This window comes from Budorcas taxicolor, chromosome X (genome assembly GCF_023091745.1).
Source record: "Budorcas taxicolor isolate Tak-1 chromosome X, Takin1.1, whole genome shotgun sequence".
Classification (NCBI taxonomy): domain Eukaryota; kingdom Metazoa; phylum Chordata; class Mammalia; order Artiodactyla; family Bovidae; genus Budorcas; species Budorcas taxicolor.
In genome coordinates this window covers 86,910,956-87,049,142 of record NC_068935.1, presented here as the reverse complement: position 1 = coordinate 87,049,142, position 138,187 = coordinate 86,910,956, and the positions used below count along the sequence as shown (strand labels likewise).

The 138,187-nt window shown below is 48.2% G+C and overlaps 8 protein-coding genes across 20 annotated transcripts; 7 read left to right on the top strand and 1 right to left on the bottom strand.

The window, feature by feature from the left end:
* The first annotated feature begins 6,151 nt into the window (after positions 1-6,151).
* TFE3 (transcription factor binding to IGHM enhancer 3) lies at positions 6,152-17,013 on the top strand. 3 transcript variants are annotated; one of them, XM_052662869.1, is made up of 10 exons: positions 6,152-6,403; positions 8,670-8,783; positions 9,726-10,023; positions 10,681-10,926; positions 11,002-11,106; positions 12,585-12,702; positions 13,073-13,129; positions 13,300-13,375; positions 14,354-14,501; positions 15,201-17,013. In XM_052662869.1, the coding sequence occupies exons 1-10, from the start codon at positions 6,288-6,290 to the stop codon at positions 15,642-15,644; spliced, it is 1,722 nt and encodes a 573-aa protein (XP_052518829.1). In that variant the 5' UTR covers positions 6,152-6,287; the 3' UTR covers positions 15,645-17,013. The 3 variants fall into 3 exon arrangements, with proteins under 3 accessions (XP_052518829.1, XP_052518830.1, XP_052518828.1); XM_052662870.1 differs by having other exon boundaries at positions 14,320-14,501; positions 15,201-15,411; XM_052662868.1 differs by having other exon boundaries at positions 10,681-11,106.
* Positions 17,014-27,768: 10,755 nt separating this feature from the next.
* GRIPAP1 (GRIP1 associated protein 1) lies at positions 27,769-48,623 on the top strand. Its single transcript, XM_052662872.1, has 26 exons — positions 27,769-27,815; positions 29,847-29,913; positions 30,056-30,117; positions 31,084-31,110; positions 31,905-32,012; positions 34,750-34,900; positions 35,710-35,894; positions 36,072-36,119; positions 36,801-36,832; positions 36,938-36,985; positions 37,123-37,222; positions 38,520-38,597; positions 38,803-38,895; positions 39,621-39,755; positions 40,141-40,236; positions 40,457-40,669; positions 40,801-40,914; positions 41,896-41,973; positions 42,058-42,153; positions 42,277-42,333; positions 42,447-42,546; positions 44,335-44,465; positions 45,929-46,051; positions 46,209-46,302; positions 47,101-47,255; positions 48,084-48,623. Exons 1-26 carry the CDS (start codon positions 27,774-27,776, stop codon positions 48,174-48,176), a joined length of 2,526 nt encoding a protein of 841 aa, XP_052518832.1. The 5' UTR covers positions 27,769-27,773; the 3' UTR covers positions 48,177-48,623.
* Positions 48,624-52,273: 3,650 nt separating this feature from the next.
* On the top strand, positions 52,274-58,021 carry KCND1 (potassium voltage-gated channel subfamily D member 1). Its single transcript, XM_052663566.1, has 6 exons — positions 52,274-53,394; positions 55,325-55,487; positions 55,586-55,669; positions 55,758-55,856; positions 56,124-56,374; positions 57,793-58,021. The coding sequence occupies exons 1-6, from the start codon at positions 52,274-52,276 to the stop codon at positions 58,019-58,021; spliced, it is 1,947 nt and encodes a 648-aa protein (XP_052519526.1).
* Positions 58,022-61,920: 3,899 nt separating this feature from the next.
* OTUD5 (OTU deubiquitinase 5) lies at positions 61,921-91,288 on the top strand. Of its 2 annotated transcripts, none has more exons than XM_052663059.1 (9): positions 61,921-63,270; positions 72,645-72,738; positions 81,768-81,832; positions 81,919-82,075; positions 82,171-82,319; positions 86,534-86,737; positions 88,244-88,445; positions 88,534-88,647; positions 88,957-91,288. In XM_052663059.1, the coding sequence occupies exons 1-9, from the start codon at positions 62,677-62,679 to the stop codon at positions 89,076-89,078; spliced, it is 1,701 nt and encodes a 566-aa protein (XP_052519019.1). In that variant the 5' UTR covers positions 61,921-62,676; the 3' UTR covers positions 89,079-91,288. The 2 variants fall into 2 exon arrangements, with proteins under 2 accessions (XP_052519019.1, XP_052519018.1); XM_052663058.1 differs by having other exon boundaries at positions 88,954-91,288.
* Positions 91,289-93,092: 1,804 nt separating this feature from the next.
* PIM2 (Pim-2 proto-oncogene, serine/threonine kinase) lies at positions 93,093-97,614 on the top strand. Its single transcript, XM_052663563.1, has 6 exons — positions 93,093-93,168; positions 93,310-93,419; positions 94,124-94,174; positions 96,065-96,437; positions 96,879-97,055; positions 97,153-97,614. Exons 1-6 carry the CDS (start codon positions 93,108-93,110, stop codon positions 97,314-97,316), a joined length of 936 nt encoding a protein of 311 aa, XP_052519523.1. The 5' UTR covers positions 93,093-93,107; the 3' UTR covers positions 97,317-97,614.
* A 2,573-nt stretch (positions 97,615-100,187) lies between these two features.
* On the top strand, positions 100,188-107,438 carry SLC35A2 (solute carrier family 35 member A2). 4 transcript variants are annotated; one of them, XM_052663175.1, is made up of 5 exons: positions 100,188-100,291; positions 101,693-101,875; positions 104,129-104,280; positions 105,298-106,034; positions 107,306-107,438. In XM_052663175.1, exons 1-5 carry the CDS (start codon positions 100,201-100,203, stop codon positions 107,331-107,333), a joined length of 1,191 nt encoding a protein of 396 aa, XP_052519135.1. In that variant the 5' UTR covers positions 100,188-100,200; the 3' UTR covers positions 107,334-107,438. The 4 variants fall into 4 exon arrangements, with proteins under 4 accessions (XP_052519135.1, XP_052519136.1, XP_052519137.1 ...); XM_052663176.1 differs by lacking the exon at positions 107,306-107,438 and adding an exon at positions 107,143-107,259; XM_052663177.1 differs by lacking the exon at positions 101,693-101,875 and having other exon boundaries at positions 100,194-100,291.
* A 267-nt stretch (positions 107,439-107,705) lies between these two features.
* PQBP1 (polyglutamine binding protein 1) lies at positions 107,706-113,098 on the bottom strand. Of its 6 annotated transcripts, none has more exons than XM_052663264.1 (7): positions 112,962-113,098; positions 112,472-112,556; positions 110,621-110,732; positions 108,739-108,851; positions 108,317-108,595; positions 108,060-108,123; positions 107,706-107,886 (listed from the first exon to the last, which is right to left on the bottom strand). In XM_052663264.1, exons 2-7 carry the CDS (start codon positions 112,536-112,538, stop codon positions 107,730-107,732), a joined length of 792 nt encoding a protein of 263 aa, XP_052519224.1. In that variant the 5' UTR covers positions 112,539-112,556; positions 112,962-113,098; the 3' UTR covers positions 107,706-107,729. The 6 variants fall into 6 exon arrangements, with proteins under 6 accessions (XP_052519224.1, XP_052519228.1, XP_052519230.1 ...); XM_052663268.1 differs by having other exon boundaries at positions 113,005-113,086; XM_052663270.1 differs by having other exon boundaries at positions 112,952-113,058.
* Positions 113,099-113,199: 101 nt separating this feature from the next.
* Positions 113,200-117,218, top strand: TIMM17B (translocase of inner mitochondrial membrane 17B). 2 transcript variants are annotated; one of them, XM_052663348.1, is made up of 6 exons: positions 113,200-113,318; positions 114,192-114,291; positions 115,302-115,365; positions 116,293-116,421; positions 116,512-116,622; positions 116,713-117,218. In XM_052663348.1, the coding sequence occupies exons 1-6, from the start codon at positions 113,293-113,295 to the stop codon at positions 116,799-116,801; spliced, it is 519 nt and encodes a 172-aa protein (XP_052519308.1). In that variant the 5' UTR covers positions 113,200-113,292; the 3' UTR covers positions 116,802-117,218. The 2 variants fall into 2 exon arrangements, with proteins under 2 accessions (XP_052519308.1, XP_052519309.1); XM_052663349.1 differs by lacking the exon at positions 113,200-113,318 and adding an exon at positions 113,389-113,524.
* The last annotated feature ends 20,969 nt before the right edge of the window (positions 117,219-138,187 follow it).

Below are 138,187 nucleotides of genomic sequence, written 5' to 3'. Positions count from 1 at the left end.
CACATCCACTCTGTGTGAAATAAACATACCTTATCCTAGTACTCCCAGAATTTCAACCCATCACAGCATCAAATCAAGTTCAGAATCTGAGTTTAATATCATCAGCTCAGAAATTTCACATCTCATCATCTAAATAATCTAAATCCGGTATGAGTGAGACTCTGGGTATGATCCACTCTGAGGCAAAATTCCTCTCCACCTTCGGAGTTGTGGAAGTAGAGAACAAGTTATCTGTTCCCAAAGCACATTGGTGGGACAGGCATAGGATAAAGTGACTGAAGTCGCTCAGTCGTGTCTGACCCTTTGCCACCCCATGGACTGTAGCCTACCAGGCTCCTCTGTCCATGGGATTTTCCAGGCAATAGTCTTGGAGTGGATTGCCATTTCCTTCTCCAGGGGATCTTCCCAACCCAGGGATCGAACCCGGGTCTCCCGCATTGTAGATGGACGCTTTACCATCTGAGCCACCAGGGAAGATAGGATAAGGATAAGAGTTATAGATATTCTTATTCCAAAAGGGAGAAAACAGAAGGGGAAAAAAAGGTGTGACTGGTCCCAAGTACTTGTGAAATCCAGCAGGGCAAGTTTCATTTAGTTGCAAGGCCTGAGAAGCAGTCTCTGTGGCTTGAGGCTTCACATGTGGGCTCAAGGCTGTGCTGTCAGTCATTCTTCCTTTCCCTTGAAGGGTAGCACACGTTTGCAGCTAAGTAGTTTTAGCCTGTATCCTTCCAGTAAAATTTTGAGAGTCCAACATCATTCCTTCATTTCATCCTGCATCTGTTATTTTTTCAAGCCCATTAGGCAGTGTTTCTGTCTGCAAAACATTCTGAAAAATCTTTTGGGTCTCCCATGGGGGGCTCAGAGATTCACATCATTAGACAAGAAAAGTGGAGAAAGTGTCAGTTGCTCAGTCGTATTTGACTCTTTGAAACTCCATGGACTGTAGCCCACCCTTTTTTCCCCTTCTGTTTTCTCCCTTTTGGAATAAGAATATCTATAACTCTTATCATATGCCTGTCCCACCAATGTGCTTTGGGAACAGATAACTTGTTCTCTACTTCCACAACTCCAAAGATGGAGTAGAATTTTGCCTCAGAGTGGATCATACCCAGAGTCTCACTGTAGCCCCTCTGTCCACGGGATTTCCCAGGCAAGAATATTGGAACGGGTTGTCATTCCCTTCTCCAGGGGATAGAACCCACATCTCCTGCATTGGCAGGCAGATTCTTTACCATCTGAGCCACCACAGGAGCTCATTAGACAAGAAGGTCCTCCTCAAATTTTTCATGGATAATCCCATCTCTATTCCTGACTTCTTCTGAGATGGTTGAGGGGATCCATGAGTCACACAACATCTCCTTGGTACTAGCAAAATGCTGTCCTGCCACACCCTTAGCTTTCTCTCTAGAGCATACTTTTCAGACAATTCATCTCCTAAATTTTGTCTCTTGCAATCTGGACAGCCTGAGAATTTTCCAAATCATCAAATCCTGGGTCCATTTTGCTTAATAGTTCTTCCCTCAATTTATCTCTTTCCTTTTACATTTCACCACAAGCAGCAAGAAGAAACCAGGTAGTACCTTCAACACTTTCCTTGGACATCTCCTCAGCTAAATATACATCACGTACAAGCTCTGCTTTCCATACAACTGTAGGACACAATTCAGCTAAGTTTTCTGCCTTTATATAATAAGGACTTTCTTTCCTCTAGTTTCCAATAACATGTTCCTTGTGTCCTTCTGAGCCCTTACCAGCAGCACCTTTAATATTAATATTTCTATGAGCACTCTGTTTATGATGATATATGTATGTTTTCTCTAAGACAGTGCATGCTTTCCCTACTGTGCTCCTCACTTCCTTCTGAGCCTTCATCAGCAGTGCTTTTAACATTCATATTTCTGCCAACAGTTTATTCAAGACAATCTAGGCTTTTTCTATCACATACTTCAAAATTCTTCCAGCCTCTGCTCACTAATTCCAAAGACAGTTCAATAATTTCAGGTACTTGTTACAGCATATTATGGACTTATGTCTACCCTACCCCGCTCCCAATTAATTTGTTGAATCCCTAACCCCCAATATGATTGTATTTGGAAATAGGGCCTTCAAGGAGATGACTAAGGTTAAATGGGGTCATAAGGATAGGGTCCTTATCCAATAGAACTGGTGTCCTTATGAGAAGAGGGAGAGACACCAAGAGTGCACATGCACAAAGGAAAGAGCACGTGAGGACACAGCAAAAAGCAGTCATCTGCAAGTTAGGAAGACCAATCTTATCAGAAATCAGCCCAGATGGCCCAGTGATCTTGGACTTCTGGCCTCCAGGACTATGAGAAAATAAACTTCTATTGTTTAATACACCCAGTCTGTGTATTCTATTACAACAGCCCAAGCAGATTAAGACACAGCAGCATCTCATATCCAGGTACCAAAATCTACTTTATGTGACTGCTGTAAATAATCAACACAAATTTGGTGGCTTAACAATATAAGAACTCTACTCTTTCACAGTTCTGAGTCATAAGTTCAAAATCCATTTCACTGGGCAAAATCAAGGCGTCAGCAGGGCCATACACTCCCTGGAGGCTCTAGGGAAGAACATGTTGCCTCTTTCAGCTCCTGGTGGCTGCTGGCATTCCTTGGCTTGTGGCCATATCACTACAATCTCTGCCTCTGTGGTCACATTGTCTTCTCCTTTGCTGCTGCTGCTAAGTCACTTCAGTCGTGTCTGAGTCTGTGCGACCCCATAGACGGCCTCCCACCAGGCTCCGCCATCCCTGGGATTCTCCAGGCAAGAACACTGGAGTGAGTTGCCATTTCTTCTCTGTTACGGTTTGTCAAATCTTTCTCTGGTTTCCTAGTATAAAGACATGGGGTTACAATTAAGTTCCATTCAAATAGTCCAGGGCAATCTCCCGATCTCAAAATCCTTAATTTAACCACATTTGCAATTCCCTGCTCTTTGCCATATAAGGTAACATTTACAAATTCCAGGGATTAGGACATGGACATCTTTTGGGGGGCCATTAGCCCACTACACTATCTTATGACAATTAACAGTTCTATGAAAAATTCCTTAAACTTCAAAAGACCAAACACTAACTTTCGATACTCCCTCCAACTGCATCTCAAACCATCTTCCAACCACCCTCCCCAAAAGTATTCCCAATTTACCCTCCAGTAGCTTCTATCTACACTCCTATACTGTCCTCTAGTAGCCCCATTTCTCCTGAAGATGTGGTTCTTTAGTTGTGTAGCAACTGTCCTGTAATAGGCCCCCAACATCACCCCACGCCATCCTCAATCACCACCAATATCTCTTTATAAATATCCCCAATTTCACCACCCAACTTCCCTCTCATCTCTCTCCATATCTCCCATTTGCCCTACTCTTCAGTTGCATTGCAATGAAACCCCAGCTTCCCGAGAGAGACAGAGATAGAGACTGAGAGAGCACTGTTGAAAAAGTTGTGACTTGTGAGCAAGAGATTAAAAGAGACAGACAGATGGAGGATGGATGCAGGGTATGTGATGGGGATGCACTTGTCATGGAGATATTTGGGATGTGTGTATGAGGCTGGTGTTTGTAGAATTGGGGTATGTGACAGGATAGCTAATCTTTGGGTTTAATGCTGTAATTTTTTTCTCTGTCTGCTGCAAGTCTTTTAACTCGTTTATAGCATCTTTCGTCAGATTATGGTTTTATATTTCGATGGGTAAAACTGGAGAAATGGTGGAGCATGGTGATAAAGAGTGCCTGGGTTCCACAGCAGGTTTTATAAACTGAGGTGACCTAGGGCAAGTGATTTAACTTTGCTGTACCTTGATTTCCTAATCTGTAGGATGAGCAATAAATGGAAGCCTCCTCAGAAGTCTGTTTTGAGAATTAAAATGAATTAATACAGTAAAGTGCCAAGAATGATTGATAGATGTTTTATTTTATTGTTATTTCCTTTATAGCTTTGCTTTTTGTATCCTGTTTAAGAAGGCCTTCTTTTTTTTGCCAAAGACTTAAACATATTCTCCAAACATATTTTTTTCTGATATTTCTTACAGGTGCTTTGTGTTTGGCCATGGCATGCAGCATGTGAGCTCTTAGTTCCCCACCCAGGGATGAACCTGGGCCCTCTACAGTGGAAGCATAAAGTCTTAGCCACTGGACAACCAGAAAAGTGTGATAGGTGTTATTCTTTTTTAATGGTTAGGTCTTTAGCCAATTTAGAATTAATTTTTCTGAATTGAGTAAATTAGGAATCGAATCCCTCTTCCCCAGAAGAGAGTCATTCTCCCCAGACCATTTTAGTAACTAGTCCATCTCCCAGTGACTTGAAGTATCAGTTTCGTCATTTACTAATTCCCATAATACATTGATCTAGTTTTTCTATTCCTACTCCCATATTACAATGTTTTAATTACTAGAACTTTGTCAGACATTTTGAATTTGGTTAAGACGGCGCCCTCCTCTTTCTTATTCTTTTATAAATTAGATATTCTTGCATATTTAAGGCACCATAGGAACATCAGGTCTGCAAGTTCCATTTTGCAGTAATGTATTGATTTAAAAAAAATTAATTTGGGAAAGAATTGTCATCTTTATTATGTGGATAATGTTTGTGAGCATAGAGGGATGTGGATGTTTCCCAAGCCAACTTGGGAAATAAGGGTGCCCGTACAGGAAGGTGCAAAGCAAATGGGACCCCAGTGAAGTTCCCAGTGGTCCAACTGATGGGCATAGTCTTGGGACGTTGGGAGGGATAAAAGGAGGGCTGCAGGTCGGGATGTTTTGTGAGCTGACTGTACATCTGAAGATCTGGGTGGGACTCTCTGCTGTGTGCAAGCCAGCTTGCATATATCCAGCACACACAGGAGCTCAAAAATTTTTGTTAAATCAGTGCACAGAGGAGTGACTCAATTAAATTTTGGAGAGATTATTGTATGTCAAACAACCTGCCAGCACTATTCATAATAGTGCTAATCTTCATAATAACCCTTCCAGACAGGTATTATGACCCCCCATTTGACAGGCCAGGAAAACTGAGGCTCAGAGAGGGGAAGTCCCTTGCCTATCTTCAAACCCAGGTCTTTATGATTCCAGAAGTCATCCACAGAAGGGACCAGTTTTCATTTCCATCATTCCACTCATTCATCCATCTGTCAAGGATTTACTAAGCACCTACTGGGAAGCACAACAACCAAATACAACAACCGCTCTAAATGACATAGAGTAGGTGGAGGGCTTCTAGGAAGACCACCTGGGCGGCTGGACTTTAGGTACCGAGAGGGTGAGGTTTCTGGTGTGCACCTCCAGGCAATGTATTACAGCTGCCTAGGCCTCAAGGCTAGGGCTTCCCTGGTGGCTCAGTGGTAAAGAATCCGCCTGCCAATGTAGGAGGCTTCGGTTCGATCCCTGGGTCAGGAAGATGGCTGGAGAAGGGAATAGAAACCCACTCCAGTATTATTGCCTGGAAAATCTCATGGACAGAGGAGCCTGGCGGCTACAGTCCATAGCGTCGCAAAAGGATCGAACATAACTTAGTGACAAAACAACAAGGCCTCAAGGCTGTGGCTTTGGCTGAGGAGGCAACGCTAGATCAAGGTGGCAGCACGGTTTAGGCAACAAATATTACGAAGATTGGCCTAGAGGGGGCGCGTTTCCGCAGGTAGAAGTATAGCCTGGAGACCCTCCTTGCACAGACAGGCCATCAGTACGCAGGCGCAGAGGACCCAAGGCGCGGCTTAATATCTTGCGGAGGGATAATTTGCGAGGAGAAGGCGTGCCTCAATCAAATTACCTCTCATTGATTTGCCTCTGTCTCTGAGGGCGTGGCCCCTTCTCGGAATAAGGGCCTGCGGAACCTAGTTCTCTCGCAGTTTGGAGGCGTAGCTTAGGGCGGGTCCTTGAATCACCCCTCAATGATTGGTCGCCTCACCCGGAGGGCGTGGCCCGGCTATCTGTCTATCCGTGGTTCGGTCACTTCCTGTGGAGTTTCCCCAACCCGAGGAGGAGGGGGAGGAGAGGGAGGAGGGGGAGGAGAGGGAGGAGGGGGAGGAGGGCGAGGGGGAGGAGGGCGGTCGTCCGGGGTTAGGTTGAGGGGGTTGTTGGTCCGTTCTGGGCGGGGGATGACTCACGGCCCATCCCATCTCCCCGACGCCGTCCGCCCGCGCAGAGCTCGTTCCATGGCTTAGCGGAGGAGGCGGTGGCGAGCGGGGGAGGGGACTCTTAATTTGTTAGGGGGACCGGGCCGAGGCCCGACCGGCCTTGCAGGGCTCACCCGGGGCCGGGCGTCATGTCTCATGCGGCCGAGCCAGCTCGGGACGGCGTAGAGGCCAGCGCGGAGGGCCCTCGAGCCGTGTTCCTGTTGTTGGAGGACCGCAGGCCGGCCGACTCAGCCCAGCTGCTCAGGTGCGGGGCCGCCTGGGACCGGTAGTGCCAACTGGGGTTCCTGGGGGCCTGATCTTGGGGCAGCGGGGGCCAAGGGCTGTGATTGGAGGCCCTTGGGCTAGACTTGGAGGACGTCTGGGCGCCCGACTTGGGGGGGCACCTAAGGAATCTGGCGGTGGCTTGCTTGGACTGAAGCTTAAAGGAGTCATGGAAGTGCATTAAGGGAGGCCTGGTTCAGATTTGGGGGGCCTCTTGACTAGGTCTAACAGGGCCTGATTCTGTTGTGTCCAGAAACTAGTCTAGGGTTGCTGAGCTCTGAGTACTGAGACTCTGACTAGAGGCTGAATTTGGGGTCTTTGAGTCGGGTATGAGGGGACATTGAAGGGACTTATTCCCTCTGGGAAGGGCTCCTGGAAGAGAGAGGTACTGTCTTGGGAGCTTAATTACTCCCAGTGGCTGGTTGCTGGAGGCTGTGTTTGAGGATAACATGACTCTGGAGGGATTTGGGGGTATCTCGAATATACTGCGTGGAACCATCCTTGTGAGTGTGTGAGTGAACAAGAAAAGCAACATTAGTCAAGACTTGATCAGAGTAATCCCCTCACCTGCCCACCCATTCAGCTGGGTAGTGGAAAAGCTGTCTTCCCAACACCCCTGTAGGGGCTCAAATGGGAGACAGACAGGCAATGGAGATGGTGCCACCTCTTATCTCAGAGAAGGCCTCAGACCTTATTTTGGAATCCAGAGGAGGGTCTTGTTCCTGCTGCTGCCTGCCTTAGTCTCTCAGCCAGCCCTTTTCAACCCCTACACACAAACAGACAGTTTTTTTTTTTTTTAATCTCACCTTTCCAGACTGTCTCTCCGGCCCTGGAGACAATCTTGAATCTGACCCTAGAGCTGGAATGAGCACCAATTGCACCATCCTTGCCTAGGTGGATCTTCTCTGACATCTTAGCCTCACTTCCATCAGAGGGCCTGGAATCCCCAGCCCTCTCTGTGTATACCCTGTCTATCCCAGCCCCAGTGCCCACCTCTTCCAACTTCTGTGCAATGGATGTGTGAGCATGGGAGGGGGCTTTGCCTACTTTCTGCCTTGGGATTGTGCTGAGCTCAGCGGCTCCCTGAGCTTCCTCTTCCCGGCTTCCTGGGTGGTTTTAGGGCCCCAACTGTGGGTGAGGAAAGGGAGGAAGACAGATTCTTGGGGAGGGGCAAGAATTTTTGTCAAGGGAAGTCAATGACAATTTCAGGATTCTAAATCTTTGATTAAATTCAAGGATGCATATCCATCTGTCTATACGTTAATATCCCTCACACACTAGGGTCTTGCACCCAGCATGGAGGGTTGAGTAGGAGCCTTTCCATATATCAATTAACCATCTTCTGATGTCTTTATAACAACTTAGAGCATCACAGTAGTGGCAGTAGTTGAAGGGGAGGTGTGTTCGTGGCTTCTCATTTTGTGTGTCAGCGGGTTTTGGTATTGGAGGTGCGTTTGTGTTTTGATTTATCCAAAAAACTGGAGAGGGCTGGGCAGGCTCCTCTGACCAAGAAAAAAATGTTTATATAAAGCGGATCATCCGCCCAAATTCTCCCTCTTGTAAATCCAGATTGTTGGACTGAGGGGAGCCTCTGTTATTCCCATCTTGTTTTTGGATGCCTATTCGCATCCCACAAACTCTAGCTGGGGCAGGGTTGGTGGGGAGGGAGCGGGGCTCATTTGCAAAGCGGTGGATCCTTCAGTAACGTGAATCAGCTACCCCAGTTCTCTTTGTGATGCATTCAGTTTGTGTTACAATAGACTGTTCTGCAGAGGGATGACCCTACTTGGACCAACGTGGGCTCACCTTCAGCAGCTAGGAAAACAGCGGGGGACTGTGGGGGCTGGGTGAACTCTGAATGCGGAATCAGGAATCCCTCAAAGTGAATTGTCACTCCTAAATTCTTCATTTCTATTTTCCTGAAACCCAGGTTGTACACGTGATTGTTAGATCGAGGAGCTGGGATCCAGGCTTATTATTTTGAATCTTAAGGAGCTGTGGATAACACGGAGCAAAAGAGAGTGGGGAGGGAAGAAGACCTGGGAATTCATGGTGGTGGTTTTAGCAAAGTGGCAGAACGCGAAGGCTACACTCGGTTCTACTCCCTCCTGGTGTGTGCTTCTGTTCTCTCTCTCTCTCTGTGCGTGTGTGTGTGTGTGTGTGTGTGTCTGTCTGTCTCTGTCTGTCTGAGGGGAATGATATCTGCATACAATCACTGACTATTACCCATGCCTTTTCCCCACCCTCAGCCTGAACTCTTTGCTTCCGGAGTCCGGGATTGTTGCTGACATCGAGTTAGAAAACGTCCTTGATCCAGACAGCTTCTACGAGCTCAAAAGCCAGCCCCTATCGCTACGCTCAAGGTATGTCTCCTCTGACTTCCCCTCCCGATTCCTCAGGCACCTCCATCCCCGCTTGATGGGCAGAGGTCTCAGTGCCAGCCCAGCCCATTCTCTCACCAGCCTAAACTTTTCAGAGAGTAAAAGAACCAGAAAGAGCATGTAAAAAGCAGGAGGCCAAACTAGGATTCCAGTATCTCAGAGGAAATCTCCTCTGCTTCCTCCCGCCCCACCTGCTCATCCATTCATGATAAAAATTGCAGCGTGCCTGGAGTTCCCAGACCCGGGGCGTGGCGTGCTTAAGTCCAGCCCCCAAGTGGGTGGAGCCGTTCCCCAAATCCCTGGTCGTCCTCCCTCCTAACTCCACGAATTCACTCCCCTCGCCCTTTAAGAACCCCTGCTGGTGTCTTCTTTCCCCCCAAGCTTGCGAAGTCGAAATGTGCTGAGTCATGGGCCTGGGCTCTAAGAGAGGGGAGGGGACCTGGAAGAGGGGCAGGAAGAGAGGATTGTGAAATCTCCTTTTCAAGACTGACTAGCTCCTGGGACCAGAGGCCTAAGCAGGGAAGAAGGGCTTTCGGTTGCCCGGAAGCCTGATGCCCGCCCCCAGGAGATCAGGGAGTATGTCCAGCCTGAAATAGAGCTTAGGAGCCTTCTGTGCCACAGTCTTAATTCTGTTTCTTTCAGCTCTCCTTTAAATTGCTCCCAGAGCTGAACAGTGATAGCTCAATATAAGAACAGGCCCCAGTCCTGGCTTCACCCTAAGGACTGAGGGCTAAAGTTGCCCCAGCAGACTGTGAGCCCTGAGTGTGGCTACTGGGTCTGGTTCCTGTATCTCCCCACTATATTGTGGCCTCTGGAGGTGGAGAACAGGCCAGGTTCTTCTGTCTGCTCCATCCCCCTGTGACTCCTTAGGCTGGGGGCTGAGACTTTTAGCTTACCTGTGGCCCCGTATTTCCCATTCCACAGCCTCCCAATATCACTGCAGGCCACCCCAGCCACCCCAGCTACACTCTCTGCATCATCTTCTGCAGAGGGCTCCAGGACCCCTGCCATGTCGTCCTCTTCTTCATCGCGGGTCTTGCTGCGGCAGCAGCTAATGCGGGCCCAGGCCCAGGAACAGGAGAGGCGTGAGCGTCGGGAACAGGCCTCTTCCTTCCCTAGTCCTGCACCTGCCTCTCCCGCCATCTCTGTGGTTGGCGTCTCTGCTGGGGGCCACACACTGGGTCGTCCTCCCCCAGCTCAGGTGCCCAGGGAGGTGCTCAAGGTAAGGCCATATCCAGAGGCCCTGGGAGGGGCTCCTGGTGACTGAGGATTGGCCCTGGTGGCTTTGGGGTGAGGTCCTAGGGGCTCTAAAGGAGGGTCTTGGGTACTGGTAAAAGGGGGTTGTGCTAGTATCCCACTGTGCTTTGGGTTTCCAAGGTGTTCCCATGGAGTTGTGAGGGGTTCTTGGGGGCCATAGGATGTCTTGGTGGCCCATGGAGGTGCACGAGTGCCCTGGAGTCTGTGAAGTGACTCAGTAGGAAGCACTTTGTGTCTGGTGATGCATTAGGAGTTCTTTGGCATTGGAGTGTCTTGGGAAGCCGTGTGTGTGGTTCCCAGGTTTGTTAAGCGGGGTCAAAGACTTTGCAGACGTGGGGAGTCTTGGGGACTGTGACAAGCTGCTCCAGAAGCTGAAGGAGTCTGCCAGCCTTGGGTAGATCTTGGGGGGCTGTGCAGGATCTCTGAGAGAGGGAGTTTGGGTCCTAGGGGAGAGTTACCAGTGTTTGGGGGTTGGGGGAGGGTTCTCAGATTCTGGGCCTGGCTTGCCATCCTGAGCCTAGAAACAGATGACTTCTGGGAGGCAAACTGGGGCTCAGAGTTGCTCTTTCTGAGCCCTGTTCTGCCTTGTTCCCTCCTACCCCATCTCCCTTTCATTCCATAGGTGCAGACCCATCTGGAGAACCCAACACGCTATCATCTACAGCAGGCGCGCCGACAGCAGGTGAAACAGTACCTGTCCACCACACTTGGGCCCAAGCTGGCTTCCCAGGCCCTCACCCCACCACCAGGGGGTGCTAGTGCCCAGCCGCTCCCCACCCCCGAGGCTGCCCACGCTCCTGGCCCCACCAGCAGTGCTCCCAACAGCCCCATGGCGCTGCTCACCATCGGGTCTAGCTCAGAGAAGGAGGTGAGTGGCTGCAGACGACCCTCACATGCTCCCCCTACCCCAGCTTCTTCTAATGCTCTTCTTTATTTCTCCCAGATTGATGATGTAATCGATGAGATCATTAGCCTGGAGTCCAGTTACAATGATGAGATGCTCAGCTATCTGCCTGGGGGCAACACAGGGCTGCAGCTCCCCAGCACGGTAAGGCCCTAAGAGGGGAGGTTGGTCTAAAAATTTGTCTCTGTCCCTGAGGGATAGCTTATGTACACCTAAGCTGGCTATATATAAGAGATTCTCATGTTGAATTGTACTGAGATAGAGTGTGGGGGCTGAATGATAAGAACGGGGCACATCAGTGTCCTGGGGCCACGTTGGACTGCATGAACAGGTTGACTTTGTAGATTTTGATACATACACAGTGGGAACTTTATGGACATATTAGGGCATACCAAAGCACTCAAGCTTCACTGTGAGAAAAAAGAAGAGGAGGACTCTTGTAGCATTTTGAATGTATTAAGACATTCAGATCATGAGGACATACACAGACCATGAAGTGATTGGAACATGATATGCCAAAGGTAGCCAGATTTGATGTACTTGGACCTTGAAGTAATTAGAACATACCACATCTCTTACAGTGAACTGTGCCAAGAGGCTGGGTCCTTGTAAAGATTGGATAAAGCTTTCTAGAGTAAGAGATGTACCAGTGAACTATAACATTCTGGTTTTGAACATTCCAAGAGTCCCATAACTCTCTTGGGACATAGCAAGTGGCTATAGCTTTACTTCTTTCCAGCTCATCAAGAAGATAGAAGCGCGTGTAAAAATGGTATCAATTTATCAGAATTTTTCATTGATTTAGACAACAGCTAAAGATTGGGATTTATATTAGACAGATCCAGTGGACTAGTGGGGGGGTTTCAAGAAATGAAAACTCATCAAGAGCTGGGACTGATCGCTTATGGATTAGTTTCTTGCCCTAGGGTGTATTCAGGAGAGTTTGAAGGAGAAAACAAACTAGGTGATGTAAAAACAGTGCTTGTTGAGTGGTTGGAAAAGAAATCCTGAGATCAGAATGTGCAAGATGTTAGAGTCAGGACCTTGGTGAATAGCAGCTGGAGATTGTATGTAATGTGATGCAATGCAGTCACAGCAAAAGACTGGAGATTGGGCTGGGGAACTTTCCAGGAGGCCAGATTTGGGGTGAAATATTGCCATGACAATTTCCCAAGGTCTGAGAAGACTGGGTTGGAGTGTTCCAAGAATGCTGAATTGGAATGTCATGCTAGGAGGGGCTGAAATGTTGCATTGGAGCTGATAAAGGCCTGAGAAGGGTGGTTTTCTGGTACTTCTCTTCAGAGCCAGCCCTGGGGTTTGGGAGAGAGGCTTCAGAAGTCTCCAGGGGATTGGAGGGGCTATGGGGTCACAATGAACAGGCCAGGCAGGGACTGGTCCCCCAGCAAAGCAGGGTAGGTCCCCTTGACCCTGTCCTCCCTGTGAGTCACCGTATGAAATTCCCTTGACAGAGAAGGAAGGGTTCCCACATGGAGCCAGGCAATCCTTGCATGGGGGGGGGGGCCCATCTTTGGGGTGTGTGGAGGGTCAGGAACTAGGTTTGGAGAAGAGGCTGAGCCTGGGGTCTGTTCCAACCGTGGTTTTTCTGCTCACTCTGCCCACAGCTGCCTGTATCGGGGAATCTGCTTGATGTGTATAGTAATCAGGGCGTAGCCACACCAGCCATCACTGTCAGCAACTCCTGTCCAGCTGAGCTGCCCAATATCAAACGGGAGATCTCTGGTAAGGAACAGGGTCTTGGCCCTGTGCCATCATCCTTTACCCCAGGGCAAGCCCCATTTCTACCAGGTCTGGAGGTCGGGCCTGGTTCTAGGGGAAGAGGGTTTAAACAGACAGTAATGGGGGCTGTTTGCCACCTTTGGCCGTATGGCCTGTGGTCCTGCTTTCAGTCCACTTCCTCTTCTCTTGGGTTTAACAAATAGTCTGTCACCATGGCTTCTTTAAAAATCGTAAAAAGGGTAGCACTTTGTAAGTAGTCACTTCCCCTGCCTGCGCCCACCAAAGCCTACCCCAGTGGCTACATGTGCTGCCCTCCGTCGTCTATCACCTTTCCCAGGCCTAGAAGCCCTGACCACTACCCCATCTCTTCCAGAGACAGAGGCCAAGGCCCTTTTGAAGGAACGGCAGAAGAAAGACAATCACAACCTGAGTGAGTGGGAGCATGTACCCCTGGCTGCGTGCCATGCAGCCCTGCTTCACTCTGCCCAGCCTTCCTTGAGTGGGTGGGGCTCTCCCTGCAGCAGCCTCTCAACTCCCCAGTTTTTCTCCTTCCCTCCTCGGCCTATTGATGACTCCTCTTTCTTTCCCTCACCTTCCAAGTTGAACGTCGCAGGCGATTCAACATTAACGACAGGATCAAGGAGTTGGGCACCCTCATCCCCAAGTCCAGTGACCCGTGAGTCTGGGCCGGGAGCCCCAGGGCCAGTGGAAGGTGGGACAGGGGCCCCACTCCCTGAAAGTCATTCCTGGGTGGGCCCACCCTAAATGGGAACCACCCAGGCAGTCCTGCTCATGTGCCTCTTTCTCACCCAGCTTCCCTCACTCTGAGCAGGGTGGCAACCCCTCACCATGTCCCAATCTAAATTTAGGTGCATGACATTATGGTCCCTGTACCTCATCCAACCCCCGCATGAGTTTTCTGCTTATTTAGTACTTCTTTTATTTACTCAAGAAATGTATTCAGTTGCTTCTGCTTTGTGTCAGGTACCATGCTAGGCCCTGAGGATACCAGAGGGCACAAAACACACAAAAGTCTCCAACCTCATGGAACTGATGTTTTAGTGGGGGCAGACAGACAGCAAACAAGATAAATAAGTAAAATCTGGTGGTTATGATGAGTGTGGTGGAGAGGAATGAAGAATGGAAGGAAGAAGGGGGGATGTTGGGGAGGTCACAGTTTAGGGTGAGGAGAGGATAGGGACAGGGTAGGCCTCAGCTGATGAGGAAACATTTGAATAAAGAGCCTGAGTAGCTGAGGCTGGAGCCATCTGGGTGTCTAGGGAAAAAGAGAGCTCAAGGTGGAGGGCAGAACTGAGCTGGAGGCCCTGATGTGGAATGATTTTCCATGTTGTAGGAGCATTGAGAAGCCAATGTGGCTGCAGTGAGATAAATCAGAGGGGGGTCGATAAGAGGAGTGGTAAGGGATCAGGTCAGGGAGTCTCCTGGGTTTGCAGTGTGATGGGGCATCATTGGAGGGTTCCAGGCAGGTGGTTTTCATCTGAGCACTCCATACCCATGATGGGCCTACACTTCAAGTTCCAGGCATGTGGCTGGGTGCTCCATCTACCTGGTGCAGTGCCCCCTTCAGCTCCCAAGAGACTCCTTTCCCTTCTTTCCCAGCATTCCCTTCTTTCCTCCCCCTTGGGCTCCACAGGGAGATGCGCTGGAACAAGGGCACCATCCTAAAAGCCTCCGTGGATTATATCCGCAAGTTGCAGAAGGAGCAACAGCGCTCCAAAGACCTGGAGAGCCGGCAGCGATCCCTGGAGCAAGCCAACCGCAGCCTGCAGCTCCGAATCCAGGTCTGGAAGGAAGAGGCAGTAGCAGAGGTGGGGGTGAGGGGCTTCCTGAGGCAGAAGCAGAGGGAGAACAAGCCAGGATTTCCCCTCTGGGCATATTTGGGGGATCCCTGGGCTTCCTGACTCACATGTTGATGATGATGATGATGATCATAAGCAGTGATCATAACATTGTGCTAGTGCTGAGTTGCTTCAGTCATGTCCGACTCTGTGACTCCATGGACTGTAGCTCTCCAGGCAAGAATACTGGAGTGGGTTGCCATGCTCTCCTCCAGGGGATCTTCCCCACCCAAGGATCGAACCTGTCTCTTATGTCTCCTGCATTAGCAGGTGGGTTCTTTACCACTAGCGCCACCTGGGAAGATCAGTCATAATATTAACAAGAATAATAATGAATATTGGCTAACAGACATGGTGTTTATCTTGTGCCATGAACTGTGACAAGAGCCTTCTCTCCATTTACTAAGTTAATACAACAATCCTGTGAGACAGGGACCATTATTATACCCATTTTATGGATTGGGACTCTGAGGCTCAGAGACAGATGGTAAGCAACTTGCCTGACGTTATGCAACTAGTGAGTGGCAGAGGCTGAATTTGAACCTAGGCAGCCTACTCTTTTAACTCTTAAATCCTCTGCCTCTGAAGGACCTCTGAACCCCATCTTGTCCTACCACCCCCCCCCCCACCTATGTTTTGCAGGAGCTGGAGCTGCAGGCCCAGATTCATGGTCTGCCGGTGCCTCCCACCCCAGGGCTGCTTTCGCTGGCTGCAACTTCAGCCTCTGACAGTCTAAAGCCAGAGCAGCTGGATGTTGAAGAGGAAGGCAGGCCAGGCACAGCAATTTTTCATGCAGCAGGGGGCCTTGCCCAAAGTGCTCCCCATCAGCAGCCCCCACCACCACCCTCGGATGCACTTCTGGACCTGCACTTTCCCAGCGACCACCTGGGAGATCTGGGCGACCCCTTCCACCTGGGGCTGGAGGACATTCTGATGGAGGAGGAGGAGGGGGTGGTGGGGGGACTGTCAGGGGGCACCCTGTCCCCACTGCGGGCTGCCTCTGATCCCCTGCTTTCTTCAGTATCCCCTGCAGTCTCCAAGGCCAGCAGTCGCCGCAGCAGCTTCAGCATGGAAGAGGAGTCCTGATCACGCCTCACCCCTCCCCTGGGACTTCCCCACCCAGGAAGGGAGGACCTGTCAGGATGAGGCCCCACCTTTTCCCCCACCTTTCCATGAGACTGCCCTGTCCAGGTGTACCCCGGGGAAAAGGAGACTTGATGAGGCCCCACCTCTTCCCCACAGGACAGGCCAGTGCAGCTGTTCAGGCATGGAGAAGGTAGGGACATCAGGGCCTGTCTCCTGCAGATCACAGCCTGACCTTATCCCGTGGGACCCGCCCTTGCCCAGGTGAGGGAAAGAGATGGGATGAGGTTGGCCCCTGGCCCCTAGGGACTGTCCTAGCTGGTTTCCTGGGATAAAGAGGTGTCCGGATACTGCTCCATCCCCTCTCTTGGAACCACCAGTCTAGTCCATCTTGGTAAGGAAGAGGAGTCAAAATGATGGCGGTCCCAGCTTAAGTGTTTAAGCCCTGTCCCTTCCCCTATGAATCCTGCCCTGCCCAGGCAAGGAACAGAAGTGAGGATGAGAGCCAGCCCCTTCACCTGGGAACTCAGTCCTGGCCTTGTAACAGTGGAGGACTCAGGCCCTGCCCCTTCCCTATAGGAACAACTCAGCGCAGGTATTTCAGGTGTGGAGGAGTCAGTAAGATCAGGCAGCTTTGTGGACATCACAGTCATTGTCTCTTAGCAATATCCCATCCAGCATTCCATACTGCAGGGAGGAGTGGTACTTAAGCTCCCCCCCGACCCCCGACCCCCCCACCCCCGCCCCGTCTTAACCTGGGACCAACTTGACCTAACGTAAGAGGGCTTTAAGCTGGCCTTGCCCTTGAAGAAGGGGGCAGATCTTGAAATCTTGTGGGTTGACATTCCAGACCTAGATCAGCAGTGAGTGAGAGTTAGACCCCGCACCCTTAGGCAGAGTGTTGTTTCGTTCCTTTCAGGGGTAGACTGGAGAGGTGATTGAGATTAGGGAGTACGTGGTCCAGTTTTACACAACCAGCACCACAGTATTCTTTTTCAACATGTAGAGGAACAGGGTAAAGGAAGGGACCTTTCCAGGGAGTTCCCCAGCCCGGGAACAAGTGGAAGCCTATCCCACCAAGACAGAGGCATAGGGGAGGATTGTGAAAGCATACATATCCACTCTTCTGTTATTCTGATTTTTTGACTCCCACCCCCTACTCGGAAGCTAAGTCACCCCCCAACCTCTGGCCTCCACCCAGTTCTCCATTTGGAGAAATCCTTCCCATTTCAGAGTTATCAAGAGACACTCCCTGCTCATCCCCATCCTTCCTACACATATACCCAAGGTTGTCAGCTTTGAATTGTTGGGGCCATGCCCCGAGGAGGGTGTTCTGAGGGGTCTGTAAGTTTGTGATTAATAAATGCTAGGCGTGTTTGATGCGCTTTTAACTTTGGCAAAGAGTCTCCTGTTCTTGTTTTTGTCTGTGGAGTAAGCATGGCTCATGAAGGCCAGGAGGGAGAAAGGTTCTTGGAAGAAACAGATTTGAGAGGATGAATAAAACAATTTAGGTAGAGGGGCTGGAGGAAAACAATGTACAAACAAAATCAGTCCTCAACTATCTGCCTGGCAGCCGGTTGCAAGTGTTGTACCCAATTTATTCTAAGGAATTTTTATCAAGATAGTACTGGTTCCTATTCCTATTTCAAGTTTTCAGAAACAGATTAAGAGTTTAAGAACTATCTGAAGATACACAACTGGTAAATGGATGAAGAGCTTAATGGTAAAGTTAGGTTAAGTGAGGGCTCTGGTCTGAAAAATGTCACTGAGGACAGATGAGCCAAAAGAGATTTTCTTGCAAGTTCACTTTTGAAACAACAACAGAAAAAGAGTATATGATGATATCTACTGGAAAACAATAGAGGTATTCCAGATGGTGAAAAAGGCGAAGACAAAAACTGTAAAGGTAGAGGAATAAGCAGACAACTTGGTTTTGGAACAGATGTTGACATGGGGGCGGGGGAGGATTTAAATGGAAGTGAAAAGACACAAGTATCTTAGGTTGGGGAAAAATACTCTTGGAATGTCTCAACCTAACTGACTCCCAGGACAGGTATCAGGCTGCCTCCTGTGTCACCCCCATCAAACATTGACTCCTGAGCACTGGGACCCAGCCTGGTCCTGTGTTTCCCCAGTCAGACTGACTACCACACTGCCTTGCACCTTTCTAGCTTAATGTACTGTGAGTCCTAGAGCCTGGTTGCTGAGCCTCTACCACCAGAATGGTTGTTCTCTGATAGCTTTTTTTTTTCTCCTCAAATTTGCTATATTCTATTTATTTTACAAAGATAACATATAACACCCAGAAATGGTTTAAGTTTGTATTCTGGAATAATTCAGATTTACAGAAGTGTGGCAAAGATAATAGAGAGTTCTCATAGCTACAATCCAGCTCCCCCTAATGTTAACAGCTTTAATAACCATGGCACATTTATTAAGGCTAGGAAAATCACACTGGCACAGTACCAGGAAGTCCAGACTATTTGGATTTCACTGGTTTTTTCACAAATGTCTTTTTCCTGTTCTAGGATTCAAGTAAGGATACTCTATTTGCTATCTCTCTCTGTGTAACAAATGACCACAATATTAGTGGCTAAAAGATGATGCACTCATTATCTCCCAGTTTTTGCAGGTCAGGAATCCAGGCTGGCTCAGCTGGGCCCTCTGCTCCAGTGGCTGTCACAAGAGTGCAGTCAGGGGAGGTGTGGGTGGGACTGAGGGCTCATCTGAAAGGGGGACTGGAAAAGAATCTGCTCCGTGCTAATATGGTTTGGGGCAGACCTCAGTTTTCTGCAGCCTGTTAAACTGAGGGCCTCAGTTCCTTGTTGGCTGTCAGCTGGAGGTGCCCTCAGTCCTTACTATGTGTGCCTTTCCTCCCGTGAGGCAGCTCACAACATATGTAGTTTACTTCATCAAAGTCAACGTTAGAAGAGTCCGCTAGCAAAACGGAAGTTACAATCGCTTGTAATCCAATATAGAAGTGACATCCCCTCACCGTTAGGGCATTCTGTTGGTTAGAAGCAAATTACTCAGGGAGAGGATTACACAAGATCATGAATTATCAGTAGGACCACTGAGGGGCTGTTTTAGAAGCTCCCTACCACACTGGGTTGAGCTGTCATTTTCTCATGGTCTCCTCGGACAGTTTCTCAGTCTGCCCATTGAGAAGGCATTGTACTATGCCAGAAGTAACAAGCACATTTAGTACCCAGATCTTGGTTTCTAAGTGCCACGCTCCAATAAAAGGAACATGGGCTCCCTGGAGAAATGACTGATTTTAAGGCTGATGAAGAGAAATTTAACAAGACTGGATCATTGTGCAGTGCCAGAAAGTAAGGAAGAACCTAAAAAAAAATGAGACTGTGTCATAAAGATGCGGGAGCCAATCTGAAAGAACTCCCAACAGCCAAAGGCAGAACAATCTGAGCAGCAAAAAAATAACAATAGTGCTGTATTATAGTCCAAAAACTAAATAGCCATGATTCCATACTTATATAAATCAGTGATATGATTGTATAAGTAAATAAATGCTGGAGATGGGACAACTCTTCCTTGCATAAGATTTCCAAATAATAAATATAGAAGGAATGAGAGAAATGGAAAATTACCACTAGAATACCACAATAATAATTACTCTGGACTGGATCCACTGCATGCTAAAATTAGTGGGCAAAACTTGAAGATGGGCACACAGTGAGCCTAGACTGTACATTCTTTCTGCCTGGGTCAGGTTCAGGACCCCGCTTGGAGGGAAGTGGAGCCTAGGAAAAGAATAGCAATATAGCTGAGCTGGGTGAGAGAGATCAGATTTCAGACCTTAGGACTAGCAGGCATGGTACTGGAGAAAAAAGAGCTTTGTAGAGTCAGGCTTTCAGAAATCATCATAGGCGTTGCTTTAGGTCTTTGACCAAATGCTAGGCTGTGCAGGTTTAGAGTGAGGCACTGCGAGACCAAGCAGAGATTAGTCCTGGGCTTACGTGAACTGAATGGATGCTTGCACATTCCTGGGAGACAGAGATTTTGACCAGCCTGAGTGGAGAATCTTTACCCAATACCCCAGTGAGAAACAGACACCCCAGAAAGACCATGCCTTAAGACCATGCCGCTTCAGCTCTTGAGTAAGGGTTACTATAGATCTTCTCCAAAATATGCTAAAACCATGCTTCAAAAGGATCAAGTTGAATTGTGACATTTAGAATGTATGTAGATGCAGCATATATAACAATAACACAAAAGACAGGATTTGGGAAATGAAACCATAGCTTTGTAAGATTTTTCCATCTCATATGAGATGGTGCAATATTAACTTTGAGTTGACTGTAATAAATTAAGGATGCATTTTGTAATCACCAGGGCAACATCTAAAAAAGATAATGAAAACAGGTACAACTCAAAAGCCAATAGAGGGCTTCCCTGGTGATCCAGTGGTTATGAATCCACCTGCCAATGCAGGGGACACAGGTTCAATCCCTGGTCCAGGAAGATCCCACATGCCGCAGGGCAACTAAGCCTACCTGCTGCAACTACTGAAGCCCGTGTGCCTGGAGCCCATGCTCCACAACAGGAGAAGCCACCACAATGAGAAGCCCGTGCACCACAACTGGAGAAAGCCTGTGCACAACAATAAAGACTCGGTGCAGACAAAAATAAATAAATATTTTTAAATAAAAAAGCCAATAGAAGAATAACAAATATGGAAATATATTTGGTTAACTCGAAAGAAGGTGGGAAAGGAGGAGAGAGAAGAGGATCAAAAACCAGAAGGAACAAACAGAAAACATATTACAACCTGATAGAGCTTATTCTGACCATATCAATAATTCCATAATATGTAAATGGACTAAAAGCTCCCATTAAAGAGAAGGATTTTAAGACCAGAAAAATAAAAAGCAGGACCTAACCATAGTTAGGATTAGGATCAGGCAAGTGATACACTTGCCTTGGGCACAAAATCTAAGTTCAATTCAGTTCAGTCGCTCAGTCATGTCTGACTCTGCGACCCCATGGACTGCAGCACCCCAGGCCTCCCTGTTCATCACCAACTTCTGGAGTTTACCCAAACTCATGTCCTTTGAGTCTGGGATGCATCCAACCATCTCATCCTCTGTCATCCCCTTCTCCTCCTTCCTTCAATCTTTCCCATCATCAGGGTCTTTTCCATTGAGTCAGCTCTTCACCTCAAGTGGCCAAAGAATTGGAGTTTCAGCTTCAGTATCAATCCTTCCAATGAACACTGAGGATTGATCTCCTTTAGGACTGACTGGTTGGATCTCCTTGTAGTCCAAGGGACTCTCAAGCATCTTCTCCAACACCACAGTTTAAAAGCATCAATTCTTTAGTGCTCAGCTTTCTTTATAGTCCAACTCTCACATCCATACATGACTACTGGAAAAACCATAGCCTTGACTAGATGGACCTTTGCTGACAAAGTAATATCTCTGCTTTTTAATATGTTGTCTAGGTTGGTCATAACTTTCCTTCCAAGGAGTAAGCGTCTTTTAATTTCATGGCTGCAGTAATCATCTGCAGTGATTTTGGAGCCCCCCAAATAAAGCCTGCCACTGTTTCTGCTGTTTCCCCATCTATTTGCCATGAAGTGATGGGACCGGATGCCATGATCTTAGTTTTCTGAATGTTGAGGTTTAAGCCAACTTTTTCACTCTCCTCTTTCACTTTAATCAAGAGGCTCTTTAGTTCTTCTTCACTTTCTGCCATAAGGGTGGTGTCATCTGCATATCTGAAGTTATTGCTATTCCAAGGCGGACCATAAAAAGCCAAAAAGTGGACAGTGGCCCAATTCCTGGACATCATCACCCCTTCTCCAAAATAGCTGGTGTAATCCTCCCATTTAATAGCATATGAAATATTCAGCCCACAAAAACTATCCCAGGTTTCAGGTCCACTCTCACTTTGTAAGATGACCCTAGGCCCTGGGACCACTCCTGCCTTCTGAGAAGGGCCAGATTCTCTCTGTGGGGTGTGTATCTCTTTAAATAAACCTGCTTTCACTTTACTATGGCTTGCTCTTTAATTCTTTCCTGTGCAAATCCAAGGACCCTCACTTGGAGACCTGTCCCAGGGACTCACCTGAGACATGGGACATGACCATCCTCTCTCACTCCATTCTCCTGACACATCAGCTAGATGAAAGAAACCAATTAGAGACACATAAATGGACAGAAGAAATAAAGATATCTCTGTTTTCAGATTATATGATTTTGTACCTGGCAAAGTTTAGAAAGTGAGAGAGTAAAAGTTGCTCAGTCGTCTCCGACTCTTTGCGACCCCATGCACTATACAGTCCATGGAATTCTCCAGGCCAGAATACTGGAGTTGGTAGCCTTTCCCTTCTCCAGGAGATCTTCCCACCCAGCGATCAAACACAGGTCTCCCGTATTGCAGGCAGATTTTTTACCAGCTGAGCCACAAGGGAAGCCCAAGAACACTGGAGTGGGTAGCCTATCCCTCCTCCAGTGGATCTTCCTGATCCAGGAATTGAACCGGAGTCTCCTGCATTGCAGGCGGATTCTTTACCAACTGAGCTATCAGCGAAGCAAACCTTAGAGAATCAATGATAAAACTAATGATAAAATTATTCAGCAAAGTGGGATGATACAAAATTAACAGACAAATCAATGGCCTTCATATATACAAATAATAACCAGTTAGAGAAAACCCCATTTATAACAGCGCTAAAGAAGGTAATATACCTTACGAAAGAACCTAACAAGAAATGTGAAAAAAAAATCTATGTGAAGAAAACTTTAAAATTTGTCAAAACCCAAAGATCTTTATAGCACACACCAAAAAAAAAAAAATCATCTTAATGTATGAAAAAAAATTTTAAATCAACCTGGAGGTCAGGGAATCCCAGTATGGAATAGAGGCTGTGACAACCTAATCCAACTGTATTGAAAATGTATGACATAATGTCCCTGAAGAGTATGGGGAGAAGATATGCTGACCTAAGTAACCCTGGAAAATGGTATTTTGACTGGAAACTCCAGAGCTAAAAGACAAAGGGAACCATCGAAAAGCACTTAACTTTGGTAAAGTTGTCTCTCATAGGAATACAGGTTAACAATTCTGATATTGCAATCCATATACACTAGGATCAAACAATTAAGTAAATCAGTGGTGGATGGCTGGAGTTGGGTTTCTCACTGTTGGAATGGCAGGCTACAGATGAGCAAGAAGGGAAGGTTAAGATGAACCATATGGTACTGGAACATCAGTATGAATTCATGCTTATCTTAAAATATATAGATATGAATAGATGCAGAAATACTTGTAGATATGTGTGAATACATGGGTTAGCATGCATACATTGATTTTCTAGCTCACAGAATCATAAATGGGCTTCCCTAGTGGCTCAGCTGGTAAAGAATCTGCCTGCAATGACGGAGACCTGGTTTTGACCCCTGGGTTGGGAAGATCCCTTAGAGAAGGGAATGGCTACCTACACAAATATTCTAGCCTGGAGAATTCCATGGACTGTATAGAATCATAAACATGGTTAAAGGACAACTGACAGACTGGGACAATATATATGCAACATATATTGCAGCATAGTGTTGCTGCTGCTGCTGCCAAGTCGCTTCAGTCGTGTCTGACTCTGTGCGACCCCATAGACGGCAGCCCACCAGGCTCCCCGTCGCTGGGATTCTCCAGGCAAGAACACTGGAGTGGGTTGCCATTTCCTTCTCCAATGCATGAAAGTGAAAAGTGAAAGTGAAGACGCTCAGTCAACTCCCAATATACCAAGAATTCTTGAACATTAAGGGGAAAAAAGTCCAAAAAGCCACTAGAAAAGTGGGGAAAAGATGTGGACAGTTCACAGATTACAATGGTTTTATTTATATGAAAAGCATAATTTCATTCATAATTAGAGTGACACAAATTAAAACTATACTAAGAGGATGAATAAACAAATTGTGGTATATCCATAGTATGGGATTCTACTTATCAATAAAATGGAAAAAATATTGATACATACAACAACTTGGATGAATCTCAAAAGCATTACACTGAGTGAAAGATGCCAGATGCAAATGAGTATATATCGTCTGATTCTATTTGCATGAAACCCTACAAAAGACAAATATAATCTCCGATGACAGAAAGCCAATCAGTGGTTGCCGGAGATGGAGTGGAAGGTTGGGATGGGTAACTAAGGAACTTTTTGAGGGTAATGGAAATTTTCTATATATTGATTGTGGTGGTGGTTACAAGGTATGTGTTTGTCAGAACTCATTGAATTATACAAATAGGTAGATAGGTAAATAGAGAATATATCTCAGTAAAGTTCATACATTAAAAAAAGTAAAAAAAGAGACCTGGCTAATATAATTTTCCCACAGCAAGCAGATCATTTAGTCTGATGAAAATGACAGAAAAAAATGCAGGGGCGTGGGTTTGATCCCACATGTGCTCCAAGAAATAAAGGATACAGTGAGATGTCATTTCTTTGTTCTGAGATTGGAGAAAATTATAAAATAGAACAACACAGAATATTGGCTAGGCTGTGAGGAAACAGGTACTCAAATACGTTGATAGTGATTATGAACTTGGAACAGCCCATTTGGGAGGGAATTTGGGAGTATTGACTAAAACCAGATATTTATGAAAAAAAATTTTTTTTTAATTTATGTGACTGCACCAGGTCTTAGTTGCAGCACATGGGATCTAGTTCCCTGACCAGGGATTGAAGCCCCTCCCCCTGCATTGGGAGCATGGAGTCTTAGCCACTGCACCACCAGGGAAATCCCCAGATATTCATTTTTTGATGCAGCAATCCCAGTTCTATGAATTTACCCTAAAGATATACTTCAGATAATAATTTTAAAAATATATGTACAAGGTTATTCTTTTTGGCATTGTTTATAATTGCAAAATATTAGAAACCGCCTATATGGGCAAACATAGGAGGGTAGTTCAATTATGATACATTGAAAAAATGGGGTACTATGTACCTGAGACAGAGAGAAAGAAGATATTATCAAATGAAAAATGCAAAGTGCAAAAGAGTAGTTACAGGATGTTACCCTTCATGTAGGATAAATGAGATAATATACATGCATGTGTTACAGCAGAAAAGTTTTCCTTCTATTCTGTAGGTTCTTTGCTGGTTTAATAATTAAACTGACATAAGACAGATAAATAGGAGAAAAACTAATTTTGTATGTGCAGGATACCCATAAAAATATGAGACCCAAAGGTAGCTAGGCAATTGAGGCTTACATGCCAAACTGAGCTAAGGAATGGGATAAGGGCTTCAGAGAGGTTTCAAAGGGGAGGAGGGCAATTCACAGGATGATAAGAGCAGATGTTTCTTAGTCAAATGTTTGCTTGGCTATGCCAGGTCTTTTAGATGAAACGTTATCGCTGGTATAGTTCTCTTTCTGGGCCAGACCACCTATCTTAATTCTTCTAAGCGGTTAAAGGAGAGGTAGAAATTTTTCTTCAGTGTGCTGGTCTTGATTCTTTACAGCTTAAAATAAGTCACACACCAAAGTACCACATTTTGTAGACATTTCTCTAAAGAAGACACAGATGGCCAACAGGTACGTGAAAAGATGCTCAGTATCGCTAATTATTAGAGCAATGCAAATCGAAGTGGCATATTTGGAGGTGGCATTTCTGCTCCTCTTCACACGTGCTCATTTGTGTGAAAAGAAAGAGAAAGGATAAACTAGAAATTAAATAGGTTGGTTACCTCAATAAGGAGGTGGAGGGAAGGGCAAAATGGAATTCAAACACAAACAAAGGAATCTAACCATATTTCAAATGAATCATGCAGCCTCATGGGGGAGGGGCATCGGGGAGAGTGAGCACTAACCCAAGCAAATTTTTAAAAAATCTTTTTGGCCACTGGCATGTGGGATCTTAGTTCCCCGACCAGGGATCAAACCTCACCACCTGCATTGGCATCTCAGAGTTTAAACCACTAGACCACCAGGGAAGTCCAAGCCAAGCAAATTTTGGACACAGTATTTTGACTACCATCAGATTAAAAACAAAAGGAACTGCATTGTACTGAAGCTATGGTAGTCTTGTTAAACACAATATTTTGACTAGAAACCAACAGGAATCTAAAGACAAAAGAAGCTGTAAAAAAGTATTAACCTCTAGTTGATAGATTTGTTTTTCATAGTTTATGGGTAAGCAATCCTGGAGTTAATGTGCATTATGATTACACAAATAAGTACATTTATTGCGGACAGTGGGAGATAGGTTTCTTTCTGTTGGAGAAGGATATGAAAAGTGAGGAAACTAAAATGAATCTTGTGTGTTGTGTTGAAATGGAAGTTATTAGTAGTGTACTTATGTTTTTAAAGTACATATACCTAAAAAATAAAAGGTACTTACCCCCATGGTCCAGTGGTTAAGACTCCTTGCTTCCACTGCAGAGGGTGCAGGTTCTATTCCTGGTCAGGGAACTAAGATCCAACATGCCACACAGCATGACCAAAAAAATAAAAATAAAAAATACATATACCTATAGCAAAATACGTAACTAGATACAATAGATACGTGTGTATACATGAATTAGTCCATATACATGTATTTTTTGGCTCTGTACACTGAGACAGCATAGAAAAAATTACACTCTAGTAGCAATGAATACTTTCTCAACTGGGGCTAAAAAGGAATAATGTTGAGTCTGGTGCATCTTGTAATGCCAGAAAGCAAGGAAATGCTTTAAAAAAAATGATGGGGCCATGTCAAAGGGACACAAAAGTCAACCTGAAGGAGCTTCCATTGGCCAAATCTGGGACAATTTGAGCGTCAAAGGAAATAATGATACTGATTGATTATAATCTATGGAATAAAATAAGAATGAGTCTGTACAAATCTAAACACATAAATGGGGAAGAAGAGAAAGCTCTTTCTTACAGTAGACTAATAACTAACAAATATCAAAGGAATGTTGGTGTTAGGAAATCATTGATGGATGCTGAAGTCAATAGTTCAAAAATTTTATATCTAAAAACAGGATGATAAAGGAAAGGTGGCAAAATGTGAACAACTGATGGGCTTCCCTGGTAGCTCAGACAGTAAAGGACCCGCCTGCAATGCGGGAGACCTGTGTTCAGTCCCTGGGTTGGGAAGATCCCCTGGAGGAGGGCATGGCAATCCACTCCAGCATTCTTGCCTGGAGAATCCCCATGGACAGAGGAGCCTGGCGGGCTACAGTCCATGGGGTCAAAAAAGGTCGGACACGACTGAGTGACTAAGCACATTTCCTTATACCATTCTTGCTTTTCTGTAAGTTTAAAATGGCATAAAATCGTTTTTCTCCTCTTCCCACTAAAAAGACAAAAAAGATAGAGAAAATAGGGCATATCCTAGTACCAGATATGTTGCTGCTAAACATGCTAATTTTTTTCTTTCCCAAATAAAAACTACTGCTTGGGTGGCAGGGTTTGCAGCGGTGCCCGGTAAGCACAAGAGACGTTTATAATGCATTTTAACACTTATTTAAATGTTCCTGATGTTTTGCTATCCTAGTTTTGTTTTTTTAAGTGAAGCTTTCTCGTTTGATTCACTGCCATTCTTTCCTCACAGGTATTTTAAATTTATTGGTGGCTGGGCCCTTTATCTAACAGTATCATGTTATAAAAAAAATTCAGCGTCAAATCTTTAAAACAAAACAAAACAAAACACGCCAAGGGCTTCACAAGAGACGGGATTCCCTTTTTGGGGTCACCCGGAGGAGGGCCGGAACAAGACACGCGCAAAGCTTCCGCTTTCATTTCCACTGTAAAGCCGACCATCTTCCTTAAAGGAGTACCGCGGAAGTGCGATTTTCGGTCGGCAAACACTTCCCTAGCGACGAGTCCCATGACACAGGAATGTCACAGTGTCGCATCACAATGAGTAGTCTAATGATAGCTCAAAAACCAGATCTAATGACCTGGATTCTGGTAAAATACTAAACTGCAATTCAGTTAACCGGCCAGTTTTGTTTTTTTTTTCTTCTCTTGTCTCGGTTTCCAAAACGCTGAACTTCCGGAGTGGACTCCTCCCCCTCTATTCCTGCCCGGTGGTTTGGTCCGACCCAATTCTACTGACAGGAGAGACAAACCGCGTCGGCGCAGAAAGCTGTTGGGGGGGTGGGGGGGGAGGAACATGGCGCAAGCTCTGTCAGAAGAGGAGTTTCAGCGGATGCAGGTACCGCTTGGCGGGGAAAAGCAGGCTAGGCGACGGGGGTGCGGGGAAGAGAGAGATTGTGCCACCAGCTTTGAGCCGGGGTTGGTTGGGATGGACCTTGAGTCTAAGGGGTCTGGAGAAGGGAAACTGAGGCTCCGAGTGGTGAGACTACTGGATTCCGAGAAACTGTTGGGCTCTCAGCAGTTGGATTCTGTTAGCCTTGTGGGTGGAAGAGAGATCTAGCGTGGGTGATACCTTACTGAGACTTGGAGGGGACGAGACCTTTGGGCTCGTGTGGGAGACACCCTAGGTGGGCGATTATATAGCTGAGCTTTGAGGGAAGGAGATCCTGAGAAGGCGAAACCATTTTGCCTGGAGAGGAAGGAAGCGGGCGTTTGGTTGTTTGCGTCATGGTCGGGGGAGCCCTGGAGAGGGCAGTACCATTACTGGTGGGAGGTAGACATTTTTGTGGGAGATACCACTATGCCAGGGCACTGGGGAAAGACCCCACATGTTGTCATTGTTCCTGGGAGGTGGAGCTTCTGTGCAAGGGGTGGTACCATTGGATGATTAGGGGTGATCCCATTAGGGCTGGGGTGATGAAGGCCCTGAATGGGTAATACCATTAATCCTTGTTGGAGAGAGAACCAGAGGAGGTGAAAGAGTGATACCCTTGGACCACGTGGAGAGGAGATCACCGGGCTCTGGGAAGGTACCCTGAGTATTCTGACCACTTGATTCTTTTGGTGGGGCTCAGAGATGGGATGAAAGGCCAAAGGGGGCCCTTGTTGACATAGTTCCTTACTGGGGAAGACCATTGGATTTTGTGTGTGGGTAGACTCAAGGGGGGAAACCCTGTGTAGGGTCTGTGGGAGGACAGGAGGAACTCCAAGTGAAGACAGATAATCCATTCGTTCTTGAATGAAGGAAACCAGTTGTCTACTGTGTGAAGGACCCTGAGGGTGGAAGGGCGAGATAATTGGACCATAAAAGGGGAAGGCCCTTGTAACTTGTGCATAAGGGTTATCCCATGTGAGTAAGGGTAATCCACCTAACCCATCCAAGGCCTTGTGGGGGGAAAAACCCTGAAGGGTATAGGTTCATCTCATTGGATCATGACTGGGACGATCTTGTGGGGTGTAGGAGACCCTTGAGTGAGGAAGATTGATTCCATTAGTCATGAGTGAAGGGAAAACCATTGGACTCTGATGGATAGAGACTCTTAATTGGGTGCCAGGGGTGTTCTCATTGGATCAGGAGGAGAGGGTCCAGGAGTGGACAGGGGCAGGAAAGGTTGTATCGGGGCCAAGCCCTCTCCCCTTTAGCAGACCATGCAGGGATGGAGTCTAGTGCCATGGGAGAGAGGGAAAGGTCCTGGTGCTGTAAGGGATGGTCGTTCTGGGAAGAACTGGCCTCAGTGCCCTGCAGGGCTGGTAGGTAGGGATATGCTGTTTGGAATGGCCCATACTTCACTTGTCCTCGATTCTTGAAAGGGATCTGGACATTTTGAGAGCCTTGCTTGTGGGAACCCCAGGGAGCCCGTTTTTACTCAGTGAAATTGGTCATAATACCAAATCCTCTTCCTGTGGGAAAGAGGGAAGAAGGCAGTGCCCTGCCCCCTACTCAGGCCAAGAGGATAGACAGCACCTCTGATAGAAGACTGAAAAGTGTTTAGTGTGTGATGAGGCCAGCCAGGGTGAGGAGGCCAACTTCATCCTGAGGGCACGGAGAGCCATGGAACACACAGGAACAAGAGATGGACTGGGTCAGCACTGTGGCATCGCCTGGGGTCATAGTTGGACTGAAAGGGGAGAGGTGGAAGCAGCAGGGAGATGGGCGAGGCTGGCTGTGGTCATAAGTAGAACTGGAGAAGGTGGGACAGGGGCTGAGTGGCTGAACTCATTTGGGATGCAGCAGGCACAGGTCTTAAGAGTGACTAAAAAGGCACAAGAAGGGCAACAGGGTCTCTGGGGCTCAGAGGGTTGGTTCCCTCCTCATGAAGGTAGGGGGCACATTCCTGCCAAGTCATTTCCTTCCATGCTTCCCTCTCAGGCTCAGCTACTAGAACTCCGGACAAACAACTACCAGCTTTCAGATGAACTACGCAAGAATGGTGTTGGTAAGCCAAGAGGGTCTCATTAGATGGGGGTGGCTCTGGGGGACAGAGGCCAAGGGGGAAAATACCTCAGAGGCTTGGCAGAAAGACCTTTCAGCTCCTTACCACTGACTGAAGCTGAGACTCCCTGCTTTCCCCACACCAGAACTCACCAGTCTTCGACAGAAGGTTGCCTACCTGGATAAGGAGTTCAGCAAAGCTCAGAAGGTACCTCCCTCCACCTACTCACTCACCCAAGTTTCCCTGTAGCCATCTGACTCATTCATTTGTCCAGTGAGCACCTGCAGTGAACCAGCATGTAACCTAATGTTACATGTTATCATTAGTCATTCAGAAATTTCTCATGGAATTCTCCTTTGTTCGGTAATTTTATCTAATTTTGTTTAATTTATTGATTAATTTTCGTTTACTCAATTCATTTTTAATTTCAACTACTTATTCAAAATAATCAAATCTATCAGTAAGTCACCTTGACTCTGCCTTCTGTCCTCCACTCATATTCCTGCCTTCTGCTCCTATTCCCCACCCCGTCCTGGTCCTGTTGGTAAAGTAAGACTAAACCTACCTCTCAGATCCTTTGAAGGTGAGATAGCATATAACCTGTCATGGCCCCTTAAGGCATTCGAGGCCCTCCTTTGTCTCTTTCTTCACTGCTCTGTCCCCAAGCATTGCACAATGTTATACATAGTATGTGCTCCATAAACATTTGCTAGATGAAGGAATACAGAATGCAGAAAGTCTGGCAGTCAGAAAGCTGGGCTTCTCTGTCTTTGATAGGGTGCTGATTTCCCAAATTGGCAGTGTCCTCAGCTGCCCAGCAGAGGAACAGCAGTTTCCATGGTTCTTTGGAGGGATCCACATAGATATGTTTGGACAGATGTAGCAATGAAGCCATAATTTCTGAGCCCAGAGATCCAGCCTGTGAAGGGTTAAATACTATGACCCGTGAAAAGCTCAAGAGCTTAGAGGAAAGGGTGTAAGCAGGGTGCTCCTTACTCACTCCATTCCTTTAGGCTATAAATTGTTGCGTGAGTTCTGTGGTTATAGACACCCCCATCCCTCAACCCCTGTTATCATTGTGCCCCCTTGACATTTGCCACAATCTCTCCATACCCTAGTGAAGGAGTCCATCTCTGTTCACCTTATCTCTCTTCCCATCCCCCTCACTTTTAGGCACTGAGCAAGAGCAAGAAAGCTCAGGTAAGGGGACCCCTGGCGGGTAAATGTGTCTGGTAGACTGCCTTAGAGGGGATGTTTCGGTATGCTGGGATCTCCTTGCACTGGCCTTTCTTTCTCTGTGTGTGCGCTTGCATCTGTGACTGCCTCCCAGCCATGTGTTTTTGTGTCTGTCTTTTGTGTTCCTGTTTTGTCTCTCTCTGTGTGTCTTTCTCCCTTTTTCTTTATCCTCCTCTCTGAGCCTCTCTCTGTCTCTGTCTTCCTGTTCTTCTTGGACTCTTGTTTCTCTCCCCAACCTTCTCTTTGTCTTTCTCCCACCTGTTATCTCTGCCATTGTTTCATTCCTTCTTTCCCTTTCTTTGTCTGTCTTGACTCCTTTTTCCTTACTCCCCTGTTCCTCTCTCTTTTCCTGGTTCATTTCTTTCCCTGACCCCCTCTCTCTGTTCCATCCTCCCTCTGTTGACCTCTGTGTTCCTATCTCTCCATCGTCCTACTTTTTCTTTTTCTCTCTCTCCCCCTCCCCATCCCTCTGTCCTTCCTCTCTAACCTCCTTTCCCCATCTCTCTGTTTTCTTTCTCTCCAATTTCTATATACCCCTCTTTTCCTCTCATTCTCTCCCTTGTCTTTTTCTCCCTCCCTATCTCCTCTTTTATTCCTCCTTTATCTCTCTTTCCCCTTGTATCTCCTGATTTCACCCATCCCATTCTCTGTACCCTGTGTTCTCCGCACAATGTCATTTTCTCCATTTCTGTTTCTTTGCCCTATTGCTCCATCCTTTCTACCCTTGTTGGAGACCCGGCTTACATCTGCCACTGCAGGAAGTCGAGGGGCTGCTGAGTGAAAATGAGATGCTTCAGGCAAAGCTGCATAGCCAGGAGGAGGACTTCCGCTTGCAGAACAGCACGCTTATGGCCGAGTTCAGCAAGGTGCAGGTGCCCTGGATAATTGAGGGGGGGTGTGAGGGGTAGGGACCACATGGGCTATGGCTGGAGGGCTGCTGAGGGTGGTTGGACAGAGTCTGGCCCTGACTCACTGTCCATGGTGCTGAAACACGGCCTGGAACTGTGTTGGGGGGCAGTGGTTTGACAGATGGGACCACTCACTGCTGGGATTAGAAGGCCGCAAGCCTTAATGTCAGCTGGTTCTTGACCAGGTCACTCCTTTTCTTTGAGCTTCAAGTCTCCTGGTGTATATTTTGGAGCTGGTGCTATGCAGCCCCAGGTTATTGGGGGGTCTTAGGTAAAATTCTTATGCTTAGTATGGGATGGAAATATGTTTAAGCTGCTTCCCTTTTCTCTTCTAAGTTTTTAGTGTCTTTTAAGGGGAGAAGTCTCATGGCAACAAAATAGGTATTTCCAAGGCTCTACCTGAGAATGTAGGGCTCGAGACTTCAAAAAAGAAAACAAAGCAAAGTATGTTTGTATGCAGGTACGATACCAGAGGCAATTTAGTGAGTAATAGTAAAGATCTAGAAGGCCTCGATTAAACTCTCAGCTCTGCCTTTTACTAACTGTAACCTTGAACAGTTCACTTAAGTTCCATGTTTCTTGGTTCCCAAATGTTAAAATGGAAAAGCTGATGATGACAGTACCTGCCTGGCAGGGCTTTTGTGCGAACTGAATCAGCTAATGTCTGCAAACCACTTAGAACAGTCTTGCACATAGTATCAGCTTATGTTGGTGTTAGCTGCTGATAATACTCTTTTATTAGTTCACTTTCCCTCTAAAATATTTCTTGACTATTGAAAAGGTTTATCCTGTGGCCTTGCCCTTCCTCAGCCCTTACCACCTATTACCTGCTCTACTCCCACAGCCTCCTTGCTGTTTCCTCACTTCCAGCTTCTTGTACCAGACCTGGTCTAAAGAGTGTTCTGACCTGCAGGTCTTACCACATTGCTCCTTTCCACAATACCTCCCAGTGGGTCCTTGTCCCCCAAAATTCAGAACCCCTGGTGCTCACATAACAGCTGATGTCATTGCCTCACTTTTCACTGTTTCCTTCAGCCTCAATGGTATCATGGTTCTTGCTGGGTGAGGTGGGGCAGTTATTCCTCCAGAAATCCAGCTCGTGTTTCTCAGCACCTGTCCTGAGCTAGGCACTGGGCCAAGTATAGAACCTCCTTCACACTCCCCCTTCTCCTTCTAGAAGCTAAAAGTGCTCACAGGGAGGCCTGAGTTCAAGGTCTGTCTCTGCCACTTATTTGCCAAGATATTTCAGCTCAGTTGTTCCTTCGACAAATAGTTACTGAGCCCCCACTGTGTGCTCTGTGTTCTTGAAATAGTTGTAAGCAGTACAGAATAGTCTTCCTTCTTGGGTAGCTTGTATTTCTGGGAGTGGAATGGGAGAAAAGATGATAATATAGTAGACAAATAATAGCACTGATAGTTGACAGTTATATTGAATTTACTGTGTGCCGGATCCTATTTGGGCTTCCCTCGTAGCTCAGGCAGTAAAGAATCTGCCTGCAATGCAGGAGACCTGGGTTCGATTCCTGGGTCAGGAAGATCCTCTGGGGAAGGAAATGGCAAACCACTCCAGTATTCTTGCCTGGAGAATCCCATGGACAGAGGATCCTGGCAGGCTGCAGCCCATGGGGTCACAAAGAGTCAGACACGACTGAACGAGTAGGTCCTGTTTGTTGTGCTTTACATTATTCACTCATTTAATTCTCTTGGCAAAATGATGAGATATCATTACTGTCAGGAAAACAGTCCCAGAGAGATGAAAAAACTTGTGCCAAGATCAAATGGCAGAGTAGAAATTCACATGCAAGCAGTCTGGCTTTGGAATCTGTGCTTGTGACCCTGTGTTATGAAATAAAATTTAATTGTGAATCACAATTTATGATTCAAAATTTTTCAGAGATGTAAGAAATTAAAATCATATTAGGTAAATTTAATTGCAGTTTGTGCTAAGTAAGAAAGAAGTGAACAAAACACCTTGCTAGCAAGTATTATAGTTTCTGTGTTGGGGAATATTACTTGAAAGGTCACATTTGAGCAGAGCACTGGTGGTTGCAAAAAAGCCAGTCATCTGAAGAACTGGATGAAAGGAATGGTGTTTTGGATAGAAAACAGGCCAGGCAATAAAATAAAAATTCTCTGTAGGCCTCAGTATTCTCATCTGAAAATGGGGACAAAGGATCTTGTCAGGTCTACTGTCCAGTAGTTGAACAGGGGGCTGGCTTAGTTTGATTTGCATTGTATTCTTCATGAGCTCTCCCAGGGCTATTGATAAGGAGCTGTGGGCAATACTGACCCTGGAAATGCTCTGAAAACTGTCTGTGGTGCCTTGGCTCCCAGATGCAGACTGCTCCACAGAAGAGGGCTGGCAATGGGGCCATCCATGATGTTGACATCTGGGACCAGCAACTTGTAGAGGAGCCTGAGGTCTTGAATTGTGACTGTGAGGTTGGGCGTGGGCAGGTGGAAAATTGTTCTCAGTATCCTCAAATCTTCTGTTACTCTTTCACTTCACAGCTGTGTGAATTTGAGGTTGTTTAACGTCTGTGCCTCAGTATCCTTATCTGTGTAGCCTCTACATCACAAGGGTGTTATGGGGACTAAATGAATTGTAAAGTACATGGACCAAGTGCTATGTATATTTCAGCAAATGCTGTTCTGATTCTTTGCTTTTCTGCCACCTCACCTGTCCCCTGCTCAGCTCTGCAGCCAGATGGAACAGCTGGAGCGGGAGAACCAGCAACTGAAGGCTGGGGCTGCCAGGGCAGGGGCTGCCCAAGCTGGGAGCCTTGTGGATGGGGAACTACTGAGACTGCAGGCGGAGAACACAGCCTTGCAGAAGAATGTGGCAGGTGTGTGGACACCCTGCTGGTAATGTGGGAACCTTGGGACTTGAGTCAGGTGTTGTCTTCCCTCAGAGAAGGGACAGGCTTCAGAAACAGGCTTGCCCCTGCCGTAAAGCAGTGTTTTAACTTTGGACAAGCCATTTCACCTCTCTGAGCTAAAGCTTTGTCATCTACCAAGTTCATGCACCTGGAAAATTGTAATAGAGATAAGATGTGATCATCTTTCTGAGTTTAGTTCAGCACCTGATACCTGGCAAGTGATACAGATTAGCAGCTTGAACATCAGAAAGATGTTTGCTAAATGGAGAAAGGGAAGGCAGAAGCGTTAGGAAGATTCTGAGCCGAAGTTGTCAGTGGGGTCTGGGATGAAAGCTGAAAGAAAGCTTCATCGAGTGTGGGAGTGTCCTGATATGTGGACTTTTGGAGAGCAGGTGGGGCTTGTGGGGTGGTGGGTGATAGTTTGGTGATCAGGAGGGAGACTTGGTAGAATGTGGCTGGGGATTAGAGGTTGTAGAAGGATTCAGCTGTAAATGGAGGAGGGTGGGTATCACCATCACCTTGGAAGACTGGGTGGGGCTTAAGGATGGAATTGGGTCTTGGGAAACTAACTTGGGCTGATTTGATGGTAGATAGGCTTTCTGTGGTGGGTGGGGCTTAAAAGATTTGTGAGAAGTGGGGGCTGAACCTTGATTTTGTAGGCTTGTGACCATTGGAGCAGAGTTTCTGCTACTGAAAGCCAGTTCTCCCTCTATTTGAGGTGAGTCGAGGGTCTTCAAAGACTACCTCATCCATTATATGTCTGTTCTGCCCACTAGCCCTGCAGGAGCGCTATGGGAAAGAGGCTGGGAGGTCCCCAGCTGCCAGTGAGGGTGAAGGGGACCCCCCAGGGGGCCCAGCTTCCCCTGTCGTGGCCCCCATGCCATTGGCAGAAGTGGAGCTGAAATGGGAGATGGAGAAGGAGGAAAAGAGATTGCTCTGGGAGCAACTGCAAGGCTTGAAGGTGAATCTGGGTCTGTTGGGGCTGGGGTGCCAGAAGGCAGGTGGATGCCCTAGCTCTGCCTGGTGATGTCTGTGACATTACCATCTTGTGGGCTGATGGATTAGGAGGGCAGGGAAAGGCACGGGCTCTACCTCCTGCCTTGCTGATAACAATTCCCTCTTTCATCCATTCTGGCAGACCTTGAAGCAGGCTGAAACATCCAGGCTGCAGGAAGAACTTGCTAAGGTGGGGCTGCTAAGCTTTCCCTGGACTTTGCCCTCACCCACTTCCTGCCTGCCATGCTTCCGTTAGTAGGATAGAGGGGCAGAGTATCTCCTCAAAGCCCAATTTCATCATCTGTGAAATGCAGAGATACACATTTATGTCACAGATATGTTTTCAATATGATATGCGCTAATGTCCCCCTGTGTCTTGTGCTTGGCAGGTCCCATCCCATTCTTCTGTGTCCTCCCAGTTCTGCTTCTTCATTCATCTGTCCATCCATCCATCCAAGCATTTATAGACTGCTGGCTCTTAGGGACTTGAGACCCAGTGGTGAGGCAGCTAATTATGATCCTGCTTTCCAGGACTCCCAGCCTAGCTATTCTATGATGTGGCCATCAGTCAATAGATTGGGGGCATATGTTGGGCTTTGGAGCCAGAGGAGCTGGGTAGAGGTCATATTTTTGCTGCCAACCAGCTGCCCAACCAAATTACTTAACCCTTCTGAGACTGTTTCCCCATTTGTAAAGCCAGTAGTGTTCACTTCTCAGGACAGTTTTGAGGATTCCGTGAGGTAACATAAGTAAATTCCAGTTTCCAGAAAGGCCTTAGTGGAAAGTGTCTGTAAACATGAAGTTAATTTTTGTCTTTATTAATATTATTCTCATTGTTATCACTTGTCTGTAACCCCTTCCCCAACCCCAGCTCTCCGAGAAACTGAAGAAGAAACAAGAAAGGTAAGTTTCTTTTTTTCAGAGCTGGGGAGGAAGGGGTTTGGGGGGGATTAAGGAGGAGTTTGACTAGTGGAACTGATCCATATACATCTATCTTTCTGTGCCTAGTTTTTGCCGTCTGCAGACAGAAAAGGAGACACTATTCAATGACAGCCGGTAACTACCAGGGTTGGGGATATTGGTGGATAATATGGCAGTGCCCAGCATGATTAACCGAAGATCCTGGGGCCAAACTGGGAGACTGGGCCTTGGGCTGTGGTCAGCACGTCTCCGCCTCCACCAATCACCCCCAGGAACAAGATTGAGGAGTTACAACAGCGGAAGGAGGCTGATCTCAAAGCCCAGTTGGCTCGAACTCAAAAGCTGCAGCAGGAGCTCGAGGCTGCCAATCAGGTGAGGGGCTGGTTTCTGAGATCACTGGGACAGGGACAGGGCTGCAAGTCTGGGGAGCTCTGAGGTCCACGGAGGCTAGCTGGGGAGTCTGATAATTCCTGTGTTAGAAATATAAGGACTGAATGGGTCCTGGACCCCCTAGGAGCTAGGAAAATGGAAACTGGGGAATCTTGAGAGCCCTAGGGGTTGGGCTAGGACTCTGCATGAATCAAAAATCTCAGAGGGGCTGAGGACTAGAGGGCTGTGTGCCACAAGTGTGGATGAATCTGAATTGCTGGGGTATTAGAGATAGGAATCTGAAGAAATCTGTGGTCACTGGACTGGGACCAGGAATTGGAGTGAGTCTGAACTCTCCGGAGGCTGGGTAACTTTTAGAACTATGGACACAGCTGGGCCTGGAGGCTGAGTGCATTTGAGACCCTCAGAGCTTGGGAGCTGGTTTGGGTCTTGAGACACCTGGGTATTTGGATCATGTGAGCTGGGTGGTCCTGAGACTCCTGGGGGCTGTGGATAAAAAACTGGTGAGTCTGAGACATCCAGAGATTGGAGCAAAAGTCTGGGGAGGTTTGAGGCTCCTAAGGGTGGGGGGCTGGGTGACTTTAAAGTTGCTAGGCTTTCCTTTAGAGTGAATGTTGTCTGAGGTCCCTTGGACTGGGAGATATAGTGGCTGTGAGTCCAAGGCCCCTCGGAGCTGGGGACAGAAGTCTAGATAAAGCTGGGTCTTCAGTTAGCTGGGTCTAAAGGTCCCCAGAGACTGGGGGCAGGAGTGGCAGGTGAGGTGTCGGTCTGAGACCTCACCAGGAGCTGGAAACTATGCAGTTGTATCAGTTTGAAACTTGAAGGGTCTGGGGCTGTGAGTTTGGGTGGGTCAGAGACTCTTGGGGACTAGGGACATAGGAGTTGCATGTGTCTAAAACCCCTGAGGGTTGGGGTCAGGAGTCTGGGTGAAACTGTAGTCCCTGGGAGTTGAGCGTGTCTCAGAATCCTGAGGCCCCTGTGCTGGACTCTGGGTCAATGTGAGACCTCACATGGTTGGGGGCTGAGTGAATTTGAGATCCCTAGGACTGTAGGTGTTTTCTGAGGTGCTTAGGACTGGGATGTATACAGGCGTGTGTGAGGCCCTTCGGGATAATGACCTAGAGTGTGGGTGAGCCTGAGATCACTGATAGCTGGGTAGCCCCAGACCCTCAAGTGCTGGCAACATGCTTCCCCCTTCCATAGAGGAGGTCTGTATGGTTATACGTACCCCAGGGGAGGCTGAGGTCTAGAATGGGCTCCCTTGACCTGGTCCCTACAGAGCTTGGCAGAGCTGAGAGATCAGCGGCAAGGGGAGCGCCTGGAGCATGCGGCAGCTCTGCGAGCCCTACAGGATCAGGTATATTGTACTGAGCGGGCTTGGGGAGGTGGGGGTGAGGGCAGGTTGAGCGGGTACTGTGCAGGCAGGCAAGGACCCAGGGGTCCTGCTCCCCCTGGTCGTGGTTCTTGTGGGTGTGTGTATGTGTGTCCTTTCTTTCTTGGCTGCGGGTAGGTCCTGTCTTCCGGTTCTGGACCCACTCTCACTTGTTGTGGGGTGGGGCCAGGTGTCCCTCCAGAGTGCAGATGCGCAGGAGCAGGTGGAAGGACTTTTGACTGAGAATAATGCTCTGAGAACTAGCCTGGCTGCCCTGGAGCAGGTACAGGATACATGGGAGCCCATGCTGATCCCTCCCTAGTTCCCCCGTCTCCCTCTGCTTGTGATCCACATTGGGGTAGGGTCACCTGGACTTCATGCTGTTCTCCTGCCTCTGCTTCTATTTCATTCTCAGCTTCTTTCTCTCGGCTTCCACCCCTCTTCTCTCTGGTCCCCCATCTCTGCTTTTCTTATATTCTAGTTTCTCATCGGTAAAAAGCCAAGAAGTGTACTAATCTTAAGTGTACATTCAGTGAATTTTCCCTGTCTGTATATTTATCTATCTCCATGCAACCACCACCCAGAGGAAGATATAGAGCATTTTCAGCATCCCAGAGGCCCCTATTACCTTTTTTTCAGTCAGTACTTCCCAGAAGTAAGCACTTCTCTGACCTTTAGCAACATAGATTGTTTTGTTTGTTCTTCAACTTCATGTAAATGGAATCAGACACCCAATCTTATGTCTGGCCTCTTTCTTGAAGCATTCTATCTGTGAGGTTTATCCATATGTAGCACTAATCTGTTTTGCCATCTCTGTGTACTGTTTCATTGTATGAATATACCACATTTGTCCACTCCCCTCTTGATCACTTTGACTGATTTTCTCTTTGCAATTCTCTCTCTCCTCCTGGCTCTCTTTTCACCTCTCTCCCTGTCTCCCTGGGAACATCTAGTGACTGGCCCCTCAGGTCTCTTTCACTCCACTCCCATTACCACCATTCTTTCCAGATCCAAACAGCAAAGACCCAAGAACTGAATATGCTCCGGGAACAAACTGCTGGACTGACAGCTGAGTTGCAGCAGCGGCAGAGTCAGTATGAGGACCTCATGGGACAGAAAGATGACCTGAACTGCCAGCTCCAGGTGACAACTCTGGCTTGCACCTGTCTCCCCCTAGTTCCCTAGTTCTGGCTCAGTGGAACTTCCCATGAGGTGTGGTGGGAAGACCATGGAGTCAGGCAGACCTGGGTTCCAGTATGATTCCCGAGCTTATTAACACCAGTGTGTCCCAGACCAAGTCATTTCACTTGAGATTGAGCCTCTTCAGTTAGTTAGGATAGCCAATCTGATTTCATAATAGAAACCAGAATAATGGTGGGAGAATTAATGCTGAGGAGCAGCTAGGGGTCTCTGCATGTTTCTAATCTAGAAATGGAGAGACCATCATTCACTTGACCAGATGTATCTTGGGTGACCAGTACCTCCTGGGGGCTCTTTATCAAACTCACTCCCTTTGTCTCCACATTAGGAGTCATTGCGGGCCAATAGTCGGCTGCTGGAACAACTCCAGGAACTTGGGCAGGAGAAGGAGCAATTGATCCAGGAACTACAGGAGGCTCGGAAGGTGGGCAACACTGAGGGGGTCGCCCAGACTGCAGGGGCACAGGTGATGTGGTCCAACCCAAGGGAATGCGAGGGGGCAGAAAATAGCCAGTTCTATGAGGAGGGGTAGGTGGCTTAGCCTGGTCAGTGTGGCTGGGGAAGAGGTGCACTTTGGCTTGTTCCTTTGCCCTTATTTGGTTTTGGAGAGGAGGTTGACTGGCGTCCTCCTGCCTGGCCACCAGAGTGCTGAGAAGCGGAAGGCCATGTTGGATGAGCTGGCCATGGAGACGCTGCAGGAGAAGTCCCAGCACAAGGAAGAGCTGGGAGCAGTGCGACTACGGCATGAGAAGGAGGTGCTGGGGGTGCGGGCCCGCTACGAGCGTGAGCTCCGTGAGCTGCACGAAGACAAGAAGCGGCAGGAGGAGGAGCTGCGTGGGCAGATCCGTGAGGAGAAGGTGGGTGGGTAGATGATGGTGCTCTTCCGCCTCTAAAACCTGGGGAGTGAAGCACTGCTGATGGGCCAGGGGGTGGCATGGGTGAGGTTCCCACCTCTCCACCTGGCCCATGGTGGCCGGCTCTCTCACAGGCCCGAACACGGGAACTGGAGACTCTTCAGCAGACAGTAGAAGAACTTCAAGCTCAGGTACACTCTATGGATGGAGCCAAGGGCTGGTTTGAACGGCGCTTGAAGGAGGCTGAGGTGAGTTGGTGCCTGAGGATGCTCTGAAGCTGGTTGGGAGGGTACCCATGGCAAACCAAGGGACCAGGAGTGGTCAGGCCCTGGAAGTTTCTGAGATGCTCTGGACTTGAGCATCCTCACCGTACTCCCTGGCTCAATGGCACCCCTCTGGAGGGGAATGGGGCATGGTCATCAATCAGTAGGGCAGGATGTCAGCTGTGCAAATTTGAAAAGGCACCTCTTCCTTCTTAAACTGTGCTTCTGTCAGGAATTTATTGTAATACAATCATTCTACTTTTGTTCCAACCAGAACTTTTACTACCATTTTCTGGAAAACTGATGATAGTACATAAGAGGCTGTGTCACATGGCAGTGAAGAACATACAAGCTGGAGCCAGTTGTTTGCCTGGGTTTGAATCCTGGCTAGGCTGCTTTCTATTATAGCTGTGTGGCCTTGGACAAGTTATTTACTTCTCTGTGGCCGGTTTTCAACATCCATTAAAAAATGATAACAATAATACTTGCTGTCTAGGTACTATGGGAGGGTTCTATAAAATGAGGTAATATATATAAAGTCCCAGGTGGCGCTAACGGTAAAAAACCTGCCTGCCAATGCAGGAGACGAAAAAGATGTGGGTTTGATCCCTGAGTCAGGAAGAGCCCCTGGAGGAGGAAATGGCAACCCACTCCAGTGTTCTTGCCTGGAGAATCCCATGGACAGAGTAGCCTGGTGGGCTAGAGTCCATGGGGTTACAAAGAGTTGGACACGACTGAAGCGACTTAGCATGCACAGCATTCCTGGCATTCAGTAGTGCTATGTTATGTTTTATTAAATAAGGTGTAAATGCAGATGTTGGTCCTCGATGTGACACTTCTGCATCCAGTGTTCCCTGTGGGAGTGTCTTCTCTGCACACCCAGGGGCCCCCTGCAATCCCTTACCCTCCTCACTGGGCGTGATGTTCTCTGGGGGGCTGTGGTCAGACCTGGGACTTGTCTTGTAGGAATCTCTGCAGCAGCAGCAACAGGAACAAGAGGAAGCCCTCAGGCAGTGTCAGGAGCAGCACGCCAGCGAGCTGAAGGTGCCTATTGTATGACGGCATTTCTTTCTGGTGGGAGGACTGAGGTTTCCCAGGCCTTGGCCTGAGCTGCCTTCTGCTTTGCAGAGCAAGGAGGAGGAACTACAGGGTGTGCAGGAGCAGCTCCGACAGGCCCAGGAGGAGCGGGACTGTCACCTGAAGACCATCAACAGCCTGAAGCAGGTCCCTGGTCCCTCCTGAGCCCTTGAAATACCCTGGGGATCAGCATGCAGTGGTGGGGCAGGGAGGGAGCACACTACAGGCAGCCATGCTGGCACCCACAGCCACGCTGTCTCTCTCCCACAGGAAGTGAAGGACACCGTGGATGGGCAGCGAATCCTGGAAAAGAAGGGCAGTGCTGCGGTATGACAGCACATGCTTGGGAGGCTTTCACGCGTGGCCCACTCCTGCCCTGTGGTGCCCCCACCTGTGGGCCCACCAGGCCTCAGCCCCCCTCTTTCTGCCTTTCCCCACAGCTCAAGGACCTCAAACGGCAGCTGCACCTAGAGCGGAAACGGGCAGATAAGCTGCAGGAGCGGCTGCAAGACATTCTCACGAACAGCAAGAGCCGCTCAGGTGAAGGGCCCAGAGCACAGGGGAGGCTGAGGTGTGGGGAGGCATAGCCTGGGCCTGAAGGCTGGGGCCGCTTCCTGTACTTCATTCTGTAGAGCACTCCTGTGTGTTCTGTCCCTCTTGAACTTTGTCTTTTACCCTTTCTCTGCATCTCTCCCTCCTCTGTTTCTCTCTCTCTGCATTCTCTCTCTGGGCTCTCCCTCCTTTTTGTTGTGTCTCTTCTGTTTCTATCTCTCTGCCTCCTCATTTCATCTCTATCTGCCTTTCTCTCCCAGCTTTCCCTCTCAAGTTCTCTTTTTCTCATCCTGGTCTTTTCTTCTCTCTGTTCCTTTGTCTCTCTCCCTCCTCGGTCTCTCTCATCTGTCTTTGTCTCTGTGTCCTCACTACCCCTCATACACTCCCACACCTCACCTAGTATCTCTCGGTCTCTTGTGTTCATTCTCTCATTCTGTAAATATGGACTGAGCCCTCACACTCACATCTGGGGTCCCTGATAAGAACCCCCCGCCCCAAGTCTCAGTCCTCCAGAAGTTTCTTGTTGAGCTGGGGAGACAGACTTACAATCAGGTAGCAGAACTACCATGTGATCATTATGCAGTTAAAGTCTACATTATTTCTGCCACTTAAGGCAGAAGATAAAACAGAAAAATTTGAGTTGCCTCAGACTTTTTACTTTAACAAAGAAATGGCCTAAAACTATGTTTAAATAAATAAGTTGCAGTGATGGCTCTGGTGTAGTTCCTGTATCACAAGTGAGAGAAAACTTGCTGCCTGTCCCTCCCCAGCCACCCTGCTCTTGCTGGAGATCCTTGGCTTGTTGTGTCAGCCCCCCTCCCTGACACTCAGAAGTAGCTGCAGGAACAGAGGCACATGCTTAGTGGCTGTGTTTCAAGTGATCTGTCAAAAACGGGTGTGCTGCTGCTACTGCTAAGTCGCGTCAGTCGTGTCCGACTCTGTGCGACCCCATAGACGGCAGCCCACCAGGCTCCCCTGTCCCTGGGATTCTCCAGGCAAGGACACTGGAGTGGGTTGCCATTTCCTTCTCCAATGCATGAAAATGAAAGATGAAAGTGGAGTCACTCAGTCGTGTCCTACTCTTAGTGACCCCATGGACTGCAGCCTACCAGGCTCCTCGTCCGTGGGATTTTCCAGGCAAGAGTACTGGAGTGGGGTGCCATTGCCTTCTCCAAAATGGGTGTATTTCTCACCAAATCACTGTCTCACTGAGGCACTCAGTCTCCTGAAGTTACCTCTCTTTATAAGGCAGGACTTTTATTTCTTTCTGTTGCAAGTTGGTGTACAAATCAATAAACATGCCATACATTCTATTTGTCCATTAGGAAAGTCAGATTTGGGTGTATGCCTATGAGTCTATCGCCATCTTTTCTCTCTGTGTCACTACTCTGACTTGTGTCCTAAACCAGCATCTCTGTTAGCCTCTATCATCTGCTCTGGCTTGCTGTCTATCTGGGGTCTTTTCTCTGCACATGCAGGTGCCCCTGTGCCCTCTCCAGCTATGGTGTATCTTGAGTCTGAGTGCATACGCCAGTTTATGCCCATTTGTGCCTGCATCGCCTCTTTCTCCCCATCTTCACCTTTGTTTCACTTCTGGTGTGTGTTTGCCTAGAGAAACAGCTCTTTTTTCTGTTTCTGCCTTTCCCTATCCTACTGTCTGCATCATGCCTGAGTGTCTCTTTGCCTCTCTCCATCTCTGTCAAATCTATTTCTGCCTCTTCCTGCCCTGGGACCCTGGGGGATTGGGGCTCAGATTTCTCTTCCCTCTCTGCCCAGGGCTCGAGGAGTTGGTTCTCTCAGAGATGAACTCACCAAGCCGGACCCAGACTGGGGACAGCAGTAGCGTCTCCTCCTTCAGCTACCGCGAGATCTTGCGGGAGAAGGAGAGCTCAACTGTTCCAGCAAGGGTAAGGGGCAGGGAAGAACCTATAGCCCCAGCTTCTACCCAGATTCTGGGCCCAGCACACACATATTCTTGTCAAGTTTTCCTCAAGCTCACAAACTTGGATACAGATTGCTAAATGGAGGATGAACAAATTATTTTCTCTGACCCTCTGTTTCATCATCTCTGGGCTAATTCTACCTTTCCTGGTGCCATAAAATACGTGGCTCATAGTAGGTGCATTATCCATGTAGGAGATCCTTTTTTTCCCCAATTCATAGTTATCATTTATTATTGTCTATGTCAGCTTCCTTGCCAGACCCTTATATTTGGAAATAACTTTCTTTAATCATTCTATAAGTAGTTTGTGTACATTGTAGAGGGGCTTCCTTGGTGTGGTGGCTCAGTGGTAAAGAATCTGCCTGCAATGTAGGAGACACAGGAGACCCAGGTTTGATCCCTGGGTTGGGAAGATCCCCTGGAGGAGGGCACAGCAACCCACTCCAATATTCTTACCTGGAGAATCCCTTGGATAGAGGAGCCTGGTGGGCTACAGTCCATAGGATCACAAAGAGTTGGATATGACTGAAGCAACTGAGCATGCACGCACATACATTGTAGGAAAATTAAAAAAGACACAGCAAAGGTTTTTTTTTTAATCCAAGGAAATCACATCTTTACCTCCAGAGATCACCACTATAAATTCTTAGTTCATACCCTTCTAGACCCCTCTCTTTTTTTAAACCTAAATAAGATTGCAAGTAACCAACTGATCTCTACCATCCTAATTGGTAAATGTTCAAGTGATGTGGGTTTGATCCCTGGGTCAGGAGGAAATGTCTACCCACTCTAGTATTCTTGCCTGGAGAATTCCATGGACAGAGGAGCCTGGCGGGGTCTATTCCATGGGGTTGCAAAGAGTCGGACACAACTGAGCACTCACACATCTTCTGTAGTACTTTGACCTTAATCAGATTTCTTTAGTTGGTCCCCAAATGTCCTTTATTGCTGGTCTTATGAAAACCAGCATTCAATTTCGAGCACACTTGTTGCATCTGGTTGCTTTATGTCCCTTAAATCTCTTGAATCGAGTGTGATCCCTCATTTTCATGACATCAACTTGTAGAAGAGACCAGCCCAGTTAACCTGCAGAAAGTGTCCCACCTTTGGGATTTTCCTGTGGCCTTCCTGGTGGTGTCATTTAGTTTGTTATTCTCTCCCCTGATTCTCCTGCCAACTGGGAGAACTCAGGGGCCCCAGGCTCTCCCTTCAGGATCTCAATAAGTCTGTACTGTGTGTGGTGTGATGGTTCCTGTCTCCCTCTTTAGGCAAAGGGGGATCCAGAGCCTCTGAGGGTGCCAAGACTTGTCTATAGTTTGCAGCTCCAGTTGCAAAGGCCACCCCCAGCTTGGTTCTGCTCAGTCCCGGATCCTATCTGGGGTGACAGTGCTGAGCCTGGGCTGGCCTCTCCCCTACTCTTCCCTGCAGTCCTTATCCAGCAGTCCTCAGGCCCAGCCCCCACGGCCAGCAGAGCTGTCAGATGAGGAAGTGGCTGAGCTCTTTCAGCGCCTGGCAGAGATGCAGCAGGAGAAATGGATGCTGGAGGAGAAGGTGCCATCTGCTTGCTTGTCCCTGCTTGGCCTTCCTTGGCAAGGAGGCTGGGGTGGCAGGAGTTGGGGGTGGAGATGGGGCAGTATCTGGCCAGGCCCCTCCTCCTGGGTGAACATGCTGCAGTTTAGGGTCTGAGGTGGACTGGGCCACCCTGCAGGTGAAGCACCTGGAGGTGAGCAGTGCGTCCATGGCAGAGGACCTCTGCCGGAAGAGCGCCATCATTGAGACCTATGTCATGGACAGCCGGATTGGTTAGTGGTCCCTCCCCAGCCCTCACCCCTCATCCAGCCCCTCACCTGCCCCTGCCTTCCCTGCCATCCAGAGCTGTGGCCTCTCTCTTCTGATGGAACTCACCAAAGTTATTGCAAAGACCACAGGTGGTGGAGTGGGGAGCCAGGCAGGCCAGGACCTTACTGCCTTCCTCTCTACCCCATCTCTCTTCTCGGTTCCTCCCTTTTGTCTGAGGCTCTGCCACCCTCCTATCTTGAGCGTCTTTCCTTCCCATTCTTCTTTCTCCTCCCTGTGTTTTCTCTGCTTTCTCTCCCTTCTCTTCTTTCTGCCTCACCCCCGCCCCCCTTCATTATGGCTCACTGTTCCTACTGCCTGTCTAAATGGTTCCACCTCTGGAAATTTTCATTCTCTGGATGCATAGCCCTTTTAGGGTCCTTCCCTCCTCCCTGCTCTTCCTCCCCTCTCCTCCTCTTCCTCTTTCTTCCCCCACCCCCATCTTTGTTTCTTTTGTCCCTTTCTTTCAGACCTTCTCCTCTCCCTGTTTTATTAAATCTTAATCAGAACAATACCACTTGACACGTGCTGAGAGCTGACTGTGTTGCACACAATCATAGGCATTTTTCCATGAGTTAGTTCTTATCCTGATTTCTCAGGGCTGCACAGCTAGTAAGTGAAGCCAGGGTCTCACATGGCAAAGCCTCTGCCCCTCCATTAGGCTTCTCCTCCCATTCTTCTCCCCTACTCCCTGTTTCCCTCTTTCCTGTTCTGTTTCTGTCCATCTTGGCCAAGGGGGTGGTTCTCAGCTTGGGTCCTTGCAGATGTATCTGTGGCAGCAGGCCACACAGACCGCAGCGGGCTGGGCAGCGTCCTGAGAGACCTCGTGAAGCCAGGTGACGAGAACCTTCGGGAGATGAACAAGAAGCTACAGAACATGCTGGAAGAGCAGTTGACCAAGAATATGCATTTGCACAAGGCAAGTGTGGCCTACCAACCCACCCCTTTGTCTAGCCACACAGCCCCTGGGTCATCTGCCAGTTCCCCCTTCACCTACCCCATTCACCAGGTGCTCCTTCCCCCTCATCTTCCCATCATCCAGTCAACGTACTCACTCTCAGTTTTAGTCTTTCACTCTTCTTTCTGTCCTTGTATCCATGCACTCATCCAGTCATACACATTCAGCCACTCTCCCATCAGCCCACCAGCTCTTTGCCCATCTGCCTTGCGACCTGTCTGATCATCTGCACATATCTTTGCATCCATTTCCTGACATCTCTCTCACCTAATCATCAGTCACCCCTTGTCTTGCCTTTCGCCCACCCGCCCAGCAATCTGCCTGCCCACCTGTTATCCTCCATCTGTCCTCTGAACAGTTCATCTGTCCACCTATTTGCCTACCATGGATCTCCCATGAATTCACCCATGTGTCCACTCACCCACCCTGCCATCCAAGTATTTCCCCATCTCAGGGTAAGTCAGAAAGGATACAGGTCCAGGCCCTACCTCGGAGAAGCAAGCTCACTATTTAGTAGACAAGAAGGTGGTGGGGATGGGGTACAGCAGATGATCCACTCCCATGTCCATATCCCTGGCTCTAGGCACCCCTCACCCCCTCACACACAGCACACACACCTTCCCTGAGCCCAGCCCACTGCTGGGAGCTCTGGGATTTCTTCAAATACTTTCCTGTCTCAAGCTAGACATACCTGGAGATCGAGGGGATGAGATGAATGACACCCAGGCTTGGTGAGGGTGCCATCTCCTGCCACCTTCTCTGAACCCTGATGGCTCCTTTGTTTCTTAGGACATGGAAGTTCTGTCCCAGGAAATTGTGCGGCTCAGCAAGGAGTGTGTGGGGTCCCCCGACCCCGACCTAGAACCAGGAGAAGCCAGCTAAAGACCTGCAGGCTGCACCCACTCCCTTCCTTCTGTGGCTCCCAGGACACCATTCCCTTGGGCTGTGGTGGGAAAATGGGGGCTGGGGCCAATATCAAATAGGTTGGGAGACTGGACATTAAAGGGGTTGGAGGCCTGATGGCTGGTGTCAGTGACCCTGTCTTAGGGCTGAGGCCCCTGGGTAATGGGGAATCCTGAGGGGAGGGGCAGGGTTTTCTCTTCCTCCTTGGTCCTGGCTCCCAGGGGCCTTTGCCTTCATCTCTGCATGAGCTCTCCCTCCAAGAGACCAACTCTTTTTAATTTAATTTTATTTTTTAATTTATGTCTGGAAGCCTGGATACTCTGCATTTGGGATTGGGGATGTTGGGTGGGGCATGGTCCATGTTCAGCGTTCTAGCAATGTGTGTGTGTGTAACGGCTGTGCAGCCAAAATACCATCTGGCCAGATGGGCCCACCCACTCACTGTCTGCTCTGATTCTTTCCAACTATGAGGGATGTGCTTAGGGTAGGGAGGTTACTGGAAGGGGGAGGGTGGTCACTGGGTGCACCTTTACTCTCTTCCCCCACCCTCAGCCAGCCTGTCTCCAGTTACTGTTGACTAGTCTCTCAAACTGAGTGGAGCAGAAATACCCATAGACATGGATGTGGGTGGATCTGTTTGGGGTGTGGTATAGATGAGTGGACAGATGGGAGGATGGATAAGTGGTTGGATGGACTGACGGATAAAGTAGAATGTTGCATGGGTTGGTGATGGGAAATAAATGGATGGATGGATAGGTGATTGGGTGAATAAATGGACAAATGGGTTGCTGGACAAGTGGATAGGTAGAGGAGGAACAGGTGGGGATATAAATGGACAGATGCATGGCTTGGGGGATGTGAGGATGGATGAGTGGCCAGGTTGATGGATGAGCTAATGGGAAGACTAAAGAGTAGGTATAATAAATGATAGATAGAGCTATGGATGGGCTTCCCTGATAGCTCAGTTGGTAAAGAATCTGCCTGCAATACATGAGACCCTGGTTTGATTCCTGAGTCGGGAAGATCTGCTGGAGAAGGGATAGGCTACCCATTCCAGTATTCTTGGGCTTCCCTTGTGGCTCAGCTGGTAAAGAGTCTGCCTGCAGTGCAAGAGATCTGGATTTGATCCCTGGGTTGGGAAGATCCCCTGGAGAAGATAAAGGCTACTGACTCCAGTATTCTAGCCTGGACAATTCCATGGATTGTATGGGGTCACAAAGAGTTGTACACTACTGAGCGACTTTCACTTTCACTTTTAGAGCTATGGATAGATAGACAGATGGGTGGTGGTGGGGTATCCATATGGATAGGTTGGTAAATAGGTGTATGGGGTTAATATACAAATGGATGAGTGAATAGGTAGGTGAGTTAATGACTAGATGGATAGTTGACTAGATGGTGAGTTAATGACAGATAGACCCATCTAAATGGATAGATGGGTAGGTAGAAGGAAGGGTAGAGAAATTGGTTGTGTGTGTGGAAGAATGGATAGGTGGGCAGTGGGTATGGGGAGGGATGGAGACATGGACAGATCAGGATTGTGATGAACAAATGGAGGATTACATGGGTGGGGAAGTCCATTGAAAGGCTAAAATTGGTCCTGCATTACTGCTCCCCCATTCCCACATACCTTTAATTACTAAAGGTGAGGCGTCCTCTGTGTGCCATGCCCCTCTCACATCACTCAATGTAATCCTCCCAATGACACTCATGTTGGGGTAACTCCATGGACAGCAAAGAAAACGATGAAAGTCACTTGCTCAAGGACACAAATCAGTGGCACAGCTGGGGTTTGAACCCACCCATGTCTCAGGCACTCTTGCTGCCCAGGAGCAGAGCCCTCTAGGGAAGGAGGCATGATTTGAGGCTCCTGGATGTGGACAAATGGGGGAGACTGCACCTCAGAGTGGAGACTGCCTGAGGGAGAGCGTGCTACCTGGCCTTGTCCCCGTCTGTACTCCTCTTATACTTGCACCCCTATTTCACATCTGAAAACGGACGACAGTGCTCTAGTCCCACAGCAGGTGTCTTAGAGCTGGACTCTAACCTAGGACCGCCAAGGAGCAGCTTTGGGGGTTTGGCATCTAGAAAAATGCCCCCCCCACCAATCCCCCGCCTCCTCCAGCCTAGGGGGCAGGGTGGGGACACAGCGCTGCATCATTCCCCATGGCACTCTGCGCTCTGGGGCCATTAACCGATGCTTCCCCATCGATCGATCTGCTAAGTGCTGCTGATTCAGACGGGTGGGGGTGGGGGCCCTGGGGGCAGAGGGGGTAGATCTGGGCAGGAAGAGGGGGCAATCCAGGAAGGAGGTGGGGAGAATTGGCAAAGCTCCCTGCCACCCCCATTTTCCAGATGACGCGACTGAGGCCCAACCAGCTTTGTAGGAGGCGGAGTCTCCCCAGGGTCCTTCTCAGGCTGTCCTAGGGGAGGGGGCTCTGGGAGCCACAAGGCCCCTCCCTGCCTCTCCCTCCATCTCCCGGCAAGCTCAGAGGGGCGGGGAGAGAGAGCCAGAGGAGGTGGAGAACTCGGAGCAGCTCTGCAGAGGGGGGCAGGAGCTCCGGTGTTTGATACCCCCAGCCCCACCGCTGTTGCTGCTGCTGCAACGGGGACATAGGTGAGGACGGCCCTTGGGGAAGGGGGAGGGGGCCACCAAGAGTGCTGTCCTTGTCCTTGCCTGATCCAGCCCCCGTGCCCTAGCCCACCCTGGGACAGTCCCAAGGGTCCCGCTGGACCGTGTCCTTCCAGAGCCTGCTTCCAAGGACCCAGCCCCCTCCTCCTGCCTGTACTGCCTTCTCTCCCAGGCCCGGCTGTGGCTGCTTCTCCTCTTCCTCCTCCAGCTGCCAACGCTGCTTTTGCCGATGCCCAGCACACACCGCCAGCCCCTCGGGGTGTGGTTTCCCTAGACCAGCCCCCAACGGTAGGACGCAGCCTGATCCTAGCCTTCCCCGTGGGCCTCCTGCAAGGCCCAACAACCCCCTTCCTGAGACACACCCAACTTCCTTTCAACACCCCACCCCGTTCTCTAGTCCGTTTGGAGGGGGACCGCCCCCCCTTCCTCTTCGCCTTTTTTAATTCTCTGGGAGCTCCGGGGCTGTGCCCAACTTCCTTCCAATTGAGTCCCAGCCCTGAGGGGTTTCCCAGGTCCCTTCCCTCCCCCCGGAACTCTTGAGAGCGTGGACCAGGCTTTCTCAGCCCCACCAGATACCCTTCTCTCTCAGACACATCAGCCTTTGCAAAATAACCTGGCCCCATATCTCCCCTTTTAGATACCCCACCCCCTTCTCCAGCCCTGCTAGGGTCCCTACCTCTCCTTCCTTCCCTAGAACTCTTGTAGAGTGTGGACACACCACCCCCAGGCTGTTCTTGGCAGCTCTAGGCACTCAAGACACCTCTCAGCCTCTTTACAACTTCCTGGCTCTGTAGTCACCCCTTAGATGCACCAACCCCTTTCCTAGACCCACGAGGGGGCTCCAGTCCCCTTATCTTCTCCCCAGAAGTCTTTGAGAGTTTGGACGGCCCCCCTCAACTCTCTCAGACCCTCTACAATCCCCTTCCAGACACTCTCAGCCTCTTGCGAACACCTCTGGTTCTGTTTCTACCCCTCTGGATGCCCCAATCGTCTCTCCAAGCCCACTAACTGGTTCCAGTTCCTTCTTCCTTCCCTCAGAATTCTTGAGAGTATGGACAACTCCCCAGTATTTCCTGCTCCTTCCTAGACATCCCCAGATATCTCTCAGAATCCTCTAGAGCTGTCTCAGTCTCTCTGAACCCTCCCTCGGATCCTTCTTGGCATCTGTAGATGCCCCCTTTCTGCTCCTTTCCATGTTCCCTAGCCCCTTCTTACCCTCTCAAGACACCCCCCTGGTCCCTCTAAGACCCTCTACATCCCCCCAAGCCCTTGCCCATCTCTCTATCTCTAGTTCCTCCTTCTGGTTCCTCTTGGCCTCTCTAGACACCCCCCAGTTTCCTTGTGAGAGTGGCCCAGGGCCTCTCCAAGCTTCCACCATCCTGGAGACAGCCACATTTTCCTAAAGGCTTCCCCCCAAGTCTCCGCGGGCCTGGGGCACGGCAGGATGGCGGCAGGCGTGGCCACCTGGCTGCCTTTCGCACGGGCAGCTGCTGTGGGCTGGTTGCCCCTGGCCCAGCAGCCCCTGCCCCCGGCGCCGGGGGTGAAGGCATCTCGAGGGGATGAGGTTCTGGTGGTGAATGTGAGCGGCCGGCGCTTTGAGACCTGGAAGAACACGCTGGACCGCTACCCAGACACTCTGCTGGGCAGTTCAGAGAAGGAATTCTTCTACGACGCCGACTCAGGCGAGTACTTCTTTGACCGCGACCCGGACATGTTCCGGCACGTGCTGAATTTCTACCGCACGGGCCGGCTGCACTGCCCACGGCAGGAGTGCATCCAGGCCTTCGACGAAGAGCTGGCTTTCTATGGCCTGGTGCCCGAGCTCGTGGGCGACTGCTGCCTCGAGGAGTACCGGGACCGCAAGAAAGAGAACGCCGAGCGCCTGGCAGAGGACGAGGAGGCCGAGCAGGCCGGGGACGGCCCAACGCTGCCAGCCGGCAGCTCCCTGCGGCAGCGGCTCTGGCGGGCCTTCGAGAACCCACATACGAGCACCGCGGCCCTCGTGTTCTACTACGTGACCGGCTTTTTCATCGCCGTGTCGGTCATTGCCAACGTGGTGGAGACCATTCCGTGCCGTGGCCCTACACGGCGGCCATCAAGGGAGCAGCCCTGTGGCGACCGCTTCCCACTGGCCTTTTTTTGTATGGACACGGCCTGTGTACTCATATTTACGGGTGAATACCTCCTGCGGCTGTTTGCTGCCCCCAGCCGTTGCCGCTTCCTGCGGAGTGTGATGAGCCTCATCGACGTGGTGGCCATCCTGCCCTACTACATCGGGCTCTTCATGCCCAAGAACGAGGATGTCTCAGGCGCCTTTGTCACCCTGCGGGTGTTCCGGGTGTTCCGCATCTTCAAGTTCTCCAGGCACTCACAGGGCTTGCGGATTCTGGGCTACACACTCAAGAGCTGTGCCTCTGAGCTGGGCTTTCTCCTCTTTTCCCTTACCATGGCCATCATCATATTCGCCACTGTTATGTTTTATGCTGAGAAGGGCACAAACAAGACCAACTTTACTAGCATCCCCGCGGCCTTCTGGTATACCATTGTCACCATGACCACACTTGGGTGAGTGCAGACCCTGTGTGGGGAGCTGCCCGGTCAATTATACTCACCTTTTCTGTAAAATTAAAAAAGGTTAGATCAATGATCTCTTTCTCTATTTGAGCTCCAATCTGTCATCTGTAAAATTGAGGGAGTTGGATTAATCTCCAAATCCCTTCCACCTCTGACAATGCCTTTATTTTCCCTGTCAGTAGACTTGGATTCCTGGATGGTCTTAGCTGCACTGTTTCTGTTGACATTTCCCCCCCGGGCCAGTTTTCCCCTCTGCAAAATGAGAAATGATAACCCCTTCAACATCCAGATGGGCTTTCCTGGTGGCTCAGTTGGTAAAGCATCTGCCTGCAACATGAGAGACCTGGGTTTGATCCCTGGGTCGGGAAGATCCCCTGGAAAAAGAAATGGCAACCCCCTCCAGTACTCTTGCCTGGAAAATCCCATGGACAGAGGAGCCTAGTGGGCCACAGTCCATGGGGTCGCAAAGAGTCAGACATGACTGAGCGACTTCACTTTCTTTCTTTCACCATCCAGGGTGGACTCAGTCACACTGTGAAAATTCTCATCATGTTTCTGGTGCAAGATAAATAGAAATTAGCTTTCTAGCCTCCTCTTTTCCATCTTGAGGGCCCATGTCTCCCAACTCTTTAGATTCATCAGCTGTGTGGGGCAGTACCTTTGTGGCTTGGTGATTCCTTGATGTTTCCCCAGAACAAGATATTTTCAGTGTTTTCTTTTTTTTTTTTTTTAGTCCTTGAGAGGAAATGGGATAAAAGCATCAGATGAAATCATCAAACTTATTTTGTTCTTAAAGACTTTGTCTAGGGCAGATACTGTGATCCTTTTCTAAATCTCTATCACTGGGAATCAGTAGACAGTCGCTGCTTGGTATCTGTTGAGTGAATGCCTTAGGATTACTCAGTACCTTAGTAGAGGTACAAAAAGTTTATTTGAGGTTTCTAAGAAAAATTCTAGTTGGGGGTTCATGATTATATCGACAAATACTGAGCACTGAGAACAGGTTGGAACTGAGTATTTTGATATCTTTTTGTCCTATTCAGTCTTCACAACAACCCGGGGAGGGTGTCTCATAGTTGAGGACATAGTCTGAGATGACACATCACAGAGCCAGAATGGTCAAGTTGAAGAGACTTTTAAGTGAGTCAAAGGAAAGAAATAAGAAAGAAGTATCCTGGGAGTGGGAGAGGTTTCAGGGGGCAGGCACAGCCGGAGCAAAGGCCTAGAGGCTGAAGACTGCAGAGGCTGCGTTTCTGTGGAGCGGATCTGGTTCTGTGGTTAGAACAAAAGTACACTGTGTGATCTTGAGCAAATCAGTTATGGAACCTCTCTGAGCTTCACCCCCTCACCCCCAACCAAACAAGTTGGTAAGATTGGCTCTGCTCCATCTCCATCGAAGCGGGAGGGGCATGGTATGGAGAAAGAGAGGGAGGAGTTTCAAGACTCCCCCCTATTTTTTTCATATGAGGACAGTTTCAAGGCTTCCCCTGGGGGAATAAGAAGGGATCCTACCTAGAGAAGGTAAGACACACGGGAGCAACACCAACAGAGAACTGCTCCTAGGACTCAGAGCCCTTTAGCTGACTTGTGGTGGTGGGACTCTTTGTCTGGGAGGCTATATTTACTGCCTGTGACTTCCTCCTTCGCTCCTATTCTGGGTATTAATAGATTTCTAGCTGACTCAGATGCCCAGTGCACAGCTTGGATGGGGGCAGCAGACAGTAGGGGCTGAGGGCCCATTTCTCACTTGACCCCTACTGGTGGCCAGGGAGGTCATTCCCTACAGTTTGCAGAGCAAGAAACTGAGAGTTTGAGTGCCTGGCCAGGGTTGCAGAGTGAGTCAGGTTGGATGGGATTGGGTGGGGGACTGAGGGGTGAGTGGGCATATTTCTTGACCTTGGCTTACCTCCCCTGGCCCCAGCTATGGAGATATGGTGCCCAGCACCATTGCTGGCAAGATTTTTGGATCCATCTGCTCACTCAGTGGCGTCTTGGTCATTGCCCTGCCTGTGCCAGTCATTGTGTCCAACTTTAGCCGCATCTACCACCAGAACCAGCGTGCTGACAAGCGCCGAGCACAGCAGGTAACTGCACCTTCCACCTGAGTACCTACTATTCCCCACACCCCAAGCCAGTCTCCTTTTGTTTGCCCACCTGATCTTTTCTCCTCCTCTCTCTGTAGAAGGTGCGCCTGGCAAGGATTCGGTTGGCAAAGAGTGGTACCACCAATGCCTTCCTGCAGTACAAGCAGAATGGGAGCCTTGAGGTGGATAGGGGCTCAGATTGGGGTGAGAGGTGAGCAGTGACAGGAGGTGGAAGGGGCTGACCCTATCCCTCTGCTCTATCCACTCCAGGACAGTGGCGGTGGGGAGGAGCAGGCACTGTGTGTCAGGAACCGCTCTGCTTTCGAGCAGCAACATCACCACTTGCTGCATTGTCTAGAGAAGACGACGGTGAGGCCTAATGAGAGGTGGTATGGCAGAATGAAGGGGGTCCCTTTTCCACCAAGCTAGCTCCCTCCTGTAATGGGAGGCTTACTACTAACTGTAGAAATCACACAGGGCTTCCTGGAAGAGGCCCCAGTAGAGCTGAGTCTTGAAGGGTGGGCAGGGGAAGGGAAGAGAGAGCAACTGACAGAAAGGAATGGCCTGAGCAAGGGCCTGGGGGTGAGGTCAGTGTCTGTGTGGTGCCTTGTGATCATGCCTCCATTCTGCCCACAGTGCCATGAGTTCACGGACGAGTTAACCTTCAGCGAGGCCCTGGGTGCTGTCTCGCTGGGTAGTCGCACCAGCCGCAGCACTTCCGTGTCCTCCCAGCCAGTGGGAGCTGGCAGCCTGCTATCTTCTTGCTGCCCCCGCAGGGCCAAGCGTCGTGCCATCCGCCTTGCCAACTCCACTGCCTCGGTCAGCCGTGGTAGCATGCAGGAGCTGGACACACTGGCAGGGCTGCGAAGGAGCTCTGCCCCTCAGAGGTGAGGACCCCCACCTGCTGTGCCCCACTTTCCCCAGGGAAGCTCAGAGCTTGGACCACAGGATCTGAGATTTTGTGACTGCAGATCTCACCAGTCGAGCTCAAATCCAAACTCCTCCATGCTGGAAGTTTGCTTATCTTGTTTGGAATGCCTCATTTTTCATTTGCACTTTCAACAAACATTTATGAGCACCTACTGTATGCTAGGTACAGTTTGGGGCATTCTGGAGTTCATTTTAGTTTAGGAGTTTAGTTCAATTTAGGAGGTGAATAAAACAGACAGAAATCCTGACATTATGGAACTTATATTCTAGTGGGATGAGACAGTTAAAAAACAGAAGCACAGATGGTGCAGTGTGTTCCATTTATTTATTTATTTCTGGCTGCACTGTGTCTTCGTTGCTGCGCACTGGCTTTCTCTAGTTGCCATGAGCAGGAGACTTGCTCTTCATTGTGGTGTTCAGGCTTCTCATTGTGGTGGCTTCTCTTGTTGTGGAGCAGAGTCTTCTAGGCAGCAGCACATGGGCTCAGCAGTTGCGGTGTGTGGGCTCCAGGGTGTGTGGGCTTCCAAGTTGCAGCACACAGCCTCAGCAGTTGTGGCCCATGGGCTTAGTTGCTCTACAGCCTGTGGAATCTTCCCGGACCAGGGATTGAACCTCTGTCCCCTGTATTGGCAGGTGGATTCTTATCCACAATGCAGTATGTTATGTGCCAAGGAGAAAAATAAATCAGGGATGGGGGATAGAGAGTGTAGAACAGGGTGTGATGCAAGTTTTAATAGTGTGGTTGGGGAAGGTTTTGCTGAGATGACATTGGGAGTTGAGCCCTGAAGGAAGAGAAGGAATGAGCCATGTGGATATCTAGAGAGAGCTTTCCAGGTAGAGCAAACAGTCTATGCAAAGACCCCGAGGCAGGAATGGGTCTGCAGGTTAGAGGCACAGCCAGGAAGCTTCTGCATGTAGAGTGGAGTGAGCGAAGGGAAGAGTGGGAGGAGGTAAAATCAGAAAAGAATAGGGACCAGATTGTGTCATCTTCCTGTAGACTGTTGTGAAGACTCTGACACTGTAAGGAGTAACCACGATAGAGAACACTTTTATGTGTGTGCTCATTGTGTTCCAGACACTATTCTGAGCACTTTGTACCATTTATTATCTTATTTAATCCCCACAACAACTCTCTGAGGTAGGAAATATTATTTCCATGCTCCAGATGAGAGAAGACAGTTTTAGAGTGGTTAAAGTGGGGTTAGGACTGTTTGACTCCAGAGCACTCACTTGGTACCACCATAATTGAGGGTGCAGGGGAAGCACTGAGCTCAGGGCCAGGGACCCAACAGGCACTCAGTAAATGTCATGATTGCTGTGGCAAGTATTAAGATGACTTTTTAAGAACCTTCCATATTCCCACCCTTATCCACAGCCGCTCAAGCCTCAATGCCAAGCCCCATGACAGCCTTGACTTGACCTGCGACAGCCGGGACTTCGTGGCTGCCATCATCAGTATCCCCACCCCTCCTGCCAACACCCCAGATGAGAGCCAACCTTCCTCCCCTGGCGGTGGTGGTGGTGGGGCCAGCAGCACCCTCAGGAACTCCAGCCTGGGTACCCCTTGCCTCCTTCCCGAGACTGTCAAGATCTCTTCCCTATGACAGGCAGGCCTGCCCATCCAGAGTGCCCTCCCAATTCTTGGGGACTCCTTTCCAAAGCCATATTTTGGGAAGGTAGAGAAGGGTAGGCCTGGGGACCCCTTCTGCCCCCCCACTGAGAACTATGCAATGGAGTTTCATGGAATGGCCTACCTGGTGGGGAAATAGCCAGGGAATGGAAAACTTCCCCTACCCCAGACAGTTTTCCTTGTGGGAGCTGAAGTGCTGGGCTTCCTCAGACCCTCAACTTCCTTGCCTCAGCACACTGGGACTGGCCTCTCTACCCAAGCTGGCCTCCTGCATGCTCCTCCCCTCCCCAGTTCTGACACAAGAAGGAGAGGTGAGACTTCCTCTTCTCTCTGGCTGAGCTATGGAGGTTTGGGGGTTCAGAGACGAGAACTCTCACTGATGATCTGGCCTCTAGAAGAAGACCCCACCCTCCACCAGGCCCAACAACTCCCAAACTCTGAAGCTTGGAATGCAACCACAGGTTTCATGGGCTGTGGTCTCAGCAGTGACCTGCCACCCCTAAACCTTGGCTGAGGGGTTAGGCTGCCTTTCCCCAAACACACAGATAGCACAAACACCAATCCCCTTCCCTGGCTGCTGGAAATGGGTCCCCACAACCCTGTCCTCCACTGGGTCACCAACAAACTCTAGCAATAGCAGCTGCTGCCGTGACATTATGCAAAGCCTCTGCCCAGTTTGCTGCAGCATTTACATCTGCCCTAATCACAGGGGCCACCTCTAACTATGCCTCCTTCTCTCTTCTCTGGTTTACCTCCTTCCTGGGTTGGGCTGGAGTCTGGACTGGCTGAGATAAAAGTCTGGCAGCCAGCAAGAACTGGGCTGTGTTTAGAGATCATGGGCTGACTCCATGTTCTTGGGCAGGAGTCCAGAAGTGTCAGGGACTGAGGCCCAGCTTATTCCTGAACTCTAGGAGTTGTAGGTGGCAGGATAAACTTCTTGACCTCTTTCTCCAACCCCACAATGCCTTTTCACATATTCCTCTCTCTTCTCCCTCTTGGGTCACCTTCCAGAACTCTCTGTCTGCTCTCAGGCTGAAATCTGGCATCATCTCAGGTTCCCTGTCCCCAGCACTGTCCCTGTGGAGTTGGTGGCTGACAAAGATGTAGTTTCCATCAGTCAATAAAACCCAAGAGGAGAGATGAGGATGAGCACCTCCTGGCTCTGTGGATTTGGGGCTGGGTTGGACTGGGAGGTTGAAAATACTCCAATTTCAATTCCTTTTAACTAGTAGAAGGGCTGTTGTGGGAAAAGTTATGGGAGGTGGATGGTTGCTGGTGTATTTTAGAAGACAGGAATCTAGGAGAAATGGAAGAGGGTGCTTAGAAGAGGTAAATCTACAGCCAGTGAGACAGACTAGGAGATCCTGAGACATGCCCCATGAACATAATTTGCTCCAGCCCCCTCACTCACAGATAGAGAAACTGAGAACCAAGGCAGCACACACTTGCTTAGAGGAGACTTAAAACTAGGCTTCCTGACAGCAAACAGCTTTGAATTAAACCCTGATGAAAAGCATCTCTCTGTTTGGCGAATTCCACTTCCTTGTGGATGTCCCCTACCTTTATTCTCTCTTTTGGGCCACTGGATATTCTAGACTAGTGTAACTGAGCTCTGTGGAGCACCGAGAAGACACCCCTTGGATTCAGGGTGACATGGATTCCAGTCCCTGGGTGAGAGGATCACTTATCTTTTCTTGCCTCAAGTTGCTAATCTGTGAAATAGAGATAATCATTCATTTATGCACCAAATATTTATTAACTGCATATCATGTCCTAGCCCTAGGTGTACAAAAATGGGCAAACTAGACATCTCTGATCTACAGGAATGAGTGTGGAAGGCAATTACAACATAGTGTAGTAGAACCAAGATTAATGGATGGCAGGAGAATCTAACCTGGCCGAATTAATGAATTGGAATTGGCCAGGCAAAAGACCAAAGAGTGGAACGTTTTAGGCAGAGGGAACAGCATGTTCAATGACCTGGAGGTTAGAGCACCAGCTCAGGGCCTTGGGAAACTGAAATGGTTCAGCACAGCTGGTGAGGAGAGTGTGAGGCTGTGATGGAGGTGAAGATATAGGCCAGATAACAAAAGGCCTTTGAAGCTATGATACAGATGTGGACTTCATCCTAAGGATAATGGGGACCTCTGAAGGCTTATAAACAGGAAAGTCATCCTGAGGTTTTTCAGAAGGATTATTCTGACTGTGGGGAGTGGATTACAGAGAACCAGTCTTGGAGGAAGAAAGTGATGAGGCTTTTGCAGTTGTCCAGCTGGCAGATGATAGTGGTTTAGACCAGGTAGGTGGCAGCAAGAGTTAGAAAGTCAAGAGATTGCAGAGACCAGGTAGGTGGCAGCAAGAGTTAGAAAGTCAAGAGATTGCAGAGACAGGATTGGCAAAACTTGGGGTTGACAGGTATGTGGGATTTGAGGAAGAGGAAACAGGGTTAACTCCCAGGTTTCTGTCTTGGGCAAAGACTAGAGGGGGGTGCCATTCATTCATTGGCAAAAGGAACATCAAAGCTGTTGAATACACAGTGACAGGCACATAGTACTTGGTGAAGGTTGACTACAATTATTATCATAAGTTCACTTCTAGATGTATAGTGCTGGACAAATATTGGGTAAGTGAGATGGTCATGAGAAGATTCAGTGTGATAATTTGCATAGGCATTTGGCACAGTGCCCTAAACACAAGAAGCTCAGTAAACGTGAGTCTTCTCCTCCAATTTAGTCTCATAAGCAGAAAATACTATTATAGTCTATTTATTACTGACACCTTTCAGGGAAGACCTTTAACTAGGGTTGGCATCTGAAGGGAGAAGGTTAGGTGGCACTGAAGAGAGTTATATGATGGCCTATTATATGGCTTGGCTCCTAACACTGGCAAGGAGCCCTCGCCTCTCACAACACTTTCTTCGTTCATGAGCTCAACTCACCCCCATAACTACTCGAGGTAGTCTGGGCAGGCATTATCATTCCTGTTTTACACATGGGTGAGCGAGTTCACTTTCACTTTTCACTTTCATGCATTGGAGAAGGAAATGGCAACCCACTCCAGTGTTCTTGCCTGGAGAGTCCCATGGACGGGGGAGCCTGGTGGGCTGCTGTCTATGGGGTCGCACAGAGTCGGACACGACTGAAGCGACTTAGCAGCAGCAGCAGCAGCAGCAACCTCAAATTTGAGACACTGACTTCCTCAAGGTCATACAGTGGTAATGGTCCACATGTGCCTGGAACTGAGGTCTTCCTGACTCAAAAGCTTGGGGTCCTTTCCATTGCACCACAGTACAGACTAATTAGTGATGTGCCAGGCATAGCACCAAACCCTTTGCAAGGATTAACCTTTTATCTTAAATTGGGATTATCATTGCCATTTACAGAGAAGTAGAAACTAAGGATGGGGTGGGTATTAAATGACTTGTCAGAGATCACCCAGATTGAAGAGGCACAGCTAGGATTAGCTTGTAGTTCCCCATTCGTTCAGTAGCAGGTAAAATTCCTGCAGTAAAGACGCTGGCTGGTGACCGAGCTGGTTTATAAACATTGCTCGATTCAGGTAAACAGTTTCAGAGGAGGGGAAAAAAAAAGAAAAAAAATTATGTGCCGCGCCTGCGCGCTAGCCACGGAGGCGGGGAGGTCAACGCGAGGGCGAGTGTACGCGGGTGCCAGAGAGGGCGTGTTTGCTTCCCAAACACCCACTTGTCCCCACGATGCATGTCTGTCCCAAGGTTGGCCCGTCCGACTTGAGTGGTGGCATCTCTTAACCAATCACCGCGGAACTCGGCCTGTTGCCAGGGTGAAGCGGCGCCCGCCTCTCCACCGGATGTGAATTTGTAGGTGGGTGGAACCGGAATTGACGCTTCAAGGGCTAGCTAAGCTCTGGGAGTGTTGATATTTTTGCAGTCAGTCCGGCTGACTTCGGCCAACTTAAAAGCCTGGAAGGGAGGCGACTTTAAACTTGTGCGTGGGGCAAGCCACGCTATTCTGTCGCAGTGCCCGCGCCTGCGAGCCAGAGCCTCGGGGAAAGAAGAGCCGGACGGATCCAGTGAAGGGAAAGGCAAGGAACAAGGGTGCCGACTTTGACTGAAATCTGAGACGGAGGGCAGGGGAGGGCGACGTCCGCTTCTGATTGGCCCGTGGTCATCGTCGAACACCCACGCAACCGCTTCGATTGGTTGGTGCTCGCAATTGTTGTGGCGGCAGCGAAGATTTTGCCCACGTACTTCCGAACAAGAGGCGGGGCTGTGCCCCGGCGCGCCTGCGCAACGTTCCAGGCCCCACCCGGCAGTTCAAGAACCTGCGAGGGGGCGGGGCGAAGAGGTGGTTGTTTTGGTTCTGTTTCCTTTGAAGCCGTAGGCCGGAACGAGCGTAGCAATAAAGTTGTTGGACTTGGAGAGGCTACGACAAGCTCGCCGCGGTGCCTTAGTCTTGGACTTCACACCCGGGTTCTTCTGCAGCGTGACTCGCGTTCCGCCGACGGTTCGAGAACCGGTGCAGCGAGCTCTTTATCCGGGTCCCGGCGATCCCGTCGTCCTTCGCGCGCCACTGTAGCCCCCCCCCCCCAATCCGGGTCCTCTCCCAGCGTCCCCCGCGGCGGGTTTGCTGGGGGCTACTCGGCGGTGCCGCCATGACTATTCTCCCCAAAAAGAAGCCGCCGCCTCCCGACGGCGACCCCGCCAACGAGCCGCCGCCGCCCGGACCGCTGCCCCCGGCGCCTCGCCGCGGCGGGGGTGTAGGCGTGGGCGGCGGCGGCACGGGTGTGGGCGGCGGCGACCGCGACCGTGACTCGGGCGTCGTGGGGGCCCGTCCCCGGGCTTCGCCACCGCCTCAAGGCCCTCTTCCAGGGCCACCGGGTGCGCTTCACCGCTGGGCGCTGGCCGTGCCGCCCGGCGCCGTGGCGGGTCCTCGGCCACAGCAGGCCTCTCCACCTCCTTGCGGGGGCCCCGGAGGTCCCGGCGGCGGTCCTGGTGATGCGTTGGGTACAGCAGCGACGGGCGTGGGCGCGGCGGGTGTGGTGGTGGGCGTGGGCGGTGCCGTGGGTGTGGGCGGCTGCTGCTCAGGGCCGGGTCACAGCAAGCGGCGGCGTCAGGCCCCCGGGGTTGGTGCGGTTGGCGGGGGCAGTCCTGAGCGTGAAGAGGTCGGCGCAGGTTACAACAGTGAGGATGAATATGAAGCGGCTGCAGCGCGCATAGAGGCCATGGACCCCGCCACCGTCGAGCAGGTATGGGCATTGGGATGGGGGAGGTGAGTGAGTGTGGTGGCCGGGATCCCTAGACTGGCTAGGAACCCAAGGAAGGCTGTTTGAGCCTGCTCCAAGGGGCCTATGTCTTTTCTCTTGAGTCTGGCACTCTTTTCCTTGGTGATGGGGTTGCGATATACTCTCCCACCCCGCCCCTCCCCCCCAGGGATTTGGGATTAGAGGCCCCAGATAAGATGGAGGATTTAAAGATGGAGTCTGTGGTCTCTTCTAGGACCCATAGTTGATTGTGGGCCTTGGGGCCTCATCGTGTAGGGCCAGTAGGTAGGCACTCCCCAGGAGAGACAGGCAAGGAGAGTCTCGTGACTCTCCAAAGGACCTTGGTTTGTGTTTGGTGACTTGAAATTTCTTTTCCCCTGGAATGAGATTCTTAAGATTCCTCCTCCTGGGAATACAAGTAAGGTGGCTACCTCAGAGATACGAGTGTCCCCAGGATACCTAAATCCTTTTCAGGGGTCTGAGACACTATATAGGACAATCCTTTCTCCTCCTCAGGGGGATACAGCACAGGACCATGCAGCAGTGGAGTCTGAGACTCCCTTTTCTAGAAGTCAGGGACCACACACACACACACACACACACACACACATATTCTCGTATGATCTCTTTCCACTTGAGTACTAGGATCAAAACCAACACCCTGGGACCAAAAACTCTACTAGGGTACATGAGATTCATCCCTTTCTAAGTGGCAGGGGTCTGTGCTTTCTCTAAGGGATCTGAGACCTCCTTGGAGACAAGAGTCTGAATCTTTCTCTAGGAGCTTAAGCTTTTTTTAAGGGCTGGACACCCCTCCCCCAAGCTTGAACCTTTCTTCAAGAAAATGAGACTCACTGTTTTGTATACTGGAGCCTAGGATTCCCCCTGCTTATAGACTGGGCTTTTAGGTCTGAAGCCCTCTTCAGGAAATTGATATCCCCCTCAGAGGTCTCTAGGGGACTTTACTACTCAGGGACTGGTCTGAGTATTCTCTTTGGGCATCTGAGACCCACTGTGCCAAGGATTCTTGAGCTTTCCCTCAAGGATAAGAGATGCATACACACCTCACTAACTAGCATGTCTCTAGAGATGAGGTCCACGCTTCCCCCTCAAGGAACTTAAGGCACTCCTTGGGAGCAGGAGGTCTCCCAGGACCAGAATTGAGCCCTGAGACCTTTCCCTTGGGGCATGGATAGAGTCCCTCTGGAATAGGGTTCTGCATCTCCCATCATGAGTTTGACTTTGCCTCGGGTTCATGAGAGACACCTGCCCCACCTTAGGACCTGATAACTGAACCTACCCTGAAAGAACTGTCCCCTCACTTAAAACAGCATATGTGTACCCTAGTCTTAAGAGGCCTTTTAGGGTCATAAAATTTCCTGCCTTGGGGACTTGAGCCTAAGCCCACCTTCCACTTTGAACTGAATCCTTCTGGCTGCTCATTCCCCTTGGGGACATGGGTAAGATGGGATTCTGAGGGAAGCAGTCTGAATCTCCTCCCAGGGGTCTGAGCTTCCCCTCTGGGACAAGAGATCCTTTCCATTAGGGAGGGCCTTGAGCTCCCCTCTTCGGTATGAGGCTCTCCCTCCCTCCCCAACCAGACAATCCTTTCTCATCTGGGAGAAGGATATGATGTCACCGCAGTGTAGCCTGAGGCCACCCCTTATTGGACGGAGGACCTGGATGCTTTTCACAATCATAAGAATTGCCTGTCTGAGCCAGCTCAGACTAGGAAGTCCCCCTTACTTTCTATGAGAAGGTTGTCAGGGACATGAGGACTGAGAAAGAATTCCTATTCTCAAGAACTAGGAGGATTCAGCTATGCTTCTAATTTTCTGGATCCGAGAAGTATTCTGAGTTTCCTGAATAGCTTTCAATAGCTTTTTTCTTCCAGAGGAAGGGAAGGGGTTTGGGACATCCCCACTGCAGGGGATTCTCCACCCACACTCTTTCCCCACTTGGCTCAGGTAAATCTTTCTGTTCTTCACGGGGGCCAAGGCCTTGTCTTGAGCCCCTATCCTTGTTCCCTTTTCATCCATTACTACTTCTCCTGGCAGGATGAATCATCTGCCAGGGTCTGGACGAGGAGTTGTTTCTTCTCTCGCTGGTTGTGATAAAGTGTGCCTTTCCTTTTCCTTATTTTCCACAGAAATAAGGAGTTTCAGGGACAGAGAAAGTCATGTGCCACCATGGTGACTAGAAAGACACCTCCTTACATCCCCTTTGTCATCTCTTAGGCTAGGAGTTCTTCCCTTCTATTGTCCCCATAAGAACATGGAAGTACAACTGTGTGGTTGCATGATCCCTTCCCTTCCCAGTGACAGAGGAGAGGTTTCATGTTCTCCTCACTTTTTGGGACAAAAGGGCAAAGAAGATGCTTCTTGCCTCACCTAATTCAACTAGGGGATGAAAACGGGAGAGATTCTTCCTGCTGCCCTAGGCCTGAACCATCACTGGGGCCATTTGTGACCTAGACGGCCATTTAGACCCTGGGGAAAGGGGAGAGTTGTTGAGAAGGAGTCCACATAGTGACTCTGGTCCTTGTTGTGACTACCCAGATTTCCTGTCTGACCTGGTGCTGTTACTGTATCTTAGGATGGCTGAGACATCAGCCATCCTAAGATGGCTTTTGGAGCCCTTTTGACACCCCAGAGGTCCCAGTGCTAGGAAGGTGGTGGTGTCAGGGATTTCCTTTCCTAGGTATGGCTGCCTGCCAGAGTCTCCCCTATGAAAAGAATGACTTGAGAGGGTCCTGAGCTTGAGGACCCCACAGAGCATTTTGAGAAGGGGGCCTGTGTGCTGAGATTTGGAAGAAGGTGGACCTGGCACTGTAGCCAAGCTCCCAGGTTTCCCATTCTGGCTCTGCTGGGGCTTTTCTGGATGAACCAGAATTGTTCTGCCTGTGCTTCCTGGGCCACAGTTTTCTCATTGGTCAGGTAAAAGCTGGTGGGGCATTGTTTAACTTTGGGATTTCAGGGAGCTCACACCAAAGCCCTTTGGGCCTGGGGGTGATAGGGTATGGTAGGTGTCTTTCAAGGAAGAACTGGGTTCCTCCCCTGCTCCTCTGTTCCCTCTCAGCCATCCAAGCTTGGTGGTCAGGACAAACAGTCTGGTAAGTGTGAGGCTCAGGGTTGGCCTCACAGTGATTTTTGTGGCCAGCTAGCTTGGGGGTTGTTAGGAGGCCTGTTGGATGGTGTGGAGGTAGGGTTGTGTGTAGAAAAAGTTTAGGCTTTGGACCTGACGGGTCTGACTTCAAATCCTAGGACTCCTGCTTAGCTGCCAGAAGTACATCCATGCCCAGGGTTATTGACTGATTATCTGACCTTGCCTACCTTGAACCTTGGCTGATTTTTCTTCTGCAGTTTCCCCAGGATCATCTGGGTTTTTCCTAGGAGCCTTTGCAACAACTTCATTTGGCACCTATGAACCTGCTGATTCCTCTGATCAGGAAGCAGAGTGGTATAGCAGCAAATGGCTGGACTCGGCCTGGGGGTCTGGGTTTGAGTCCTGTATCTTCTGCAGTTACTTTTTCTGGGTCTCAGTTTCTCCATCCATAAAATGGGTAGTGATGAGGAAAGATGATGTACTCATTGTAATCTCTTTAATTCCCTGCTCCCTACTCCCCTCATCCATTGTGAAAGTTTTGAGTGGTGCTCCTTGGCTTATGGGGGTATGCTATGAAGTTTTAAGCATTTACCAGCTTCCCTCTGCCCAGCCAGTGCTGTAGGCCTTTGTGTGTGTATGTGTGTGTGTGTGTTTAACAGCTTTGTTGAGATATCATTCACACATCATGCAATTCACCAGTTTAAAGTGTACAATTCAGTGACTTTTAGTGTATTCACAGAGTTTTGCATCTGTCATCACAATCAGTCCCTTTTAGAACATTTTCTTCATCTCAGGAAGAAACCCTGCATCATCATCATCCCCTCTCCCTTCATCCCTTCTCAGCCTCTGGCAACCACTCATTTACTTTTGTCTTGATTGATTGGTCTTTTCTGTACATTGCATATAAATGGAATCATACACCATGCAGTCCTTTGTGACTTCATTTCTTTCACTTACCATAATGTTTTCAGGGTTCATCCATGTTGTAGCATGCATCAGGACTTCATTTATTTTTGTTGAAGAATAATAGCATCTTCATTTTTAAAAAAATATTTATTTTTATTTTTTGACTGCACCCAGTCTTAGTTGTGTCATGTGGGATCTGGTTCCCTTGCCAGGGATTGAACGTGGGCCCCCTATATTGGGAGTGCAGTCTTAGCCATTGAACCACCAGGAAAGTCCCCTGCATCTTTGTTTTTTAATTATTCCCTCCCCCCTTCAGTGGCCTAGTAGTAGGTTTGGGGTCTTGCTCTTTTCTGATTCCTCTACCCTGGAGAGCTTCTGTTAGTCCTTAAAGAGCAGTGTGTTGTCTGTATTTCTCACTGGATGGGTTGGTTATGTTTAGCCCGTGGAGCAGAGCCAGTGTTCTGGGTGTTTTGGGGGAGAGAGGGGTGGTCTTGGCACCAGACTTGCTGGGACAGAGCTGTGTAGTCCAGAATACTAAAAACCTCTTGGCTGTGGGCTCTTCCTAGACATCTGTCTGTCCATGAGCTATCACTGCTGCTGCCATCTCCCCCTGCCTCCTCCTTGTTTCATTGGCAACTCATTCATCGATAGACAGGGTCAGCAGCTTCCCAGGCTAGGAGGGGGGCTTCCAGGCCCTTGCAGCTTTAATTCTAACCCTTTCCCTGGGCGTGGGATGCAGCTGAGGTGGATCCTATGGGGTGGGAGCCATGCCATGTTGCCTCACAGTTCACACCAGGGAGTGCTACAAGGGTGTTATATTTGTGTCCTGTGGCTGCTGTGACAAATTACCACAAACTTGGCAGTTTAAAACAGCAGAAATTTATTCTTTCTTTGTTCTGGAGGCCAGAATTTCAAAGTCACTTCCACTGGGTCAAAATCAAGGCATTGGGAGGGCCAAACTTCTTCCAGAGTCTCTAGGGGAGAATCCAGTCCTCTTCCAGCTTCTGGTGGCTGCTACCATTCCTTAGTTTCTGACTGCATCACTCTGACCTCTGCCTGGCTTCTCTGTATATGGGCGGTCTCTCCTGGCTGTGTCAGATCCTCCTCTGCTGTCCTAAGGACACTTGAAATTGCATTGCATTTAGGTCCTACCCTACTCCAAGATAATCTCCCATCACAAGATGCTTAACCACATTTGCAAAGACCCTTTTTCCTTGTAATATTTACAGGTCCCAGGGATTAGGGCCTGATATTTTTGGGTGGTCGTTATTCAGGGATGTTCTTGTTTCCCTTCAGGGCAAGGAAGGGAACTCATTAAGTGCTGTCATACTGAAGTGAAGTGAAGTCATTCAGTCGTGTCCGACTCTTTGTGACCCCATGGACTGTAGCCTACCAGGCTCCTCTGTCCATGGGATTTTCCAGGCAGTAGTACTGGAGTGGATTGCCATTTCCTTCTCCAGGGGATCTTCCTGACCCAGGGATCGAACCTGGGTTTCCCGCATTGTAGACAGACGCTTAACCCTCTGAGCCACTAGGGAAGTACTGAACAGTCTTTTAATATTTGAGTCTGCCCAGTAACCCTGTTATTGGGAGGCTTGTTAGCCCATTTTACAGATAGGAAAACTGTGGCTCAGAGCAGTTAATCACTGACTAATAATTGTTGGAGTTGGATTGGAACCTACGTCAGTTGGGTCCCACAGGCTGCTTCAACTTCTCTTGAACCTTTGAAGTAGTAGGTTGCAGTTTTGTACCTCAGATGCCATCGTGCCAGAGAGCTTTACCGAGCCCCATTTTGGAGGCTCAGAGATGTGGAGGGAGTCGCCCTCAGGTTCAGCAGTGGGCTTGCAGGATTCAGGGTCTGGACTTTTTAATTTTAATTTATTATTATTTTGGCCATGCCATGCCTCATGAAGGATCTTAGTTCCCTGACAAGGGATTGAACCCATGCTCCCTGTAGAGTTTTAACCACTGGACCACCAGTGAAATCCCAGGGTCTGGACTTGACTTTCTTAGGCCAGGGCATTGATGTAGCTTATGGCTGGGCCTGCTCCCACCTCTTACTTCCGCCAACCTTTCCTTCCTGGGCCATTTTCCTAAACAGCATCCAAGTTGGCATCTTCTTTGGAGGCTCCTGTCTAGTTGGGGAAAGGAAAAGACTGTTTGGATCTCTTGGGATTCTAAGCTCTCTTTGAAGCCCAGGACCATGACCTCCCTGTTTTCTCCCCACAGCGGGAGAGAAGGGGTTTCAGCCAGAGCCTGCTCCAAAGGCTGCTGGTGCCAAAGGCAGTGGGTGACTAGTTGTCTGGCCTCCATATCCAGGCCCAGATGCCAGTCTGGCTGCCCCAGGACCAAAGCCTTGCTTGTGCGAGGGGAACACGCAGGCCTTCTCCACTTTTAAGGACAAATCAGGATTTTCCCAAATGGGCTGCCAGGTGTGTTTCCATGCTGTGATTCATGAAGCTTTTCTTGTTGCCTCTGCACTAGGCTTTGCTGATGCCCGAATCCCAGTTCCTTTCTGCCTTTATAAAATGAAGATAATGCTTCCTGCCACCTGAGCTGTGGTGAGGACAGTTAAATGAGATTACCTTTTGCATCTGGCAGCTGGCATGGTAGGCATTTGGCTAATAGGAATTCGTCTTTTTTTTCCTGGCTCTCCCCTGCTTACTTGCCTAGTCCTCTCCAGGACTTTAGCTCTACTGGACTTATTGTTGGGTCTCTGGCATCCCTGGAATTACAGAAGTGATTACTAAGCATTTCTGGAGGTCTTGATATTTTACTTCTTTACTCAGGTGGCACCTTCTCTCAGATGCCAGGCTTAATGACTGACCCAGGTCCCTTGCTCTGTTTCACAGCGACCCTGTGTTCACCTCTTTTAAAGCCCTGCTCACACTTGTGTGTGGACATTGCCTATTTCCCCACCCCCTAGTAGTTTATGAATTTATCACAGTTGAGACCAAATCTGATTCATTTTTTCTGTCCTCATTGCCAGCCCAGGGTCTGACTTAGTAGCTGCCTGGTAAACCTTTGTTGGATGAATAGGTAGGAGCACCTCTCGTGCTCTTTGACCCCCTTTTCCCCTGTCGATCTCTTCCCCCCAAATTTGAAGTCAGGAAGTTGCTATGTGCACTGCTTCTTTAGAACATCTCCTGTCCAGTCTGGGATTGTAGTCCTAGTTGCAGCTTCTCTGCAGGTGCCATGGTATTGGAAGATGGCTGACCTGCAGGGCAGGGATAGGGGAACTGGCTGGAGCAGGCTAGTCCAGTGTGACAGCCTCTGGGGAAGGAGGGACACCTGGACTGCTGGAATGTTGTACATAAACAAGAGTTCGTGCTGCCTGTGGAAGCCCATTAAGAGCTTCCAGGTGCCTTTGTCATCTCTGGAAAGCCAGCCACGCCTTCCTGGGGTGTGGGCCCTGATGGTGGCGCTATAGGGTATTCTCTTGTCCCTCGTGCTTCATTTCCTGTCTAGCCACTCACCTAGGACTTTCTGAGGGCCTCTCAGATGTACGTCACCTGTGTGTGTGCTGGTCTTGTCCCTTCTGTTTCTGACCACCTCACCAGTGCATGGTATGTTGTTTAGAAAGCCTTTTCAGTTCCTGAAACTTCTCTAAGCCTCTTGACAGCTCTGTCAGGCAGCTCAGGTATCCCCCATTTGACAGGAAACTGAGGTTTGGAGAGTTCAGGTAGATTACCTAAACTCATGCAGCAAATGAGTGACAGAGCTGGGCTTGGACCCAGAGGTTTTATCCTCTAGACCTTATGCTTCCTTCTTTGCCAGGAATTTATCTCATCTGAGATAGTTAAAAATGGCCTGCAAAGAGGTGATCCCCTCTGTCTGATCAGCAGTAGCCCAGATCCTATAAATCCCTGGGCTGGATGGTGTGCCCAGGGAGCAGCCTTGAGATTTCTGGCCCCTGGGCCGGATGCGGGCTCAGGCTGACTTCTTCTGGTGACCAGCAGATGGCGTGAGGAGGCTAAGAAAGGTCTGCTGCTTCTGCTTTGTTTAGTGTTGAGATGGAAAATGTTTTAAGTGACACGTGGACATTTTTTAATAGACTTTATTTTTTTGAGCAATTATAGGTTCATAGCAAAACTGAGCCGAAGGTACAGGGAGTTCCCATATACCTCCTGACCCCACACATGCAGAATTTCCTCCAGTATCAGTGTCCCCCACTAAGTGGTACATTTGTTATAGTCATTGGACCTACATGGACACTTCATAATCACCCAAAGTCCATAGTTTGCCTTAGAGTTTGCTCTTAGTGTTGTACATTTTCTATGGGTTTGGATAATTGCATAATGACATGTAACCACCGTTAAAGTATGTAGCATAGTTTCACTGCCCTAAACATTCTATATGTTCCATCTATTCATTAAAACGTTCGCAAATACACATTTGTACAGGTTCACTTAACCCACACCTTTAGGGCGAGCTGTACTTTGGAATTTAGAAATATTTCAGAATTTTAAGAAAGTCACTTGGATATAAACTGTGTATTATGTAACACTTGCCATGGGGTCTATAGCAGCACCTCAAAGTCAAACACTTGGATGTTTCTGCATGGAAATGTTTGAATATTTGCTTTTAAGTGGAATAGATGGGTTCTTGTCAGCTCAGGTCAGATTGTGATGCTAAATGAGTTAGATAAAGACTTGCTTTTAAAAGCTTTTAGAATTTTGGATAACATTATATACCTCTTATAAATGAGATGGTGAAGTAGAATCACCTGTAATACCAACACTTTGGGATAATATTTTGTTGTGTTAAGTGTTCCCAACTTCGTGTGCATATGTGTTTGTATACGTACATATATATATATATGTTAAATGTCACAAGTGAGATTGTACTTAGCATCTATTTTGCTTTATACAGTATATCTTGGAATTCTTTGGCTGTATGTGGGGCTCTGGATCTAGGCTCTTGCCAGTCTACTCCCTCCTCAATATCTCCCCTACCCTAAGTGACTAGAAGGTCCCCAGGAGAATCTCCTCTAGGTCAAGTCAGGTTCTCCCCCTAGGCACTTGCTGGTTCTGGGCATCTGGCTGCCTAGGGGATAGGCCCAACATGGGATTCCCAGGATGGTCAGCAGGGGTTAGAATACAGATGAGGCTTCTGCTCTCAGGGCAGCTGAGGCCCCTCTGGGAGCAAGCCTTCTGCTTACACAGAGACTGATTCACTAGAAGGGTCTCCTGCTCCACATGCATGGAGTGGTCTAGCAGGGCAGAGAACTGGACCTTGTCCGTTGTCCTCTCAGCCAATCATCTGGGTCCCTCAAGAGCTCAAGGACAGGGCCTTGGTGGTGAGGGTATGGGTCTTTCCTGTTGATGATCCCTACCTCTTCCCTCCAGCAGGAGCACTGGTTTGAAAAGGCCTTGCGAGACAAGAAGGGCTTCATCATCAAGCAGATGAAGGAGGATGGTGCCTGTCTCTTCCGGGCTGTAGGTGAGTCTTTGCCTTAGCCTTCAAGGGCCTAGGGCTGCCCCTGAACTATGTTGTACTTGTCAGGTGTGACTTGTGTGACAGGGTTGGGGGCAGAGTTAGCTGGTCTTTTAGGGCCTCCTGGCCTCAGCCTAAGTTAGTAGTTGGCCTCTAGCCTTCGGTCATGAGGCAGTATGGTGGTGTGAAAGTAATAATAACAGTAGTAATAAAGATGGAGAAAATAACATTATTTAGGGACAGATTGGAGAAGGAAATGGCAACCCACTCCAGTATTCTTGCCTGGAGAATCCCAGGGACAGAGGAGCCTGGTGGGCTGCTGTCTATGGGGTCGCACAGAGTCGGACACGACTGAAGTGACTTAGCAGCAGCAGCCGCAGCGGGGACAAACTGCTCTGTCAGGTGCTAGAGGAAAACTTTTTAATTCTCCTCCAAGCTAGATAAGTGAAGAACCATTGCTTGCAGTTGTCAGATGAGAAAAGCAGCTCAGAAATAGAGAGTGACTTACCTAGGTTCAGAGAGTACATATTACAGTCAGGAGGCAGAGTCTGGGTTAGTTTAGTGTGAGGCCTGTGCTCTTAACTGCAGCACACAGCTGTCACCTTGGGATCACAGAACTTTTTTTTAACTTACACAAAAGTAGAATAGTGAACCCTTTATGTACCCATCACTCATCTTCAAAATAATTGTTAACATATTGCCAACTTTATTTCATCACTACCCCACCCACTCTTTCACTCTCCTGAAACAAGAATATTTTTAAAATAGAATCCCAACATGGATCATCTCATTTGTAAATATTTCTGTATGTTTCTCTGACAAATAAGGACTCTTTCTTTTTTAACATAACAAAAATACCATTACATACATAACAAAATTAATAATTCCTTAATACCATCTGCTGTCCAATCTGAGCTAGATCTTTGAAGCTTCTCTGGCTCTGATCGGTGACTCAAAAAGCAGTTTTGAAGTTCTATGCTAGTATCCAAGGGACAGGCTGAGCGTGTGATTCACTCCCTTTGGAGCTCTGCTGTCTCTCAAGGAAACATCCCCTCTGATAAGAGCCTTGACCTGAGAGTCGGAAGCCCTTTATTTCAGTACTCCCCCTGACTCATAACTTCCGTTTTCCCATATTTGAAATGGTGTTGATTCTGCAGTTCTTAGTGGTGCCTCAGAGTCACAAATGTTTGAGTGGGTGATAGAAAGTTCGGTGGGGTGAGTGGTCGTCTCCCTATTTTACCAAGCAGAAGAGGTTCAGGCAGTGGACTTTGGTGGTCTGGGAAAATTCCAACTCCCTTATCCCTGTGGCTCAAGTCCATGTTCTCCCAGGGATGTTTCCTAGAGAAAGAAATAGGTTTGGGGGCATCTTGGACCAAAGGAATGCAAAGAAAGAATAGGTGGGGACCCATTAGATGTTAGGCCTGTGCCAAGACCTTAGTCTGAATGTGGGGTAGGCAAGGCTGCTGGTGGAGTGAGGGTCAGAGAATGCAGCTGGGCATCTGTGTCTTGGGTGTTATTTGAGGTGGGCCTTGGGCCTAGTTAAGACCAGGCTTGGCAGTAACCCATGTAAGAAACAAAATTTAAGTGTGTGTTCATCTGGCTGTTCTTCCCAAACACATTCTGACCCTTCCCCCTCATTGAGACCTTCCAGTAAGGGGCCTAAGCTTACAGGAAGAGCTGACCAGGACAGGTTGAAGGCCTTTCCCTATCAGCACTATGGCTACACATTTCCTCTGACTGGGCTGCACTTGGCTTTTCTTTGTAAAACCTCAGAAGCCCCATGGCCTCTCCCTGAGAAGTACATGACCCCTGGGTCTCTAGGCCTCATGTGGAGGTTTCTCTGGGGCACAGTGCACAGGACATGTAACCCCAAAGGGGACTTTATCCTCATGCTTTCTGCTACCCCTCTGCTTCCAGCCTCACTGGGACAGGGGCAGGTGGTAGTTGCTCTAGGCTCTGGTGAGAAGGGTGACAATTTCTAACTTCCTGTCACACATTGAATAGTAGAAGGACCACATAACTGAGGGTTGGAGTTGGAATGAGGAGAGACAAAGAGACCACTCTTGTTCCTTGACCCTGACTGATTGCTGGGCATTCCACGTGGTACTTCAGGTTCACCTGCAAAATTGGGATCCTTATCCCATGAAACCAGGTGAGAAGAGCCTCCCATTGAGGCTCAGGAAGGGGAAGTGATGTGCCCAGGGTAAGTAGTGGCAGAACTGGCATGGGAACCCAGATGTGTCCAAAGGACACATTATTTCTATTATCCTAGGAAAGCCCTAGCTTCTTAGGTCACTGCCTGGGTGACTGTGGCTGTATTCCTTGATCTCTAGGGCCTTGCTTATTGCAGCAAAGAGCCTGTGGCCCTCTACTCTTATGAATCCTGAGTCAGGTGGGTTTTGCCCTCTGTTTTGCCTCTGAGATCTGGGTGTCCCCAGTGTGAACCAGTATCCCATGCTTGTGCACAGTTCTTTCGCCCACCACCTATTGGAGACTCGTGGGCATCAGCATAGGCTGGGGTGGAGTGAAAGTGGGAGCCTGGGTCCCAGAGGTATCCTGTGGTCCACCCTGCCCCTGCTGTGCTCAGATAACCTTCTCCTGGAAACGTGAGTCTGCATCTCTCTTCCCTCCCTCTCTGCATACAGCTTTGACTCAGCGAACACCTCTGGCCCTGGCCTTGGCTTCTGTGGGCAGAGTGGTGGCCGTGTGTGTGGGTGTCTGCATGAGTTGTGGGGATGCAGCTGGGGCTGTGCATATTTCGGTGATGGGGCCCAGAAACAGCAAGGTCCACTGCTCAAGGCCTTTTGGTCTTGGAACATGGACTATCAGCATTGGAGGAATGGATCTTAGATCAATTTGTCGTTTTATAAATGGGGAACAGGCCTCAAGAGAAGGTCAGGGCCTTATTATCTAGGTCACACAGCCAGTATCAGACATTTGTGTTTGAGGTTGAAGCAGGCCAGAAGGAGAAGAATCCCATGGACCACCATGTACACCGGCTTCTGTTGACCTCTCTGCCCTGCCTCCTTCAGTTTTTCCATCTTTGCGGTGGGAATTCTTGAGTAGAGGAGCAGGCATCTGAGAGACCAGGCTATTGAGAGGGCTGAGTTTTGCTGGCTCCCCAACTGAGGGTGGCAAGGGCATCTACTTTTTGAATGTGACAGTTCCCTGTAGTTGTGGTTGTTGCGTGGGTATTTGGCTTCAAGGAACATCTTTTACTGACTGTGTGCATGCACATGTGCATTTCTGTGCTGGTGTCTCTGTATGCTCAGAGAAAGGACATAATAGGGTGTGGGGAGGGAATGTTCATGCTGACCTCTGTGGCCTTAGTGAGGGGTACAGGTCCTAATATATCTGTAATCTCTGACCACTTGCAGGCCTTTCCTAGGTTCCAGCTGATTCCTGCTTGTGTTGGTGGGGAAACTGAGGCAGACAAGCCTAACCTAGGGAGTCAGGTGGCTAAGGTGACAGCCAGATTGGTGGTGGTAATGTCTCCTCGGCATCAGTGCTCAAAGTTACCAGTTATTCCTTGAAAGCCTGGCCTCTCTTTCAACCTCCCCAATGTGTGGCCTTGGGCCAGCTGTGCCTCATTTCTGTACCTTAGTATCCCTCCTGTGTAAAGTAGGCTTTTTTAGAGTAAGGATGGAATGAGCTGGGATGTGAAAAGGCCTTGGCGGAACCAATTGTAGTAATGTACTGAAGATTTCTGAGCCCTCTTTGGGTTGGGGACAGAGGTGAGGGAGTGGGGGACCCCCTTCCAACTGGACTCTGGGAGGGGAGAGCAGGTGCACATTGCCCACAAGTGCAGTGTCAGCAAGAGGAGGAGTTTCAGTTTCTATCAAAACAAGTGCTCTGAATTCCCCTACCTCTGCAGGACCATTGGGCTCTTTTCCTCCATCTTGGCCCCCACAGGGAAGTCCAGCTCAGTCCCTAGTTCCATGTGCCAATCTCTAGGGAGGAGGGCTTTCTGGAGGACAGAGGTGGGGCTGGCAAATTGAGACAAGCATCTCCACAGTGAGGATTTCCTGTGTTCTTAGTCCTGCACTGGGTGTTTTTATGTCATTGAGAAGGTCCTTCTACTCTCTTTCATTGGCAAGGTATTGTTGCTCTCTTTCCTTGGTTCAGAGATGCACATTTTCTTCCACATTGATGATTCCCAATCTAGGGTATGTCTTATAACCACCCTCTCCCAAAAGCTGTGATTAAATACATGTTCTGTATCACCTATTGGTGCATCTTAGAATTGAAGAGAGAAGGTGGTATTTTACATTTTATAGGTAAGTTGAGAAGGTCATCCCTTGCCCACACTTAAGGACCCTATTTTGTGAGGCCTGTGTTACTGATTTGATGTTAATTTGGTTGCTAAAGATTTGAACTGTGGGCACAAGGTAGGCTAATGGACCTTTGGATTCAGCAAAGGTAGAGAACCAGTTCTGCCTGCATAAGGAGAGATAACCTACACTTTGAGTTTGGGACTTTCCTCTGGCTGATGAAGTGCAGCAGAAATGAGGAAGGACTTAAGTGGTTCTGGTGAAATTCTAGCTGACTTGTGGGTGACTGGCTATCTGAAGGAGTCATCGTTCTCCTTATGACAAACGGAACCCCATCTCTTGAATATCTAGTATGCCTTAGGTATTTGGCAGACCATCCCCGGTAGTACTGACAACGTCCCATGAGAGGAAAAGGAGTTATTTTCCCCACTTTATAGTTGAGGACATTGCAGCCCAGAGAGGTTAAGGCCTTGTCCAGTGCCACACGGGGCAAAAGAGCCTTTTTGTCAAGCAGGGAGTCAATGGCAGGGAAATGGGAACTTCTTGGGAAGGTTCTCTCCCAACTCTCTTCCCGGGCTCATAGTCTCCCCTTTCCCCTGACTTCTTACATCTGGCATCTCGGTTGGGTAGATCCACCTCCCAGGACTGGAAATGCCTGTTGATGCTTGCCTGGGAACATCTCAGCCACCTTCCTGAGCCTGGCAGACCAACCCCTATTTAACCCCTTCACTCCCATCTCAGTTCCTGTTTACTGCAGCTGCCAACAGCACTGCCTCTTCAGCACCCCAGGTTTATTCTACGGAAATAGCTCCTCAAGCAGCTCCGGCAGCCACAGTGCGTTTGTGGTCCTGGCTTCTAAGAAAGGCAGTGGCAGGGGCCCCCCAGCCTGTGCACAGGGCATGTGACTTGCTGGAAGTGCTGCAGAGGGGGAGGAGGGTGAGGGAGAGTGTGGCCACAGAACCCACATCCTTGTTTACATCGGTAAAGGGGCTACCCCTTCCCTACTCCCCATCACCCACTGGTCTCTGCACCTCCAGGAGGACATGAGACAGGCATGGGCCCCGTTTTCTATCTCAGAGCTGCCTTTTTCTCTTTATCTCACAGAACCCTTCATGGAGGGGGAAGGGGGGAGGGTGTTCTGGCGATTCTTTGCAGAGGTAGACTTTTCATGGAAGAGCTCTGCGGTGTTCGCTGTGGGACCTGCCCCTGCCCCAGTGTCACAGGGATATCCCATCAGAGCAACAGTCCTCTGAGGAGACAAAGGGACATTCCCTCTTCGTCTTAGCCAGTGGACATCAGGCATGCTTCATCTTCAAGCCCACTTTAATTTCTCACGGAGAAGGCTCCCTGACTCCCCTAGCCTCCCCAATCCACTCAGCAAACTTGCATTTCTTGCACCGCACCAGGCTCTGAGCCTGGGGGTGGACTTGTATATGAACTGCCCTCTGCCCTCAGTGGGAGCCCAATGTGATTAGGCAAAGTCTGTATGCATCTTTGATAAATCTGGTGATGGGGTGCCTTGGAGGAGTGGGAAACTGTTTTAAGAGTGCATGGGTATTTGACAAGTAGACAGCCAAATAAGATGGAAAGAACATCCTGAAAAGAGGAAACAGCATGTGTGAACATCCTCAGTTGAGGCAGAGGGAGCCTGGTTCTTATTGTGACCAAAGCCCTGTGATGCCTGGACCTTAATTAAGTTAGGTGCATATGTGTCTTATCTCTCTTACAGACCACATGCTTCTTGCAGATAGGGTCAGAATTTTACTCACTTCTGTCACCTTCATAGTACCCCACATTCAGGCCCCACTACGGGACAGGGTCTCTGAGTGACTGCTCTGTCCCAAGACTAAGGCCAGTCACTTCATACCTATTATCTCATTAATTCCACAATCGGCTTGCCAGGAAGTTACCCAGCTTGATCCCATTTTACACTTGAGGCATATGAAGCTCAGAACACTTGGGTCATTTTGTTTACTAGTACCAAGAGAAGACACTGGTCATAGCAAACACCCTCTTCCAACAACACAAGAGAAGACTCTACACATGGACATCACCAGATGGTCAACACCAAAATCAGATTGATTATATTCTATGCAGCCAAAGATGGAGAAGCTCTATACAGTCAGCAAAAACAAGACCGGGAGCTGACTGTGGCTCAGATCATGAACTCCTTATTGCCAAATTCAGACCTAAATTGAAGGAAGTAGGGAAAACCACTAGACCATTCAGGTATGACCTAAATCAAATCCCTTATGATTATACAGTGGAAGTGAGAAATAGATTTAAGGGCCTAGATCTGATAGATAGAGTGCCTGATGTACTATGGACGGAGGTTCGTGACATTGTACAGGTGACAGGGATCAAGACCATCCCCATGGAAAAGAAATGCAAAAAAGCAAAATGGCTGTCTGAGGAGGCCTTACAAATAGCTGTGAAAAGAAGAGAAGTGAAAAGCAAAGGAGAAAAGGAAAGATGTAAGCATCTGAATGCAGAGTTCCGAAGAATAGCAAGAAGAGATAAGAAAGCCTTCTTCAGCGATCAGTGCAAAGATAGAGGAAAACAACAGAATGGGAAAGACTAGAGATCTCCTCAAGAAAATTAAAGATACCAAGGGAACATTTCATGCAAAGAAGGGCTCGATAAAGGACAGAAATGGTATGGACCTAACAGAAGCAGAAGATACTAAGAAGAGGTGGCAAGAATACACAGAAGAACTGTACAAAAATGATCTTCATGACCAAGATAATCACAATGGTGTGATCACTCACCTAGAGCCAGACATTCTGGAATGTGAAGTCAAGTGGGCCTTAGAAAGCAATACTACAAACAAAGCTAGTGGAGATGATGAAATTCCAGTTGAGCTATTTCAAATCCTGAAAGATGATGCTGTGAAAGTGCTGCACTCAATATGCCAGCAAATTTGGAAAACTCAGCAGTGGCCACAGGACTGGAAAAGGTCAGTTTTCATTCCAATCCCAAAGAAAGGCAATGCCAAAGAATGCTCAAACTACCGCACAATTGCACTCATCTCACATGCTAGTAAAGTAAAGCTCAAAATTCTCCAAGCCAGGCTTCAGTACTACATGAACCATGAACTTCCCGATGTTCAAGCTGGTTTTATAAAAGGCAGAGGAACAGAGATCAAATTGCTAACATCTGCTGGATCATGGAAAAAGCAAGACAGTTCCAGAAAAACATCTATTTCTGCTTTATTGACTATGCCAAAGCCTTTGACTGTGTGGATCACAATAAACTGTGGAAAATTCTGAGAGAGATGGGAATCCCAGACCATCTGACCTGCCTCTTGACAAACCTGTATGCAGATCAGGAAGCAACAGTTAGAACTGGACATGGAACAACAGACTGGTTCCAAAGAGGAAAAGGAGTACATCAAGGCTATATATTGTCACCTTGCTTATTTAACTTAAATGCAGAGTACATCATGAGAAATGCTGGGCTGGAAGAAGCACAAGGTGGAATCAAGATTTCTGGGAGAAATGTCAATAACCTCAGATATGCAGATGACACCACCCTTATGGCAGAAAGTGAAGAGGAACTAAAAAGCCTCTTGATGAAAGTGAGAGAGGAGAGTGAAAATGTTGGGTTAAAGCTCAACATTCAGAAAACGAAGATCATGGCATCTAGTCCCATCACTTCATGGGAAATAGATGGGGAAACAGTGGAAACAGTGTCAGACTTTATTTTTTGGGAGCTCCAAAATCACTGCAGATGGTGATTGCAGCCATGAAATTAAAAGATGCTTACTCCTTGGAAGGAAAGTTATGACCAACCTAGATAGCATATTAAAAAGCAGAGACATTACTTTGCCAACAAAGGTCCGTCTAATCAAGGCTATGGTTTTTCCAGTAGTCATGTATGGATGTGAGAGTTGGACTGTGAAGAAAGCTGAGTGCCGAAGAATTGATGCTTTTGAACTGTGGTGTTGGAGAAGACTCTTGAGAGTCCTTTGGACTGTAAGGAGATCCAACCAGTCCATTCTAAAGGAGATCATTCCTGGGTGTTCTTTGGAAGGAATGATGCTAAAGCTGAAACTCCAGTACTCTGGCCACCTCATGCGAAGAGTTGACTCGTTGGAAAAGACTCTGATGCTGGGAGGGATTGGGGGCAGGAGGAGAAGGGGATGACTGAGGATGAGATGGCTGGATGTCATCACCGACTTGATGGACTTGAGTTTGAGTGAACTCTAGGAGTTGGTGATGGACAGGGAGGCCTGGCGTGCTGCGATTCATGGGGTGGCAAAGAGTTGGACACGACTGAGCGACTGAACTGAACTGAATAGAACTGGGCTTAGAGCCCAGTTATTTTCCCTTCCCTTCTTCTCTTTTTTCACCTTATAAAGGCCATAATGACTCCAGAGAGTCAGGAAACTGAATTCTAAAGTTGAATCTGTCGTGGACTGATTTCTGGGTGACCTTGGTCAAATCACAAACTCCCCGAGCCTCAGTGTCCTCGTGTGAAGAGCAAAGAGTGGTATATGTGGAATTGATGGTGCTTAAGGCTGCTTATCTACACAAGATGCCTGTGGTTCTGTCTCTCTTACCTGTACTCTTGTTCTTAAAGACTGTCCTTGCCTGTCTCTTTTTTCGTGACCATATTCCAGCCCACAAAGCCAAGAACTCTCCATTCCTTAGGGTAGGTAAGGGAGTTTCCTTGGCCCCCAGCCCTTCACCCACAAGGATGTTCTGATTCAGAACTCTTCTTTGGTGGCAGCTCTGACTCCAGCCTCTCCTTCTGTCCCCACAGCTGACCAGGTATATGGAGACCAGGACATGCATGAGGTTGTTCGAAAGCACTGCATGGACTATCTGGTGAGACCTTGCAGAGACCTTGGGGTGAGGGCAGAATGGAGGATCTCTTCTCCACGTAGACATTGATCCTCTGATCTTTTCTGCAGATGAAGAATGCTGACTACTTCTCCAACTATGTCACAGAGGACTTTACCACCTACATCAACCGGAAGCGGAAAAACAACTGCCATGGCAACCACATTGAGATGCAGGCCATGGCAGAGATGTACAACCGGCCTGTGGAGGTGTACCAGTACAGCACAGGTACTTCTGTGGTGGGTAGGTGAGCAGTTGACCACTCTTGGTCTGAGCCTGTTCCACCCAGCCCACTGTGAATCCTGTCTCCTCTTTCTCTGCAGAACCCATCAATACATTCCATGGGATCCATCAAAATGAGGATGAACCCATTCGTGTCAGCTACCATAGGAATATCCACTACAACTCAGTAGTGAATCCTAACAAGGCCACCATTGGCGTGGGACTGGGCCTGCCATCATTCAAACCGGGGGTAAGCAGGTCCCTGTGCCTAGAATGGATACTGGAGATGGACCAGAAATCTGATGTTGGGGCCTCAATTTTGCCCCTTGCCCACAAAAGTGTCCTGTTAACCTCTCTGAATCGCCCTTAAGGTCTCACCTCTGAAATTAGGAAGTTATCCAAGGTGATCCCTCAGGGCTCATTTTGTGATCTCAGTTTGACTGTCTGAGCTGGTTCACCTATCTTTTGTGCCTGTTGAGAGTTGGCATTTTGAGATATGGAGTCAAACTTGGGAACTGTGAACCAGGGCTCAGTCTATGTGTCTTGGTACCCACATGGATCCTCCTTCAAACCCCAGCACGGACAGACAGCTGTGGTCACGGAGACTTGGCGTGTAGGCCTGGCCCTACCACTTGCTGGTCTTGGTATCTAAGTCAGGTTGTACAAGTGATCTGACTGGGAGCTTGGGTGATACAGAAAGTGCCTAACACAGGGCCTGGTACCTGTTAGGTGCTCAGGAAAGGGCAGTAGATTTTCTCAGCACACACTGACAGATTTTCATTCTCTGTCTCAAACAGTTGTCTGTTGGGGATTTTGCTATCTTCTATTGAGGTTTCACTTCCTACAAAAGTACTCCTGCCTCATTTTAGGAAACACACCCTAACACCAGCATACCTTCCAACATAGAGGTTTTTTGATGTGGACCATTTTTAAAATCTTTATTGAATTTGTTAGAATACTGCTTCTGTTTAATGTTTCAGTTTTTTTGGCTGATAGGCATGTGAGAGCTTAGCTCCCCAACCAGGGATCAAACCTGTACCCCCTGCATTAGAAGGTGAAGTCTTAACCACTGGACCACCAAAAGTCCCCATAGAGGTTTTTTGGTTTCATTTTTTTAAATAAACCTTTAATCTCAGAACAGTTTTAGATTTATGTAATTATTGTGATTAGAGAATTCCTATATACTCCACTGTGATTAACATATTAGCATAGTATGTTTGTCATAATCAATGAACCAATATTGATATATTAACTAAAGACCATACTTTGTTCAAATTACCTCAGTTTTGGGCTTCCCAGGTGGCTCAGTGGTAAAGAATCCACCTACCAATGCAGGATACACAGGTTTGATCCCTGGGTGCGGAAGATGCCCTGGAGAAGGAAATGGTAACCCATTCCAGTATTTTTTACCTGGGAAATTCCATGCACAGAGGAGCCTGGAGGGCTACAGTCCATGGGGTCGCAAAAGAGTCAGACACAACAGTGATCAAACAACAACAGTAAATGATGATAACCTTCAGAAAGGGATAAAACAAAAACAGATTACCTCAGTTTTTCCCCAATGATCTTATCTGTTCCAGGATCCCATCCAGGATACTGTATTACATTTAGTTGTCATGTCTCCTTTGGCTCCTCCTGGCTGTGACAGTTTCTCCGAATTTCTTTGTTTTCGATCTGTTTACAGACTCTATGACCTTTTCTAGAATGTCATATAATTGGAATCATACAATACATAGTTCTTTCAATGGCTTCTTTTAGGTAACACTGTGCATTTAAGAGTCACTCCTGACTTTTAGTGGTTTGACCACTTGTGTCTTTTCTTTCTCCATTTGTTAAAACTGAGTGCCCTAAGTTTTTTTTTAAATAGATTTAATTATTTAGAATAGTTTTAGATTTACAGAAAAATTAAGATAGTGCAGAGTTCCCACATACCTTCCCCTCTTTTGCCCAGTTTCCCTATTATTCACACATGTCAGATGACTAATACATTTGTTATATGAACCAGTATTGATACATTGTTATTAACTGAAAGTCATCATACCTCTTTAGCTCCTTTGTTTTTGATGGTTTCTCACATTTTCATGTTTTTGGTGACCTTGGCAGTTTTGAAGAGTACTAGTCATGTTTATCGGAGAAGGCAATGGCAACCCATTCCAGTACTCTTGTCTGGAAAATCCCATGGACAGAGGAGCCTGGTAGGCTGCAGTCCACGGGGTCGCTAAGAGTTGGGCACGACTGAGCGACTTCACTTTCACTTTTCACATTCATGCATTGGAGAAGGAAATGGCAACCCACTCCAGTATTCTTGCCTGGAGAATCCCAGGGACAGAGGAGCCTAGTGGGCTGCCATCGATGGGGTCGCACAGAGTCGGACACGACTGAAGTGACTTAGCAGCAGCAGCAGTCATGTATATTGTAGGATGTTTCTCTTTTGGAGTTTGTCTGATGTATTTCTCATTAGACTTGAGGTTATGGATTTTAGAGAGGGGGATCACAGTGGTAAAGTGCCATTCTTATCACATCATATCAACAGTATGTACCCTGAACATGATTTGTAATTGTTGATGTTGACCTTGATCATCTGGCAGTAGTAGTTTTATCAAGTTTTCTCCACTGTAAAATTACTCTTCCCTACCCCCACTTCCTTTTCCATGTTATACTGTGTGGAGGGAAGTCATTTATACTCCAGAGTTAAGAAGTAGGGATTAGGGGGACTTCCCTAGTAGTCCAGTGGCTAAGACGCCACCTTCTCAATGCAGGGGGCCCATGTTCGATCCCTGGTCAGGGAACTAGATCCCACGTGGTGCAACTAAAAAAACCCCAGTTCAGCCAAATAAATAGATAAATATTTAAAAAAAGAAGTAGGGATTAGGGAATTTCATGGTGGACTAGTTGTTAGGACTCCACACTTCCACTGCCAAAGGCCTGGGTACAGTGCAGTGCAGTGCAAAAATACAAATAAAAGGTGAAGGTTATACTCCATCTCTTTGAGGGCAGAGTATTTACATAAATTATTTGAAATTCTTCTGGAAGGGAGATTAATCTCATTCTCCATTTATTTAGTCATTTATTTATATCATTGTGGATGATGGATATTTATTTATTTAATACTTTTATACTTTGGGTTATAATCCAGTACTGTTTTTATTTTGGTGCCCAAGTTTTTCCAGTTTTGGCTATCGGGAGTTCTTTTAGTTGGTTCCTGCATCTCTTTGAAATATCCCCATCATTGTGGTGGTGTTTGTGAGGGGTTGTTTTTTGGCTTGTTTGTTTTCATTTTTATTTTATTTTTCATTTTCATTTTTATTTTGAATACTTAACTTTCTGGCACTACAAGGTGCTAGAGGCTCATCTTGTATATTCCTTGCCCCATTTCTAGAACCAGCCATTTCTCCAAGGAGCCCTAGTTCCTTTTATTGGAGAATGTTATATTAGAAACCAAGATCTGGGTGCTGAGTATGCTCTTTGCTATTGGAGTATCCTTGCTTTAGGCCCTTTCAGCTGATAGAGCAAGAAAATATATATATAAACTAACCTGTGTGTATACACATGTCTAGAAATATTTCTGTATGTAAGTATCTGTATGACACTATGGTTCTTACTGATACCTTTAACTGAGGGGCACCTTGTTTTAATTTGCAATTCCTAATGACAAATGATGTTGGGCATCTTTTCATGTGCCTATTTGCTGTCTATCTTCTTTGATGAAGTTGTGTGTCTAGACTTTTTTGCCCATTTTTAATTGGCTTATTCTAACAGCATTTTGCATTCTTTTTGGACTGTTATCCATGGGTAAAAAATTATATTTTACACCATTAGTGTACACACACGTTGGTGTATGGTGTGTATATGTGCATTAAAATAAGTTTTCACTGAACGAAATTTACTTTTATTCCGTGGGGTATGCACTGATACTTTTCATTATTCCTTTTTAAAAAATCTGTTATGTCTCACAGCCTGACACTCTCATATGGTGTTCCACAACTCATAGTACCCCACACCATGCTGACACTGTCCTCTTGTCTACTTAAATGCCCCAATACTCAAATCTACCCTGTGCACACAGGACTCAACTTCTTAGGTGATCTTTTCTCCTTGTCCCATCTGGGCATAGGTGAAGAAGGCCTCAACAACTGAGTCATCAATCGGTGAGGTGTCTTTAAATTCTAACCCTGGCTGGAGGGCACCTGACTGCCCCAGACTTAGTACATCAGTTGAGGTATCTTGGGGGTGGCAGCAGGACTTCTGAATATAGGAATTTGAAATGACAAGTCCCCCAACCCAAGCCTGCCTTCCCCTAGTCCCTGATGAATAGGCAGCCTGCCCAGGGGGGTGCTTAGTAAGAGTATCTGCCTTCCTGCCTCTCTTCTGAGCCTGTGAGCCCACCTCCCTGAGCCACTTCTGGCTCTTGGCCAGAGTTCAGAGTGTCACCTCACATCTCTGTTCCTCTCCCACTCCTTGTAGTTTGCAGAGCAGTCCCTGATGAAGAATGCTATAAAAACATCAGAGGAATCATGGATTGAACAGCAGATGCTGGAAGACAAGAAGCGGGCCACAGATTGGGAGGCCACAAATGAGGCCATTGAGGAGCAGGTGGCCCGGGAATCCTACTTGCAGTGGCTGCGGGATCAAGAAAAACAAGCTCGCCAAGTCCGTGGCCCCAGCCAGGTGGGTCCTGGGGTCTGTCACTAGCCTGGCGAAGAACCTGTTACTTCCCATGTTCTGTCCCCAAACAGGCAGAAACAAACTAAGCAATTCTGACATGTGGGAGAGAAGGAAGCTCCTAGCCTTTTCTGTACCTCATCTTGGCCTTAGTCTTGGCATTGTGCCTTAGAACTCTCAACACCTGTGCAGAACAAGCTCTTTCTTTTTTCTTTTTTTTTTTTAAGGAGTGAGGGAGGGCAGCCACTGATGGTGAAATGCCAGATTCATGGATAGTTTCAGAGGGACAAGCTTTTGCTGAATGTTCTTGTGTGCCAGACTCTGTGCTGAGGATGTAAAATCAGGTCCTGCATGCTCCAGCCTCAGTGATCCTGTCTTTTGATGGGGAGACACATGCATCAGTGGAGCCCTTGACTCTGACTGGAAGACCAGTAGAGGTGGGGGATCTGGTCAGTCTTCATACGGAAAGGTTGAATTTTTAGGGCAGGGAGTGAGACAGGGCAGCCAGGTATTTGAGGAGTCACAAGGAGTTTATAGAGTGATTAATAGATGTTGGCAAGAGCTGACTCATCCGTTAAACAAGTATTTATTGCAGGTCTATGCCAGGCACTGTTCTTAGTGTATAGGAGTACATTGGTGAGCTGGGCAGTCCCAGGTCTGTCTTTGTGGTGCTTCCATTTATGCAGAGTGGAACGAAATAAACATAATAAATCAGTTGAGAGGTGGTATGGATGAAAAATGTAGAGCAGGGTAAAGGGGATGAGTAGGACTGAGTAGGGCTGGGAGTTCACAATATTAAATAGCATGGTCAGAGTTGGCCTCAGACCAGGTGAGATTTGAGTGAAAGCTTGCAGAGGTGAGGGAATTACTTGTCTATACCAGGGAAGACAGAGGACCAGCTAGAGCAAAGACCCTGAGGTATGTGCACACCTGGTGTGATTTGGAAGCAGCCTGGAGGCCAGTGTGGCAGAACAGAATGTAGTAGTAGATGGAGTCGGAAAGGTGGGTGTGCCATATTGGAAGGGGCTTGTGACCTTCAATGTGGCCTGTGGTGAGGACTTCGGCTTTTCTTCTGAGTGAAGCAAAAATGATGAGAGGGTTATGAGCAGGAAAAGAGTGGAAACTTAGAATTTAACAGGATCCTTCTGACTGCTGACTGTAAAATGGAGTCAAAGGGGCAAAGGTGGAAGCAGGAGACCACCAAGGAGAAGATGACTATAGTAGTCCTCATGATTGATGGTAGTACTGGCAAGGGAGGCAGTCAGAAGGGGATAGAATCTGGATCTATTTTGAAGGTGGAGTAACAGGTTTCCTGTCAGACTGGCTGTAAAGGTGTGAGAGGGGCTTTAAAGTGCTGACCTTGATCCTGTGGTCCATTATGTGACCATTGTTGGTGGCCTATGTAGAAGCTGTTTCATAGCCAGGATTCTGGGAGGGAGTGACCCCTTCGGGAATGGGGCAGAGGACGGTTGCACCTGCTATTGGTCTTTACCACCACCTTCCTCACCACAGCCCCGTAAAGCCAGCGCCACATGCAGCTCTGCCACAGCAGCAGCCTCCAGTGGTCTTGAGGAGTGGACCAGCCGGTCCCCAAGGCAGCGGAGTTCAGCATCGTCACCTGAGCACCCTGAGCTGCATGCTGAGCTGGGCATCAAGCCCCCTTCCCCAGGCACTGTCTTAGCTCTTGCCAAACCTCCTTCACCCTGTGCACCAGGTCAGTGACTTGCTGATAGGGAGCATGCAGGGGTCAGGAAGTCCTGCCTAGGCCCTGAGCCCTGCCTTTGACTGTTTGTCTGCCCCAGGTACAAGCAGCCAGTTCTCGACAGGGGCCGACCGGGCTACTTCCCCCCTTGTGTCCCTTTACCCTGCTCTGGAGTGCCGGGCCCTCATTCAGCAGATGTCCCCCTCCGCCTTTGGTAAGCCTCTTCTGTCTAGGGTCTAGGGGCCAGCTGGGAGTTGGGGAGAGATGGAAGAAGCAGCTGGTCCTGAAAAGGGGGCGTCTGGAGCCTCTGGACATCTCTTCAGGAAAAGAGAGTTTCTCAGGCCCAACAGTCTGTTCCAGAGGGGATTTGAGTGGGGTTTTGTAGGCTCAGAGGAGCCTTCTTAGAGAAAAAAGTGGTAGGGGCCTGAACGGGATCTCTCCAGAGCCAAGAATCAGCAAAGGGCAAGGAGAAAGCAGGCTTAAAGTGCTGTGTCATTCTTTTCCCCTTCCTCTTGCCCAGCAGGTCTGAATGACTGGGATGATGATGAGATCCTAGCCTCGGTGCTGGCAGTGTCCCAACAGGAATACCTAGACAGTATGAAGAAAAACAAAGTGCACAGAGACCCACCCCCAGACAAGAGTTGATGGAGACCCAGAGACTGGAGACCATTTCCCAATCCCCACCACTCCTGCCCTCTGGTGCCACCCCACCTTTGGCTTTCTTCCCTCTTGCCTTCTTCCTTCTTTCCGCTTCTTTTGCTCCTCCCCACTTCCCTCTGGCTGGCCCACCCCTGCACACCCTCTCATCGCTGCCACCACCACCACCATCTGTCTCTTCGCCAGCTGATGTGCCCTGTTTCCCCCTGCACAGCACCATCCCTGCATTCCACAGGGGACTTGGGCAAGGGTGCTGAAGGTAGGCGAGGGGCACACAGAGACAAACCAACTGGCAGCCAGGCAGCCCCGGAGGAGAGACATTCAGACAGCAGAGTCTCCCTTCCCCCTATTCCTTCCAAGATCAGAAACTTGTCACCCTACCTTCACAAATGATACCAGGGAGGTGGGAGGAAGAAGTGGGAAAAAAATCCCCTTCCCAGTACCCTTAAAATGTCTGAGCCTTCAATATTGAGGTTTTTCTTTATTCAGATATACTTTTATCTTATAAAATCAAATCAGTGATGTAGACAACAGCATTGGCTCTATGAAGGTGACATCTCTCTGGTTTGGAGGCAGGTAGGCCACGGGGCACAAAGATGTGGTTGATGTACCTGGCCTCCAGCTCTGTGGAGATGGGCAGGGTCTAGAGTATAAGCCAGGGTGGGGTGGGAGGGCAGGAGGGGGCAGGTGTCAAGTGGGCTTTGGACAATGAGACTCTGACCTCGCTGCATTCCTTATGCTTCCACCACCACCACCAGTCTTTGGAATCTGAGGGTGGGGGGTACTTTTGAGAATCATGGCCGCCGCCCAGGATTTGAGTGTGGGGGGTGGGAGCAGCCTCGGCAGATGGGGCACCCATGCCTTGCAGGTGTCAACAAGATCCACCATCTGTAATGTCCTTGGCACAATAAAACCAAATGTCAGTTTCCCCTGAGCGCCTCTGTTCTGTGTGGGGCAGGGGGTGGGTGAGCCTTTGGTCAGAGGTGGTGATGGCACAGACCTTGGCTTGACTTCTGAGGGCTATATGCTCTCCATTGGGGTCTCTCTGGAGGCCCAGAGTTTGTTCATACTTGATTCACTGCTTATTGAATCAGCCTTTGGACCTGTTACCACCAAGAAAGCTCTGTCTTAGCCCACTGCCCCTGCCTCAGTATTGGCACAGGATATAGCCTGCCCACCCTATTTCCTGGGGTGTGATGGGAACAGAGAATTGAACTTGATGGCAGGGACTGAATGTCCAACTTCTTTGCCTGCCTCTAGCCCCAATATGTTTGCTCTTTCATTGTGAGTATTTGATGAGGAAATGCTTTGGACAGGCACAACAGTCGCTTCATAGCAACCCGAGTTTAGTGGAAGTGACCAGAGGGTGGAACCCCCACACAAGCACACTGAGTTTTAGAAATTGAGGAATAGCTAAACCTTTTTATTCATGTTCCCAGTTCTCTTGACACTTTTGTCCCTGCCCTTCTAGAGGTAAAGCCAAGGCAAAGAAGGATGGCTGGCCCCAGGTTTTTCAGTTGTTTTTTTCAGTGTCCCTAATAATGGGGTCCCTGTGGAAGGATGTATGTCTAGCTCTGCAGATGAGGGTGTGGCTATCTGCAGATGTCTCTGTGGAATCCACTGGTTAAGCACTGTGTTGGAGAGTTGGTTTAAAACCGGCTTTTTCTAACTATGTGGCTTTGGTCAAGTCGCAGGCTCTCTGAGTTTCAAGTGTCCCATGTATAGGACAGGAGTGATAAATATCTACTACCTCACGCTCTCTCTGTTGTGAGCATTGAGAGAGAGTGTATATGGTCAACATAATGTATGATGGCACGGTGCCTGGCACATTCTGAGAGCTCTATGTTAGCAGGTATTATTTATTATCTTAAAGTTGAAGTTTCTGCACTATTTGGCCCCTGACTACTTCATCTTGCCTCTCTGTCCAGTTTTCCTTGGCCTCTGCCTGGAATTTGCCCTTCCTCTGTCCCAAGCCTCCAACTTTGTCTTTCAAGATGGGTAGAGGGTCTCCTTCTGAGAAGCCCTGTGTGACCCCGTTTACATTCTCACCTTTATCTACAGATATGTCTTCTTCTCCAGTACTGTACTATCAAATTCCTGGGCAGGGCTATGATGCCTGACTTAACCTGTGTATCTCTTAGTATCTGCACCCCCTCTAGGGCCTTGTAGGCTTACAGTAGACCCCTAATAAATGTTGGATGAATAAGGGAGAGTACCTGTGTATATTTGCTTTTTGAGTGTTTGTGTGTGAGACTGGTGAGTCCAAGCCTTTGTGCATCTCAGAGTGTCTCTAGTTGTGTGTGAGATGAGGGCTTGTTTCCAGGTGTGTCAGATGGGGACTGCGTGTGGGACTCAATCTCTGACAGTTTGTGTCTGTTTCTGAGACAAGTGCATGTCTGCGTGGGTCTGTCTGTGACAGTGCATCTGTGGTTTCTTTCCGATAGGGTGGATGAATGTCCGTTTGTATTCCTGTGACAGATTCTGGGTAGCTATTTCTGGATAGTTTCAGTGACAATGCTGCATGTCTGCTGGTGTGTGTGTGTGTGAGAGAGAGCGAGCGACTGGGTGGATCCATGTCTGTTTTTGTGATACTGCCTATCTGTGGCTCTATCACATAAATATATGTATGTCTTTGGAGCAGTGCATGTGTGTCTTCAGCATCTGTGTGTCTTCCTGTGACAGACTCTGGGTCTCATTTCTGGAATAGTACTAGTCTTTCTGTGACACTGCATGTCTGACAGTACAAGTATCTTTGTGACAAGTTTTGGTGGTGTGTCTGATGGGACATTTTTGTGTCCTTGTCACATGGCAGTGTAGGTGTATGTGAATCTGGAGTGCCTTTCTGTAACTGCATCTCTGGTGTCATGCTGGGACATAACTCTGGCAGCATGCCTGCTTGACAGTGGATTTCAGTCTCTGACAGTACATATCTGTATGTGTTTAGGACAAGCTCATGGGAATGTGTCTGGCAATGTGTTTGTGTATTTCTCACATGGTACTTTCCTGTGTGTGTGTCTTTGGAGTGCATGTCTGTCTGCCTGCAGCATGAGGCCTGTTGTTTCCAAATTTGTGGCTAAGGGTATTTTATCACCCCTCTGAGCTCCCGCCGTCTCTGTGTGTGTCTTGTCCAGAAACACATCCCAAGCCACCACCACCCTGGCTTGCTCCCACCTACAAGAAGCACCCCTCCTCACTACTCCAGAATCTGTACTTGCTGACTGGCTCATGGCCAGGTCTAGCCAGGTCTGTCTACGTTAAGGGCTCCACGGCAGTGGTGGTCAGGTTAGTCCTTCCTAACGGCTGAACAGGTTCTTCAGGGATCCCTGGCTTTACTTCCTGGGCGAAGGCCACCTGTCGCCTAGAGAGCTCTGGACCTGGTTTGAAGAGTACCCTTTGGAGAAAGGGTCATGGATAACCACAGGCTGATTCTTAGAAGCCTTAGAAGGCCTGGCATTATCTCTGTGCTAGTCTCGAGGCAGTGGCGGCCAACCAACTTCCTAGGAAAGGGGGCGGTGTATTTTTTCAAGTTTATATCTGCAGATACAGACATAAAAACAATGCCGCACAACCAAAACAAACCCGGTTGCTGCGAAAGGGATTCCTAAAACCAGTTTCCTCTCCACACGCGTCCCCTCGTGTGCATGCAGACCCCGCCCCGCGGAGGATACGGGCATGTATTTGCATAAGGGGGTACTTGAAACGTTGAGGGTGGTATGCAAATAAGAGCTGGTTCCGATTGGCTGGGGTACAGCAGGTGCTGAGTCCGGATTGATCAAAGACAAGTGGGAGGGGCCGTCGCCCCGGGCGACTCTCTCGGGAGGCGCGTGCCCTGTCTCAGTAGCGTCAGGGCTGGCGCGCGCGGCGAATCTTAACATTGCGCTCTTTGCTGGCCCTTCTGGGCCATCAGTCTCCTTACCTTCCATCCTGGCGCCCCCTAGTCCAGGTTCCCCGGACTCACTGCCCCGGGCGTCCACACCCTGCGGGCTCAGCGGGCTCAATCTGCGCAGCTCCTCCTCCATGTTGACTAAGCCTCTGCAGGGGCTCCCGGTGGCCCCCATGACTCCTACGCCGCTGCCAGGTGAGAGAGGCTCCCCCTAGTGCAACCAGGCCAGGCGGGCTGCAGTGGTTCAGGGCGGCGCGAGGGGGAGGGGGAAGGGTCGCGGGTCGCGGCCAGCCTTAGCACGCCGCCACCCTGACTTCCTCGCCTCCGCCTGCGTAGGAGGCAAGGATCGGGAAGCGTTCGAGGCCGAGTACCAACTCGGGCCCCTCCTCGGTAAGGGGGGCTTTGGCACCGTCTTCGCAGGACATCGCGTCACAGACCGACTCCAGGTATCCACCACGAGGGTCTTGGGAGGGCCAGGTGTGTGTGTGGTGGCGGCGGGAGCCCCGGGGCCGGGATGCTAATTGACCACGGAATGAGCTTACACTCTGTGAGTGGTAGGGTCATGAGGGCCGGGATCCGGTCGTTGAGGGTGTCCGAGTGCGCGCGCGCGCGGGTGCGCGCACGCATGTGTGTGTGTAAGTCCTGGTGGGTATATGGGGGAAGGGAGAATTTTCAGGGCAAGATTTCTGGACGTCCAGGGGAGTGAGACTGGGGAGTGGGGGGGTCATGAGGACCCTAGACCTTGGGATCTGGGAGAGGTGAATATATGTGGGAAGGTGGGGACCTAGAGCTGAGATTTTGGGGGATTTTGGAGGCAGGTGTCCAGGGAGGAGTCGTGAGGTCCAGGACCCCGCTACAGGGTTGTGGTATCCTGGGGCCAGATAGGAAGATCAAGGGTTTAGTGTGTTAGGAAGTTCAGAACTCAGCGCCTGGCATGAGGGGAGGAGAGAAGCCTGAGAAGGGAGAGCCCGGGGCCAAAGATGGTGGGAGAGGTGTACTTGGTTTTGGGGACTTGGGAGAAGCTTCAGCTCATTTAGGATTGTGGTGTGGGGGGTGGGGGAGTGGGACCAGAAAGACTAGGGTGAGGGTCCAGACTAGGAGTTGTCTGGGGGTCATCTGCTGGCCCCCTCACCTCAGCCTGCTTCTTCAGGTGGCCATCAAAGTGATCCCCCGGAATCGCGTGCTGGGCTGGTCCCCCTTGGTGAGTATCTTTTGAGTCCTTATTGACCTGGCGACGCCATCTCTGACGATGGATTTCACCTTGCTATGGTTTGTATGACTCTTTGGGCCGTGTAACGGTGAGAAGAACACTCCTACCAGTCCATGTTTACTCCCCTATGGTGACATCCACACCTCCATGCAGTTCTGACTCACCCCTGTTCCCCTAGAGCCCTGGATTCTCCCCTCCCACCCTCGTTTTTCATCCTCCTCCAAACATTGCCTCGGGGGCTGCCCGCAGGGCATGCTGGTGAGAAAAGAGGGGCAGAGGTCATTGGTTGCCATGGTGATGGTGGCTGCTTCTTTTCCACAGCTAGAGCTCTAACGGACAACTGGGCGGGTCTGGGCAAGTTGTAGGGGCGGGAGTGCCCCCTGGTGGGCTATGGGGGAACTGCGCCTGTGCAGGCTGTGGGACTCAGAGGGAGAAGGTGCGCCTGCGCAGTAGCGGCATTTTTTTTCAGCCCCGTGAGAAAACCTGTCTGCGACTGTGCGTGTCAGTAGATTGGCCGGGAGAGGGCCCCACCTCGGGCAGGAAGACTGCTTCTGGTAGTCCGTGTGTCCCCGCAAAGCTTCTAGCGTGGGGTGGGTTTTGTGGCCAGTAACATGTATGCCTTTTATTGAGCACTGACGGTATGCCTCAGATTTTGTTTCATCATAAAAGCTTACTGTGTTCCAAGCTCCACTAAGTACTTGTATTCAACACGGTTCTAAGTGCTTAGTGATAGTGACAAAATATCATATGATGACACTATTGAGATCTTGTTTATGCCAGTTCCCTTGCAATTAATTACTTTTAGCTATTTAGCAAATGTATTTTAGCACCTAGAATGTGCCAGGCACAGTTCTAGATACTTGGCAATATATTACATTTATTGAGCATTCTTTTTGCGCTAATCCTTTTCTAGGAATTGATTTCACCTGTTTAACAACTATACCAGGCACTGTTTTAGTGTTTGAGCTGTGTCAGTGAACAAAGCAGACAAACCATTACACAATAATAGTATTTATTGAGTGCTGTGTCAGATCCTATGCCATAAAGTGCTTTTTATCTATTTAAAAAACATTTATCAAGCACCTACTGTGTGTAAGGTGCTAGTCTAGTTTCTTTGGATATGTCAGTAGACAAAACAGATAAATTACTACAAAGTAGTGTTCATCAGTTGCTTCTGCTGGAGGCTTTTGTTAAGAATCACTTTCATTGATTCTTCAAACATTTACTGAGGAAATTCCCTGGTGGTCCAGTGATTGACAGTCAGCACTTTCACTGCTACGCCTCAGATTCAGTCCCTGGTTGGGGAACTAGAATCCCAAAAGCCACAGGGTGTGACCAAAATAAAAAAAAAAATTTACTGAGCTCCTATTACATGCCAGATGTACATAGACTTTGGCTTTTTAAATTTTTTTGGCTTATTTTTAAATTAATTTTTATTGAAGTTAGTTGATTCACAGCATGTTAGTTTCTGGTGTACAGCAAAGTGAATCAGTTATACATATATCCACTTTTTAAAGATTCTTTTCCCATATAGGTCATTAAAGAGTATTGAGTAGAGTTCCCTGTGCTATACAATAGATCCTTATTAGTTATCTACTTTATTTAGAGTAGTGTGTATGTGTCTATCCCAGTCTTCCAATTTGTCTCTCCCCCACCCCTACCATAGGCTTTGGCTTGAATCAACTTCCCAATGGCTATATGAGTTTAAGCCCTTAAGATGAGAGAACTGTGGGCCCAGGAGGGAAGGGGGTTGCTTAAGGCCACATAGTCAGGAGGCTGAGGACCTATGATTTAAGTTCAGATCATAGATCTGAGAAGTCAGCCTCAAAGCTGCTAGCCTGACATCTGTGTTCTCTTTTCTCTCCCTGCTTCCCTCCACAGTCAGACTCAGTCGCATGCCCACTGGAAGTGGCACTGCTATGGAAGGTGGGTGCAGGCGGTGGGCACCCTGGTGTGATCCGCCTGCTTGACTGGTTTGAGACACCAGAGGGCTTCATGCTGGTCCTTGAGCGGCCTCTGCCTGCCCAGGATCTCTTTGACTACATCACAGAGCAAGGCCCATTGGGTGAAGGCCGAAGCCGCTGTCTCTTTGCCCAGGTAGTGGCAGCTGTTCGGCACTGCCACGCCCGTGGAGTTGTCCATCGTGACATCAAGGATGAGAACATCCTGATGGACCTCCGCCGGGGCTGTACCAAACTCATTGATTTTGGTTCTGGTGCCCTGCTTCATGATGAACCCTATACTGACTTTGATGGTAAGTAAGGCTTCCCTAAATCTCTGTGGAGGGAATTTTCACCTTTTATCTTTTTGGCCTCTTGACTTTTGACCTCCAGTGCTGGGGTGTTCTGTAACCCTTGTTCTATAGTGCACCTTTATAATGTTCTTGGTTTTTAATATTAGGTACTTTCAAGCCTTGCCCTCTAATAAAGTCCATCCTCTGACAATGACCTGGTCTTGCTCTGGGCTCTTATTCTGATGAGGGGATCCTATTATTACCCTGAGTAGTCTTTTTCTGGTAAGGAGGTCCAGCTGTACCTCTTAAGTGCTTTTATTCCAATGAGCTTCTATTCTGGTGAGGGGACCCTGCTCATATAGTGAGTTCTCTTAATTCTAGTGAAGGGACCATATTTCTGGAGAGGGTGGGGTGGGAGAAGGGCATTATCAGAAAATGGTCTAACTTGTGGTTTGTGTGCAGGGACAAGGGTGTACAGTCCCCCAGAGTGGATCTCTCGTCACCAGTACCACGCCCTGCCAGCCACTGTCTGGTCACTGGGTATCCTCCTCTATGACATGGTATGTGGGGACATTCCCTTTGAGAGAGACCAGGAGATTCTGGAGGCTGAACTCCACTTCCCTGCCCATGTCTCCCCAGGTGAGACTCAACCCCCTCTAGCCCACCAGCCTTCATCCCTCCCAGGAACTGGTGCCCCCAACTCACTGCTAATCTCCTGTGTTCTTCTGATCTGCAGATTGTTGTGCCCTAATCCGCCGGTGCCTGGCCCCCAAACCCTCTGCCCGACCCTCACTGGAGGAGATCCTGCTGGACCCCTGGATGCAGACACCAGCTGAGGATGCATCCCTCAACACTCCCAAAGGGGGTCCCACCCCTTTGGACTGGTCCCTACTGCCCTAGTGCTGGCTGGGGCTCCCATTAGTTGAAATAGTCATCCCGTGGCCATGCCACAGGGATAGATGGTTATCTGTTGATCTGGTTTTACAGGTCTCTAAAAATCCAGTGTTAACTAGGGTCAGAGATTGGGGATCAGGGGTAAGAAGACATAACCCAAGTTTGCCCAGTTCCCATTCCCGTCCTTCTAAGGAGCCGTCTTTGTAGAACATATGCTCTCTTATTCTGGAGGGGCTCCTTCTTTGCTTCTCGTTTTGCTAAGGATGTTTATTTGGTTGAGGTTACTTACATTCTGAACCCCCCGGGACTCTTATTCTGATGAGTAGTAACCCCTACACTGGCACCTCCTGCTACTACCCCACAAACTTAGTTTAAATGCTCTGATTTGGGCAAGGGTGCTTTCCTTCCAATACCCCAGTGGCTCTTATTTTAGCAAAGGGACCCTTTCCCCTAGCCTTGGGTCCCATATTCAGTCAAGCTGCTTGCCTGCCTCAGCCCAGGGTTGTTTATTCTGGGGGAGGTAAGCCCTATTGTTGTCCCAGGGCTTTTTTTTTGGTGAGGGGACCCTACTCTGTTATCCCAAGTGCCCTTATTCTGGTGAGGAGAAACCCCACTTTCATGATGTGGGAGGGAATGGGAGATGGACACTACTAGAGTCCACTAGGTTGGGGTGGATGGTTTTTTTGGGGAATGGGGTGGGGGAAATAAGTCTTGTTGTTTGTTCTCCTGGGGCCCTGCCCTCCATCTTTTTCAGATTCTTGCTGCCTCCTTCTGAGCCAGGGTTGTCCAGTTGCTGAAATGTAAATACTTATGTATTGGGGAAGGGGAGCTCCAACTGTTATCTTCCTCTTCCTTCTCCCCCTGCCTGGATTATTTAAAAAGCCATGCGTGGAAACCCACTATTTAATAAACGTAATAGAATCAGAAGTGACTGGCCATTTGTAGATGCAGTGAGGCATTCGTGGAGCTGCTGCTGCTGCTGCTGCTGCTGCTGCTGCTGCTGCTGCTGCTAAGTCACTTCAGTCGTGTCTGACTCTGTGCGACCCCAGGGACAGCAACCCACCAGGCTGCCCCGTCCCTGGGATTCTCCAGGCAAGAACACTGGAGTGGGTTGCCATTTCCTGCTCGTGGAGCATCTACTGAATGCTGAACCAAGAGGGAGATGGATTGGATCTCTCCTTTGTCTGCAGGAAGCCTCAGTCTTGTGGTACCATCCTGAAGATCTTTTATGGGTTCATTTAAGGAGGACCACTTTCCAGGTGGCACTAGGGGGTAAAGAACCCGCCTGCCAATGCAGGAGATATAAGAGATGTGGGTTTGATCCCTGGGTTGGGAAGACCACCTGGAGGAGGGCAGGGAGAATCCCATGGATAGAGGAGCCTGGTGGGCTACAGTTCATAGGGTCACAAAGAGTTGGATGCGACTGAAGTGACCTAGCATGCAAGGAGGACCACAAAGAAAAACTTGATTTTCCCCTCAGCTCATGTAGCACCCAATATATGTCGAAGGGCTCCTCTGGAGATATTGTAGACATTGAAGACATCTGGAACACACTCCCAAATCAATGATGGCCAGTTCAGAGGCAGAAAAAACTCCTTTCCCCCAACCCCAGGGGAGGAAATCCTTCCCCATGGGAGAAGAAAAGCCCTTTTTGGGCACTAGTGGGGGTGTGGTGGAGGTTGAGTGCTGATAGGAATCCTCCTAGTCCTTATTTTCTAATAACATCCAAGGTGTAGTCACCTGCTTTGCCCCAACCTTTTCACCTCTCCCTGTCTTCTTACCTGCTCATCCCTCTAATCCTTAACTCTTGACTTACTTGCCCTACCCTAATCTTGTCCTGACCTCAGCTGTACCCTCTTGCCATGCTTTCAAAAGATGCGTGCTGCATGCTAAGTTGCTTCAGTCGGCTTCTGACTGCGACCCTATGGACTGTCTGTCGTCTGCAAGGCTCCTCTGTCCATGACATTCTCCAGGCAAGAATAGTGCAATAGGTTGCCATGCTCTCCTCCAGAGGATCTTCCCGACCCAGGGACTGAACCCAAGTCTCTTATGCTTCTTGCATTGGCAGGCAGATTGTTGACCACGTGCCACCTGGGAAGCCCCTAGGGGATTCCCTGGCGTCCAGCGGTTAGGGCTTGGTGCTTTCACTGCCTTGGCCAAGATTCAGCCTTTGGTAGAAGAGCTAAGATCCTGGAAAAGTGCGGCCAAAAATAAAGCTAACCTGTAAGCTCCTCACCTCCTGGCTTACCTATCCCCTTCTCACTTTTCCATTCTAAATGGTGACTCAATTGTCTTCCCTTCTCAGTCTCAACTCTCCTGTGCTTTTTCACTAGTATATCTTCAACTGCCCTGCTCGCTTATCTGCCAGGCCCTCACCTGCCCCTGACCCCTCTCACTTCCCTTCCAGAGGCCTGTGATCTCTCCAGAGGGCGCGGGGTGTGGTGGGGGGTGGGGAGCTCGCCAGAAGAAGGGACAAGAACTTCGGGCCATCCGGGAAAGACCCAGGAGTTTTGCTGCAGAAAGGGCGGTGCCATCAGAAGGTGGCAATAAAGAGCCGAGATAGGAGACGGATAGCGGAATCAATGAGACGAGGAGACAGAATGAGCTGGTGATACGGGAAGACGAGGGCGGGTTTAGTAACGGGAATGAGCCAAAGGTTCTGTAAAGACGGCGGGAAACTGAGCCGGCTACGTGCCCAGTCTCCGGATCCGCGTGGAATTTGGAAATTCTGAGGCCGCTCTTAAAACTAGCGGTCAGGACGGACGAGGAGAGCCAACGACGCGGTCAGCCTCTCGCTCGCCCCACCCCAACTTAGGAGGCCCGGAAGCGGAAATGACGAATGCGGAAGTGACCGGCTGTTGCCGAGGGGACGGGCCAGGCAGATGCCAACATGGCAGCTGTTGGGTCTGGTGGTTCCACCGCGACGGCCGGGCCAGGGGCTGTCTCCGCAGGGGCGTTGGAGCCTGGGACCTCGAGTGCGGGTGAGACAGGTTGTGGCTGAGCGGTCAGCGGCGCGCCGGAGGTCGGGATCTCTGGGGGATTAGGAAGATCCTTCACTAAGGCGAGAGGGAGCATCCCGTATGGACCGACCTATGTGTGTTGGGGGTAGAGGGGAGGAAGTGGGTTTTGGGGGCGGGGCAGAGACCATTCCGGGCAAGGTATGGAGGTCCTTTCTGCAAATGGAGTGTAGAGACCATTCTGAGTTGGAGAGGGGTATTTCACTTTAAAGAGCCTAAGACCGCTGAGACCATTCTCAGGGTGTGTGTGTGGGGGCTCCGTCCTTATACACGGGAGACACTATTCTGAGAGCGGGACAGTTTTTCCTTACAGAAGAGAGGGTAGTGGTTTCTTCCTTGTAAAGGGACAGGGGCTATTGTGAGTTAGGGTGGGGCGGCTTCTCCCTTATAGGACTTAGTACATTTTGAAGATAGGGATGTCTATTATATGGGGAGAGGAACGTTCTGGGGGTCCCTTCCTCATGGAGGTAGTTCATTGTATACTGCAGTGAACATACAGTTTTCCTTCTATGGTGGAGAAAGGACATTCCGAGGGTGTCAGGCCCTTCCTTATAGCGAGGAGAATTGATTGTGAGTAGGACAAGCGATAATTCCTTGGCTGGAGGTAGGGGTATGCGGTGGTGGAAGGATGATTGGTGTATGGGGAAATATTTCCTTATATTGTTAAAGGACCCAGACCATTGTTAGTGGAGAAACCATTTATTCTATGGTGTTCAATCCTTTGGACAGTGGAAGAATAATTTCTTATATTTGTTAGACCATTCTGGGTCAGGGAGGAATCAGTCATCATAGGAGGGAGGGGTTGGAGAGACCATTTCTGAATGTGAGAGAATAGAATAATTTAGATAAAAGAAAGACAGTTCCTAAATCTTTGGCTTGTTCATCCGTAAAATGAGAATACTGATAGTTCCTTTAGAGATCAGAGCTGTGTAGGGGTCTGTTGAGGTGATCCATATAAATCCCTTATCCCAGTGATAGGCACCCAGTAAGCACTCGATAAATGTCGAGGAAGCAGTTGGTATTCTGCCCAGGGCAGGGTTGCTTCTCACCCAGGAGAGGAAGAGAGAGGGCTGAGGCGGAAGTAGGCTGCCCCACCTATTTCCCAACACCTCAGCAAGGATTCCAGGTATAGGCTGAACAGGGTGAGGCTTACTTCTCCCATTTTGGCTCTTCCTGCCTGTGGCTGAAGCAGTGGAAGCTGGTGTAGGGATCGGACCCACATGGGTTAGGATAGGCAGGCAGAAGGAGGAAGTACTGGTGGCTAGGAGGATCCTGGTTGATAAAGGAGAGGGGAGAGTGATGGTGTGGTTATGCCACAACAGCTTCTGACCCCTTCTTCCCCCTTGCTCCTTCCATTCCCCACAGCTCACCGGCGCCTCAAATACATATCCCTAGCCGTGCTGGTGGTCCAGAATGCTTCCCTCATCCTCAGCATCCGCTACGCCCGCACATTGCCTGGGGACCGCTTCTTTGCCACCACTGCTGTGGTCATGGCTGAAGTGCTCAAAGGTCTCACCTGCCTGCTGCTGCTCTTCGCACAGAAGAGGGGTATGAGCCAGGGAGAGGGGCTGCATTGGAGTCTGTGGAGGGTACTCTGTGTGTTTGTGTGTGTGCCTGAACCCACATGGAGGGTTTGTTGGGGGAGTATTTCTGTGTCTATGAAAATTCCTGGCAACTGTGGAAGTGCAGCTTGGCTGCCTTGTACCTCCAGCTCTGAGTAGCTGCATCCACATTTTTATACCCCTAACTCCCCAGGAACTGGCCCATAAACACTGAAGGAGGGAGATAGTCTGTTCCTATAAGGTAGCAGGTGACCCTTACATAATGGTTTATTGATTTCTCTCTTTCTTTATGGAGAATTTCAAATACAAAATCAGAGAAAATAATAACTATGTCCTATCACACAGATTCAACAATTATCATCTCATGGCCACTCTGCAATTAAATAGATAATCATCAGTGATTATCCACTCACTACCAATCTATGTGTCTGTTTACCTAACCCGCACCATGTTATACTGAAATATGTTCCACATGAAGAATTATTTTAATTCCCTCTTACTATCTTGAGTAAATATTTTGTTACATTTAGAAAAATAACTGCAATATCTAGAAGTCATACATCAAAAAATTAATACTTTTTAAAGTTAACAATCATATACCCAGTCAGCATTCAAATTTGTAATGATTTCTCAAATATCATAAAAGTTTTAAAAACTTTGTTTGAGTCAGGTTTATATAAAGTCAGTGCTTTGTAATTGGTTGGTGTCTTCTGGGTCTGCTATTTCTAGATTCCCTCTCAACTCTTTTTTTTTTTTTTTTCTCTCTCTGCAGTTAATTTGTTGAAGAAACTGGATCATTTGTCTTATAGACTTTGGGTAGCTTGAATTTTCTGAGTGCCTCCCAGTGGTCTCATTTCACATGTTCTTCTGTCCTGTGTATTTCCTATAAGTTGTTGGATTTATTTACTAATTTAAACACCTCCCTAAAGGCCTTCTTCTTTAAAATGTTGCCCAGTCATTTCTCTATAAAGGCCTCGCATGTGGCTCTGCCTTAGGTATTTACACTGAAGAAAACATTCTCACCCATTTGTTAGCTCCAGGACACTGGGAGGCAACAGTTTAGGTACTAATCTCCTGTGTTCTTGATTGATTCTGAGAAGGTTCGAGTGAACACTGTGTGGCAGGCTCTCTTCTGGCTTGTGGAGGTGAACATTTTAGTGATGGAGACATACATCTTGCCCTCAGGGGGCTCATATTTTAGACAGGGAGAAACAGCTACAGGTTAATCACAGGCTTTCATCTCTTATCTATGATTTCAGCCTGTCCCCCACCCAATTTTTTTTATTTTCAGTTTTCTCATCTGGCATGAATTTGTCCATGAGTCACTGCAGAAATATGAATGAGCTTGATTATGGTGTGTAGCCCCACATGTGTGGTGTGTGTTGTGTGAAATATATAGCATGTATACCATGTTACCTTCCTAATACTTGGACATTTTTGAACACCCAAACCCCTGGGCGCAGGGGATATGTGTAAGGGGTTAGAGATCAATAATTACTGCTGGGACTTAATGCCATGAAGGGCAAGGACAGGGTTTTGTGAATGAACATCAGGAGTTCCTGCAATAACCATGTACAGTGGTTGTGGGGTTTTCCCTGAGGAAGGATACTTAGCTGAGCCTTAAAAGTTGAGCTGCAAAAAAGTGGGGTGAGATTTGTAAAGGTCTTATTATATAGAAAAGTATTCTCATGAATTGACTGGAGCAGATCCCAGCCAGACTTTCTGCTTCATAGTTAAGCCTGCATTCTTCCATTTGACAGGGGCAAATGCTTGGTGTGTGGAAGGCTGACGGAAAAAAGTGGCCAAGTGGAAGATTGCCCCTGCTCTCAGGTGGCTCTCAGGCTAGGAAGGATCTAGGAAAAGTCTAAAAGCTCAGTCTGAAACAATCCCTCTTGGTAAACAGCCTTCCACCCACCATCCGAGAGCATCTACTTCACAAGCTCCTAGTTAGTGCTGATAGTTTCATTGCACACACTGCACTGAGGGCTTGCCCTGGGGCTTTGTGCCAGGGAGGTGGGCTCTAAGATGAGTGATGAAATATGGACTGTGGTTCCCAGACTGAGTATCCAAAAGGCTTGCTGGAGACATTGTGCTGTAGAGAAACTGAGCACAGACCTCATTCTAGCCCTCAGGAAGTCAGTGTAGTGGGGAGACACAGGACCAGGCCCACTCCTGTCCTTTAGAGGATCCCCATCTGTTGGTAGTCAGTGCTAAAAAGGGCTCTCTTCCCTCCACCTAGGTAACGTGAAGCACCTGGTTCTTTTCCTCCATGAAGCTGTCCTGGTGCAGTACATGGACACACTCAAGCTTGCAGTGCCCTCTCTCATCTATACCTTGCAGAATAACCTCCAGTATGTTGCCATCTCCAACCTGCCAGCTGCCACTTTCCAGGTGAGCCCAAAGCCCAGCATGGCCCTAGAGGAACTGGCTGGGGTGGGGGATATAGGATGTTTGAGGAGGAAGTACTGCAAAGTGCAGGGGCTGTGTCTCCTGTGGAATGGAATGTCCTTGGCTCTTCCTCAACCTGTTTCCTCATCTGTGAGAACTGGGAAGGGAAATGGTAATAGTAGCTACTCACTGGGATGCTGGAATGATTAAAAGAAATGATATCTGTGAAGAGCCCTTGGTTGGTGATGGATAAGCTTTAGGCTATTTACAGGTGGCCTCTTTAATTGGTTAAAGAGCCTGGATTCTGGCGCCAGGCTGCCTGGGTTCAAACCCCAGCTCTGCTGCTTTCCAGCTGTGTGATATTGGGCAAGTCACTTAACCTCTCTGTCTCATCTTTAAATTGGACATTGCAATAGTACACTTCTTATGTGAGGATTAAATGAATTCATGTGAACTGCTTAGACCCGCACCTGGCACACACAGTAGCCTCTATGTAAATGTTTACTGATGTTATTTCATAACGGATTCATTTGTATCAATATGTATGGATTCCTTTGTATCGATATGTATGGATTCATTAGTATCAATATGTACGGGTTCCTTTTTATCAATATGTATTTATCAAGACCTCCCTCATCAGGATGTTTACAATTCATTGGTTACCTGCTGTGTGAGGTACTTCGAATATATCAGTTGTATTTACAGATGATTATGTCAGGACTCAGGGCAAGTGCTTCCTCCCATTTCACACAGCTGGGACACGGGGTTGGAATGTGGACTTGGCTGTGGTCTGGGCATCCTTGCACAGCTATCCTCCTGTGTACTTTCTGGGAGGCACCTCAGAGCTATGTAGTCGCATCCCAGTCAGTGGCCAGCGGCTGGATATCTTTGCTGTTTCTACGGTCATCTACTCTGCCCTGTGCCTCCACTGTGCCTGGGGGCCCACAGTGGGCGCCATCCCCCATGTGCACATGTTGGGGTTGGGATCAGCCCTCAGTGCCTTCTGCATGCCGCTCACAGGTGACGTACCAGCTGAAGATCCTGACCACAGCACTGTTCTCCGTGCTCATGCTGAACCGCAGCCTCTCCCGGCTGCAATGGGCCTCCCTGCTGCTCCTCTTCACTGGCGTCGCCATTGTCCAGGCACAGCAAGCTGGCGGCGGGGGTCCACGGCCACTGGATCAGAACCCTGGGGTGGGCCTAGCGGCTGTGGTGGCTTCCTGTCTCTCCTCAGGCTTTGCCGGTGTCTACTTTGAGAAGATCCTCAAAGGCAGCTCAGGCTCCGTGTGGCTGCGCAACCTGCAGCTGGGCCTCTTTGGCACAGCCCTGGGCCTGGTGGGGCTCTGGTGGGCTGAGGGCACAGCCGTAGCCCACCGCGGATTCTTTTTTGGGTATACACCTGCCGTCTGGGGTGTGGTGCTCAACCAGGCCTTTGGTGGGCTCCTGGTGGCTGTTGTCGTCAAGTATGCTGACAATATCCTCAAGGGCTTTGCCACCTCCTTGTCCATTGTGCTGTCCACTGTTGCCTCCATCCGCCTCTTTGGCTTCCATGTGGACCCGTTGTTTGCCCTGGGCGCGGGGCTGGTCATCGGTGCCGTCTACCTCTACAGCCTGCCCCGAGGTGCAGCCAAAGCCATAGCTTCTGCCTCTGCCCCCACCTCCGGGCCCTGCACTCACCAGCAGCCTCCCGGGCAGCCACCGCCACCACAGCTGTCTTCCCACCACGGAGACCTCAGCACGGAGCCCTTTCTGCCAAAGTCAGTGCTGGTGAAGTGAGGGCTGGTGGCAGCGAGGGGGGGAGACAGGGAGGGACTCTGGGTGGAGGGTGTTGGGCATCTGCAGGATTCAAGTTGCCACTGGGGCCTGGCTCCTCTGGGGTTGGAAGGGTTTTTTCTTCCAAGTCACTGAAATTTCCAGAAGGGTGTGGGACTAGGGCAGGGCATCACATGAACCCTTCCTTGTAGCCAGGGGTTTTTAGAGCTGCCTCCTCTGCCCCAGTCTAACCCCTCAGCCAGAGGTGTCCTGTCTCTCAAGCCTGGGAGAGTCCCAGCAATCCCTCCACCTTTGTAGGGACAAACTGGACAAAAATTCTTCAGCTCTTTAGTAGTGACTGATGCCTACCTGTGGGGTTCCGATTCCCATAGCTCGAGGCCTTCTCTCCTCCCTGGTAACTACACTGGATCATGTTAGCAGCTCAGTCTTTTTGTGGCCTTGGGGCAGCTTCCCTGACACAGGGACTTGAAAAAGGGCCTCTTATGAGCACCTAGGGAGAGAGGAAGGGGGATGAGAGCTGAGATTTTTGCATCAGCCCACTCAGGGGGAGGGTGCAGTAGGAGCTATTGGTTTGTAAGTGGTTTGGGGGTTTGTGGTGTAATCAGATGAATGATCCAGGGTGTGGGAAAAAAGAAGTGAGGTCCTTGAAGTGGCCTAGTCTCATGGAAAAGACACTGTAAGTTGCTGGATGCAGGGTTATTTTCTGAGACATCCAGAGAGGAAAATAAAGCTGCGAACCACACTTGTGATACCCCACTGGCTGTATGAGGCACCCTTACTTCATGTGGAAGGGTGTCTTTAAATTGCTGACATGTGGAACCTGCCCCCCTGCACTCCCCAAAGCTTATTAACCCCTTAACTGTCTCCCAGGGTGTGTGGGGAGTATGTGTGTGCATCTGTTTGTGCGTGTGTGCGTGTGTGCGTGTGCTTGCACATGAGAGATGCCTGGGCTGTCTTTGCTATATGTACATAGGGCCATTGGATCTTTATTTTTGATTAATTTGTTCTGATTTTTTGGTTTGTTTTTTAAGGGACTGTAATGAACAAATGTCAGGATACCCAATGCCAAATAAAGATATTGTATTTATTTAGTCCACGTGTAGCTTTCTGACCCAGGGGACCTGCTCTCTCCGCGTGGGCTGTTACTAACCTCGGACTACCAGCCTCACTAGTCACCCTCGCTTGCTCAGGATGCCCACTTGCCAGCCCACCCCAGCTCTCTTGTATTTTTCTTTCCTTCCCGTTCCCACCACAGGTTGCTCACCAAGGTGAAGGGCTCCTAGCCGCTGGGACTGAAGACGCTGGCCTGGCCTCGCTCTCCCTTGTTGCCCTGGCCCAGCCAGGACCAAACTTTCTGATCAGTATTAGTGGTGGGGAGAGGCAGACACTGAATCCCCTGTCCCCACCACCCCCTCCCATGCAGGGCTGACATGACTAAATGAGGGCCCAGACAGGACCCAACCACCTCAGCCTCCAGCCCCTACTATCCCTACAGTATTTCTTAGGTGAGTTTTTGTAAATAAAACATGCTTTGCATCTTGCTGGTTTGGGTTGGGAAGTCTCAAAAGTGTGAGAGAGAGAAGGAAGCACTCAGGTCTCATCGGCATGATCCACTGAAAAGCTTTTATTAAAAACCCCAGGGGGGGTGGGGGTGGGGGTGGGGGGGGGTGGGGGGAGGTTCAGTCCTGCTGCTTGGTTCGGGAGGCCTCGGCATTGGCCCGGAGAACAGCCCCTGGGGAGGGGTAAGGGCGCTGCTGGAAGAGGGGCCCAGCTGCTGTCGTGTCTGCACCTGTCTTGGCCTCATTCCGCTTGGGGAGTCCCGTTGACCACGTGCCCCTGAGGAGTGATAAGAGGGTCAGGGGTGGAAATGTCTAATATGTGTAATGTGTCAGGCACCCTCACCCCCAACAAATGATGAAGGAGGAAAGGAGATAATGAGGAAGAAAGGAATGATCAGTGGTGGAGTGAGTCAAGGAAAAAGGAAGGGATCTTGAGGAGTGGTCACTTACCGGGGTGCATCTGAGTATGAGCTGGGGTCCATGGGGTCTAATTCTTCATCCTTTCGGGTTGCTGCTGTGGAAGTACATAGCAGAGTGGGGTCTTCCACAGGGGCACAAGGAGTCTCGTGTCACCAAGCTCTTCCATCCCCACAAGTGGAGCATGTGGTTGCCAGGCCCCAGGTCCTGGCACTCACGAGAAGCCAAGCGAGGGTTTCCTTACACTGTGGGCCCCTGGTGCCTCCCCGCCCCGCCTCACCCCAGCTTACCCTTCTTGCTCTTGGGGTAGGGAGCCAGCTCCTCCCGGCGATGGTGGCGCCGTTCTTTGCTCTCTTCTCGGTCAGCCTTGTCATACCCGCGGTCCCGGTCCCGGTCCCGCTCTCTCTCTCTATCTACCTTGTCATAACCACGCTCCCGGTCCCTGTCAGACTTCTCATGGTTCCGCTCTGACTTCTCATGGCTGCGGTCTGACTTCTCATGACCTCGGTCCGATTTCTCGTGGCCACGGTCTGATTTCTCATGGCTCCGATCCAGCTTCTCCTCAGCGTCTGGGAACATGAAAGCCTTGTGATCCTCCTCCCACCTCGGAACCCAGCAGCCTTGGCCTCCAGCAGCCTCCCCTGCCTGGGCTGGGCCTTCTGACCTTACCCGCCCCTCCTTGATCCACTAGAAGGCCCTGAGGCCAACTCACCTGCATTACTGCTCCTGAGCTTCTTGGCGGATTTGGTAACAACAGAGTTGGGGTCGTGTGGGGAAAGCCAGGACACAAGGTCTGTGTCCACATTCCAGTAGTAAGGAAGTCCACTGTGAGGCAGTCGGGGGGAGGGGGAAGAGAGGGAAGGAATGTCATCACAGATCTGCTCTCCTTGTAGCCTCAACACGTCTCCCCAATCTCTGCCTATACCTGCCCCATTCCAGGACCCCACAGGGAAGACCCCCCCCCCACCAGATCTCTTCCCCACTGGCCCCCATTTACCTCTTCCCAGGACCAGACATCATGGAATGTAAAGTCAAATGGGCCTTAGAAAGCATTACTACGAACAAAGCTAGTGGAGGTGATGGAATTCCAGTTGAGCTATTTCAAATCCTGAAAGATGATGCTGTGAAAGTGCTGCACTCAATATGCCAGCAAATTTGGAAAACTCAGCAGTGGCCACAGGACTGGAAAAGGTCAGTTTCATTCTAATACCAAAGAAAGGCAATGCCAAAGAATGCTCAAACTACCACACAATTGCAGTCATCTCACACACTAGTAAAGTAATGCTCAAAATTCTCCAAGCCAGGCTTCAGCAATACGTGAACTGTGAACTTCCAGATGTTCAAGCTCGTTTTAGAAAAGGCAGAGGAACCAGAGATCAAATTGCCAACATCCGACCGATCATCGCAAAAGCAAGAGAGTTCCAGAAAAACATCTATTTCTGCTTTAATGACTATGCCAAAGCCTTTGACTGTGTGGACCACAATAAACTGTGGAAAATTCTGAAAGAGATGGGAATACCAGACCACCTGACCTGCCTCTTGACAAACCTATATGCAGATCAGGAAGCAACAATTAGAACTGGACATGGAACAACAGACTGGTTCCAAATAGGAAAAGGAGTACGTCAAGGCTGTATATTGTCACCCTGCTTATTTAACTGATATGCAGAGTACATCATGAGAAACGCTGGGCTGGAAGAAGCACAAGCTGGAATCAAGATTGCCGGGAGAAATATCAATCACCTCAGATATGCAGATGACACCACCCTTATGGCAGAAAGTGAAGAGGAACTAAAAAGCCTCTTGATGAAAGTGAAAGAGGAGAGTGAAAAAGTTGGCCTAAAGCTCAACATTCAGAAAACGAAGATCATGGCATCCGGTCCCATCACCTCATGGGAAATAGATGAGGAAACTGGACAGTGGCTGACTTTACTTCTGGGGGCTCCAAAATGACTACAGATGGTGTCTGCAGCCATGAAATTAAAAGATGCTTACTCCTTGGAAAGAAAGTTATGACCAACCTAGATAGCATATTAAAAAGCAGAGACATTTCTTTGCCAACAAAGGTCCGTCTAGTCAAGGCTGTGGTTTTTCCAGTAGTCATGTATGGATGTGAGAGCTGGACTGTGAAGAAAGCTGAGCACCAAAGAATTGATGCTTTTGAATTGTGGTGCTGGAAAAGACTCTTGCAAGTCCCTTGGACTGCAAGGAGATCCTACCAGTTCATTCTAAAGGAGATCAGTCCTGGGTGTTCATTGGAAGGACTGATGCCAAAGCTGAAACCTTAATACTTTGGCCATCTCATGCAAAGTGTTGACTCATTGGAAAAGACTCTGATGCTGGGAGACACTGGGGGCAGGAGGAGAAGGGGACGACAGAGGATGAGATGGCTGGATGGCATCACTGACTCGATGGACATGAGTTTGAGTGAACTCCGGGAGTTGGTGATGGACAGGGAGGCCTGGTGTGCTGCGATTCATGGGGTCACAAAGAGTCGGACACGACTGAGTGACTGAACTGAACTGAGGGATAGCACAGGAAGGGTGAAGTCAGAAGTTAGCTCTCCCTCCCCACCCCCATGTCATCAGGCTCACCAGGAAGGGTCAAACACCTTGTACCAGCTTGGTGGCAGGCCCTCCAACCGGGTAGCCTCATAGTCCACAGGATCATCATCATAGTCCTCAGCAATGATCTCTTCCTCTGGTTCTGGCAGGACAAGGAAGGGAAGAGGACAGCAGTAAGAACCAGGGAGATTCCCATCCTGCAATCAGGGCCTGGAGAGACACGCTCACATTCACGTGGACTGTGTGTGTGTGTGTGTGCACGCCAGGTCTCACATGCCAGAGCAAATACTGCTCATGCTCCAAATCCAAGTATCTGAATATCAGGATTTACCAAAAAAATTTACTCAAATCTGTTTACGGGTACTACTACCCAAACTTATCTGGTTTCAGACTTTAGACAGGGATACATTTTTTTTTAAGAAGTATCCATATTTATTCAGCTTCTGAGTTCAAACAGTATGTGACACTGTATTATGCAAATTTGAATAAAATGAGTTTCAACAGCAAGGGGTTTACCTAAAAATATGTCCAAATCTATTCAGCTTCCACGGATGGCAAATATGGGGTTTCTGACTCCTATATATTGACTAGCAAGTTTGGACAGCAAGGGATTTATCCAAACACTTCTCTGAATCTGTTCAGTTCCTGATGCCTGCAATAGTTGTCAGTTACTATCAACAGAATAAAGAAAGGTGTATGAGTACTTGGACCTCAGTAGTCCTATCACAGATTTCACCCATGGATATAGTTAACAAGTAAATGTATGTCAGCAACAGCATAGTGCCTGTCACACAATAGGCCCCAAATAGATGTCAGCTACAATCATTAATATTGTTAGTAAGATACATACAGTTAGTACAGGGCCTGGTAGCAAACAGCCTTAAAATAAATACCATATCAGTATCATTATCAATATTATTAATAACCAAAGATCTTTGTTTGGCATACAACAGGCTTGTAATAGATGTCATTTATCAATAAAGTGAAAATAAGATGAGTTTTCTAGTACCTGGCACACCTTAGCCCAAAATAGATGCCAGCTTTTACTATTATTGATAAATAAGGTATAAATACTAGCAACAGCAGCACAGTAGGCCTAAATGATAGATGCTATCATTACTTTATATACTGTTAACCACAGTGTATGATAAGCACTTAAGAAGACTCAAAATACATGTCAACTATTGACATGGTGAACAATAAGGTATGGACAACTCACACAGTGCCTAGTTCCACAGCAGGTCTGAAATAATGTTACCTACTAGTATGTTACAGAACAAAGTATCAGCACCCTGCGACTATACTTGGCCGACAGGAGGCTGCCATAGGTGTCAGCTTACTATTACTATCCTTATTACACTTCCAGGAATTAACTGATGGGTTAAACTTTGGCTACAGAAGACCCCAAAATACACATCAACTGTCAGTGTTAAAGACGAAATGTCTATTCCACACCCCACCTCCCCTCCTCCTCATAGGATAGGAATAGGGGTCAGTAACACGTATTGTTGGGCTTCCCTGGTAGCTCAGAGGTTAAAGCATCTGCCCGCAATGCGGGAGACCCGCGTTCGATCCCTGGGTTGGGAAGATTCCCCTGGAGAAGGAAATGGCAACCCACTCCCGTCCAAGTATTCTTGCCTGGAGAATTCCATGGACGGAGGAGCCTCGTAGGCTACAGTCCACGGGGTCGCAAAGAGTCGGACACGACTGAGCGACTTCACTTTCACTTTCTTTCACTTTCAACACGTATTGTTAACAAGGAAATGCCTGCCACCCCACTGCTTGGTGCACAATAGGCCCATGCTAGATATCAAGCGGCAGGATCCACAACAAAGTGCCTGTCAAGTCGGGCACATGGTAGGCCTCTCTTAGTTCTCTCACCAGGCTCCAAATGTTTGAGGATGCCTCTCTTGGCCAAGCGGGTCTGCAACGCAACGGGCAGCGGCATAGCGGATGGCAGACAGGCCTACGGAAGGACAGACAGACTGAAAAACAGCTCAGATGAGGACTGAATCTGGTTACAAGAGTAACCAAGCGCCTCCCCGCAGCATGTACTCAACTGGACCCCCATCTACACTAGGAGGGAAACAGACCCTACCCGCTGAAAGGTGGAAGGGGTTGTAAACAGCAATATCACCAACACTCTCACCAACTCTGCTCTCCCAGGCCAGTGGCTGCAGCACCGGGGTCCCGTCCTAGGCCCAGGCTCCGCCCATCGCCCAAGGGGCCATGCGCGGCTCCCCCACTACCCAAAATGGTTTCACCCAACGTCCCCCAAAGACTGCTGGGTGGGAGGAACCAAAGCGTTGGGATGGGGGAGCACAGTGTAACACCTCCTCCAGCTCCAAAAAATGCACCCACCCCAAATTACCAATACAGTTACGCAAGTAGTGGACGACTTTCCAACTGGCCACCTCTCTCTCGTCGTCTCTATGAGCGCCAGGACCACACGACTCTCTTCTCCCAAAGCACAGAATCAGTTTCTCTCTCCCCGAGCTTAGACGTAACTGGACGACGCTCACGCAGTGAAAAGATGACGCAAACCTACCTAGCCAATGAGAATGCGCTTTGGTCTGAAGTCTGGCGAAACAACAGAACCGTTGCCCTGGGATAGGTGGAAAGCTCGGGCGCTTGTATACGTTTCCAGTGGAGGTGTGGCCCGGCCAGGGTTTAGCGATACTGCGCGGCCGGACGCCGGCGCCATGGAGGAGTATGCTCGGGAACCTTGGTACAGCGAGGGGCATAGGTGTCGGGACTGTTGCTGCGGCGCCACGGCCAGCGGTGGGAGGCGGGTGGGGGAGGCACGGGCCACACAGCGCCACGTCCCAGACTCGGAACACATTTAGACTTTTGTTGTCTTCTGCTCCTCTCCACTTGGTTTCTCTTACTCGGGCTCCGTTAAAAGGGGCCACAATTGTGTGCCTGCAGAAGAAGGTATGGTGCAGGACGGACCACTCCACGTTTCCCTTGATTCCGTACCTCCCAGTCCCTCTGTTAAAGACACGCTGGTCGAATCCATTCCAGCCAGGGGGTGGTGCGGTGTTGAGCGGAAATCCCCTGGAAAAACGCATGGTTTTTTCCAGGTCGCTTTGGTTAATGCTGGCGGGGCCTGGATGAGCCTGACCATGATTGTGGTCATGGAGGGGTGATGGGTCCTCCGCACTGTATGTGCTTGATTTTCCCCAGTTGTGCGAGGGTGAAAAGGGAAGAGGACGTGGCTTTGTTGGACGTGCTCATTATCGGAAAAAGGGGTGCTACCCCATTCTGCTTAAGGAACAGTGCCTGCAACACCTGTAGCGTAATTCAAACGTGCCAATTCTTTAATTAATGCCCTCTCATTAATTCATTTAATCTTTGACAGTAGTCAAGCAGTTGGTTGATTCCCTGGTTGGCTGTGAAGGGGAGGGGCGGACAGGTCCAAGACTGATGTTTTCCCCTCTTCACATTATTTTTTGCTTAAATGAGGGGAGAAATAATCCCAGTATTATCTGAAGTGCTAGTTCTCATTTGGGTGACGTATTGCTCCCAGTTGGAAAGAGATCTTGTGACTTGGCATGAGGGAGCGCTCACATTAACCTCATCCTCCCCTTCCCGCTTGCAGCCCATGGCGAATTGTGGATGATTGCGGTGGAGCCTTCACTATGGGTGTTATCGGCGGTGGAGTCTTCCAGGCCATTAAGGGCTTCCGCAATGCCCCTGTCGTGAGTCCTAGCCTTCCCTGGGTGCTGCTGAGGTCCTGCCCTGACCGCATGGGATACTGTTCTGAAACTGCTTGGAACTGCCAGTCACGTGCACTTATTCATTCTGGTGTCTGCTTACCTACTGTGTGGCAGGCCTAGCTCCAGGATCTGGGAGTTTGGGGGAACTGCAAACATGACCTCTGACCCTCACCCTGCTGGAGCTCCTCAGAAATGCTGTGCTGTCAAAAGGGTCATAAAACCAAAACCTAATTGTGTGCAAAGTCAGTCAGATTTTACCTAGAGTCAGATTCTGGGTGAGAAGCCTGGGAAAAGGGAAGTGACAGGAGTTTAACTGGCAGGAGGAGGACAGCCTTAAAGTTGAGCACATGCTTTTAATGTAACATAATCAATTCTCTCTCTCTGACAACACTCCCCTTTTCCCTTCTTGGGAGATCTCATCGAATGTCATGACTTTAAATGCTATCCACTTGCCAAGGTCTCTGCAATTTCTCTAGCCCTGTACTTCCTCTCAAATCCTGGCACTCTCTTTCCTGAATCTTTGTCCAGGTTTCTCCCTCTCATCCTCAAGGTCTCAGAACAAATGCCCCCTTCCTTTAAGAGGCCTTTCCTGACCTCTCAGCCACTGTCATAGCTCTATCTCATTTCCTCTAGGGTCCTGATTGCTGCCTGAAGCTATCTTGTTTATCTGAATCCTTATTCAGGATCTGTCTCTCCCACTATAATGTGAGCTCTGAGAGGGTAGGGGCCAGGTCTACCTTGTTCACTGCTGTATCCCTGCATATACCATGGTGCTTGGCACATCGGTGCTAAGTACTGAATGAATGAATAACTTCCTATCCTAGCTCTGAGAGCACTTGTAGTGGGCCCTAGTTCTTGGCCACTTCTCCACATCTGTACCCTTGAGGCCCCTAACAGGTTTCCTCCCTCCATTCCTCTCTTAAAAACTAGAAACCTTATCTGCCAGTGACCTGAACCCTGCTCTGACTCCCTTCCTCCTCACTTTCCCTCAGGGAATGCGGCACCGATTGAGAGGCAGTGTCAATGCTGTAAGGATCAGAGCCCCTCAGATTGGAGGTGAGAGGTTTGGGGAGACAGGTATGATAACAGAGTTGGGAATGCTTGCTCCTTGGAGTCTAGACTGAAAGTTGAGGGTCCAGATTCTAGCCCCAACTCTGCCTGGGGCTTCCCGGGGGGAGTGATATTTCTCTGCAGTTTCATACGGGTGAGTTCTGGAGTTTAGATCCAGGCCCTGGCTCTTCCCTCATGTCTGTGTGACCTTGGGCTAGTGGCTGAACCTCTCTGAACCTCACCTGTAACATGGGAATGATAAAAGCAGTAACCACCTCAATCAGTTTTGTAGTTTATGTAACTTACATAGTACTAAGTGCTGGTTGCTTGCTAAGCGCTTTGATAATATTAACTAATAAAAATTTTCAGAAGTCAGTAACATAAAGTGTGTAGATCAGGTCTTGGCACATGGTAAGACTTCTGTAAATAACTATCATTGTTAACTGGCTCTCCTCACCCATTTCCTTCTCTCCTAAACCCAGGTCAGATTCCAATTCTGTGTGGTAGTTACGAAGGTCAGAGTTGCTCTGTTAAAAGCCGTATAGACAGGAGTTCCCTGGTGGCCTAGTGGTTAGGATTCTGGGCTTTCATTGCTGTGACCTGGGTTCAGTCCCAGGTTGGGGAATTGAGATCTTGAAAGTCCCATGACAGGGCCAAAAAAAAAAAAAAAAAGCCACATTGAAGCAGACAAGTCTGCTTGTAACCACGTATCCGCTCCCTATGAAGGTGCAGGGAGTGCCGATGGGGATTATAAAGAGCTTGGAGGAGCTACCACAGGGGCAGGTGGACATTGTCTTCTAGGAGTTTGCCATCTGCCTTTATGTCTGGTTATTCTCCCCATTCTTTGCCACAGTATTCAGGCCCTGGGAGTCCCTGAGCCATGGTTTCTCAGGACTACCCACAGACACTGATTAGGCTTTGGTTTCCCCACAGGTAGCTTCGCTGTGTGGGGGGGCCTATTTTCCACCATCGACTGCGGTCTGGTGCGGCTTCGGGGCAAGGAAGATCCTTGGAATTCCATCACCAGTGGAGCACTGACCGGGGCTGTGCTGGCTGCCCGCAGTGAGTGCCCCAACCCCAGGCCCCAGCCCCTTCCACCCTGCTCTGCCCGTTCTCACCGCTCTCCACCTCCCTGTCCCCTCCTTTCTCCAGGTGGCCCATTGGCCATGGTGGGCTCGGCAATGATGGGGGGCATCCTGTTGGCCCTCATTGAGGGTGTTGGCATCCTTCTCACTCGCTATACTGCCCAGCAGTTCCGCAACGGTGAGTAACCAGTGAAGCTGGTCAGGGAGAGGTGGGAAATGCTCTGTCTTGTCTCCTCCACTCACGTTTACCTGTTTATCTCCTTTCTAGCGCCCCCATTCCTGGAGGACCCTGGCCAGCTGCCCTCTAAGGAGGGTACCCCAGGCCCAGGCTACCCCAGCTATCAGCAGTACCACTGAGGAAGTGACCACCTGTCACCGCCACCGTGGGAGCTCCTCCTCGGTCCCCTCCCCGATGATCTACCTCGAAGGGAGGGCTGGCTCCCAGTTGGCCCATGGGACCCTCGAGAGGGCCTCTATCTGTTCCTTTATCCCAGGTTGGGGGTGGGGCACCCCAGCTGCCCTGATGGATGGGTCCCTTTTCTCTCAGGGCACCCCAACCCCCATTCACATGCTCTCACCCCAATCCCTTTGCATGGCACTCTGATGAGTATTTAAAGCCAGTTTTGAAAATGCCTGTGTATGTACTCCTTGAGCCACCCATAGGAGCCGCTCCCTGGGACAGGGTAGAGCCCTCTTCAGGGATGTGGGAACCATCGCATTTGGAGTCACACAGAGAGTCGTCTCTAATAAAGGTTTGTGGATGAGTGAGTAGGAGGGGGTCTATGAATCAAGATGGGAATAGTACATGAATAAGGATGTGTGGGGGCCAAGTGGTGAATCACAAGCAAACAGAAGAGGAATGGGCTTAGAAAAGGAGTGAACACAGATTGCTGGGGTGGAGGTGGTGGTTCAGCATGTGGCACCTCTGAGCCCTCTTCCCTACGTCCTCATTGCCAAGGCTGAGAAATCTGACCTCACAATGAACAATCTGCCTAGATAGCAGTCCCCACATTTGTGAAGATAATTCCCCCCTCCATGTGGCTTCATCAGGGACCTGGGATGGAAGTAGGGATCCAGGAGACCCAGCTTCCTTCAAGAAGGTACCTTTAGTTTCCTCTGCACCACAGCCATATTTGTGCTCTGCAATGCTCAGTGTTGTCAGTATTTAAGAGTACCACAGAATAACCAGAAAATGAGTTTTCATTTGAGGGTGGGGTGGGGATTATGGGAAAGAAAACTTCCTGGCCCCAAACACTGTCTCTTGTGTGCAAACACCTACATGTGTGGGGCAGACGCCTCCAGTGGGGTGCAGATGGCCTCATGGGAGACACACAAACTGTCCCTTGCAGAGAGGTGGAAATGCTCTCTCTCTTATACAAAGTCACTCCCTGGGGGTGCAAATGCTGAGTTCTCAGGCCTCCCAAGGCCTCAACGAGGACCTAGTGATCCTTGATGGTGGTAGCACTGCAGCACTCCTTGATGGAATCAGTGCCAGGTATGGGCAGCTGGCCCAGTGCCTGTAGCTCTCAATGTCACAGCAGGGCTCTAGCCTTGAATTTAGAGACTCCACCACCACGCCACCAGCAGCAACACACCTGCCAGTGCAGGACCTGGTCTCCAGCCAGACCCAGGGTATCTCGGTCTGCAGCCCTTGTGTTTATAGGCCACTTCCGTTGGTTCCGCCCATTCGGTGCACCTAGGCCTCATAACTTCGTGACTTCCAGACCCCATTCCCTGCTGTTTCCAGACCCCACCCTGCTCCTATCAAACAGGCACGCTCTAGCTCTTCTAAGCGGTGTTCTCCTGTCAGCTCTCTGTTTCCACCATCCTCAGCCCTCTGTAACGTCCACAGACGTCTCCAGGATCCTCTCGCTCTGGTCCGCCCTCTCTCCCACCCAGCCCTCTTAGCCTCCTGCAGGCCCTCTGTGTCTCAGCTCCAGCTCTCCTGAGGCCCTGCCCCTGCTGTGTCTCCCTCAGTACATTTCAGTCCAGCCACTCAGTCATGTCCAACTCTTTGTAACCCCAGGCTTCCCTGTCCATCACCAACTCCCAGAGCCTGCTCAAACTCATGTCCATCAAGTTGGTGATGCCATGCAAACATCTCATCCTCTGCTGTCCCCTTCTTTTGCCTTCAATCTTTCCCAGCATCAGGGTCTTTTCCAATGAGTCAGTTCTTGGCATCAGGTGGCCAAAGTATTAGAGCTTCACCTTCAGCATCAGTCCTTCCAATGCATATGCAGGACTGATTTCCTTTAGGATAGACTAGTTTGATCTCCTTGCAATCCAAGGGACTCTCAAGTTCTCCAACATCACAGTTCAAAAGCATCAATTCTTTGGTGCTCAGCTTTCTTTACGGTCCACCTCTCACTTCTGTGCATGACTACTGGAAAAACCACTGCTTTGACTAAGCAGACCTCTGTTGGCAAAGTTAATGTCTCTGCTTTTTAATATGCTGTCTAGGTGGGTCATAGCTTTTCTTCCAAGGAGCAAGCAGCTTAATTTCATGGCTGCAGTCACCATCTGCACTGATTTTGGAGGCCAAGAAAATAAAGTCTCTAACTGTTTCCATTGTTTCCTCATCTGTTTGCCTTGAAGTGATGGGGACCAGATGCCATGATCTTAGTTTTTTGAGTGTTAAGCCAGCTTTTTCACTCGTTTTTTACTTTCATCAGGAGGCTCCTCACTTCATCTTTGCTTTCTGCCATAAGGGTGGTGTCATCTGCCTATCTGAGGCTATTGATATTTCTCCTGGCAATCTTGATTCCAGCTTGTGCTTCATCCAGCCTGGCATTTTGCATGATGTACTCTGCATATAAGTTTAATCAGTGTGACAATATATAGCCTTGACATACTCCTTTCCCAATTTGGAACCAGTCCATAGTTCCATGTCCAGTTCTAACTGTTGCTTCTTGACCTGCATACATATTTCTCAGGAGGCAGGTTAAGTGGTCTGGTATTCCCATCTCTTCCAAGAATTTTCCACAGTTGTGATCCATACAGGCAAAGGCTTTGGCGTAGTCAATAAACCAGAAGTAGATGTTTTTCTGGAAATCTCTTGCTTTTTCTATGGTACAATGGATGTTAGCAATTTGATCTCTGGTTCCTCTGCCTTTGGGCTTCCCTTGTGGGTCAGCTGGTAAAGAATCCACCTGCAATGCAGGAGACCTGGGTTTGATCCCTGGGTCGGGAAGATCCCCTGAAGAAGGGAAAGGCTATCCACTCCAGTATTCTGGCCTGTAGAATTCCATGGACTGTATAGTCCATGGGGTCTAAATCCAGCTTGAACATTTGGAAGTTCTCGGTTCATGTATTGTTAAAGCCTCACTTGGGGAATTTTGAGGATTACTTTACTAGCGTGTGAGATGAGTGCAATTGTGCAGTAGTTTGAACATTCTTTGGCATTGCCCTTTGGGATTGGAATAAAAACTGACCTTTTCCAGTCCTGTGGCCATTGCTGAGCTTTCCAAATTTGCTGGTGTATTGAGTGCAACACTTTAACAACATCATCTTTTAGGATTTGAAATAGCTCAACTGGAATTCCATCACCTCCACTAACTTTGTTTGTAGTGATGCTTCCTAAGGCCCACGTGACTTCACATTCCAGGATGTCTGGTTCTAGGTGAGTGATCACAGTACTGTGGTTATCTGGGTCATTAAGATCTTTTTTCTATAGTTCTTCTTTTAATTTAATTTTTTTAATTTAATTGAGGCTAATTACTTTACAATATTGTAGTGGTTTTTGCCATACCTTGACATGAATCAGTCATGGGTGTACATGTATTCCCCATCCTGAACCCCCCTCCCACCTCCCTCGCCATCCCATCCCTCTGGGTCATCCCAATGCACCAGCCCTGAGCACCCTGTCTCATGCATCAAACCTGGACTGGCGATCTGTTTAACATATGATAATATACGTGTTTCAATGCTATTCTCTCAGATCATCCACCCTTGCCTTCTCCCACAGAGTCCAGAAGACTGTCCTATACATCTGTGTCTCTTTTGCCATCTCGCACAGAGTTATTGTTACCATCTTTCTAAATTCCATATATATGTGTTAGTATACTGTATTGGTGTTTTTCTTTCTGACTTACTTCACTCTGTATAATAGGCTCCGGTTTCATCCACCTCATTAGAACTTACTCAAATGTGTTCTTTTTAATGGCTGAGTAATTCCATTGTGTATATGTACCACAGCTTTCTTAATCCATTCATCTGCTGATGGACATCTAGGTTGCTTCCATGTCCTGGCTATTGTAAACAGTGCTGGGATGAACATTGGGGTACATGTGTCTCTTTCAATTCTGGTTTCCTTGGTGTGCATGCCCAGCAGTGGGATTGCTGGGTCATATGGCAGTTCTATTTCCAGTTTTTTAAGGAATCTCCACACTGTTCTCCATAGTGGCTGTACTAGTTTGCATTCCCACCAACAGAGTAAGAGGGTTCCCTTTTCTCCACATCCTCTCCAGCATTTATTGCTTGTAGATTTTTGGGTAGCAGCCATTCTGACCGGCATGAGATGCTACCTCATTGTGGTTTTGATTTGCATTTCTCTGATAATGAATGATGTTGAGCATCTTTTCATGTGTTTGTTAGCCATCTGTATGTCTTTGAAGAAATGTCTGTTTAGTTCTTTGGCCCATTTTTTGATTGGGTCATTTATTTGTCTGGAATTGAGCTGCAGGAGTTGCTTGTGAATTTTTGAGATTACTTCTTTGTCAGTTGCTTCATTTGCTATTATTTTCTCCCATTCTGAAGGCTCTTTTCACCTTGCTTATAGTTTCCTTTGTTGTGCAAAAGCTTTTAAGTTTAATTAGGTCCCATTTCTTTATTTTTGCTTTTATTCCCATTACTCTGGGAGGTGGGTCATAGAGGATCTTGCTGTGGTTTATGTCGGAGAGTGTTTTGCCTATGTTTTCCTCTAGGAGTTCTATACTTTCTGGTCTTATGTTTAAATCTTTAATCCATTTTGAGTTTATTTTTGTGTATTGTGTTAGAAAGTGTTCTAGTTTCCTTCTTTTACAAGTGGTTGACCAGTTTTCCCAGCACCACTTGTTAAAGAGATTGCCTTTTCTCCATTGTATATTCTTGCCTCCTTTGGCAAAGATAAGGTGTCCATAGTTGTGTGGATTTATCTCTGGGCTTTCTATTTTGTTCCATTGAACTATATTTCTGTCTTTGTGCCAGTACCATACTGTCCTGATGACTGTAGCTTTGTAGCATAGCCTGAAGTCAGGCAGGTTGATTCCTCCAGTTCCATTCTTCCTTCTCAAGATTGCTTTGGCTATTTGAGGTTTTTTGTATTGCCATACAAATTGTGAAATTATTTGTTCTTGTTCTGTGAAAAATACCATTGGTAGCTTGATGGGGATTGTGTTGAATCTATAGATTGCTTTGGGTAGTATACTCATTTTCACTATATTAGTCTTCCAATCCATGACCATGGTATATTTCTTCATCTGTTTGTGTCCTCTTTGATTTCTTTCATCAGTGTTTTATAGTTTTCTATATATAGGTCTTTTGTTTCTTTAGGTAGATATATTCCTAAGTATTTTATTCTTTTCATTGCAATGGTGAATGGAATTGTTTCCTTAATTTCTGTTTTCTCATTGTTAGCCACCTGTTAATATCTTTTGCTTCTGTTAATTCTGTACTGTTTCTGTCCTTTATTTTGCCCATCTTTGCATGAGATGTTCCCTTGATATCTCTGATTTTACTGAAGAGATGTCTAGTCTTTCCTATTCTGTTGTTTTCCTCTATTTCTTTGAATTGATCACTGAGGAAGGCTTTCTCATCTCTCCTTTCTGTCCTTTCATTTGAATGCTATTCTGCATTCAAATGGGTATATCTTTCCTTTTCTCCTTTGCTTTTCATTTCTCTTCTTTTCTCAGCTATTCATAAGGCCTCCTCAGACAACCATTTTGCCTTTTTGCATTTCTTTTTCTTTGGGATGTTCTTGATCACCACCTCCTGTACAATGTCATGAACCTCCGTCCATAGTTCCTCAGGTACTTTGTGGATCAGGTCTAATCCCTTGAATCTATTTCTCACTTCCACTGTATAATCATAAGGGATTTGATTTAGGTCATACCTAAATAGTCTAGTGGTTTTCCCTACTTTCTTCAATTTAACTCTGCATTTTGCAATAAGCCACAGTCAGCTCCCAGTCTTGTTTCTGCTGACTGTATAGAGCTTCTCCATCTTCAGCTGCAAAGAATATAATCAGTATGACTTCGGTATTGACCATCTGGTGATATCCATGTGTAGAGTTGTCTCTTGTGTTGTTGGAAGAGGGTGTTTGCTATGATCAGTGCGTTCTCTTAGCAAAATTTTATTAACCTTCGCCCTGCTTCATTTTGTACTCCAAGGCCAAACTTGCATATTACTCCAGGTATCTTGCCTTCCTATTTTTACATTCCAGTCCCCTGTGATGAAAAGGACATCTTTTTTTGTGTTAGTTCTAGAAGGTCTTGTAGGTCTTCATAGAACTGTTCAACTTCAGCTTCTTCAGCATTAGTGGTTGGGGCATTGACTTGGATTACTGTCATATTGAATGGTTTGTCTTGGAAACTAACCAAGATCATTCTGTCATTTTTGAGATTGCACTCAAGTACTGCATTTTGGACTGTTTTGTTGACTGTGAGGGCTACTCCATTTCTTCTAAGGGATTCTTGCCCACAGTAGTAGATATAACGGTCATCTGAATTAAGTTCACCCATTCCAGTCCCATTTTAGTTCACTGATTCCTAAAATGTCGATGTTCACTCTTGCCGTCTCCTGTTTGACCAACTCCAACTTACTTTGATTGATGGACCTAACTTTCCAGGTTTGTATGCAATATTGTTCTTTACAGCATCAGACTTTACTTCCATCAGCAGTGACATCCACAACGGTGTTGTTTTGCTTTGGCTCCATCCCTTCATTCTTTCTGGAGTTATTTCTCCACTCTTCTGCAGTAGCATATTGCACACCTACTGGCCTGTGGAGTTCATCTTTCAGTGTCATATCTTTTTGCCTTTTTATACTGTTCATGGGGTTCTCAAGGCAAGAATGCTGACGTGGTTCACCATTCCCTTCTCCAGTGGACCATGTTTTAACAGAACTCTCGACTATAACCCATCCGTCTTGGGTGGCCCTACATGGCATGGCTCATAGTTCCATTGAAATAGACAAGGCTGTGGTCCATGTGATCAGTTTGATTGGTTTTCTGTGATTGTGGTTTTCATTCACAGAGAGCTTAGGCAACTGGCCTAAGATCACAGCTCAGAAGTGGAAACAAAGAGGGTTTAGGCAACTAGCATAAGACGACACAGCTCAGAAGTAGAAGCACACAGAGGTCTTGCAACTTGCTTAAGATCACACAGCTCAAATGTGGAATCACAGAGAGGGTAGGCAACTTGCCAAAGATCACACAGCATAGATGTGGAAAAACTGAGTGGTCAGGCAACTTGCCTATGATCACACAGTTCAGAATTGAAAGCACAGAGAGCTTAAACAACTTGCCTGAGATCACACATCTCAGAAGTGGAAACACAGAGAAGTTAGGCAACTTGTCTAACATCACAGAGCTCAAACATGGAAGCACAGAGAGGTTAGGTACCTTGCCTAAGATGACGAGAGTTCAGAAGTGGATGCACAGAGTGTTCAGGCAACTTGCTTAAGATTACACAGCTGAGAAGTGGAAGCAGAAAGGTCACGCAAATTGCCTAAGATGACACAGCTCAGGAGTAGGAGCACAAAGAGGTAAGGCAACTTGCCTAAGATCACACAACTCAGGTGGGGAAGCACAAAGTGGTCAGGAAACTTAGGCCTAAGTTCACACAGATCAGAAGTGGAACCCTAGAGTAATTAGGCAACTTGCCTAAGATCACACAGCTCAGAAATGGAAACAGATTCAGGCAGCTTGCTTAATATCACACAGTTCAAGTATGAAAACACAGAGATGTTATGCAACCTGACTAAGATCACAGAGCTCAGAAGTGAAAACGAGAGGTTAGACAATTAGCGTAAGATCACACAGCTCAGACGTGGAATCACAGCGAGGTCAGGCAACTTGTGTAAGATCACATAGGTCAAATGTGGAAGCACAGAGAGGTCAGGAAACTTGTTTAAGATCGTGTAGATCTTAAGTGGAAGCATAGAGAAATTAGGCAACTTGCCTAATACCACACAGCTCCAAAGTGGAAGGACAGAGAGGTTAGGCAATTACCTAGGATGACAGAGCTCAGAAGTGGAAGGACAGAGAGGTTAGGCAACTTGCCTAAGATTACACAGCACAGATGTGGAAAAACAGAGATACTGCAACTTGCCTATAATCACACAGATCAGAAGTGGAATCACAGAGAAGTTAGGCAACTTGCCTAAGATAACTAAGCTCGTAAGATGAAGCATAGAGAGGTCAGGCAACCTGCCTAAGATCACACAGCTCAGCTGTGCAAGCTCAGAGAGGTCAGACAACTTGCATAAGATCCCACTACTTAGAGGTGGAAGCCCAGAGAGACTAGGCACCTTGAGTAATATCACACAGCCAAAAGTAGAAGCACAGAGAGGTCCTGCAACTTGCCTGTGATCATATAGATCAGAAGTGTAGGCCCACAGAGATCAGGCAACTTGAGTAAGATCACAGCTCAAATGTGGAATCACAAAGAGGGTAGGCAATGTGCCTAAGATCACACAGCATAGATGTGGAAAAACTGAGAAGTAGGGACCTTCCTAAGATGATAACAGCTCAGAAGTGGAAGCGCCAAGAGCTTAAACAAGTTGCCTAAGATCACACAGCTCAGATGTGGAAACAGAGAAGTTGTGCCATTTCCCTAAGATAGCACAACTCAAATGTGGAAGCACAGAAGATGTCAGGAAACTTAAATAGATCACACAGACCAGAAGTGGAAGCATAGAGAAATTAGGCAACTTGCCTAAGATCACACATCTCAGATGTTGAAGCACAGAGAGGTCTGGCAATAGGCATAAGATCACACAGCTCATTAATGGAAGCACAGAGAGTGTAGGCAACTTGCCCAAGATCACATAGTGTATATGTGGAATAACTGAGAGGTCAGAAACTTGACTGAGATCACCCAGCTCAGAAGTGGAAGCACAGAGAGTCAGGGAACTGGCCTAATATCACATAGCTCAGTTATGAAAACAGAGATGTTATGTAACTTGACTAAGATCACAGAGCACAGAAGTGGAAACAGAGAGGTTAGACAATTGGCCTAAGATCACACAGTTCAGATGTGGAAACACAGAGGTCAGGCAACTTGCCTAAGGTCAAACAGATCAGATGTGGAAGCACACAGAAGTCAGGCAATGTGCCTAAGACCTCACAGCTCATAAGTGGAAGCAGAGAGAAGTCATGCAACTTTGCCTAAGATCACATAACTCAGAAGCGGAAGCAAAGAGAGCTTAAAGAACTTGCCTAAGGTCATACAGCTCAGAACCAGAAATACAGAGAAGTGAGGCAAATAGCCTATATCACAGAGCTCACATATGGAGGCACAGAGGGGTTCGGCAACTTGCCTAAGATGTCACATCTCTAAAGTGGAAGCACAGAGAAGTTAGGCAACTTGCCTGTGATCACACAGCTCAGATACGGAAAAACAGAGAAGTCCTGCAACTTGCCTATGATCAAACATATCCAGAGTGGAGGCATGGAGAGGTCACAGAACTTGCCTAAGATTACACAGATCTTAAGTGGCAGCATACAGAAACTAGGCAATTTGCCTTAGATCACACAGCTCAGAAGTGGAAGCACAGAGAGGTGTGGCAGCTTGCTTATGACCACACAGCTCAGAAGTGGAAGTAAAGAGTTTAGGCAAATTTCCTAAGTTCACACAGGTCAGAGGTGGAAGCACAGAGAAGTCAGGCAACTTGCCTAAAAACACACAGCTCCCAGTTGGAGAAACAGTTGTGCAACTTGGCTATGATTGCACAGAGCAGAAGTGGAAGCACAGAGAGGTCAGGCAAATGTCCTAGATCACACAGCTCAAAAGTATAAAAGTGAGGTCAGGCAACTTGTCTAAGATCACACAGCACACATATGGAAGTACAGAGAGGTTGGGCAACTTGTCTAAGGTCACATGATACAGATTTGGAAGCGTGGAGGTCAGGCAAGTTGAATAAGATCACACAGCTCAGAACTGTAAGCAGAATTGTAAGACAGCCTAGGCAACTTGCCTAAGATCACTCAGCTCAGAGGCAGAAGCACAGAGAGGTTAGACAGCTTGCCTAATATCACACAGGTAAGAAGTGATGCAAGGAGAGGTCAGGCAACTTGCCTAAGATCACAGAGCTGATAAGTGGATTATATGAGCTTAGGCAAATCAAAGAGGGTTTAGGCAACTTAAGTTCACACAGCTCAGAAGTGGCAGCACAGAGAGGTCCAGACACTTGCTTAAGATCACACAGCCCAAATGTGGAAGCTCAGAGAGTTTTGTCAACTTGCTTAAGATGATAGAGCTGAGAAGTAGAAGGACAGAGAGGTTAGAGGTTAGGTTGCCTGAGATCACACAGCTCAAATGCAGAAAAAGAAGAGAGGTCCTAAAAATTGCCTATGATAATACAGATCAGAAGTAGAAGCAGAGAGAGGTCAGGCAACATGCCTAAGATCACACAGCTGCAAAGTAGAAGCTCAGAGCGGTCAGGTAAGTTGCCTAAGATCATACAACTCCTAGGTGCAGGCACAGAGAGATTAGGTAACTTCCACAATATTACAGAGCTCAGAAGTGGAAGAACATGGAGGTCAGGCAACTTGGATGATATCATCCGCTCAGAAGTGGAAGCACTAAGTATAGGCAAGTGGGCTAAGATCAAAAAGCTCAAAGAAAGAAGGCACAGAGAGGTCAGACAACTTGTCTAAGATCACACAGCTCAAAGTGGAAGCAAAAAGAGGTCAGGAAACTTGCCTAAGATAACAGAGCTTATATATGGAAACACAGAGAGTTATCAGTTGCCTAAGATGAGAGAGCTCAGAAGTGGAAGCACAGAGAGGTTAGATAAGTTGCGTAGGATCACCAACTCATAAGTGGAAGCACAAAGTAAGGCTACTTGACTAAAATAACAAAGCTCACAGGTGGAAGCACAGAGAGGTCAGGCAACTTGCCTAAGATTACAGAGCTTATATATGGAAGCACAGAGTTATCAATTGCTTAAGATGAGAGAGTTCAGAAGTGGATGCAGAAGAGGTTAGGCAACTTGCTTAAGATCACCAACTCAGTAGTGGAAGCATGGAGAAGTGAGGCAACTTGACTAAAATAAAGGTCAGAAGTGGAAGCAGAGAAAAGTCAGGCAACTGGCATAAGATCACACAGCTCAAATGTGGAAGCATAGGGAGGTCAGGCAATTTGCCTAAGACCACACAGGTCAGAAGTGGAAGCAAAGAGAGGTCAGGCAATGTGCCTAAGACCACAGAGCTCCTAAATGGAAGCACAGAGAGATCATGCAACTTGTCTAAGATCACACAGCTCATATGTGGAAGCAGAGAGAGGTTGGACACGCCTAAGATGACAGAGCTCAGAAGTGGCAGCACAGAGAGGTCCGGGTACTTGCCTAAGATCACACAGCTCAAATGTGGAAGCATAGGGAAGTCAGGCAATGTGAATAAAAGCACACAGTTCAGAAGTGGAAGCACAGAGAGGTCAGGCAGCTGGATTAAGAACACACAGCATAGAGGTGGAAAAACTGAGAAGACTGGCAACTTGCATAAGATGGAGCAGATCAGAACTGGAAGCACAGAGAGATCAGGCAACGTGCCTCCGACTACACAGCTCAGAGGGGAAGCACAGAGAGGTTACTCCACTTGACTAAGATCACACAGTTCAGAAGTGGAAGCACAGAGAGGTCAGGCAGCTGACCTAAGATCACACAGCATAGAGGTAGAAAAACTGAGAGGTCTGGCAACTTGTCTAAGATGGAACTGATCAGAATTGGAAGCACAGAGATATCAGGCAATGTGCCTAAGACCACACAGCTCCTAAATGGGTGCACAGAGAGGTCAGGCAACTTGTCTGCAATCACACAGCTCACATGTTGAAGCCCAGGGAAGTTGGAAACTTGCCTAATATGACTGAGCTCAGAAGTGGAAAACACGGTGAGGTTAAGCAAGTTTGCTTATGATCACACAGCTCCTCGGTGGAAAAACAGTTTCTGCAACTTAGTTATGATCACATAGATCGGAAGTGGAAGCACAGAGAAGTCAGGCAACTTGCATAAGATTACACTAAGCTAAGATACGAAAGCACAGAGATGTTACTCCACTTGACTAAGATCACAGAGTTCAGAGGTGGAAACACAGTGAGCTTAGACAACTTGCCTAAGATCACACAGCTTAAACATGAAAGCACAGTGATGTCAGGCAACTTGCCAATCACCAAGCTGAGATATGAAAGCACAGAGAGTTTAGGTAATCAGCCAAAGATCACACAGCTCCTAAGTGGAAGCACAGAGAGGTTAGGCAACTTGCTTGAGATCACACAGTTCATAAGTGGAAGAAAGAGAAATCAGGTAACGTGACTAAAATAACAAAGCTCCTAAGTGGATCACAGAGAGGTTAGGCAACTTGTCAAAGATCACCAACTCAGAAGAACAGAGAAGTCAGGCAACTTGAATAACATCACACAGCTCCTAAGTGGAAACACAGAGAGGTCAGACAACTTGTCTAAGATCATACAGCTCCGATATGAAATCACAGAGGTATTACTCAACTTGACTAAATTCAGAGAGCTCAGAAGTGGAGACACAGAGAGGTTAGCCAACTTGCCTACGATCACACAGCTCAGACATGGAAGCACAGAGAGGTCAGGCAACTTGCCCAAGATCAGATAGCTCAGACATGGAAGCACAGAGAGATCAGCTCACTTGCCTAAGATGACACAACTCAGAGGTGGAAGCACAGAGGGAATAGGCAACTTCTGTAATATCACAGAGTTTAGAAGTGGAAGCATGGAAAGGTCAGGCAACTTGGGTCTGATCACACAGCTCTTAATCGGAAGCACAGAGATGACAGGCAACTTGCTTACGATCACAGAGCTCAAAAATGGAAGCACAAAGAGGTTAAGCAACTTGCCTAAGATGACAGAGCTCAGAAATGGAAGCATAGAGAGGTTAGGCAACTTGCTTAAGATCACAGAGCTCAAAAATGGAAGCACAAATAGGTTAGGCAACTTGCCTAAGATGACAGAGCTCAGAAATGGAAGAACAGAGAGGTTACGTAACTTGCCTTAGATCACTCAGTTCTTAGGTGGAAAATCTGAGAGGTCCTGCAACTTGCCTATGATCACACAGATCATAAGTGGAAGCTGAGAAAGGTCAGGCAACTTGTCTAAAATCATATAGCTCAGTAGTGGTAGCACAGACAGCATATGTAACTTGATTAGATCACAGAGCTCAGAGGTGGAAGTCCAGAGAGGTTAGGAAACTTGCCTAAAATGATACAGATTAAGTAGAAGCATAGCGAGCTTAAGCAACTTGCCTAAGATCACACAGCTCAGAAGTGGAAGCACAGATATAGGCAACTTGCCGAAGATGACACAGCTCAACGGTAAAAGCACAGAGAGGTCTGGCAACTTGCCTAATATCACACAGCTCAGAAGTGTAAGCACAGTGAGGTTTGACAAGATGCCTAAGATCACACAGCTCAGATGTAGAAAAAAAGACACATGCTGAAAGGTGCCTGTGATCAAACAGATAAGAAGTGAAAGCACAGAGAGGTCAGGCTACATGCCTAAGATCACACAGCTCAGAGGGGAAGCACAGATAGGTTAGGCAAGTTGCCTAAGAACACACACCTCAGAAACAGAAGCTCAGGGAGGTTAGCTAACTAGCCTAAGATCACACAGCTCCTGAGTGGAAGCCCAGAGAGGTTAGGCAACTTGCTTAAGATCACACAGCTCATAAGTGGAAGAAAGAGAAGTCAGGCAACTTGACTAAAATAACAAAGCTCAGAAGTGGAAGCAAAGAGAGGTCAGACAACTTGCCTAAGATCACACAGCTCAAATGTAAAGGGATAGGGAAGTCAGTCAATGTGCCTCAGATCACAAAGTTCAGAAGTGGAATCACAGAGAGGTCAGGTAGCTTGCACAAGATCACACAGCATAGAGGTTGAAAAACTGAGAGGTCTGGCAACTTGCCTAAGATTGAACAGATCAGAATTGGAAGCACAGAGATATCGGGCAATGTGCCTAAGACCACACAACTCCTAAATTGGAGCACAGGGAGGTCAGGCAACTTGTCTACAATCACACAGCTCACATATTGAATGAAGCGTAGAGAGTTAGAAATTTGCCTAAAATGACGAGCTCAGAAGTGGAAGCACAAAGAGGTTAGGCAAGTTTGCCTATGATCACACAGCTCCAGGGTGGAAAAACAGAGTTTCTGCAACTTACCTATGGTCACATAGATCAGAAGTGGAAGCACAGAGAAGTCAGGCAACTTGCATAAGATCACACTAAGCTAAGATATAAAAGCACAGAGACGTTACTCCACTTGACTAAGATTACAGAGCTCAGAAGTGGAAACACACAGAGCTTAGACAACTTGCCTAAGATCACATAGCTTAAATATGAAAGTCCAGAGTTGTCAGGCAACTTGCCTAATCACCAAGCTGAGATATGGAAGCACAGAGAGGTTAGGTAATCGGCCAAAGATCACACAGCTCCTAAGTGGAAGCACAGAGAGGTTAGGCAATTTGCTTATCACACAGCTCATAAGTGGAAGAAAGAGAAGTTAGACAACTTGACTAAAGTAACAAAGCTCAGAAGTGGAAGCAAAGTGAGGTCAGACAACTTGACTAAGATCACACACCTCAAATGTGGAAGAATAGGGAAGTCAGGCAATGTGCCCAAGAGCACACAGTTCAGAAGTGGAAGCACAGAGAGGTCAGGCATCTGGTCTAATATCACACAGCATAGAGAGTTGGAAAAACTGAGAAGTTTCCCAACTTGCCTAAGATGGAACAGATCAGAATTGGAAGCACAGAGATATCAGGCAATATGGCAAAGACCACACAGCTGCTAAATGGGAACACAGAGAGGTCAGGCAACTTGTCTACAATCACACAGCTCTCATGTTGAAGCCCAGAGAAGTTGGAAACTTGCCGAAGATGACCCATCTCAGAAGTGGAAGCACAGAGAGGTTAGGCAAGTTTGCCTATGATCACACAGCTCCTAGGTGGAAAAAGAGAGTTTCTGCAACTTACCTATGATCAGATAGATCGGAAGTGGAAGCACGGAGAAGTCAGGCAACTTGCATAAGATCACACAGCTCATAAGTGGAAGAAAGAGAAGTCAGGCATCTTCACTAAAATAAAAAAGCGCAGAAGTGGAATCAAAGAGAGGTCAGACAACTTGCCTAAGATCACAGATCTCCTAGGTGGAAGCACAGAGAGGTCAGGCAACATGCCTAAGATCACACAGCTCAGAGGGGAAGCACAGATAGGTTAGGCAAGTTGCCTAAGAACATACACCTCAGAAACAGAAGCTCAGGGAGGTTAGCTAACTAGCCTAAGATCACACAGCTCCTTAGTGGAAGCACAGAGAGATTAGGCAACTTGTTTAAGATCACACAGCTCATAAGTGGAAGAAAGAGAAGTCAGGCAACTTGACTAAAATAACAGCTCAGAAATGGAAGCAAAGAGAGGTCAGACAACTTGCCTAAGATCAAACAGCTCAAATGTGGAAGCGTAGGGAAATCAGGCAATGTGCCTAAGAGCACACAATTCAGAAGTGGAAGCACAGAGAGGTCAGCCAGGTGGCCTAATATCACAAAGCATAGAGGTGTAAAAACTGAGAGGTCTGGCACTTGCCTGAAATGGAACAGTTCAGAATTGGAAGCACAGAGATATCAGGCAATGTACCTAAGACCACACAGCTCCTATATGGGAGAACAGAGAGGTCAGGCAACATGTCTACAATCACACTGCTCTCATGTTGAAGCCCAGAGAAGTTGGAAACTTGCCTAATATGACCGAGCTCAGAAGTGGAAGCACAAAGAGGTTAGGCAAGTTTGCCTATGATCACACAGCTCCTAGGTGGAAAAACAGAGTTTCTGCAACTTACCTATGATCACATAGATTGGAAGTGGAAGCACAGAGAAGTCAGGCAATTTGCATAAGATCACGCTAAGCTAAGATATGAAAGGACAGAGATGTTACTCCACTTGACTAAGATCACAGAGCTCAGAAGTGGAAACAGACAGAGCTTAGACAACTTGCCTAAGATCACACAGCTTAAACATGAAAGCACAGAGTTGTCAGGCAACTTGCATAATCACCAAGCTGAGATATGGAACCACAGAGAGGTTAGGTAATTAGCCAAGATCATACAGCTCCTAAGTGGAAGCACAGAGAGGTTAGGCAACTTGCCTAAGATCACACAGCTCATTAGCGGAAGAAAGAGAAGTCAGGCAACTTGACTAAAATAACAAAGCTCATAAGTGGAAGCAAAGAGAGTTCAGATAACTTACCAAAGATCACCTAGCTGAAACGTGGAAGCATAGGGAAGTCAGGCAATGTGAATAAGAGCACACAGTTCAGAGGTGGAAGCACAGAGAGGTCAGCCAGCTAGACTAAGAACACACAGCACAGAGGTATAAAAACTGAGAAGACTGGCAACTTGCCTAAGATGGAACTGATCAGAATTGGAAGCACTGAGATATCAGGCAATGTGCCTAAGACCACACAGCTCCTAAATGGGTGCACAGAGAGGTCAGGCAACTTGTCTACAATCACACAGCTCTCATGTTGAAGCCAAGAGAAGTTGGAAACTTGCCTAAGATGACCGAGCTCAGAAGTGGAAGCACAGAGAGGTTAAGCAAGTTTGCCTATGATCACACAGCTCCTCGGTGGAAAAACAGAGTTTCCGCAACTTATCTATGATCACATAGATCAGAAGTGGAGGCACAGAGAAGTCAGGCAACTTGCATAAGATCACACTAAGCTAAGATATGAAAGCACAGAGATGTTACTCCACTTAACTAAGATCACGGAGCTGAGAAGTGGAAACACATAGAGCTTAGACAACTTGCCTAAGACCACACAGCTTAAACATGAAAGCACAGAGTTGTCAGGCAAGTTGCATAATCACCAAGCTGAGATATGGAACCACAGAGAGGTTACAAATTGGCCTAGGATCACACAGCTCCTAAGTGGAAGCACAGAGAGGTCAGGCAGCTTGCCTAAGATCACACAGCATAGAGGTTGAAAAACTGAGAGGTCTGGCAACTTACCTAAGTTTGAACAGATCAGAATTGGAAGCAAAGAGATATCAGGCAATGTGCCTAAGACCACACAGCTCCTAAATGGGAGCACAGAGAAGTCAGGCAACTTGTCTACAATCACACAGCTCACATGCTGAAGCTCAGAGATATTGGAAACTTGCCTAAGATGACTGATCTCAGAAGTGGAAGTATAGAGATGTTAGGCAAGTTTGCCTGTGATCACACAGCTCCTAGGAGGAAAAACAGAGTTTCTGCAACTTACCCATGATCACATAGATGGCAATGGAACACAGAGAAGTCAGGCAACTTGCATAAGATCAAACTAAGCTAAGATATGAAAGCATAGAGATGTTACACCACTTGACTAAGATCACAGAGCTCAGAAGTGGAAACACACAGAGCTTAGACACTTGCTTAAGATCACACAGCTTAAACATAAAAGCACAGAGTTGACAGGCAACTTGCCTAAACACCAAGATGAGATATGGAAGCAAAGAGAGGTTAGGTAATCAGCCTAAGATCACACAGCACCTGACTAGAACAACAGAGAGGTTAGACAAGTTGCTTAAGATCACACAGCTCATAAGTGAAAGAAAGAGAAGTCAGGCAACTTGACTAAAATAATAAATAAAGTCAGAAGTAGAAGCAAAGAGAGGTCAGACAACTTGCCTAAGATCACACAGCTCAGATGCAGAAAAAAAGACACATCCTGCAAGGTGCCTGTGATCAAATAGATCAGAATTGGAATCACAGAGAGCTCAGCAACATGCCTAAGATCACACAGCTCAGAGGGGAAGCACATAGAGGTTAGGCAAGTTGCCTAAGATCACACACTTCAGATATGGAAGCTCAGGGAGGTTAGCAAACTAGCTGAAGATCACACAGCTCCTAAGTGGAATCACAGAGAGGTTAGGCAACTTGCTTAAGATCACACAGCTCATAAGTGGAGCAAAGAGAAGTCAGGCAACTTGACTAAAATAAGAAAGCTCAGAAGTGGAAACACAGAGAGCTTAGACAACTTGCCTAAAATCACACAGCTTAAACATGAAAACACATAGTTTTCAGGCAACTTCACCTAACACCAAGCTGAGACATGGAAGCACAGAGAGGTTAGGTAATCAGCCTAATATCACACAGCTCATAAGTGGAAGCACAGAGAGGTTAGGCAATTTGCCTAAGATCACACAGCTTATAAGTGGAAGAAAGAGAAGTCAGGCAACTTGACTAAAATAACAAAGCTCAGAAGTGGAAGCAGAGAGGTCAGACAACTTGCCTAAGATCACACAGCTCACATTTGGAAGCTTAGGGAAGTGAGGCAATGTGCCTAAGATCACACAATTCAGAAGTGGAAGCACAGAGAGGTCAGCCAGGTGGCCTAAGATCACACAGCACAGAGGTGGAAAAACTGAGAGGTCTGGCAACTTGTCTAAGATGGAACAGATCAGAATTGGAAGCACTGAGATATCAGGCAATGTGCCTAAGACCACACAGCCCCTAAATGGGTGCACAGAGAGGTCAGGCAACTTGTTTACAATCACACAGCTCTCATGTTGAAGCCCACAGAAGTTGGAAACTTCCCTAAGATGACTGAGTTCAGAAGTGGAAGCACAGAGAAGTTAGGCAAGTTTGCCTTTGATCACACAGCTCCTCGGTGGAAAAACAGAGTTTCTGCAACTTACCTATGATCACATAGATCGGAAGTAGAAGCACAGAGAAGTCAGGCAACTTGTATAAGATCACACTAAGCCAAGATATGAAAGGACAGAGATGTTACTCCACTTGACTAAGATCACAGAGCTCAGAAGTGGAAACAGACAGAGCTTAGACAACTTGCCTAAGATCACACAGCTTAAACATGAAAGCACAGAGTAGACAAGCAACTTGCTTAATCACCAAGCTGAGATACGGAAGCACAGAGAGGTTAGGTAATCAGCCGATGATCACACAGCTTGTAAGTGGAAGAAAGAGAAGTCAAGTAACTTGACTAAAATAAAAAGCTCAGAAGTGGAAGCAAAGAGAGGTCAGACAACATGTCTAAGATCACAGAGCTCAAATGTAGAAGCATAGGGAAGTCAGGCAATGTGCCTAAGAGCACACAGTTCAGAAGTGGAAGCACAGAGAGGTCAGGCAGCTTGCCTAAGATCACACAGCATAGAGGTGGAAAAACTAAGAGGTCTGGCAACTTGCCTAAGATGAAACAGATCAGAATGGGAAGCACAGAGATATCAGGCAATATGCCTAAGACCACACAGCTCCTAAATGGGAGCACAGAGAGGTCAGGCAACTTGTCTACAATCACACAGCTCTTATGTTGAAGCCAAGAGAAGTTGGAAACATGCCTAGGATGACCCATCTTAGAAGTGGAAGCACAGAGAGGTGAGGCAAGTTTGCCTATGATCACACAGCTCCTAGGTGGAAAAACAGTTTCTGCAAGGTGGAAAAACAGAGTTTCTGCAACTTAACTATGATCACACAGATAGGAAGTGGAAGCAGAGAGAAGTCAGGCAACCTGCATACGATCACACGAAGCTAAGATATGAAAGCACAGAGATGTGACTAAGATCACAGAGCTCAGAATTGAAAACACAGAGAGTTTAGACAACTTGCCTAAGATCACACAGCTCCTAAATGGAAGCACAGAGAGGTCAGGCAACTTGCCTAAGATCACACAGCTCAGAAGTGGAAGCACAGACATAGGGAACTTGCCGAAGATGACACAGCTCAGTGGTAAAAGCACAGAGAGGTCTGGCAACTTGCCTAAGATCACACAGCTCAGAAGTGGAAGCACAGTGAGGTTTGACAAGATGCCTAAGATCACACAGCTCAGATGTAGAAATAAAAGACACATCCTGCAATGTGCCTGTGATCAAACAGATCAGAAGTGGAGGCACAGAGAGTTCAGGCAACATGACTAAGATCACAGAGCTCAGAGGGGAAGCACAGAGAGGTTACTCCACTTGACTAAGATCACACACCTCAGATACAGAAGCTCAGGGAGGTTAGTTAATTAGCCTAAGATCACAGAGCTCCTTAGTAGAAGCACAGAGAGGTTAGGCAACTTGCTTAAGATCACACAGCTCATAAGTGGAAGAAAGAGAAATCAGGAACTTGACTAAAATAAGAAAGCTCAGACGTGGAAGCAAAGAGAGGTCAGACAACTTGCCTAAGATCACACAGCTCACATGTGGAAGCATAGGGAAGTCAGGCAATGTGCCTAAAATCACACAGTTCAGAAGTGGAAGCACAGAGAGATCAGGCAGCTTGCCTAAGATCACACAGCATAGAGGTGGAAAAATAGAGAGGTCTGGCAACTTGCCTAAGATGGAACAGATCAGAATTGGAACCATAGAAATATCAGGCAATGTGTCTAAGACCACACAGCTCCTAAATGGGAGCACAGAGAGGTCAGGTATCTTGTCTACAATCACACAGCTCACATGTTGAAGCCCAGAGAAGTTGGAAACCGAGCTCAGAAGTGGAAGCACAGAGAGGTTAGGCAAGTTTGCCTATGATGACACAGCTCCAGGGTGGAAAAACAGCGTATCTGCAACTTACCTATGATCACATAGAGCGGAAGTGGAAGCACGGAGAAGTCAGGCAACTTGCATAAGATCACACTAAGCTAAGATATAAAAGCACAGAGATGTTACTCCACTTGACTAAGATCAGAGAGCTCAGAAGTGGAAACACACAGAGCTTAGACAACTTGCCTAAGATCACACAGCTTAAACATGAAAGCACAGAGTTGTCAGGCAACTTGCCTAATCACCAAGCTGAGATATGAAAGCACAGAGAAGTTAGGTAATCAGCAAAAGATCACACAGCTCCTAAGTGGAAGCACAGAGAGGTTATGCAACTTGCTTAAGATCACACAGCTCATACATGGAAGAAAGAGAAACAGGCAACTTGACTAAAATAACAAAGCTCAGAAGTGGAAGCAAAGAGAGATCAGACAACATGCCAAAGATCACACAGCTCAAATGCGGAAGCATCGGGAATTCAGGCAATGTGCATAAAATCACACAGTTTAGAAGTGGAAGCACAGAGAGGTCAGGCAGCTGGCCTAAGATCACACAGCACAGAGGTGGAAAAACTGAGAGGTCTGGCAACTTGCCTAAGATTGAACAGATCAGAATTGGAACCACAGAAATATCAGGCAATGTGCCTAAGACCACACAGCTCCTAAATGGGAGCACAGAGAGGTCAGGCACCTTGTCTACAATCACACTGCTCTCATGTTAAGACCAGAGAAGTTGGAAACTTGCCTAATATGACCGAGCTCAGAAGTGGAGGCACAGAGAGGTTAGGTAAGTTTGCCTATGATCACACAGCTCCTAGGTGGAGAAACAGAGTTTCTTCAACTTACCTATGATCACATAGATCGGAAGTGGAAGCACAGAGAAGTCAGTCAACTTGCATAAGATTACATAAAGCTAAGATATAAAAGCACAGAGATGTTACTCCACTTGACTAAGATCACAGAGCTCAGAAGTGGAACCACAGAGAACTTAGACAACTTGCCTAAGATCACACAG

Bases quoted from the DNA above. Each gene is read 5' to 3' on its own strand.
- TFE3 (XM_052662868.1), top strand. From the start codon at position 6,288: ATGTCTCATGCGGCCGAGCCAGCTCGGGACGGCGTAGAGGCCAGCGCG. The intron at 13,130-13,299 runs GTGAGTGGGAGC...TCACCTTCCAAG, and splicing joins GAAAGACAATCACAACCTGA to TTGAACGTCGCAGGCGATTC. The intron at 14,502-15,200 runs GTCTGGAAGGAA...TATGTTTTGCAG, and splicing joins GCCTGCAGCTCCGAATCCAG to GAGCTGGAGCTGCAGGCCCA.
- GRIPAP1 (XM_052662872.1), top strand. From the start codon at position 27,774: ATGGCGCAAGCTCTGTCAGAAGAGGAGTTTCAGCGGATGCAG. The intron at 30,118-31,083 runs GTACCTCCCTCC...CCTCACTTTTAG, and splicing joins AGTTCAGCAAAGCTCAGAAG to GCACTGAGCAAGAGCAAGAA. The intron at 36,986-37,122 runs GTAACTACCAGG...AATCACCCCCAG, and splicing joins ACACTATTCAATGACAGCCG to GAACAAGATTGAGGAGTTAC.
- KCND1 (XM_052663566.1), top strand. From the start codon at position 52,274: ATGGCGGCAGGCGTGGCCACCTGGCTGCCTTTCGCACGGGCAGCTGCT. The intron at 55,488-55,585 runs GTAACTGCACCT...CTCTCTCTGTAG, and splicing joins ACAAGCGCCGAGCACAGCAG to AAGGTGCGCCTGGCAAGGAT. The intron at 56,375-57,792 runs GTGAGGACCCCC...CCTTATCCACAG, and splicing joins AGGAGCTCTGCCCCTCAGAG to CCGCTCAAGCCTCAATGCCA.
- OTUD5 (XM_052663058.1), top strand. From the start codon at position 62,677: ATGACTATTCTCCCCAAAAAGAAGCCGCCGCCTCCCGACGGCGACCCC. The intron at 81,833-81,918 runs GTGAGACCTTGC...TCTTTTCTGCAG, and splicing joins AGCACTGCATGGACTATCTG to ATGAAGAATGCTGACTACTT. The intron at 88,446-88,533 runs GTCAGTGACTTG...TGTCTGCCCCAG, and splicing joins TCCTTCACCCTGTGCACCAG to GTACAAGCAGCCAGTTCTCG.
- PIM2 (XM_052663563.1), top strand. From the start codon at position 93,108: ATGTTGACTAAGCCTCTGCAGGGGCTCCCGGTGGCCCCCATGACTCCT. The intron at 93,169-93,309 runs GTGAGAGAGGCT...CCGCCTGCGTAG, and splicing joins GACTCCTACGCCGCTGCCAG to GAGGCAAGGATCGGGAAGCG. The intron at 93,420-94,123 runs GTATCCACCACG...CTGCTTCTTCAG, and splicing joins GCGTCACAGACCGACTCCAG to GTGGCCATCAAAGTGATCCC.
- SLC35A2 (XM_052663175.1), top strand. From the start codon at position 100,201: ATGGCAGCTGTTGGGTCTGGTGGTTCCACCGCGACGGCCGGGCCAGGG. The intron at 101,876-104,128 runs GTATGAGCCAGG...CCCTCCACCTAG, and splicing joins GCTCTTCGCACAGAAGAGGG to GTAACGTGAAGCACCTGGTT. The intron at 104,281-105,297 runs GTGAGCCCAAAG...TGCCGCTCACAG, and splicing joins TGCCAGCTGCCACTTTCCAG to GTGACGTACCAGCTGAAGAT.
- PQBP1 (XM_052663264.1), bottom strand. From the start codon at position 112,538: ATGCCGCTGCCCGTTGCGTTGCAGACCCGCTTGGCCAAGAGAGGCATC. The intron at 110,733-112,471 runs GTGAGAGAACTA...TTGTCCTGCCAG, and splicing joins CCTCAAACATTTGGAGCCTG to AACCAGAGGAAGAGATCATT. The intron at 107,887-108,059 runs GTAAGTGACCAC...ATCACTCCTCAG, and splicing joins TCATACTCAGATGCACCCCG to GGGCACGTGGTCAACGGGAC.
- TIMM17B (XM_052663348.1), top strand. From the start codon at position 113,293: ATGGAGGAGTATGCTCGGGAACCTTG. The intron at 115,366-116,292 runs GTGAGAGGTTTG...GTTTCCCCACAG, and splicing joins CAGAGCCCCTCAGATTGGAG to GTAGCTTCGCTGTGTGGGGG. The intron at 116,623-116,712 runs GTGAGTAACCAG...TCTCCTTTCTAG, and splicing joins TGCCCAGCAGTTCCGCAACG to CGCCCCCATTCCTGGAGGAC.